Here is a 144,179-nt window from a genome sequence, read left to right as displayed (position 1 = left end):
TCTATATAAAAAACTTTGGAGATGGAATTAAAGAGTCTTCTCTAGTTTTGGAAAAGTGAAACCTCAAATAAAAGGAAGTTCGTAAGGAGAGAATATCGCAATGCACATACAGAACTGTTCTGAGCACAAATCCCTGAATTAAATTTTCCTATGCAGTCTCCATAGAGAAGAGATTACTGACCCTTGGCTATGAATTCAAAAAAGTTTACATCACATTCAATTGTAGTAAAGCAAAGAAGTTTCATCTTGTAACAGGGGATGTTTTTAATTGCATTTTATAACCAACCAAAACAACTTTACCCAGATAGAATATGATATAACTTAGTTACTTCCAAGGAACATTTTATTCATTAGGAATTGACTTCCTCAAAATTACTGCCACCAGTCTTTCTATACTAGAGAAAAATAAATAGCAAGTATGTGTCAGTCTCAGTAATAAACTATAGTGGCAGCAAGCTTAATCTGGAGTTAATTAGGCTTGCAGAAAACTAAATCAAGCATCAAAAACCACAGATTATTTTAGGCTTCCTCTAGCATAAACAGAAAGCCTTGAGGGTCCATAACGTATTATTCTGGTTGACAGTTTTCCACCTTTGGTCAATTGATTTCATGTTTCTGATAGATTCTGTCTTGACTTCCCTTAGCTCTGTCTTCTCTTGGACTGCAAGCAGCAGTTTGTTAATTCTTCCTATTTTACCGTATTTAATCAGAATTACAAACTTCAAATACATTGTAAAATGAACCTGTATACAATATATCAAAACCTCTTATGTGATACAGTGATAGAAACACTAGCCTCAAAAGTAAATGCAGAACATTTTGAAAATCATTGCAAGTGTTTATTTACAAGCCATTTGTAATTACTAAGCAAGAATGAATGAAAGCTCTGGAAAATGTAAAACAGCAGAGCATTTTACATTATATTACAATTTACCCACAACAAGGATAAAAGAATACTGTTTTTATAAAGTCTGTTATAATTGAGGAGTGTGATTATGTTCTACAACTTCACCCACAAGCAAATGAAGACTTAAACTGTAGAACTTTAGCACACACACAAAAGAAAAGAAAAGCCACCACAGAGAGAAAGTAAACAGATATAAGCAATAATCATAATTCACTATAACATTTTTTATAGTTTTATGTACCTAGATGATAAATAATCATTTAATAAATTTTAAATTTTGTCTCTGTTTTTTGAAGATTCCAACAGAAACTGCTTCCTCAGGAATTTCTTTATTTCTTCCTTTCTCTCTCCCTCCCTTTCTTTTTTCCTCTCCTCTGTCCCTCTTCTTGCCTGCTTTTCTTTCTGCTTTCTTTCTTCCCCATCTTCATCTACATTTTTCAACCCTTCAGCTTACTTGCCTTCTCTCTCTCTTCCTTTATTTACTCTCTTCAATGCCTCCTCTCCACACACCCATGAACATTTCTTAAGCATCTACTTTGTACCAGATCTTGAATATACAATGTGAAGTGAAACAAAGTTCCACCCCTCTTGGAAGTCACAACTTGGAGAGAGAAATGAACATCAAATCAAAAAGTATAATATAGAGAAAGTCCTATAATGCACACAACAAAAAAACCCTATACAGTAAGTGCTATAACAAAGATATTTACTAAGTGCTATAAGAACACAGAGAATGGGCATATAAATCAGACAGGAAGAAGCAATCAGGAAGACTTTTTAGAAATGTTGATGCTTATTATAGATTTTTAAAAACAGATAGATAGAAATATATAAATGAGAAATGAAAGGCACCGTAAGAAGTAAAAAGGTCATACGTAAAAGCACAATGACATCAAGAATCAAGATGCAGTCTAGAAGCTATATGTCTGATTTAAGAGAGGTATATGTGGAGTATGTCAGGAGATGAGAGCACAGAAATAGATATTAGTCAAAGTATAAAGTATTTTATATGCTAAATTAAGAAAGTTGAATTGTATTCTGGAAAGTATGAACAGTAATTTTAAGGATGTTAAGCAAAAACATGGCTGAATCAAACTTGTGTTTGAAAAAGATTACTTTAGAATTAACATGAAAGGAGAAGGAGTGAGACAACTCTGGGCAGAAAGCCAGGTTGGGGGTTAAAGCTGCAACTAGGCAAAAATGAATGAGACTTATCTAAGTAAATGGCTTTTGGACAAGGAAGGAAGGAATAGATTTGGCAGTTATTCAGAATGAGTTCTCATCAAAATGTAGTTATATTCTGTAACTAGCCTGATTTGGTTACATCCTATATTTTTTAAATGGCATGCATGAAAATTGTAACTATTATTCACTGTACCTCCAGGTTCTAGAAAAACAGATTTACATAGAAAGGACCCAAAAAATAGTTCTGAATAAATTAAAGTGTTCTGGAACTACAGAAAGTTGTGGTTCAAAGAATGAGATACTGGAGGTTTTTATTATTATTATTATTATTATTATTATTATTATTATTTTAGAGATGGAATGATACTATATTACTGTGAAGTCCACAGTGAGTGCATGAAAGTAGGTGGCTGAAGTGAATGGTGGTTGAAAATCAAGTAACTATGAGGCAAACACACTCAATGGATTATCTAGATAGATATTAGGCTGGTTCTCTTGAGCATAGATTAAAGATCCTGTGCCCCTGGTAGCTTCAAAAGAGCCATAATCTTGATGGAATAAAATGCCTTGATTTGTGGCCTCTACAAAATTGATATCTACTGAGGTATTCATTCATAATAACCATGAGTAAATATACTTCAACAGAAGTGACTATTAATATAATTAATAGTAATATTATTCTGAGACATGAAAAATTACTGAGAAATGTTTAAAAATTAAAACTTAGTAATAGAGAAAACAGGCTTATAGTGATATTGGTCAGATCTTGATGGTGTGAGATTTATCTAAACATATAAATGTAATGAAAACTATCTTGCCATAAGTGAACAATCATTTTATATACATTAAATGTAGCTTTTAAAATAGATAACATTCCATACTTACATGTTTCTTGGTCAAACTTCAGTAATTCACACCACAAGAAAAACTACTATTGTCTGAATTTTTGAATATTTTGCAGTATATTTAGTAAGCTGAATTAACCAAGTGTTACCTTCTAGTGCACTGATTCTCAAGGTTTTTATGTCTGGGGGATACATAGAAAATAATAATATCTGAACATCACATTGGGAGAAGCAGATAAGGCTATTTGTATTAGTTCACTGTGACCCTGCTAATAAAGACATACTCAAGACTGGGTAGTATATATAGGAAAGAATTTAACTGACTCACTGTTCAACATGACTGAGGAGGCCTCAGGAAACTTACAAACATGACAGAAAAGGAAACAAATACATACTCCTTCACATGGCAATAGCAAGGAGAACTGTTGAGTGAAAAAGGGAGAAACCCCTTATAAAATCATCAGATCTCAAGAAGACTAATTCACTATCATGAGAACAGCATGGAGGTAACTTCCCCTGATGATTCAATTATCTCCTACCAGGTCCCTAATATGATACGTGGAAATAATGGGAACTACAATTCAAATGAGATTTAGATGGAGACATAGCCAAATCATATCATTTCATCCCTGGCCTCTCCCAAATCTTCTGTCCTCGTATTTCAAAATACAATCACGCCTTCCCAACAAAGCCTTAATTTTTTCTAGCATTAATGAAAAAGTCCAAGTCCAAAGTCTCATTAAAGACAAGGCAGGTTTCTTCTGCCTATACAATCAAAAGCAAGTTAGCTACCTCCTAGATACAATGGGGGTATAGGCATAGTTAAATATACCCATACCAAATGGAAGAAATTAGCCAAAATGAAGGGACTACAGGTCCTATGCAAGTCCAAAATCCAATAGGGCAGTAATTAAATCTTGAAGCTCCAAAATAATCTTCTCTGACTCTATGTCTCACATTCAGGTCTTCTGATGTAAGTGGTGGGCTTCCATAACCTTGAACACCTCTGCCTCTGTGGCTTGGCAAGGTACAGTCCTTCTCCCTGCTGCTTTCATAAGCTGGTGTTGCATGTCCATGGCTTTTCTAGGCACATGGTGCAAGCTGTTTGTGGATCTGCCATTCTGGGGTCTGAAAGATGGTGAACCTCTTTGCACAGCTCCATTAGGGAGTGCCCCAGTGGAGACACTGTGTTGGGTCTCCAACCCCACATTTCCTTTCCACATTGCCCTAGAATAGGTTTTCCATGAGGGCTCTTCTCTGGCAGCAAAATTCTGCCAGGACATCCAAATGTTTCCATACATCCTCTGAAGGCTAGGTGTAGGTGCTGAAACCTCACTTGCTGACTTCTGTGCACCCCCACAGACTCAACACCATGTGAAAGCTGCCAAGGCTTCTACCTTCTGAAGCCACAGCCTGAACTGTACCTTGCTTCCCTTTAGTCAGAGCTGGAGCACCTGGGATGCAGGGCACAAAGTCCCTAGGATGCACACAACAGGGGAAACCTGAGCGTAGCCCACAAAATCTTTCTTTCTCGAGAGGAGGACTCAAGATGGCACTGTGAGAACAACCCAGGATTGAAGCTCTCGCTGGATGCGCAGAGAGGGTGAGTTGGGGATGCATTTCCAGACGGATCTTAGTTGCCCACAGAATGGGACAATTCCCAGGTATAAAAAAGATGCGAGATGCCAGGCAGAGGCCTTGGCTGGTGTAGCCGGCAGCCGGTGTGGCTGCGGCCCGTGCCAGAGCGCAGAGGCGCTCCACAGCACTCCATACAAAAGTGCACTGTTACGGGTGCCCTGTTGAACCGGCAAACTGAGACCTGAGAGGGCTGAACTTGAGACTGAACGGGACTTGGACAGTGAGCCAGCCCAGGACATCCCAGGGACACAGCGTTTGGGGTAGCACAGTGCAACAAACAAAATGGCGATTCCAAACACTCCCGGTGAGGAGGTTTTCTTAAAGTGCAGCTCCGTGGGGGAGGGGCTTTTGCCATTACCGAGGCAATCAGCCCCTACTGAGGTACACGCCCATTGCTGATGCAGCCTGCCATTGCCGAGGCAACCCCCTAGAACAGAGAGACTCCGCCACAGGGCGTAGCCCGTGGCAACAGGGCAAAGACTGCAGCAGAAGGGCAGAGCCTGCAGCAACAGGGCGAATCTCACACCATCAGGGCAGAGCCTCGGCAGGCAAATAGTGACTAGACTGCCTCCTAGCTGGGCAGGACAGCGAGGTGGACACTCAAAAGAAAAGCCCCAACCCCCCACAGAGAGAGCATCTGAGGAAAAAAAGTTTTTTTTTTATGAGTTCTGTTGCAGCAGAATTAAACATAGCAGCCTAACAGCCCTGAATGAACAACAAAGCTCACAGCTCAGCACTTGAGCTCCTACAAAGTACAGACTGTCTCCTCAAGCAGCTCCCTGACCCCTCTATATCCAAAAGACTGACATTAGGTAGGCATCATTCTGGGACAAAGATAGCAGAAAAAGAAACTGATAGCATCCATCGCCGTTCTGCAGCTGCTATAGGTGCACCCCAGACAAGCAGGGCCTGGAGCAGACCTCAGCAGTCGTACAGCGAAGGGGCTAGACTGGTAGAAGAAAAACCAAGTAACAGAAATACTTCATCATCAACAATCTGGGTGTCCATTCAGAGACCCAATCAAAAAGTCAGCAACTACACAGATGACAGGTGGATAAATCCACAAATATGAAAAGAAACCAGCGCAAAAAGGAGGAAAACACCCCAAACCAGATCACCTCACCACCTAGAAAGGACCAAAACTCCTCACCAGCAAGGGAACAAAGCTGGACGGAGAATGACTGTGACGAAATGATGGAATTGGACTTCAGAAGGTGGATAATGAAAAACTTTTGTGAGCTAAAAGAACATGTTTTAAATCAATGCAAAGACACTAAGAACCTTGAAAAAAGATTTGAGGAAATGATAACAAGAATGGATACCTTAGAGAGGAATATGAATAAATTAAAGGAGCTGAAAAACACAATACAAGATCTTCGCAAAGCATGCACAAGTTTCAATAGCCGAATTGACCAAGCAGAAGAAAGAATATCAGAAGTCGAAGATCAACTCAATGAAATAAAACGAGAAACCAAGATCAGGGAAAAAAGTGCAAAAAGGAATGAACAAACTCTCCAAGAAATGCGGGACTATGTGAAGAGACCTGACCTACATTTGATAGGCATACCAGAATGTGAAGAAGAGACTGAATCCAAGCTGGAAAATACTCTTCATGACATTATCCAGGAAAATTTCCCCCACCTAGCAAGAAAGGCCAACACTCAATTGCAGGAAATACAGAGAACACCACAAAGATATTCCGCAAGAAGAGCAACACCAAGGCACATAATCCTCAGATTCAACAAGGTTGAAATAAAGGAGAAAATACTAAGGGCAGCCAGGGAGAAAGGTCAGGTCACCCACAAAGGGAAGCCCATCAGACTCACAGCAGATATTTTGGCAGAAACTCTACAAGCCAGAAGAGAGTGGGGGCCAATATTCAACATCATTAAAGAAAAGAACTTTCAACCCAGAATTTCATATCCAGCCAAACTGAGCTTCAGAAGTGAAGGAAAAATAAAATCCTTTGTGAACAAGCAAGTATTCAGAGATTTTGTCACCACCAGGCCTGCTTTACAAGAGCTCCTGAAAGAGGCACTACACATAGAAACGAACAACCAGTACCAGCCATTCCAAAATCACACTAAATGCTAAAGAGCATCAACATAATGAAGAATCTACAACAACTAATGGGCAAAAGAGCCAGCTAGCATCAAAATGGCAGAATCAAAATCACACATAACAATATTAACCCTAAATGTAAATGGACTAAATGCACCAATCAAAAGACACAGAATGGCAAATTGGATATAAAGCCAAAACCCATCAGTGTGCTGTATCCAAAAAACCCATCTCACATGCAAGGATACACAAAGGCTCAAAATAAAGGGATGGAGGAAGATTTACCAAGCAAATAGAAAGCAAAAAAAGCAGGAGTTGCAATTCTCATCTCTGATAAAATAGAATTTAAAGCAACAAAGATCAAAAGAGACAAAGAAGGCCATTACATAATGGTAAAAGGATCGATACAACAAGAAGAGCTAACGATCCTAAATATATATGGACCCAATACAGGAGCACACAGATACATAAGGCAAGTTCTTAATGATTTACAAAGAGACTTAGATTTCCACACAATTATAGTGGGAGACTTTAACACTCCACTGTCAATATTAGACAGATCAACCAGACAGAAAATCAACAAGGATATCCAGGGCTTGAACTCAGACCTGGAGCAAGCAAACCTGATAGACATTTACAGAACTCTCCACCCCAAATCCACAGAATATACATTCTTCTCAGCACCACATCACACCTACTCTAAAATTGACCACATAATTGGAATTAAAGCACTGCTCAGCAAATTGAAAACTGAAATCATAACAAACACACTCTCAGACCATAGTGCAATCAAGTTAGAACTCAGAATTCAGAAACCAACACAGAACCGCACAGCTTCATGGAAACTGAAAAACTGGCTCTTGAATGTTGACTGGATAAACAATGAAATGAAGGCAGAAATAAAGAAGCTCTTCGAAACCAATGAGAACGAAGACACAACATGCCAGAATCTCTGAGACACATTTAAAGCAGTCTCTAGAGGAAAGTATATAGCAGTAAGTGCCCATATGAGGAGAATGGAGAGATCCAAAATTGACACCCTATCGTCAAAATTGTAAGAGCTAGAGGAGCAAGATCAAGAAAACTCAAAACCCAGCAGAAGATAAGAAATAACTAAGATCAGAGCTGAACTGAAGGAGATTGATATACAAAAAACCCTCCAAATAATCAATAAATCCAAGAGCTGGTTTTTTGAAAAGATCAACACAATAGACAGACCAGTAGCCAGATTGATTAAAAAGAAAAGAGAGAACAACCAAATAGATGCAATAAAAACTGATAAAGGGGAAATCACCACAGATTCCACAGAAATTCAAACCATCATCAGAGAATATTACAAACAACTCTATGCACATAAACTAGTAAACCTGGGAGAAATTGATAAATTCCTGGACTCCTGTGTCCTCCCAAGCCTAAACCAGGAGGAAGCTGAAACTATGAATAGACCAATAACAAGGACAGAAGTTGAGGCAGCAATTAAGAGCCTACCACACAAAAAAAGCCCAGGTCCAGACGGGTTCACAGCCGAATTCTACCAGACACACAAAGAGGAGCTGGTACCATTCCTTCTGAAATTATTCCAAATAATCCAAAAAGAGGGAATCCTTCCCAAATCATTCTATGAGACCAATATCATCCTGATACCAAAACCCGGCAGAGACCCAACAAGAAAAGAAAACTTCAGGCCAATATCCATGATGAACATAGATGCAAAAATCTTCAATAAAATATTGGCAAGCCAATTGCAACAGCAAATCAAAAAACTTATTCATCATGATCAAGTAGGATTCATCCCGGGGATGCAAGGCTGGTTCAACATTTGCAAGTCTATCAACGTAATTCACCACATAAACAGAACCAAAAACAAAAACCACATGATTATCTCAATTGATGCAGAGAAGGCATTTGACAAAATTCAACAGTCCTTTATGATAAAAACCTTCAATAAACTCGGTATCAATGGAATGTATCTCAAAGTAATAAAAGCTATTTATGACAAACCAACAGCCAATATCATACTGAAACTGGAAGCATTCCCTTTGAAATCCGGCACTAGACAAGGATGCCCTCTGTCACCACTCCTACTCAATATAGTACTGGAAGTTCTAGCCAGAGCAATCAGGCAAGAAAAAGAAATAAAGGGTATTCAAATAGGAAAGGTGGAAGCCAAATTGTCTCTATTTGCAGACAACATGATAGTATACCTAGAAGACCCCATCGCCTCAGCCCAAAAACTCCTGAAACTGATAAGCAACTTCAGCAAAGTCTCAGGATATAAAATCAATGTGCGAAAATCACAAGCCTTCTTCTACACCAATAACAGACTTAAAGAGAGCCAAATCAAAAACGAACTGCAATTCACAATTGCTACAAAAAGAATAAAATACCTTGGAATACAACTCACAAGAAACATATGGGACCTCTTCAAGCAAAACTACAAATCACTGCTCAACGAAATTAGAGAGGACACAAACAGATGGAGAAACATTCCATGTTCATTGTTAGGAAGAATTAATATCGTGAAAATGGCTATACTGCCCAAAGTAATTTACAGAATCAATGCTATCCCCATCAAGTTACCATTGACTTTCTTCACAGAACTGGAAAAATCCACCATGAACTTCATATGGAACCAAAAGAGCCCGCACAGCCAAGTCAATTCTAAGCAAAAAGAACACAGCGGGGGGCATCACACTACCGGATTTTAAACTATACTACAAGGCTACAGTAATCAAAACAGCATTGTACTGGTATCAAAACAGAGATATAGACCAATGGAACAGAATAGAGGCATCAGAGGCAACACAACATATCTACAACTATACAATCTTTGATAAACCCGACAAAAACAAGGAATGAGGAAATGATTCCCTGTTCAACAAATGGTCCTGGGAAAACTGACTAGCCATGTGCAGAAAGCAGAAACTGGACCCCTTCCTGACACCTTACACCAAAATTAACTCCAGATGGATTAAAGACTTAAACATAAGACCTGGCACCATAAAAACCCTAGAAGGATATCTAGGCAAACCCATCCAGGACATAGGAGTAGGCAAGGACTTCATGAACAAAACACCAAAAGCATTGGCAACAAAAGCCAAAATAGACAAATGGGTCCTAATGAAACTCCAGAGCTTCTGCACAGCAAAAGAAACAGTCTCTAGTGTGAATCTGCAACCAACAGAATGGGAAAAAATTTTTGCAGTTTACCCATCTGACAAAGGGCTGATATCCAGAATTTACAAAGAACTCAAACAGATTTACAGGAAAAAAACAAACAAGCCCATTCAAAGTTGGGCAAAGGATATGAACGGACACTTTACGAAAGAAGACATATATGAGACCAACAATCATATGAAAAAATGCTCATCATCACTGGTCATCAGAGAGATGCAAATCAAAACCACATTGAGATACCATCTCACGCCAGTTGGAATGGTGATCATTAAAAAATCTGGAGACAACAGATGTTGGAGAGGATGTGGAGAAAAAGGAACACTTTTACACTGTTGGTGGGAGTGTAAATTAGTTCAACCATTGTGGAAGACAGTGTGGCGATTCCTCAAGGCCTTAGAAATAGAAATTCCATTTGACCCAGCAATCCCATTACTGGGTATATATCCAAAAGACTATAAATCGTTCTACTGTAAGGACACATGTACACAAATGTTCATTGCAGCACTGTTTACAATAGCAAAGACCTGGAATCAACCAAAATGCCCATTGATAATAGACTGGATTGGAAAAATGTGGCACATATACACCATGGAATATTATGCAGCAATCAGAAATGACGAGTTTGTGTCGTTTGTAGGGACATGGATGAATCTGGAAAACATCATTCTCAGCAAACTGACACAAGAACAGAAAATGAAACACCGCATATTCTCACTCATAGGTGGGTGATGAAAAATGAGAACACATGGACACAGAGAGGGGAGTACTAAACACTGGGGTCTATTGGGGTGAAAAGTGGAGGGCCAGCGGGGGTGGAGCTGGGGAGGGATAGCCTGGGGAGAAATGCCAAATGTGGGTGAAGGGGAGCAAGCAAACAAAACACACTGCCATGTGTGTACCTATGCAACTTTATTGCATGCTCTGCACCTGTACCCCAAAACCTAAAATGCAATAAAAAGTAAAAAAATAAAAAAATAAACAAAAAAGAAAAGGAAAAAAAAATCTTTTTTTCTCCTAGGCCTCTGGGCCTGTGATGAGAGGTGCTGCTACAAAGTTCTCTAACATGCCTTGGAGACATTTTTTTCTATTGCTTTGGTGATTAACATTCGGCTCTCTGTTATTTATGCAAATTTCTTCAGCAGGCTTGAATTTCTTCTTAGAAAATGAGTTTTTCTTTTTTAGCGCATTGTCCTGCTGCAAAGTTTCTACGTTTTTGTGCTCTGCTTCCTATTGAATGCTTTGCTGCTTAGAAATTTCTTCCATCAGATACCCTAAATCATCCCTCTCAAGCTTAAAGTTTCACAGATCCCTAGGGCAGTGGCAAAATGCTGCCAGTCTTTTTGATAAAGCATAGCAAGAGTCACCTTTATATCTTATATTTTAGAAGATCCTTAAATTGGAATTCCAGTTCCCAAAAAGTTCCTCATGTCCATCTGAGACCACCTCAGCCTGGACTTCACTACCCATATCACTGTCAGCATTTTGGTCAAAACCATTCAGCAAGTCTCTAGAAAGTTCCAAACTTTCCCCGATCTTCTTGTCTTCTTTTGAGACCTTCAAACTGTTCCAACCTTTGCCTGTTTTCTAGTTACAAAGTTGCTTACACATTTTCAGGTATCCATATAGCAACATCCCACTCTCTGCAGTACAAATTTATTGTATTAGTTAATTCTCACACTGTTATAAAGACACATCCAAGACTGGGTAATTTATAAAAGAAAGAGCTTTAATTAACTCATAGTTTAGCATGGCTGAGGAGGTCTCAGAAAACTTGCAATTATAGCAGAAGGGAAAGCAAACAAGTCCTTCTTCACATGTTGCAGGCAAGGAGAAGTGCTGAGTAAATAAAGGGAAAGTCCCTAATAAAGTCATCAGATCTCATGAGAACTCACTCAGTATCATGAGAACAGCATGGAGGTAACCAACCCCATTATTCAGTTATCTCCCACTGGGTCCCTCCTATGACATGTGAGGATTATGGGAACTACAGATGCAATTTGGGTGAGAAGTCAGCCAAACCATATCACTATTCATGGTCAGAGAATATAGTGCTAGGCTGCCCTGGCTCTGCAGCACCATGTTGAGTGTTGAGGAGATCAGTGTCTTAGACTTTTGTAACCCATTTTTGGCATACTACTTGTGAATCTCTGCACTAAAATTCCTGGCTTTTAGAATGAAGAAGAATATGTGTGATTAACAATGAAAGTTCAATTCAGTGCTGGAGAATATACAACTCCTATAAAGAATTGGTGTGAGTAGTGCTGGGCTTTGACTTATGTTACAACTCTAGTACTTCTATGTAAAAGAAAGATGTCTAAAAGGTTTTAAAACCATTTGACTAAAAACCCTCTTTTTTGCACTATCACTCTGCTTAAAACTCACTTCATTTTCTATAGACAAAATAGCTCCAGATAAATTTTCCCAAATGTCCAATAATTTTGTTTTGAGGTAACAATATTTGACACCAAAATCTTGCAAATTTCCTGTTAAGAGGCACAGATAAGGTATTAACATCTTAGGGTGCATAATTGCTTCAAATCACTTTTGAATATCAGTCTCCTTTATTCTTGAATGATTGCTCTTGAACTCATATTAAAATTTAATGAATATTCATTTGTGTATTTATTTTTACAAATTTTTCTGTTAGAGCTGTGAAAAATATATGAAATAAATTTTAAAATACAGACTCTGCCATTAACAGTATGATGAGAAGCAGTGTGGTTACTGGAAAAGTAATGCAGTGAAAATTAGAAAACCAAGGTTCAAGTCCATTTACGCCCCTGTCGAGAAACTTGAGTTACTTGCTAAAGCACAGGTTTAAAAAATAATGATGTGTGTAAAATGATTTGTAAAATTTAATATGCTAAACTAATATACTTAGGAACAAAAATTCAGTGAGAAATAGACACATGAATATAATTAGATGTAGAGTAGGGCTAATGTGACATATGTTATAATAGAGACAGAAACAAAATGACAGAGAGATATGACTTGAAAAGACTTAAACATAAAAAATACCTTTCAAAAGAAACAAAAAAATTTGAAATATTTGAGGCAAAAGAATACACTGAAAGGTCTTTCCTAAAACCTTATATTTATTAAAATTGTGATTAGCAAAATCTGCTTTCAGTGCTATCAAGCCTCAACTAGTTAGAACACAGCTTTAATGCAGAGATTTTCTTGTTGTTGTATTATTTTATTGTGTTTAAATAAAACAAATAAGTCATAGAGAACCACATTTATATTGACAAATTTTTAATAAAATTTACAAGTTCATTTTCTGGGGTATAGTACATGTAAAACTTAGCCTCTGGTGTGTTATTCATATATGTAGTCCTTGACAATTATTTTTCAGGCAGCTGAAACTCAAGACTTATCCTCAGTCAAAAAATGTTGTTTTATAAAAGACATTCAGTTATGATCATTAAACTACATGATATCCAGAAATGGGGCTCCAGAAATTTGTTAAAATCTTCAGAACTTTTTTAATTCTAAAGCTCCATCTAACCAGATCATTTAGTTACACAGAAATGCCTACATCAGACATTCAAGTTTGTTGAAATTGTGTTGTATTTCAAAGAGGTGCTCTGATCTCTTCTATAAGATAAAGAAAGTATTACATGTTTTAAAGGACAATGTATGAGAACCTATTGAATAAAATCATTTTCCTTCCAACTACCTGGAATGAATAAAGTGTGCTACAATGAATTAGGCATAGTTATTGGCCCAAACAAGAAAGAACAGAAAAAAAAATCCTATATGGCAAGTACAAGGAGTAGGCAGTTGTCAAAACTGAGATAAATACAGCTCTCTGTGTTTGTCTGTGTGTGTGTGTAGTAGTGCAAAAAAGTGGTGAAATAATTGAACTAAGTTCTAGTCCCAGTTCTGCTAATAGCAATTTTGAGCATTTCAATTTTCTGGATCCCAGTTTCATTATGTAGAAAAACAATATTTATATTAGATGATGTCTAAGGTTCCTTACAGACCTCATTTTATATGAGAATTTTTTCTAATACTTTCTGTTAGGGGTGATTTTCAAATACTATTAAATTGAAGCACTGAATAAAGGAGTATATTTTCATTTTCTTGTTTTAATATTATTATACCTTTAATCATGTATTTAGTCATTTTCTTAACATAGTTATATATTTTCCCTTTAATAATGAATATTATATTTTATATATAATCTCAGAATTTAAAAGATGGTCATAAAATTTTCATGTTTTGGAGAATCTTCTAAAATTTTAGAACTTATCATAAACTCTAAATTTCTGAATCATGCATTTTTATATATGTGTGTTCTTATTTTAGCCATTAGTCACATATCAATGATTACAAGAGATTAATTTCATGATCAACTCACTGGAGGAAAAAAACCTCAAAAGCGATTGCTAACAAAAATGAGCATTCATGTTTAGTCAATTTATAGCAAGGTGATGTTCCTACTAGACTTACTACATTTATTTATTCGTATATCATTATATATATCAAACACTGGTTAAAAGCATCTTCCACCCTACACAAAGGAAACACTGGAGCTAAGCACATTTCAAATACAGGACTGATTGTGTGTGTGTGTGTGTGTGTGCGTGTGTGTGTGTAAGGGAATAAGAAGAGAGAAAAGGGCTGGAAGAGGCTAAAATAGCAGATTGTGAGTGATTTTGTTTTGCTTTCTTCTTTTTCATTTTTTCCACATTTTATGTATTTTTTTGTTATAAGTAGGTAGTGAATAGAAAGGACAACAATGTCCAAAATTATAAATGCAGATATGCTATCAACTTGGATATCTCATAACTGGCTCTATCCTCTTTCTAATTTGATTAACAGTCTCCTAATTGTTCTTCCTGTCTTTGCTCATGGCCCTATGCCAATCTATTATTTACATAACAGCCAAAATAATTTTTATAAAATAGAAATTAAATAGTCACTAATAACTATTAACTAATAGTTAATATTTCTGGGGCTACTGGGGTGGAATAATTTATTTTGCATGTGAGAAGGACACAAATTTGGGGTCCAGGAGCAAATAAAATAATTTGAATGTGTACCCTCCAAAATTCAGGTGCTCATAAAACATCAGGGCTTGTTGCCCAACATTGTCTCATCTATGTTTTCCCATATTGTGGCATAATGCTCTTGAACTTCCCCAGCTGTAGTTCAAGGAGGCATACAGGGGCCTCAGGCCACCACTTTCCTAGGGTACAAAGTAGGGCCCTTGGCAGTGTTCTTGTAGTCCTAATTCTGCAGGTGTACAGAATGCATGACCTGCAGAGGCATGATTAACTCTACTTAGATTTTACAGGATGCCATAGACAGTCTTGGGGCCCAGGAAGGGAACTATTTCAGGGGTGGGCATGCTAAAGGAAGTCCCCATTTAGAAAATAACCAGTAGATCTGTGGGATTGGAGTCACTGCTGAGAGCCTTCACCAGAGCATTGCCTAGTAGAACTCTGGGGCTGCGGCACTGCAGAGATTTCCCATTAGGCCAATACTTAGTGAAGCTTTCCTGGCAGGACCGTTCCCAACGTTTTTCAGCAATGGCTGAAAAACAAACTGGTGGATACTATGCTCAGTACTTAAGTAACAAAATCATTCATATCCCAAACCTCACCATTACACAATATATCCAGGTAACAAACATACATATACCTTCTGAATGTAAAATAAAAAAAGTAAAAGTATCTGGAGGAAACCAAATAAAACATAACATATCAAGATGTGGGATGCAACAAATGCAATTCTAAGATGGAAGTTTATAGCAGTTACCATCTATTGCAAAAAAAAACAACAAAAAGATATAAAATGAACAACCTAATGTTATATCTCAATAAATTAGATAACAAAGAACAACCTAAGCCCAAACTTAGCAGAAGTAAACATCTAATAAAGATTGAAATGGAAATAAGTAAAATAGACACTACAAAAAGAATAGAAAGAAATCAACAAAACTGAGTTGTTTTAGAAAATTTAAACAAAATTGTCGAGATTTTAGCTACACTAAGAAACCAATAGAAAATGCTCAAGTAAAATCAGCAATAAAATAAGATATATTATGATTGCTATGACAGAAATACAATGAATAATGCAAAATTATTAAAAGTTATATACTTACAAACTAGATAACTTAGAAGAAATAGACATATTCCTAGAAAACATAACCTAAGAAGAATGAATCACAAAGAAATAGAAATTGTGAAAATAACAATAATTGATAAATAAATTGACACATTAATAATATATTTCTCATGAAAGAAAAACCTAAAACCTGCAGATACCTCTATTAATTTTGACCAAACATTGAATAACTGATGCCAATTCTTATTTAACTGTTCTAAAAAATAAAAAAAGAAAGTACTTTCAAACTCATTTTACAAGGCTAGCATGACCCAGATACCAAAGCCAGACACAGACACTACAAGAAAAAAAAAAAAAAAAGAAAAAAAGAAAAGAAAAGAAAATGAAAAAAAGGAAACACTACAGGCTAATAACCCTGATAAACATAGCTTTAAAAACTCAAAAAAAAAAAATGAGCAAACCAAATTTAACAGCACATTAAAATAATATTTCACCATCTCATGTGGAATTTATCCCAGGAATGCAATAAAATTTTAGCATATACAAATTAATAATTTTGAAACATCAGATTAATACATTATTAAGAAAGCTCATTTTTCACAATTTTTGAAGTCTCATGTCCTATGAAGAGAGAATAGGGGAAGAAAGAGAAAAACAAAGAACAAATATCTTGTTTGAACAATATCTTGAGCAATCTTGAAAAATCAATATAGACCATATTGCTTTGAAGTTTATACATTAGTAGAAAGGTAGGAAGGTGGTTTGTGTATGTTAATAGTTTGCTGTTATTTTCTTTTGAAGTTTAAGTTGTTTAGTTTCAGTTCACAGAACGTTAAAGACACATGCACATGTACATTCACTGCAGCACTGTTTACAATAGCAAACACTTGGAACCAACCCAAATGCCCATCAATGATAGACTGCATAAAGAAAACGTGGCACATTTACACCATGAAATACTATGCAGCCATAAAAAAGGAAGAGTTCATGTCCTTTGCAGTGACATGGATGAAGCTGGAAACAATCATTCTCAGTAAACTAACACAAGAACAGAAAACCAGACACCATATGTTCTCACTCATAAGTGGATGTTGAACAATGAGAACACATGGACACAGGGAGGGGAACATCACACACTGGGGCCTGTTGTGGGGTGGGAGTGGGGCAAGGGGAGGGAGAGCAGGGGATAACATTAGGAGAAATACCTAATGTAGATGACCAGGGGATAGATGCAGCAAACCACCATGGCATGTGCATACATATGTAACAATTTTGCACAATCTGTGCATGTACCCTAGAACTTAAAGTATAATTTTTTAAAAAGAAAAAAAAAACACAAATAAAAGAAAGCAGAATTTCATTTTTTTGTGATTTTAAATCTGAAACAAATGGGGGAAATAAAAGAAAGAAGGAAAAAATTGAAAATATTATTTTGGAGACTTAGGAAAATTTTAGAATTTAGTCTAAACTGTAGAAATTAACAAAAATGAAAAAAATAGGCAAGAAAAAATCTAATAAAAGGTGTACTGTTGTGTATTTTGAATCATAATTTTCTCTCTCTGGACCCTGTTTTCACCAAAGACATACCATAGAAAAAATTTATTTGTAAAATAAGTGTTAATTGTGTTATACTTTGCCTAAATAGTTGCTTGAAATCAGCAAGAGTAATCTGCCATATAGGCTTTTTTTCCTTTTTTACAGTTTTTTTTATTTTTTCTGTTTTTTATTTCAATAGCTTTTGGGGTGTAAGTGGCTTTTTGTTACATGGATGAATTACACAGTGGTGAATTCTGAGACTGTAGTATATATTTTACCCAAGTAGTGTAAGTTGTATCTAGTGTGCAGTTTTTTGCCCCTAATCCCCTTTCCAACTTTCCCCTTTCTGGGTCTCTAAAATTCATTATATCACTCTGTATGCATCTGAATGCTCATAGCTTACCTCCCACTTATAACTGAGAACATACCATTTTTGATTTTCTACTCTGTGTTACTTCACTTAGAATAATTGCCTTTAGCTCCATCCAAGTTGCAACAAAGGACATTATTTTATTCCTTTCATGGGTGAGTAGTATTCTTTGGTGCATATATAAAACATTTTCTTTTTCACTCATTACTTTATGGACATAAAAGTTGTTTCAACATCTTTGCAATTGTAAATTGTACTGCTATAAACATACATGTGCCTGTGTCTTTTGCACATAATGATTTATTTTCTTTGGGGTGGATTCCCAGTAGAAATGGGATCTGGATCGACTGGTAGATATATTTTAGCTCTTTAAGGAATCTCCATACTGTTTTCCATACAGGCTGTACTAATATACATTCCCACAAGCAGTGTATAAGCATTCCATTTTCCCCACATCCACACCAAAATCTATTTTTTTTGACTTTTCAATAATGGTAATTCTTGCAGGAATAAGGTGGTATCTGTTCTCATTGTGGTTTTAATTTTCATTTCTCTGATGATTAGTCATGTTAAACTCTTTATATGTTTGTTGGACATTTGTATACCTTCTTTTGAGAAATGTCTGTTTATGTCCTTTGACTAATTTTTAAATGGGATTACTTGGTTTTAATCTTGGTGATTTGTTTGAATATTTGCAGATTCTGGATACTACCTTTGTCAGATGCATAGTTTAAAAAATTTTTCTTCCATTCTCCAGGTTGTGATTACACTGTTGATTATTTCTACTGTCCAGAAAGAAGCTTTTTACATTAATTAGGTCTTATTCATTTATTTTTGTTTTTGTTGCATTTGCTTTTAGAGTCTAAAATTCAATATAAAATTCTAAGTTATGAATTCCTTGCCTAGGCTGATGTCTAGAAGATTTTTTTCAATATTAATTTCTAGAATTTTTATAGTTTCATGTCTTATATTTAAGGCTCTGATTCATCTTGAGTTATTTTTTTTTCTTATTTTTTTATTGCATTTTAGGTTTTGGGGTACATGTGCAGAGCATGCAATACAGTTGCATAGGTACACACATGGCAATGTGTTCTGTTCGCTTTCACCCCTTCACCAACATTTGGCGTTTCTCCCCAGGCTATCCCTCCCCACCTTCCCCTCCCACTGGCCCTCGCCTTTTCCCCCCAATAGACCACAGTGTTTAGTACTCCCCTCTCTGTGTCCATGTGTTCTCATTTTTCATCACCCGCCTATGAGTGAGAATATGCAGTGTTTCATTTCCTGTTCTTGTGTCAGTTTGCTGAGAATGATGTTCTCCAGATTCATCCATATCCCTACAAACGACACGAACTCATCATTTCTGATTGCTGCATAATATTCCATGGTGTATATGTGCCACATTTTCCCAATCCAGTCTATCATCAATGGGCATTTGGGTTGATTCCAGGTCTTTGCTATTGTAAACAGCGCTGCAATAAACATTCGTGCGCATGTGTTCTTATAGTAGAACGATTTATAGTCCTTTGGGTATATACCCAGTAATGGAATTGCTGAGTCAAATGGAATTTCTATTTCTAAGGCCTTGAGGAATCGCCACACTGTCTTCCACAATGGTTGGACTAATTTACACTCCCACCGACAGTGTAAAAGTGTTCCTTTTTCTCCACATCCTCTCCAGCATCTGTTGTCTACAGATTTTTTAATGATCGCCATTCTAACTGGCGTGAGATGGTATCTCAATGTGGTTTTGATTTGCATCTCTCTGATGACCAGTGACGATGAGCATTTTTTCATATGATTGTTGGTCTCATATATGTCTTCTTTCGTAAAGTGTCCGTTCATATCCTTTGCCCAATTTTGAATGGGCTTGTTTGTTTTTTTCCTGTAAATCTGTTTGAGTTCTTTGTAAATTCTGGATATCAGCCCTTTGTCAGATGGGTAAACTGCAAAGATTTTTTTCCCATTCTGTTGGTTGCCGATCCACTCTAGTGACTGTTTCCTTTGCTGTGCAGAAGCTGTGGAGTTTGATTAGGTCCCATTTGTCTATTTTGGCTCTTGTTGCCAATGCTTTTGGTGTTTTGTTCATGAAGTCCTTGCCTACTCCTATGTCCTGGATAGTTTTGCCTAGATTTCCTTCTAGGATTTTTATCGTGCCAGGTCTTATGTTTAAGTCTTTAATCCATCTGGAGTTAATTTTGGTGTAAGGTGTCAGGAAGGGGTCCACTTTCTGCTTTCTGCACATGGCTAGCCAGTTTTCCCAACACCATTTGTTAAATAGGGAATCCGTTCCCCATTGCTTGTTTTTGTCAGGTTTATCAAAGATTGTATAGTTGTAGATATGTTGTGTTGCCTCCGGTGCCTCTGTTTTGTTCCATTGGTCTATATCTCTGTTTTGGAACCAATACCATGCTGTTTTGATTACTGTAGCCTTGTAGTATAGTTTGAAATCCAGTAGTGTGATGCCCCCCGCTGTGTTCTTTTTGCTTAGAATTGACTTGGCTATGCAGGCTCTCTTTTGGTTCCATATGAAGTTCATGGTGGTTTTTTCCAGTTCTGTGAAGAAAGTCAATGGTAGCTTGATGGGGATAGCGTTGATTCTGTAAATTACTTTGGGCAGTATAGCCATTTTCACGATATTAATCCTTCCTAACTATGAACATGGAATATTTCTCCATCTGTTTGTGTCCTCTCTGATTTCGCTGAGCAGTGGTTTGTAGTTCTCCTTGAAGAGGTCCCTTACATTCCTTGTAAGTTGTATTCCAAGGTACTTTATTCTCTTTGTAGCAATTGTGAATGGTAGTTCGTTCTTGATTTGCCTTTCTTTAAGTCTGTTATTGATGTAGACGAATGCTTGTGATTTTTGCACATTGATTTTATATCCTGAGACTTTGCTGAAGTTGCTTATCAGTTTCAGGAGTTTTTGGGCTGAGGCGATGGGGTCTTCTAGGTATACTATCATGTCGTCTGCAAATAGAGACAATTTGGCTTCCACCTTTCCTATTTGAATACCCTTTATTTCTTTTTCTTGCCTGATTGCTCTGGCTAGAACTTCCAGTACTATATTGAATAGGAGTGGTGAGAGAGGGCATCCTTGTCTAGTGCTGGATTTCAAAGGGAATGCTTCCCGTTTTTGCCCATTCAGTATGATATTGGCTGTTGGTTTGTCATAAATAGCTTTTATTACTTTGAGATACGTTCCATCAATACTGAGTTTATTGAGGGTTTTTAGCATAAAGGGCTGTTGAATTTTGTCAAATGCCTTCTCTGCATCAATTGAGATAATCATGTGGTTTTTGTTTTTGGTTCTGTTTATGTGGTGAATTACGTTGATAGACTTGCGTATGTTGAACCAGCCTTGCATCCCCAGGATGAATCCTACTTGATCGTGATGAATAAGTTTTTTGATTTGCTGTTGCAATCGGCTTGCCAATATTTTATTGAAGATTTTTGCATCTATGTTCATCATGGATATTGGCCTGAAGTTTTCTTTTCTTGTTGGGTCTCTGCCGGGTTTTGGTATCAGGATGATGTTGGTCTCGTAAAATGATTTGGGAAGGTTTCCCTCTTTTTGGATTATTTGGAATAGTTTTATAAGGAATGGTACCAGCTCCTCTTTGTGTGTCTGGTAGAATTCGGCTGTGAACCCGTCTGGACCTGGGCTTTTTTTGTATGGTATGCTCTTAATTGCTGCCTCGACTTCTGACCTTGTTATTGGTCTATTCATAGTTTCAGCTTCCTCCTGTTTTAGGCTTGGGAGGACACAGGAGTCCAGGAATTTATCCATTTCTTCCAGGTTTACTAGTATATGCGCATAGAGTTGTTTGTAATATTCTCTGATGATGGTCTGAATTTCTGTGGAGTCTGTGGTGATTTCCCCTTTATCATTTTTTATTGCATCTATTTGGTTGTTCTCTCTTTTATTTTTAATCAATCTGGCTAGTGGTCTGTCTATTGTGTTGATCTTTTCAAAAAACCAGCTCTTGGATTTATTGATTTTTTGAAGGGTTTTTCGCGTCTCAGTCTCTTTCAGTTCAGCTCTGATCTTAGTTATTTCTTGTCTTCTGCTGGGTTTTGAGTTTTCTTGATCTTGGTCCTCTAGCACTTTCAATTTTGATGATAGGGTGTCAATTTTGGATCTCTCCATTCTCCTCATATGGGCACTTATTGCTATATACTTTCCTCTAGAGACTGCTTTAAATGTGTCCCAGAGATTCTGACACGTTGTGTCTTCGTTCTCATTGGTTTCGAAGAACTTCTTTATTTCTGACTTCATTTCATTGTTTACCCAGTCAACTTTCAAGAGCCAGTTGTCTGGTTTCCATGAAGATGTGCGGTTCTGGGTTGGTTTCTGAATTCTGAGTTCTAACTTGATTGCACTATGGTCTGAGAGGCTGTTTGTTATGATTTCAGTTGTTTTGAATTTGCTGAGCAGTGCTTTACTTCCAATTATGTGGTCAATTTTAGAGTAGGTGTGATGTGGTGCTGAGAAGGATGTATGTTCTGTGTATTTGGGGTGGAGGGTTCTGTAAATGTCTATCAGGTTTGCTTGCTCCAGGTCTGAGATCAAGCCCTGGATATCTTTGTTGATTTTCTGTCTGGTTGATCTGTCTAATATTGACAGTAGAGTGTTAAAGTCTCCCACTATTATTGTGTGGGAGTCTAAGTCTCTTTGGAAGTCATAGAAAACTTGCCTTATGTATCTGTGTGCTCCTGTATTGGGTCCATATATGTTTAGGATCGTTAGCTCTTCTTGTTGTATCGATCCTTTTACCATTATGTAATGGCCTTCTTTGTCTCTTTTGATCTTTGTTGCTTTAAAGTCTATTTTATCAGAGATGAGAATTGCAACTCCTGCTTTCTTTTGCTCTCCATTTGCTTGGTAAATCTTCCTCCATCCCTTTATTTTGAGCCTTTGTGTATCCTTGCATGTGAGATGGGTTTCCTGGATACAGCACACTGATGGGTTTTGGATTTTTATCCAATTTGCCAGTCTGTGTCTTTTGATTGGTGCATTTAGTCCATTTACATTTAGGGTTAATATTGTTATGTGTGAATTTGATACTGCCATTTTGATGCTAAGTGGCTGTTTTGCCCGTTAGTTGTTGTAGATTCTTCATTATGTTGATGTTCTTTAGCATTTAGTGTGATATTGGAATGGCTGGTACTGGTTGTTCCTTTCTATGTGTAGTGCCTCTTTCAGGAGCTTTTGTAAAGCAGGCCTGGTGGTGACAAAATCTCTGAGTACTTGCTTGTTCGCAAAGGATTTTATTTTTCCTTCACTTCTGAAGTTCAGTTTGGCTGGATATGAAATTCTGGGTTGAAAGTTCTTTTCTTTAAGAATGTTAAATATTGGCCCCCACTCTCTTCTGGCTTGTAGTGTTTCTGCCGAGAGATCTGCTGTGAGTCTGATGGGCTTCCCTTTGTGGGTAGCCCGACCTTTCTCTCTGGCTGCCCTTAGTATTTTCTCCTTCATTTCAACCTTGTTGAATCTGACTATTATGTGCCTTTGGTTGCTCTTCTTGTGGAATATCTTCGTGGTGTTCTCTGTATTTCCTGCATTTGAGTGTTGACCTGTCTTGCTTGGTGGGGGAAATTTTCCTGGATGATGTCCTGAAGAGTATTTTCCAGCTTGGATTCATTCTCTTCGTCCCCTTCTGGTACACCTATCAAACGTAGGTTAGGTCTTTTCACATAGTCCCACATTTCTTGGAGACTTTGTTCATTCATTTTTGCACTTTTTTCGCTGATCTTAGTTTCTCGTTTTATTTCATTAAGTTGATCTTCGACTTCAGATATTCTTTCTTCTGCTTGGGCAATTCGGCTATTGAAACTTGTGTATGCTTCGCAAAGTTCTCATACTGTGTTTTTCATCACAGTCATTCTCCGTCCAGCTTTGTTCCCTTGCTGGTGAGGAGTTTTGGTCCTTTCTAGGAGGCGAGGTGTTCTGGTTTCGGGTGTTTTCCTCCTTTTTGTTCTGGTTTCTTTCCATCTTTGTGGATTTATCCACTTGTCGTCTGTGTAGTTGCTGACTTTTTGATTGGGTCTCTTAGTGGACACCCAGATTGTTGGTGATGAAGTATTTCTGTTACTTGGTTTTTCTTCTACCAGTCTAGCCCCTTCGCTGTACGACTGCTGAGGTCCACTCCAGGCCCTGCTTGTCTGGGGTACACCTATAGCAGCTGTGGAAAAGTGAGGGATGCTACCAGTTTCTTTTTCTGCTATCTTTGTCCCAGGATGATGCCTGCCAAATGTCAGTCTTTTGGATATAGAGGGGTCAGGGAGCTGCTTGAGGAGACAGTCTGTACTTTATAGGAGCTCAAGTGCTGAGCTGTGAGCTCTGTTGTTCATTCAGGGCTGTTAGGCTGCTATGTTTAATGCTGCTGCAACAGAGCTCATTAAAAAACCCCTTTTTTTCTCAAATGCTCTGTCTTGGGGGGTTGGGCCTTTGTTTTTGGATACCTGTTGAGGTGTTCTGCCCAGCTAGGAGGCAGTCTAATCACTATTTGACTGCCGAGGCTCCGCCCTGCTGTTGTGAGGCTCACCCTGTTGCTGCAGGCTGTTGCTCTTCTGCTGCATTCTCCATCATGGGCTATGCCCTGCAGTGGAGTCTCTCTGTTGTAGCGGGTTGCCTCGGCAATGGCAGGCTGCATCAGCAGTGGGCATGTATATCAGTAGGGGCGGGTTGCCTCGGTAATGGTGGACACCCCTCCCCCACGGAGCGCCTCAGGGATGGTCTCCACGGTGAGCATTTGGAATCGCTGTTTTGTCTGTGCCACTGCGCTATCCCACATGCTGTGTCCCTGCAATCCCCTGGGCTGGCCCACTGCCCAAGTCCCTTTCAGTCTCGAGTTCAGCCCCCTCAAGTCTCAGGTTGCCATTTCAACAGGGCACCCGGACAAGCGCGCCCTGTGGGGATCGCTGGGTAGGGCCGGCTGCCGCCACCCCGGCTGCCAGCTTCTCTAGGCAGAGCGTCTGCCTGGTGTCCCTCGTCTCCTTTATACTTGGGAATTTCCCCATTTTGTGGGCAACAAAGATCAGTCTGAAAATGCAGCTTTGACTCACCTCTCCGCGGATTAACCGAGAGCTTAAATCCTGGGTTGTTGTCACAGCGCCATCTTGAATTCCTCTGAGTTATGTTTTTATATGGTGAGAGATAGGCATTACATTTCATTCTTTTATATGTGGCTTGCCAGTTTTCTCAGCACCATTTATTAAATAGGGTGTCCATTCCCTAATTTAAGTTTTTGTTTGCTTAGTCAAAGATCAGTTAGCTGTACATATTCAGCTTTATTTCTGGGTTCTCTAGTCTGTTCTATTGCTCTACGTGACTACTTTTTTACCAGTTCCATGTTGGGTTGGTAACTATAGCAATGTTGCATACTTTAAAGTCAGTAATGTGATTCCTCCAGATTTGTTCTTTTTGCTTAACATCACTTTGGCCATCTGGGTTCTGTTTTGGTTCCATACAAATTTTAAATTTTTTTCTAATTCTGTGAAAAATGATCTTGGTATTTTGATGGCAATAGAATTGAATCTGGAGATTTTTTGGGGCAGTATGATCAATTTCACAATATTCATTCTTCTGATCTATAAATATGGGCTGTATTTTTATGTTGGTGTCTTCTGTGATTTCTTTTTTCCTTTTTCTTTTTTAAAATTATTGTTTGTATTAAGTATGAGTACTTTTTTTCTTTTTTTTCCCTCTTACTAGGCTGAAATTGCCAACTGCAGTTGTGTAATGCACTGTGTGTGTGTGTGTGTGTTGTTCTCAGAATGTGAAAAGGCCAAATGTAGTGGTTGTCTGTGGGTTTGTCATATATGGCTTTTATTACTTTGACCTAGGTCTCTTCTATCCTAGTTACTTGAGAGATCTTATTATAAAGGAGTGTTGGGTTTTGTTGAATGCTTTTCTGAATCTATTGAGATGGTCATATGGTTTTTGGTTTTACTGCTGTTTAGATGTTTGTATCTGGCTAATTTTTTATGTTTTTAGTAGAGGCGGGGTTTCTCCATGTTGGTCAGGCTGGTCTCTATCTCCTGACCTCAAGTGGTCCACCTGACCTGGCCAGTTTTGGTTTCATAATTCAAGTCTCATGTTAAAATACAAGACATGCTCTCAGCTGAGAGCAGAGTTTCCCCATACTCCTTACAGATGTTTGTATCACATTTATTACTTGAACATGTTAAACCATCCCTACATCCTTAGGATAAAATCCACTTGATCATAATAAATTATCTTTTTGATGTGCTGTTGAATTTTATTGGCTAGTGTTTTGTTTAGGACTTTTTCACCTATATTCATCAGGAAAAGTGGTCCGTAGTTTTCTTTTTTGTTGTGTCCTCCTCTGCTTTGGGTATCAAAGTGATACTACCTTCATAAAATAATTTAGGAAGGATTCCATCTTTCTCAATCTTTAGGAATAGTTTCAGGAGGTTTGCTGCCAATTCTTCTTTAAATGTCTGGTGGAATTCTACTGCCAATCTATGCAGTTCTGAGCCTTATGGTTGTGGGCAATTTTTAAATAACTGATTTGATCTCAGTGTGTGTTATTAGTCTATTCAAGGTTTCTATTTCTTCCTAATTTAATACAGGAGTTTATCCATTTTTATTTTTTTATTTTACTTTAGGTTCTGGGATATATGTGCAGAACATGCAGGTTTCTTACATAGGTATACATGTGTCCTGGTGGTTTACTGCACCTATCAACCCATCATCTAGGTTTTAAGTTTGGCATCCATTAGGTATTTGTCCTAATGCTCTCCCTCAATTTGCCCCACCACCACCACCCAACAGGCCCTGGTGTGTAATGTTCTCCCCTCTGTGTCCATGTGTTCTCGTTGTTCAACATGCACTTATGCATGAGAACATGCAGTGTTTGTTTTTCTGTTCATGTGTTAGTGTGCTGAGAATGATGTCTTCCAGCTTCATCCATGTCCCTGCAGAGGACATGAACTCATTCTTTTTATGGCTGCATAGTATTCCATAATGTATATGTGATAGGTTTACTAGTTTGTGTGCATAAAGGTGTTCATAATAGTCTTGAATGATCTTTTGTCTTTCTGTGGTGTCAGTTGTAATGTCTTCAGTTTTATTTCTATTGAGCTTATCTGCATCTTCTCTCTTCTTGACTAATATAGCTAATGGTCTACCAGTTTTTTCAAAGAACCATATTTTTGTTTCATTGATCTTTTATAATTTTTGTTTGAATTTTATTTAGTTCTGTTCTGATCTTTATTTCTTCCCTTCTTCTAGTTAAGCTTAGTTTGTTTTTGTTTCTGTGGTTCCTCAAAGTATGACATTAGATTTCAATTTGTGCTCTTTCAGACTTTTTGATATAGGCATTTAGTGCTAAAAACTTCTTTCTTAGTACTTATTTTGCTGTATACCAGAGGTTTGATAACTTGTGTCATTATTATTCAATTCAAAAATATTTTTAATTTTAATCATAATTTTATTGTTTTCTTTTCTCCAAATTCCTGGTTTAGTAAGGACTTGTTTAGTTTGAGGGAAAAAGGTCCAAAACATCAGGCTGTTCACAAAAACAACCCACAGTATCAATTTTAGAAAAAAAGTATTAAGACTCTAACACTAATTATTTTTCTAGAGGATGCATGTGACATGCCAACTCTCATTCATAAAAATACATTGTTACATTTGTGTTGAACTGCCCCACACAGCACACTAATGTTGGGGTGTAACACACAAACTTCTAACTCAAAGCTGCTTTCAGGAGCTACTCAATGAGATAGGCTTTGCAGTTAGGGAAGCAACTACTGAACTTATGTATCAATGAAAAGAATTGTATTCCTTGCATAATAAGAGATTATTTTGGAGACAGTTGATAAAAACCATACATCCTTTTGATGATTAAGTCATAAAGAGGTATCAAAATTAAAAGCAAAAATTGTAGGGTAAGACTTAACAAAAGTACTAGGAGTGTCAAAGAAAGTGAAAATGGGACTAGATGCAGGGAAATATGAATTAATGAACATGGGAAGGACAAGGATGGGGAGAAGAGTGAGCATGTGCTGAAGATACTAGGGAAGAGGATCTGGTGAAAAATTTGATCTTAGACAAAAGCCTAGGTAAAGAAATAATGGGATAAAATTTCTAAATCCCACTATGTTCTTAAGAGTCATCCTCACCTTTGGGCACTGTCTCTGTCATCCTTTCTTTCCTCAGACTCTTTTTCATCATCCTTGATCAACTTCAGTTGTGAGAAACAGTCACAAATAGAGTGGAGTTAGAGGCACTCCATGTGTCCCTGAGCCCCCTTCCACCACCTTTTTCTTTCCTTTCCCTTTGTTTTCACCTGTTCACCCCCTTGATCTTCATTATCGTTATCATCCAGTAGGTCCTCCTCCTCAGCAGAGTCATCTGCACCCCCCTCAGACTCCATCTTCACATTAGTCTCATCTTTCTTCACAGAACTGCTGCTCAGCTCCTCTTCTGACTCACCATTCTTCATCTCTACTGCTTGTTTGCTCTGTTCCTTTTTAAAATTTTCCAGGTTTTCGAGGAGATAATCCACTTTTTGTTTTATCTGGGTCAACTCCTTTTTAACGGCCTGAAGGTCACCTCCTTTCAACCTTCCAGACTTGGAAGATCCCTGCTGTCCACTCTTAGAATTGAAGCCACTTTTGCCCCTTCTTGAGGTGTTTCCTGATACATGCTGATGTTTCAAGGGCACTACAGCCCAAGCAGTAGGAGGAGGAGGTACACTTGCTGGGTAACTGTACATCCTATCATAGTAACCCCATTGAAAGTCATAGTTCAAGTCAAAAGAGGAGCTGTACATCTCTGCTGAAGATCATTTCACACCTGCTTTTCCTTGGTTCACTTTTGGCTCTGCAGCCAGGTTAATATCTAAAACCTGGCCAGTAATCATTCTGCCATCCTCTCCTGCTACAGCAGCCCGGACATTTCTCTCATTAACATACTGAATGAAGGCAAAGCCCTTATGAATAGAGCAGCCCACAATTTTCCCATACTTCAAAAAGATTGCCTCCACATCAGATTTCTTGACCACAAGAGTGTTGAGATTCCGTATGAACACATGGGAGTTCATGGAGCAAGGATCTGTCTTGTTGGTAACATTGCTGGCCATAGAGTTTGATAATAAGGTTTCTCACAAACAGGAGGAGGTGGAAAACAGGAGGAGGGAAGTAGAAAAGATTTGATTCTGAGTCTTTTACTCCCGAGTTCTACATGGAGAAACCAACTGCTGCTCGGGGTCGGAGGTCAGCAATGCGGTCACAACCGCTCAGTCTTCGTCCCTTCACAAAATGCATAATTTTATTTTTAACCCAGATATTATTATTCAGGATCAGATTATTTAATTTCTATGCATTTGTATAGTTTTGAAGGTTCTTTTTGGAGTCGATTTCAAGTTTTATTCTGCTGTGGTCTGAGAAAACATTTATTTTTTTTAAGTTATTAAGACTTGTTTTGTGGCCTCTTTTATGGTCTATCACAAAGAATACTCCATGTGCTGATAAGAAGAATGTATATTCTTCATTTGTTGGGAAGAATTTTCTGTAAATATCTGATAATTCCATTTATTCTAGCATGCCATTGAAGTATATTGTTTTTCTGTTGACTTCCTCAAACATCTTTATAGTGCTGTCAGTGGTGTACTGAATTTCCCTGTTATTGTTTTCTATCTATTTCATTTCTTCAGTCTAGTAGTAATTGTTTCATGAATCTAGGAGCTCCACTGTTGGTGCACATAAATTTAGAAATTCAGTATCTTCTTGCTCAATTGATTCTTTTGTTATTTTATAGTGTCTATCTCTTTCTTTTTCATTGTTGTTGAGTTGAAGTCTGTTTTGTCTGATATAAGAGTAGCTACTCCTATTTGCTTTTGGTTTCCATTTTCATGAAACCTTTTTTCACCCTTTTACCTTGAGTTTATATAAATCCTTTCATATAAAATCCAAATATCTGAGTCTCTTGAAGACAGCAGATATTTGGATTTTAATTTATTTATTTATTATGATGGCATTCTGTGGATCATTTAGGCCATTTACTTCAATGTTAATATTGAGATGTGTGATGCTATTCTCTTCTTCACGTTAATTGTTATCTAGTTCTCTTATTGTGTTATTTCACAGGTCCTGTGAATTTTAAGCCTTCAAGATGTTCTATTTTGTAGTATAATGTGCTATTGTTTCAAGATTAAGAATTTTTTTAGCATTTTTTTTTTAGTTCTGGTTTGGTAGTGATGAGTTCCCTCAGCATTTGTTTTCTCAAAGTGAATTTATTGCTCCTTCATTTATGAAACTTAGTTTTGCAAGATACGAAATTCTTATCTGATAGTTGTTCTGTTTGAGGAGGTTGAGGATAAGACTTAATCCCTTCTGGCTTGTAAGATTTCTGCTGACAGCTCTGCTAACATCTGATAGGGTTTCCTTTGTAGGTTACCTAATGCTTTTATCTTACTATCCTTAGTAGTTTTTCTTCCATGTTGACTTTAGATAGCCCAATGACTATAGGCCTTGGAGAAAGTGTTTTTGCAATAATTTTTTTCAAATTTTCTGGATCTTTATCCAGGCCAGGGAAATTTTTTTAAAAAATATTCCTTCAAATAAGTTTTCCAAACTTATTATTTTCTCTTCTCCCTCATGAATGCTAATTATTCTTAGGTTGGTCATTTTACATAATCACATATTTCTTGGTGATTTGTTCATTTCTTTTGATTTTTTTCTCATATTTGTTTGATTAGGTTAATTAAGGACCTATAAATAGAAATTCCATTTGACCCAGCAATCCCATTACGGGGTATATATTGAAAGGATTATAAATTGTTGTATTATAAAGACACATGCACATATTATGTTCATTGCAGCACTGTTTACAATAGCAAAGACTTGGAACTAACCCAAATGCCAACCAATGATAGACTGGACAGTGAAAATGTGTCACATATACACCATGGAATACTATGCAGCCATAAAAAATGATGAGTTTGTGTGCTTTGTAGGGACATGGATGAAACTGGCAACCATCATTCTCAGCAAACTGACACAGGAACAGAAAACCAAACACCACATGTTCTCACTCATAGGTGGGTGTTGAAGAATGAGAACACATGGACTCGGGGAGGGAAGCATCACACACTGAGGTCTGTGGTGGGGGGACTAGGGGAAAGACAGTGGGGGGTAGGGATTTGGGGAGGATAACATGGGGAGAAATGCCAGATATAGGTGATAGGGATGGAGGCAGCAAAACACATTGCCATGTATGTACCTATGCAACAATCCTGCATGTTCTTTACATGTAACCCAGAACCTAAAATGCAATTAAAAATATATATCCAAAAGACTATAAATCGTTCTACTATAAGGACACATGTACACGAATGTTCATTGCAGCACTGTTTACAATAGCAAGGACCTGGAATCAACCAAAATGCCCATTGATAATAGACTGGATTGGAAAAATGTGGCACATATACACCATGGAATATTATGCAGCAATCAGAAATGATGAGTTTGTGTCGTTTGTAGGGACATGGATGAATCTGGAGAACGTCATCCTCAGCAAACTGACACAAGAACAAAAAATGAAACACCGCATATTCTCACCCATAGGCGGGTGATGAAAAATGAGAACACATGGACACAGAAAGGGGAGTACTAAACACTGGGGTCTATTGGGGGAAAAAGGGGAGGGCCAGTGGGAGGGGAAGGTGGGGAGGGATAGCCTGGGGAGAAATGCCAAATGTGGGTGAAGGGGAGAAGGAAAGAAAAGCACACTGCCATGTGTGTTCCTACGCAACTGTCTTGTATGCTCTGCTCATGTACCCCAAAACCTAAAATCCAATAAAAAATTAATATATATATATATATATTTTAAAACCCGTGTCTTCATGCCCTAAAATTTGTTCTTCTACTTGTTCTAGTATATTTTTAAAACTTTCCACTGCATTTTATACTTCCCTCAGGCTGTCTGCTATGTTCATTTTAACAGTGGACTTAGTCATTGCTCAGTGTATCTTTCATTTCTGGACGTTTTGACTGGATTTCCTTGATGATATCTATCTTTTGAGAAAATTTTTCATTTATATCCTGAACTACGTTTAAAATTTATTTTTGATAGTTTTCATCTTTCTCCGATATCTCCTGGAGTGGCTTAATAATTGATCTTCTGGATTTTTTTTAAATTATACTTTTAAGTTCTGGGGTACATGTGCAAAATGTGCAGGTTTGTTATACAGGTATACACATGCCATGATGGTTTGCTGCATTTATCACCCTGTCATCTATATTAGTTATTTCTCCTAATGCTATCCCTCCCCCATCCCCCCAATCCCTGCTATACCTCCCCTATCCCCCCACCCCTGACAGGCTCTGGTGTGTAATGTTCTCTCACTGGGTCCATGTGCTCTCATTCTTTAGCACCCACTTATGAGTGATAACATGTGGGGTTCGGTTTTCTGTTCTTCTGTCAATTTGTTGAGAATGATGGTTTCCAGCTTTATTCATGCCCTGCAAAGGACATGAACTCTTCTTTATTTATGGCTGTATAGTATTCCATGGTCTATATGTGACCTTCTCACTTTCTTATCTGATATTTCAAAGATTTCCTTTTGGTTTCAGTCCATTGTTAGAAAGCTAGTATGATTTTTCTGTGGGAGTTATAGTAGTCTCTTTTGTCATGTTACCAGAGTTATTTTTCTCGTTTCTTCTAATGCACATAGACTATTTCTTCTAATTATTATTGAATTTATATTTGATTTTACTGTGCTTATTTAATTTGTTTTTAAATTTGTTATTTTTCTTTAGGGATGAGACTGTAATGCTTATAGATAATTATAGCCTAATGTGGTTCTTGGTGTTTTCAGTGATGAAGAGTCTGTAAGAGATTCTTCATTATAGACAGTCTTTGTAAGTTGGCTTTCTTATATGCTGGTTTTAGTAGCAATGTGTTTAGTCTGTGAGTAAGTTCACTATTTCTTATGGGTTTGGAATGTTAGAGGTCCCCATGACGTGCACTTTTAAGGTATTTATTTCCCATATGGTGTGTACTTTTGATTTAACTATTTTTCCTCAGTAATTTATTTACTGGTTTGATGGTTTAGGTTTCAGGCCATTATGGGAATTGTCCCTAGGTAGAAACCAGTTGTAGCTAATGCAGGTGGGTAAATGAGGTCCCGACCATGACAGAGGTAGCTAAAGCAGCTCTCAGTGAGTCACACAAAGGTATTATCAAGGAGAAGGGTTGGAGCAATGTCAGCTCCCCTGCCAGGTTAGCAGGAAAGTTATTTGCCTCTCAGACACACTCTTGTACCTGTGCTTTGGCTACTCAGATTATACAGGTACCTCTTTTTATCTGTAGAAATGTTAACATTACAAATACAGAGGAATTGTGACTCTGTACTTTATTGAAGCATGAGCCTAGAGAGAGCTCCTCCTATGGGGATGTTGCCCCCCTGAAGTGTTCCAGAAAGGCTGTTTATAGTTGCATTCATGCCAAGCTTTCATGGCAGAAGCCCCAACTGTGTCTACAGTGACAAGAGGGAAAAGACTTCATCTTCTCCAAGGCCCTTACTGCACACCAGGGCTGGGTAACTTTTGGGACAGGGCTGAAGACTTACCCTGGTAAGTCCAGCACTATACCTGTGCCTATGCTGAAAGAAGCTTTCTACCATGAGAAGAATCTGGTGCTCAAGGTCTGACATCCAGATTCTTTTGTCTTACAGGGTGTTCTCTTGATGTGGTGTACTCCCCTTTCCTCCAGGAGTGAGAGTCCCTAGGAACCAGACTATTGTAAGAGTTGTTGCTCCTCTGGGTCACATGCCCAGTAAAATTGACATGGTTTAGTCTGTAATTGGAGAATTCCTGCAAGGGATCCAACGATGTGATCTCTGCAAAAGTTTTCCAGCAGTGGGTAGCAGCTCTTATGGGGACAGAGGGTAGCAAGGGAATGACACAGACTCTGTGAAATTCCTTGGTTATCGATAGCCACAGTGTGTTGGCTTTCTTGAAGGTTGGTTATTGTAGTAAAAAACTGGTCACATTGACATATTCGGAACCTCCTGGTTAGGCAGAGTGGTGCAGGCAGTGGTGATAGTTGAGATCACACAGACATTTTCTCAGTCCTAGATGCAGTGTTATTTTACCAGGAGATACCGTAATGAATTCTGTTAGTTGGCCTTTAGCCAAGAAGTCGTACTTGCAAGAGAGAACCAGCTGCAGCAGTAGCAGTGGGATGTTTGTTTACCTTATGTTGTCTGGCAGGATGGGGGTACTCTTGTTTCTCAGGCAATGGTCAGGGCCATATAGCTTCCCAGAGATTCTGCCTTTTGTGTTAAGCTACGAAGGTGAGTTGCAGAGCAAAGTCAGGGCTGGGTAAGGTGAGTTTGTGTCATGAGTCTCCAAATGCAGGGCAAGCAGTAGCCCCTGTGGGTATTGGGGGATGGGAGCAGGTTTCAGGATACTTGGTTGATGTCCTAAAGGGAAGTACTGCTGCTTCTGCTGCACAGAAGAGTTGGTGTACGAAGTGGGAAATAGCAGGTGGTGGTAAGCCCCACACAGTTCCCACACACTTGGCAAGGTAGATCCACTCCCACAGTGTTCTACTGGCAGCAGCAAGCTGAATTCCAGTCAGCCTGCAATCCACATTTAAAGCTGCCAGTAGTCATAAGCTTTCCCTGTGGAGCCAGAAACTTCAGCTTTCAGGCCACACATCTCCATGTCACCTGCAAAGTTGGGCACCTGGCTCTTGTACCTGCAGCTCTTGCATTTGGAACTCCTCCATTCTTTCCCATGCAAACCCTGGTGAAAGGAGTTCAACCCCACCTGACGTTATATTGTAAAACTGCACTGGGAGGTTCTTCAAACCTGGGATATCGCCTTAACTTTTTGGTTGTCCTCTGCAAGGTTTCCTATGAGAAACAGTAAGGAAAGACTACTCGCAGTTTGTCCTGGGATCTGGGAGTGCATGCAAGGGTCTTCCCATAACTGTTCCTTCTTTTATATTTCACAACGCTCCACAAGTTGGTTCTGGTGCTCAGTGGGGTTAGTGCCTTCCCCAGTGGTTTGGACTTATTGGCTCTCCAGTAGAGCTGTATACCCTGGAGATAAATTCTTTGCCTCTCACACTCTGGGGAAAAACATCCTTTCAAGTGAGTCATAGTGCTTGCTGTAGACTTCTGCCACTTTCCAAGGGTCTGTGGTTTCCTTCAGTTTTCATATTCAGTTTTTGTATTACTTTTTGAGAAAAAGTTCACAATGGAATTTTTTATACACTATTTTGTCCTTCCAAGTGGGAAAGGTATGATATAAATTTTTTTGACCAACCATCTTGAAAAATAAATAAATAATAAATTTATATAGGCTTTTAAAACATTGGCTTTACTGGACCTTTATTCCAAATAAATAAAGTTAACCCCACTAAACACAGTAACCAACGTGGGGAGAGTTGAAAAATATAAAAGTGAGAGCAGCAATGGGAAGACATTTGCATGCACTCCCAGATTTCAGCACAAACTGGGGGAAGTCATTCCTTGAAGTTTAGCCCTCAGATTAGACTTTAAAGTCTTGAGCCCAGCTACAGATTTATCCGTGCCTACAAATACCTGAATTAATTGGTTGCATTCCTCACTCTGAAGTCTAAAGATAATCTAGGGCCCCAGGCCAGTTAGAAATTGACATTCTATACTTACCACAGGTAGGAAACTCTGGACAAGGACTGCAATGAAAAGTAGAAAACAGGTTTTCCCGAGGGTTTTTCACTGGCTCTATAAGTGAACTTTGATTTCTTAAAGCAGTCTGAAAGTATGCCATTCCAGTCAAAGATTTGGTAAAACAAATACTGTTTCCAATGATGTCCTGTTACAAAAGAAAATAGATTCTTTATTATTATTCTTATTAATATTTTAAGTTCTGGGGTACATGTACAGAATGTGTAGGTTTGTTATATAGGTATACATGTGCTATGGTAGTTTGCTGCATCTGTCCCCCCTAATCTACATTAGGTATTTCTTCTAATGTTAGCCCTCCCCAATCCCCGGATCCCCTGCTATCCCTCCACTAGCCTCTGCAGTCCCTGGTGTGTGATGTTCCCCTCCCTGCGTCCATGAAGAAAACAGATTCATATTAAGCTTATGCAAATAATTATATTGCCATAAACTAAGTACACTTACAAATAGTTTTTATATTTTGGAGGAATCAAGCAGAGATAAAAAAAAGTTCCAACTTTGCTCATAGGAGTGTATTTTACTCAATTGTTAAAAGCTGTAAATAGGTCAAAACAAAAAGCATTTTGTAGACTGAAATAAAAATAATTAGCAATGTTTCAAATACAGTCATAAAATAATTATTTCAATTGTTTACATGATCAGTCTATGTAATTAACTCTTGATCTGCTTGATGTTTATGAACACATTAGCTGTCTATGATAGTCTTGGAAGATTTTCCTCTATTTCAGCATCACAGACTCCAAAATTGTCAGATATCTGCATTCAGCAGCACCTGTCAGTGTTTTAAATCTCATTTTACATAAACCACTTTTTGAAAAGGATAAAAGTAAAACGGCTGTGGATGACAAAAGTCTTAGAATAGTCATGGTAAAAGACACAAATAACAAGAAAATTTGACTACTTCTGTGGCATATGACAATTTTTCTAATAATCTTAATTACTATGGATAATGTATACTAACACGAGAATCATAAGAATCACAAAAAATTTGAAACACATCCTAAATTCAAATTTATATGAATATAATTCAAAGAAGGCTAACTACCGTTTCATATTTGATAATACTTCCTGTATAACTTTTTATATCAAATAAGCTGAATATATCCTTTTTGGACTTCAAGGGGCCTAACATCAAAAACGTCATGAAGACTAAAGTTAGAATTTGGTTTTGGAAAGTTTGCAAAACGTAAAAATTTCAAAACTCTAGATATTACAAACAGGATAGCAGGTCAGTGTAAAATAAGTCATCGATTTAGCCAAAGTGATAACTGAATTTTATTTATTTCTTTTTTTTTTTTAGACAGAGTCTTGCTTTGTCGCCAGGCACCAGGCTGGAGTGCAGTGGCATAATCTCGGCTTACTGCAACCTCTGCCTCCTGGGTTCAAGCAATTCTCCTGCCTCAGCCTCCCAGGTAGCTGGGACTACAGGCGTGCACCACCATACCCAGCTAATTTTTCTACTTTTTAGTAGAAACAGGGTTTCACCATGTTGGCCAGGATGGTCTCGATCTCTTAACCTCATGAACCACCTGCCTCAGCCTCCCAAAGTGCTGGGATTACAGGCGTGAGCCACTGCACCTGGCCTCAAAATTTTTAAAAGTAAAATCCCTTATTCTTTGAGAGGGGAGATTTAATTTCCTCCCAAAAAGCCCTAATACAGATAGCATAAGGCCAATTAAATCTCACAAAATTTTATAAACAAATCAATTAAATTATAATCATCCTGACCATAAGATATAATTTCCATTAACCTTTTTAAAGCTTTAGAACTTTTTTTAAGAAATGGATTAATGCTCCAAGAAAACCTTGTTAATCTGACACAGGGTCCCATACACTGGTCTTGCATCAGTGTGCCTTTAATATTAATGGTTAATTTACAGAGAAACTGAACTAATTTTAATGCCTCAATGTCATCCCTTACAATTTCATATGCCCACTTCTTACATGATAGTCCCTGGATCTTGAGTAATTGAATAGTTTTAATTTATGGCCCTGAGTCTCATAAATGCCATTTATTTTGATTAGCATCTTCCACTGAGTCTGAAGATGATGCTTTAGCTGCAGTCACTGTTGAAGATTTAACGTGAGTTGGTGTCATTTTAGACCCAGGAGTCAAAGCCCTGTAACTAAATGGTACAAGAACTTTAAAAGCAAATATAGAAAGTCACATGGATATAATAGCCTTTATTAAAAATAATAATCTCACTTTATTCTAAGGAAATCAAAACTTAGTAACAGTGACATAAAAATCATTTTGGTGAAATATAAAGTCTGTTTTTTAGGTCAGTTACCAAAATGTAAAAGAAAAAATACTTTTGCCATGATATTGCAATTCCTATAAGGAGTCCATTTAGATGACTAGCAAGTCAAACCTAATAGAAAGGGTACTTGTATTAGTTAGGCATAGGAAGAGTATTTCCTGGTATTGAGTGAAAATTTTCAGATTCTGAAAACAATTTAAAGCCAAGAACACAGAATGTTATATTGGAAGAAAACACTTATTTTAAACCATTCAAATAAAACATTTTTTAGCATCAGATAACAACAATGAACAGTTAGAATCTGAGGGGAAAAAACTGCAGGAGCTGAAAATGAGTTCAAAGTGACAGTATCTTTCAACATTTTCAAAAGTGATAGAAAGCTGAAAACAGTGAGATGCAAATAAAAGTTGAACTTTGGGTTAAAAGAAATTAAAGCCTTTTGTAATTTTATTAAGAGTAAATTAATAACAAGAAAATGTTGTTATTCTAGCCAATTCTTTGGTGTATAAATGTTTTTTAATATCAAAACTCAATTTCTAGAATAGTATTGTGAATAATTTCTCTTTAATTACAGACAACTTGATGACATAAAGTTTTCTTTGTTATAAATCTTTCCTGTACAAACTTTATCAGAACTTACACAGACAATTCCTGACATGCTTGGATTTTCCAGGTTGTCCTCAATATCCCTCCTCCCTAAATAACGGCTCATTTTATTGTAGGATGAAAATTTACTATACAAGATCCTTTTTTTATATAAAATTATATTCCTTTTAACTTTTCTTGCCAAAAATATCTCTTCATACTTATAACATTCCTTTCATTAATCTTTTTTTTTTTTACTGTAATTTAAGTTCTGGGGTATATGTGCAGAACATGTAGATTTGTTACTTTGGTATACATGTGCCATAGCATTTGGCTGCATCCATCACCCCATCATCTACATTAGATATTTCTCCTAATGCTATCCCTCTTCTACTCCTCACCCCCTGACAGGCCTATACACCAATAAAAGACAGAGAGCAAAATCATAAGTAAACTCCCATTCACAACTGCCACAAAGAGAATTAAATACCTAGGAATACAACTTACAAGGGATGTGAAGGTCTTCTTCAAGGAGAACTACAAACCACTGCTCAAGGAAATAAGAGCGGACACAAACAGATGGAAAAATATTTCATGCTCATGGTTAGGAAGAGTCAATATCATAAAAATGGCCAAACTGCCAAAGTAAACTATAAATTCATTTCTCTCCCCATCAAGCTACCATTGACTTTTTTTTTTTTACAGAACTGGAGAAAACCGTTAAATATCATATGGAACCAAAAAAGAGTTCACATAGCCAGGACAATTCTAAGGATGAAAAAAAAAAAGAAAAAGCTGGATGCCTCACACTACCTGGTTTCATTAATCTTATTTACTGGTTCCTTTCATGTCATTTTATATGTAAATAACTTTTGAATTAAATAAAAATTATTTTCTTTAAAATACGAACATACATTTTAGAAATTTTTTTCTGTATTTTTTGAAAAAAGAAAATAAACAAGACATTCAATTAGTATCTGTTATTTAACTTAATATAACTTTGGATTCTGAATTATATGACAAGTTTATTTACAAGGATTTGTTTTATTATATTTACCTAATTAATTAATTTTTAAATAGTTTGCCCAGATTACTTATGAAAACTCTGATAGTTATCATTTAAGGTTATTTCCTTGTTAATTATTGTTATAGTCTGTGAATATTAGTTTTTTCTAAGTAACAACCTTAACATTAGATAAGTGGGTTTGCTTTTGTTTTTGTTTTTGTTTTGCCAGTAACTCAAGATTTAACTCTTTTTAATAAATAATCAATATTAAATACTCATTTATCAATTTTTACACAAACATAATTATCTTCTGGGCTACATTCATGGTTTTATAACCCTCTTGCCAAATGTTGACATCTAGCAAAGATAAATATAAAATCACTTGACCAATAAATCTAAACAATAATGTATGTTGACAGCTCTGAAGCCATTTCTAATTCAATTTCAAAATGCCTTTATAACCAGCTTATCATTAAAGATTTGCTTAAATCATATGAACTTGAAAAGCATTTGGCTTAGAGTCTCTATTTTACTCTAACAAAGCATTTGACTAGAAGCCTTTTTTTCTTTAAGCCAATTAATTAGAGTTCCAAAATATATATTTTAGTAGTGAAATATTATACACAAGACACATAAATAGGCATATTAGACATGTAGATAAAGGTAGATCTTACAGATCCATAAAATCTTTTTCTTCCTATTTTAGACTTCCAATTTCTTGATATCCTGTTTTATTATTTTAGGCAGTTGTAAGCTAGATAGCCTTGAATTTGCACATTAAAGGAACTTGTAGGTGAAAAATCAGATGGCAAAATTTATATCTCAAAGTACAGAGTCCCCTGTGCTAAATGGAGATTAAATATGGATGCCAAACCAGACATAAAATCATATAAATCTATCAAAGAATTGTATAAGGAGACCAATTTTATTTAGGTATGTAGTTCTAAATTTAGTCTCTATAGATCTCTTTTAACCACATCTCTGAGCTCCAGGCAAAGTCCACACTGAATCCTGAGTCTTCAAAAAAAGAAAGAGAATTATCCTCAGGATAGATCACATGATGCTTTTAAAGTGCACTTAAAAAAAAGACATTTCTCTAAGTATCTAAACTACATTCTTTCTTATTTTAAGCACCCAAGAGTAGTCCCTGTTGTAATAACTATTTTAGTAAAAAATAAATCAGGTAACAATGCAAAAGCAAGCAGTTTAAAATCTGAGAGCAATTTTTCTGTTTCCATTTTTGGGGTTCCATAAGGAAAAACAGAGATTTATTTCCAGAAGGGAGTTTGGCAACTTCTCTATTTTCTTTAAGAAATCCTAGGGTGTTAGAAACTATTTTAGATCCCTCACACAGCAAAGGGTGGCAAGACAAAGGTGAGAAAGTCAACAGTAAATGGAGAAAACAGAATTCCGTTGACTGAGAAGGAAAAAAGCAAACAAACCCCTTTTTTGGGGGGGGAAAAAGATGAATGTCCTACGAGATTTTTTAAAAAGGATAAAGACTGTAAAAAATAAACATAAACACCCCACCACCACCCACTCACACACATCTTGGATATTAGCTTTTAATTAAGCTGACTTTTACCATTGAACTCCTTAAAAAAATCATTTTAGGCCGGGTGTGGTGGTTCATGCCTGTAATCCCAGATCTTCCATAGGCAGGTGAATTATTTGAGATCAGGAGTTTGAGACCAGCTTGGCCAACATAGTGGAAACCCATCTCTACTAAAAATACAAAAATTAGCTGGGCGTGGTGGTGCATGCTTGTGGTCTCAACTACTCAGGAGGATGAGGCATGAGAATCATTTGACCCCAGGAGGCAGAGGCTGTAGTGAACTGAGATTGTGCCACTGCACTACAGCCTGGGCAACAGAGTAAGACTCCATTTCAAAAAAAATCATTTAAATCCCATTACCATATTTTAGCTTGGACAAATTGCTGGTATTTCAAAAGTAACCCATAAATATCAATCAAGAAAGGGCTTGATTTAGAAATCAAACCCAGGATGTGATGGTGGAAAAAAAGGGCAGAACCTTAGCAACAGAAGCTCATCTCAGGGCAGGCAACAAACATTGCCCTTTCTGTTTGGCTTGGCTAATGAAAAGGTAGCCTTGTTATGTAAATAAAGCCCTTTAGGTGGTAAAAAATCTTTTCTTTTTCTTCTTTTTGCATTTTCTCTTTTTCTTTTTTATTATCAGTTGCAAGAATTAAGCCAATTCAGAATCTTTGTTCCCCATGATTCGGAAATCTCCTTTGGATTTGACCAAGCTGAAAAAAGTTGATCAAACCCAATAGGACCAAGACTGAAACCACAATAGAAACAGAAAAATAAACAGCAACAAAAAAGCTAAGCAAAACAAATGATTGCACAATTTATAGGATTACTGAGCACCCTAATAATAAGGGAAAATTGACACCAACTATTTGTGGATCACGAGATCAAGAGATCGAGACCATCCTGATCAACATGGTGAAACCCCGTCTCTACTAAAAATACAAAAAAAATTAGCTGGGCATGGTGGCGCATGCCTGTAATCCCAGCTACTCGGAAGGCTGAGGCAGGAGAATTGCCTGAACCCAGGAGGCAGAGGTTGCTGTGAGCCAAGATCGCGCCATTGCACTCCAGCCTGGGTAACAATCGAAACTCCGTCTCAAATATAAAGAAAAGAAAAAAAAGAATTTCTGAGACAAAAACTCAAATTTAGCTACATAGCTGGGAATGGGTCCCTGGCTCAAGACTTCTCTCTAGCGTTTTAGAAGCAGGAAACAAAAGCCTCAAACTTGCCTTTCCCTTTGGAAATTATCCGAAACTCCAGAAAGGAGTTGCCTGCTCTACATTATCATGGAAACAGGAGAACTTGCCTTCCTTGTTGGAAGCAATTAAAACTCTAAAAAAAATAGTTGTACAGAAAAATAAACTTTAGATCTCAATCAAATTTGGGGAGATTAGGGATTCTCTGGAAGCTGGGATCTCCTAGGCCTCAGCAAATTGTCCTGTTAGTCTGAGCCATAAGGATAGCTCAAACTAGTACCAAGCACCAAAAGGAGATTTGTCAAAGGTCAGGGGCACCTCCACTCAGAATATTTTTATGATAATGCATCTGTGAACCCAAAAGTGTCTGGACAGGTCTCAATCAATTTAGAAAGTTTACTTTGCCTAAGTTAAGGATGTACTTGTGACGCAGCCTCAGGAGGTCTTGAAGACACGTGCCTAAGGTCGTCAGAGTATAGCTTGGTTTGATACATTTTAGAGACACATGAGATATCAATCAATATGTATAAGCTATATATTGGTTCAGTCCTGAAAGGCAGGACAACTTGAAGTTGGAGGGCTTTTATGTCGTAGGTGGATAAGAGATAAATGGTTTCATTATTTTGAGTCTGTCATTAGCCTTTCACTGAAAACAGAATTTACATGTGGGTTGGGGTAGAGGAATACTGACTTATGCTTTAGACTGGCTTAGTGAATGTGCATTTTTACATAAGCAATAGAGCAGAAGAACCAATAAAATGTCAATTTGTCTCAGGTGAGCAGAGGGATGGCTTAGTTATGTCTGTCTTTTGTCCTCCATCTGTGAAGATTAGTTATTAATTTTCATTGCCAGGGTGAAATACAACAGAACTGTTTTAGGGTAAATATCTTGAAGCCCACCAGAAATTCCCTTGTTGACAAATTGTGAAGGAGGTATGTAGCTTTTTTTTTTTTTTTTTAACTTTGCAGCTATCCTTTTTAGGAATAAAATGGGAGGCAAATTTGGCTAACACAGTTTCGAGCTGGACTTTTCCCTTTGGCTTAGTGATTTTGAGGTCTGGAGACTTTTTTCTTTCACACCTAGGGCCACTCCATAGCAACTACAGCCTGGCCACCACTGACATTTATTCAGGACTCAAAGCTACTATAGTTTGCAAGTGGGAATGTGGGCCAGAATTTTAGTCTATCCCACCAGGCCATGCGTCCCCATCTGGCAACAGGACATGCCTAAGGTCCATGGCAGCTATGGCATATCTTATGATGAGTTTTATTCAGACCCCAAGACTGCTGTAGTTGGCCAGCAGTGATGCAAGCCAGAACTTAAATCCATTCTGTCAGGGGCACAGGCTGGTATCTGTCTCTGGGGCATGCCTAAAAGCCTGCAACGTCTACAGACTACCTGCTGCTGAGATTTATTTGGGGCTCAAGGTAGCTGGAGTTGGCTGGCAGTACTATGGGCCAGGACTTTAGTCCTTCCTGCTGGGATTGTTGGTTCTTTTCTGGAACCATGAAAAGTGTGCAGGTTCTGTTCAGGGTATTGGCCTGGTGTTAGGGTGTGGCAGGCCAGGTCTCACTAATGCAGGCCTCCATAACAACTGTTTCAGTATGGACTGAGAGGTTAAGTTAAATATGAAAAGCCAGTGCTCTCATAAAAAATCTGGGATGTAACAAAAGCTCATCAAGAGTTTTGCCTAGGCCTTTCCTGGGCATTAAAGCATAACAAAATAACAAAAGAGTTCTTAATAGGACCCATTTAGGATTAAACAAGTTTTGTTGTGGGACTGAGGAAACTCCCTAGCATCCACAAACAAGTTTACTGGGGATCTGAAGGAACTCCCCAAAACTCCATGATTTAGCAGGAGATAAGATAAGGGTAATCACCCCAGTGCCTGAACCCATTTAGATTAAGTAAATTTACTGAGATTTCAGAGGAAGGTCTTGAAGACTCAGACCTTAGTTACAGATTTAAAGAAGTTAATCACTTATGTCTTAAGATGAATGCATAGTTACATGTAGACATAGAGCTCAGAAGGTATATCAGCTCCAGAAAACTTTGTAATTTTGAGTTGGTCTGGCGATAATTTCCAGGCCTTCTCCCTGTAACCAGTTGAAGAAGTAAAAACTCTCTTCCTCTGCAATTCATCTGCGTCTCTTTACTGGGCAATGAGAAATAGCAGTCTGACACTCAATTTGGTCCGGGAACAGGGGACATGGGATTCTCCCTGGTGCTGGGCTTTTTTGTGGCAGACCTGGTACTGGATTCCAAGGCAAAGTCTTGTGCTTATGTCCCTCTCCTTCAGTGAATGTTGTCTCTCTCAGTGCTGTGCTGTCTGGGGTTGGGGGAGGGGTGATGTAGGTAATGTAAAAGTACCCTGTCTACCCTCTTCAATGTATCTTTTAAATTATTATGCTAAAACCAGGTGTAGTAATTTCTCACCTGGTTTCCTGAGTCTTATGAAGATTTTCTCATGTGTGAATAGTTGTTCAAACTGATGTTTCTATTGAAGGATAATCCCTATTGAGGGATGTTTCTATTGAGGAAGAGTCCTACTCTGCCATCTTACTCTGCCTCTCTTCTCTTGCTTCACCAACTGACTTCAGCAGGCTAAGGCCCTGAATAAACTTCAGCTGCTGTATACCTTAGGATGTCTTCCTCTGTAAGTTAGAGCTAACAACAGTATCTGCTTCTGAGCATTGCTGTGGGAACCAAATAAGATGTATGTGAAGTGATTAACACATTCCCTGGTATGAAGTTATTGCTCGATTTAAATTAATTGTTATTATTGTGAGGTCGTTATGATAGTGGTAGTAGTTGTAATTATCTTCATTGTCTTTAAAGTAATAGTAGTACCAGAAGTAAAAGTAGAAATAACAGTATATTCATAGAAAAGATAAATGAGTTGCCATTTTTGTTTTCTTTATATTCATTGCTATCTACTCTGATATTCCTGAAACTATCAATTTCTATGTCAATGAAATATCTTTCACGTTTTTATAATTAAGCAAAAGGAAAATAAATCCCCATCAACATAGCGAATAGTTTTGTTCCCTCAGAGACTGTAAAAAATAATATTTAATTGTATTACTATATATTTACATTTTTGTTCTTTTCATCTTCTCTTGATCTTTTTTTTCTTTTGGTAAGATGTGATCTCCTCTGACACATACAAACTAGAAGGATCAAATAAAAAGTAGAGGGGTAAGGCAAATATTATTGTTTTTATCTCAAAACAACTTTATCATCCTAATGGGCATCCTTGAAAACTATGTATATCTTTTAAGTTATTTAGTTTCTTTATAAATTTGTCAATAAATTTTAAAAATGTATTTGATGTTGAATTGATGGAATTTCTGCGCTTTTTGTCTCATTATTCCATTGCTAGCCTCATACATATATACACATATATACTTATAGGATATCATAACATATATGATGTATATACATACATATGATATATATAAATACAAATATAGCATATGTAATATATTATAAAGATATACATATATATATATATATATATATATATATATATATATATACACATATTGTGAAAGAAAAAGAAATCTTGGGGCTCCCAAATCACTAAGCTAAAGGGAAAAGTCAAGCTGGAAACTATTTACAGACAACCTGTCATTCTGTTCAAAGTCACCCCTGTGCTCACAGAGATAAATACATATCTGATTGCCTCTTTTGGAGAGGCTAATTAAAAGCCCAAAGTAATGCAACCATTTGTCTCTTGTCTACCTGTGACCTGAAAGCCCTTTCCCCGCTTTGAGTCTTCTCACCTATGCTTGGAGTTGTCTCATCTTTCCACACTGAAACAATGTTCATCTTGCATGTGTTGATGTCTCATGTCTCCCTAGAATGTATGAAACCAAACTGCTCTGACCATCTTGGGCACATGTCATCAGGACCACCTGAGGCTGTGTCATGGGCATGCATCCTCAGCCTTAGCAAAGTAAATTTTCTAATTTAAATGAAACCTGTCTCAGATTTCTGGGGTTCACAATGTATACATCCACATATATGATATATATATCAAATATATACACATATGGATCATATAGAAACATATATAAATATATGTGTGTGTGAATATATATATATATCCGGCTAGCAATGGAGTGACAAGATGAAAACCATAGAAATTCCATAAATTTTACACAGACGTGCGCCGGCGCGCGCACACACACACACACACACACACACACACACCCCTTTGCTAGCCTCATATACATATACAAACATTGGCCGCTAGAGGGAAGCAAAAGATCAAACAAACAGAAACATACCAGACAGAATCTATTTTCTGGGAGCAATTGAAAAAATTACTCCTTGACATATTGCTTTGGTCATGAGGAAAAGATCCAGGACTGTCATGAAGCACAGCAGAGAGTAGATCACATCGCAAGAACATAATAAAATTGCTATAACTCAAAGGATCTGAAATAGATGAAACAAGGAATTGAGCAATGTAGTTCACAGTTTTAAGAAGCAAACAAGACAGATCGAGGAAATACAGTCCCAGCCCAAATTAGGTGATTAATCATGTTACTAAAGTCAGAGCTAAGGTCATAGTAAAATACAAGTACAGATAAGGTAAATAAATATCTGCGTCTTTCATGAGGTTCTAAGTTTCATACAAGTCTTGTTTTAATCAGATGAGTAAAGATGAGAAAAAAATGGAATCAGGACAGAGATGAGGAAGTAAATAAACCACTATGCTATGCAATGTTCTTCCAATACAGTATGGAAGAATTCCATCTGTTTTCAATGCAACATCATTTTATTAATGATCCCTAGGTAGATACAGTTTAAAGAGCGCAGCAGTCAGAGAATTTTAGGCAATTTGGCATTCTTTTGTTCTCAGGTTCATGCTTGGAAAATGGTAAAATCATTAGTGTATTTTTTTTTTAAAAAAGTCTAGTAGAAGAGGAACAATATCGAAGTGGGATGCTAATATTATGTTTCTTATATTTTATTCCGTTAATATCTCCTTCTGTTAACCAAGATAGTGTTCTTGATTTTAACAGTACCAGGGACATAAAACTACAAAATCAGTTTATATAATAAAAGATGATGTGCAGTATCACAGGTGAGAAGTAGGTAATGCAAGTGGAACCCATAATTGACATGAAAGACAGCTTATAGCAGACATTGCTCAAATTGAGGGATTTTTGGCTGCCAGAAACCACATCCTTTCTAATAGCATTTCAGTATACTTTTGGAAATTTACTACTTCTTCATTAAGTATAGTATTGGCATAGTGATAATTCCCTGTACCCATCTTCCACTGTTTCATTTCATGACTCTGACTATTAGGCTGAGAGGATCAGGAGGTTGGACACATGACCTAATCTCAGCCAATGAAACACTCTTTCCATGGACTTTAAATTTTGAATAAAGTATTAAATCAGGACACATATTTTGATGTATCTATTACAACAGCAGCTGTGGTGGTGAGGGCAGAAACCCTGACAAGCCAGCAACATCTACTAAATGGGTTGGCCCTTCTAAAAGACAGTAGCTGTGTTTTTTGTTTTCTACTCCTTGCTTTCATAGATCCTTCTGATTTTTATCACTTCTGTGAGCCCTCAGTATCCTTTGCTAAATTTGTTTTTGCTTAACTTGTTAAAGTTGCTTTCAGATGGTTGTCACCAATGGGCCTAATTAATACAAGAATATTTGGAAATGAAGTATATAAGACATTACTATATGTAGATTCAGGTGTGGAAAGGTAGGACATTTATTGTGTTGGTAACAGAGGACATAATGAGCAAAATATTCTTTTTAAGTTTCTGTGATTAGCTATGGAATTTCTCCACTATTTATGTATGAATAAGAAAGAGAAGACGATACTTCACAATGTATGACTTCGCAGGCTGTGCACTATGAAACTCCTTAGGAATCATTTATATAAAGTAAAATATAGATTGGGACCCCTATAATTGTACAATATGGTGATTATAATTAAAAGACAACACATAGTTAAAAAACACAAGCAAACTGTACTCCTAATAGCGCCACTTAATTCACACATCTATAAAAGTCAAAAGATACCCTGCAGCTCCTAATAGGGAATGAGTACATCTGTCATCATTAATATGTTGAAACAACATAAATATGATACTGTAGTATGAAATTCAGGTTATTGTGCAGCTCAAAAATAAAAGCATCTATTAATATTAAGAGAAGGCATAAACTGTGAAAATAGTACCAAAACTACTTCAAATTTTCCTGGGCGCTGAGTAAATCAGTCAGTATTTCACACATCGACCTAAGACCTGGATTTATTAAATGTAATAGAACAGTGTTTTTCAAAACCTTGTATTATGATGGAAAGCATTATACATTGTAATGTTAATATTTCTTGCATGAGGTGATGTATATGCCAAAATATATGTATTATATGTGAAATACAAGAGGTTTCATTTGACAGAAAATGGCATTTATATGGAGGATTTTTCACCTGCTTAAGTGAATCACTGAAAAACAAACCTAAGGCTTCCCCAAAATTCTAACCAGTAATATATAGTATCGATCTCCTGGAAATAAGAATATAAGACAGTATTTTGTATTAAGGCTTGTGATAGCAACCAAAAGTCCAGATAAACTATTCTGGCAAAGACAAACTGGAAGAGTTGGAATTTCTGATAAACACAAACTTTGGAGCCTAACAGAAATAGATTTAAATTTTTTTCTACCTTTTAGTAGTTATATAAATTTGAGAAATATTTTTAGATTATTTGGGCCCAGCATTCATTATCTATATAAAATAATATAATAATAGTACGCTCTTCATAAGATAATTGAGATGATTAAATGATATAATTTATGTATAACACTTTCCAAAGTTCCTGGAACATGGTGAATGCCCACTTGTTGCTAAAAATTACTACGGCATTCTATAATTCATTTAATAATTGTTTATTGGATGCCTCTTGTGTACCAGGTATTGTACACAATAGACTAAAACAAGACTCTTATAGAACTTACAAAAAACTATTAGAACTGATAAACGAAGTTTCAGGATACATAATCGACATATAAAAATCAGTATTGTTTTTATATATCAACGGCAAAATTTGAAAAATAAATTAAAAAGTAATCTCACTTAAAACAACTACAAATAAAATCCAACACCTAGAAAATAAATTAACCAAAGAAGGGGAAAATATCTACAATGAAAACTGTAAAACGTTGGCGAAAATGATTGAACAGGCCACAAAACATTTTTCATTTTCATTGATTGAAAGAATAAGTATTGTTAAAATGTTCATACTACCCAAGGCAATCTACACATTCAATCAATCTCCATCAAAATGTGAATGACATTTTTCACTGATGTAAAAAATAATCTAAATTTTTTTATGGAACCACAGGAGATCCAGAATAGCCAAAGCTACTGTGGGCAAAAAGAACAAAATGGGAGGAATCACATTGCCTGACTTCAAATTATACTACAAAGATATAGTAAACAAAATAACATGCTACTGGCATGAAAACAGACACATGGATCAGTGAAACAGAATAGACAACCCAGAGATAATCTATTCGTCTACAATAAACTCATTTTGACAAAGGTGCCACGAGCATACGTTGGGGAAAAGTGTCGGTTCAATAAATAGCGCTGGGAAAACTGGATGTCCATATGTGAAAGAATAAATTAGACCATTCTTCTCATATTTAAAACTTAAGTCAAAATGAATTAAAGACTTAAATCTAATACCTCAAACTATGAAACTAGATTAAGAAACTCTCCATGACATTGGACTGGACAAATATTTATTGAGTACTATCCAAGACACAGGCAAGCAAAGCAAAAATGGACAAATGGGATCACATCAAGTTAAAAAACTTCTGCACAACAAAGGAAAGTGAAGAGACAACCAACAGAATGGGAGAAAATATTTGCAAGTACCCATATGAGAAGAGATTAATAACCAAAATATATAAGGAACTCAAACAACTCTTTTGGAAAAAATCAAATAATCTCATTTAAAATGGGGAAAATATCTGAATAGACATGTCTCAAGAAGAGACATACAAATGGCAAACAGGTATATGAAAAAGTGCTCAATGTTATTGATCATCAGACAAATGGAAATTGAAACTACAAGGAGATATCTTCTCACCCCAGTTAAGACGGTTTATATCCAAAAGTCAGGCAATAACAAACTCTGGCAAGGATGCGAAGAAAAAGAAACCCTGTACACTTTGGATGGGAATGCAAATTAATACAACCACTATGGAGAACAGTTTGTAGCACAGTTTGGAGGTTCCTCAAAAAAACTAAAAATATGATTACCACACAATGAAGCAATCCACCTGTTAGGTATATACCCAAAAGAAAGAAAATCAGTATATCAATGAGATATCTGCACTCCCATGTTTATGGGAGAAGTATTCATAATAGCCAAGATTTAGAAGCACCTCAATATCTGTCAGCAGATGAATGCATAAAGAGTATGGGGGCACATATACACAGTGGAGTATGATTCAGCCATAAAAAGAGAAATGAGATCCTCTCATTTGCAACAACATCATGGAACTAGATGTTATTACATTAATTGAAATAAGACAGGCACAAAAAGGCAAACTTCGCATGTTCTCACTTATTTGTGGAAGCTAAAAATTAAAGCAATTAACTCATGAAGAAAGAAGAAGCATGGTTACCAGTGACTGTGAAGGGTTGTTTGGGGGTAAGAGAGAAGTGGACATGGTTAATGGGTACAAAATAATAGTTAGAAATAATAAGTTCTAGTATTTGATAGCACAACAGGGTAACTATATTCAATAATTACTTAATCGTATATTTTTAAATTACTAAAAGTACATTAGATTGTTTGTAACACAAAGGTTTCATGTTTAAGGTGATGAATACCCCCTATAATAATAGAATAAATTAAGAATGTAGCTTCTTTAGGTGATACTGGAATCATGTCTCTCTCTCTCTTTGAGAAACATGGAGAAATAAAATATTGTTTAATGGACAGTGTCAGCCACATGATATGATACTCCACATAGGGTCTGATGAGGATTATGCCTATCAGCACTGTCCATTATTACATGATTACACTTAAGTTGGTGACTGAGTCCACTAGATCGACATTTGGTTGAAAAAATATTTTGTGTTGAGCCTACCATGATGTATATATAACAGTAGGTTCATGCCATCTTTTGATTCATGGACATACAAAACTGACAAAGTTTGATTATTCATTGTGTCACTGGTGCCCAATATAAAACCTGGTACATGCAATCTACTCAATAACTGTTTTGTGAAAGAATATGTACACCTCTGCATCCCAACAGAAAATTTTTGGGTCATGCTTTTCCAATATCTAATCGTGTAAGTTTAATGGAGTGACGTCTAACATTGGAATTAAATATTTTGTTAATTTATTCAGTAAGCATTACCTAGTCCATATGTCAATTTAATTCTCAGATACAAAGTAGAATTAAAGATAAGATCTTTTTTTCTCTAATCAAATGATCCTCCCCCCCCCAAAAAAAAACAAAAAAACTACCAACACAGCACTCTGAGAAAAAATATAGGAAGTTTCAATGCTACTTTCCACCATCTCTAAGCACAATGAGAAGGAGCAAGATGATTTCTAAGGTAGGTCAGAGTCAAGGTTAAGGTGCTCACCACTCCAGGAAAAGAATGGTACATGCTGTTGGTAAGAAAATGAAACAAGTCAGGACCTACAGGTCTTTCCTGTATAATTCTATATTTTCTTCATCTTATCAAAGAGGGGACAGAAATCTAATCAACAGTTTCCACCAGGTGTAATGGCAATGGCACAGAACTGTTAATGTTAGGCTAGTCTAGAGAGAGGGACAGAGAAGATACTCTTGTAAGAAGTTAACTAGATATAATAATGATTATTACTGAGAGTTGTCAATTATTTATAAATTGAGTCACATATGAGCAACCTAGGAATTTCCTCAAATTATCTTTTTAAAAAGCTAAATGTGCTATTTAACTTCACACAGGCAATTTGTTTCTAATTTCAATGTACTGCACTGTAGTAGTGTCATCTTATATATAAATTAAAGCTAACAAATTTCAAATAATTGTAAGACAGTCTGATAATGAAAGGGAGACTGTGTTGTACAAAGAAAAGTGAGTTTTAATTTTTTGTTCTTGTATCACCCTTACAACCCTACCACCACCATCTTTTTTCCCCACCCTCTCTCCCACCACCACTGCCACCATCATCTTAATTGGCAGTTAGGATAGGCCCTGTTTGTCTTAAGTCAATATCTCAAACATGTATCCTGCCATCCATTACTGAATCTGTTTCTCACAGTTATAAACTAGAAAGTAAAAAAAACAAAAAAAAAACAAAAAAAAAAAACATCATTTAATTGCATTTCGTTTGGCCCAAACATAAATTTTGTCCCAAATTAAACTGGGAAACTAGGGGCTATTAAATGTAGCAGAGCACCAGAAATAAAATCCTTTAAGGACAAGCAATTACTGAGAGATTTCATCACCACCAGACCTGCCCTACAAGAGCTCCTGAAAGAAACACTAAACATGGAAAGGAACAAGTACCAGCCACTGCAAAAGCATACCAAATGGCAAAGAGAAAAAATGCAATAAAGAGAATGAGTCAACTAATGGGAAAGGAAACCAGCCAGTAACAAAATGGCAGGATCAAATTCACACATGACACTATTAACATTGGATGTAAATGGCCTAAACGCCCCAATCAAAAGACACAGACTGGCTAACTAGGTAACAAGTCAAGACCCATCAGTGTGCTGTATTTAGGAAACCCATCTCACATACAAAGACACACATAGAATCAAAATAAAGGGATGGAAGAAGATTTACCAGGCAAATGGAGAACAAAAAAAAGCAGTGGTTGCAATCCTAGTCTCGGATAAAACAGACTTCAAACCAACAAAGATCAAAAGAGACAAAGAAGGGCATTATATAATGGTAAAAGGATAAATCCAACAAGAAGAGCTAACTCTCCTAAATATATATGCACCCAACACAGGAGCACCCAGACACATAAAGCAAGTTCTTAATGACCTAAAATGAGATTTAGGCTCCCACACAATAATAATGGGAGACTTCAACACTCCACTGTCAATATTAGACAGATCAATGAGACAGAAAAATAACAAGTACATCCAGGACTTGAATGCAGAACTGGAACAAGCAGACCTAGTAGACATACGCAGAATGCTCCACCTCAAATTCACAGAGTATACATTTTTCTCAGCACCACATCGAACTTACTTTAAAATTGACTATGTAATTGGAAGCAAATCACTCCTCAATAAATGCAAAAGAATGGAAATCATAACAAACAGTCTATCAGACCACAGAGCAATCAGATTAGAACTCAGGATTAAGAAATGCAATCAAATCCACACAACCACTTGGAAATTGAACATCTTGCTTCTGAGTGTCAACTGGATAAACAATGAAATGAAGGCCAAAATAAAGATGTTCTTTGAAACCAATCAGAATGAAGACACAACTTACCAGGATCTCTGGGACACCTTTAAAGCAGTGTTGAGAGGGAAATTTATAGCAATAAATGCCCACATGAGAAACAATGACAGATCTAAAATTGACACCCCATCATCAAAATTGAAAGAGCTAGAGGAGAAAGATCAAAAAAAACTCAAAAGCTAGCAGAAGATAAGAAATAACTAAGATCAGAGCTGAACTGAAGGAGATAGTCACACAAAAAACCCTTCAAAAAATTAATAAATCCAGGAGCTGGTTTTTTGAAAAGATCAACAAATTAGACAGACCACTAGCCAGGATAATAAAAAAGAAAAGAGAAAAGAATCAAATAGATGCAATAAAAACAAATAAAGGGGATATCATCACTGATCCCACAGAAATACAAACTACCATCAGAGATTACTACAAACAGCTCTATGCACATAAACCAGTAAACTAGGAAGAAATGGATAAATTCCTGGACACTTGTACTCTACCAAGACTAAACCAGGAGGAAGTTGAAACCCTGAATAGACCAATAACAAGGGCTGAAGTTGAGGCAGCAATCAATAGTCTACCAACCAAAAATAGTCCAGGTCCAGATGAGTTCACAGCAGAATTCTACCAGATGTACAAAGAGGAGCTGGTTCCATTCCTTCTGAAACTATATCAAACAACACAAAAAGAGGTAATCCTCACTAACTCATTTTATGAGACCAACATCATCCTGTTACCAAAACCAGGTAGAGACTTAACTAAAAAAGAAAACTTCAGGCCAATATCCATGATGAACATCGACACAATAATCTTCAATAAAATACTGGCAAACCAAATGCAAAAGAACATCAAAAAGCTTATTCATCACGATCAAGTAGGCTTCATCACGGGGATGCAAAGCTGGTTCAACATACGCAAGTCCATAAACGTAATACATCACATAAACGGAACCACAGACAAAAACAACATGATTATCTCAATAGATGTGAAGGCCTTCAACAAAATTCAACAGCCCTTCATTCAAGATTGTAGGGCTCTACAATTAGTAGGTGGCAAAGCCACCCATGTTTGTGTCTCTCTCTTTAGAGCAGTGAGTTCCCCCAGGCCCTGAGTGGGTCCGGAGATGGTCTGGGAGCTAAAGATTGGAGTCAAATCATTAGAAGTTTACCTGTTGTGCCATTCTACTGTGGCTGAGTTGTCCCTCAAACCCAAGACAAAGTCCTTCCCACTCTACCCACCCGTTTCCACAGGCAAAGGAGTCTCTATCTCTCTGTGGCCGCTACCACCACCAGCCAATGGGGGTTTGTCCCAGGCCACCAGTGATGCGGCCCAAGAGCTTTTCAATCTGCTTATAATGAATGTTGCCTGGCCTGGGACTCACCCTTAAGGGCAGTGTGCTTCTCTACGACCAAGGGGAGGTCCAGATATCCTGTCAAAGAGTCTAGGCCTGGACTCAGGAATGCCAAGCTCCCACTTAATTCTTTAACTTCTATGGTTGAACAGGAACCTAAGGTGGAAGACAAAGTCTCCGTTACTTTTATCTCTGCTATTCTCAAACAGAAGGAGTCTTTCACTGCAGTTACCACAGCTGAGAATGTGCTGGGTCACACCTGAAGCAAGCATGTCCCAAGGCCCACAGAGTGCTATCTGGCCCCAGGTGGGTCCATATACTATCTGTGTATTGCTGTTGGTTATTCATGACCCAAGAGTTCTTTAATCAGCAGTTGATGAATCCTGCCACAACTTGGTATTAGGATTAGAATAGAAGTATAAAACTGGCTTTATCTATGTATGTCATGTTTTTGTCCATGACCAAACAAAATTAGTCATAACAAACTATTAAATTAATTAACTTAGGCTGAGTGTGGTCACTTACACCTGTAATCTCAGCACTTTTGGAAGTCGAGGTGGGCAGATCAGTTGAGGTCATGAGATTGAGACCAGCCTGGCCAACATGGTGAAACCTTAGTCTGTACTATAAATACAAAACTTAGGCCTGGTGGCGGGTGCTTGTAATTCCAGCTACTCAGGAGGCTGAGGCAGGAGAATCACTTGAACCCAGGAGGTGGAGGTTGCAGTGAGCAGAAATCATGTCACTGCACTCCAGCTTGGGTGACAGAGCAAGACTCCATCTCTAAATGAATGAATGAATGAATAAATAAATAAATTTGCCAAATAACTGGATACAAGATCAATGAACAATAATAAATTTTAAGCCTATGTGTCAGTAGAAAATAATTAGAAAGTGAAATTTAAAGAATAATATAATCTACCATTTCATCAAAAATACCTAAGAAAGATATTTTAAAGATTAAAATATATTTTAAAGATATCTATATTGAGTCAGTGGCCATAGACATAAGAACAAGTACAACATGTTAGGTATATGTAAATGAAAATATTATTTGGCATTTCCAAAGAAGTAACTGCTGCTTGCAACAACATGGATAAACGTACAGGACACTATGCTAAGTAACGTAAGCCAATCACAGGAAGACAAATACTGCATGATTTCACTTATATGAGGTAGCTATAATAGTTAAACTCATAGAAGAAATTTTAGTTACACAAAATAAATTATTTCTTAAGATCTACTGTAGAACACAGTGCCTATAGTTACAACATAGTACTGTGTAGTTCAACATTTTTTGGGAGGGTAGATCACATGTTCTTTGTGTGTATTTTTTGGTGGGGGGGATGGAGTCTTGCTCTGTTGCCCAGGTTAGAGTGCAGTGGTGCAATCTTGGTCTACTGCAACCTCCATCTCCTGGGTTCCATCAATTCTCCCACCTCAACCTTCCAAGTAGCTGGGATTACAAACGTGCACTACCACCACACCCAGCTAACTTTTTGTATTTTTAGTAGAGTCTGGGTTTCACCCTGTTGGCCAGGCTGGTCTTGAACTACTGATCTCAAGTGATCCTCCTGCCTCAGTCCCCCAAAGTACTGGGATTACAAGTGTGACCTACTACTGTGCCTGGCCAGATCACATGTTCTTACCACAAACAAACAAACAAATGAACCAACAGAAAAGAGACATGATAAAACTTTGGAAGGTGCTGGATATGTCTATTACTTCGATTGTGGAGATAGTATCTTGGGTGTTTACATATGTTCAAATTCATCAAATTGTACACAATGAATATGCATAGTTTTTTTGTATTCAATCATTTTTCAATAAAGTTAAAAAGAAAAAACTAAATAAATAGATATATAAGGAATCTGAATAAATATATAATGTACAGGGAATAAATACCTCATGTTTAATACACTGATTCTTCCTCAAATGTTCTATAGATCAAATGCAATCTCAATTACAGTGTCTGTAGTTATTTTCATGATACCTTATAGGTGATCGTACAATTTATTTTAAAAGAAAGGAATGATAATTCTAGGATTAAAAGATTAAAGTGAAAAGACTTATAAAATATCAAGATTTATTTCACAGCTACAGTAATTAAGATAACATGGCATTAACATGAAGACATATTATAGGAAAAAACCCCTAAAATTTGTATATGTCACCATTTATATATAGCAATTTGATAAACAAGAACTATGCCACTGCTTTTGGAAAATATAGTATGTTTTCTTGAATAAATTGTGTTAAGTGTATTGGCTATCTCCATAGAAAACATTGAATTTTAATTTCACTCACATCACACATAAAAACTAATTTGAAATGGATCATAGATCTAAATATGAAAGAAAAAATATAAAGTTTATTGAAAAAAATGTAAGATAATATCACAGAGAAGTCAATTACCAGTAAATTTTTGTATTTTCACTTTCTTTAAATTACAAACATCTATTCCTTTAAAAAAATTTAAGAGAGTAAAAAGGCAAGCCACAGACTTGAAATTGTTATTTGATATATAGCATTGATGTAGATACAGACATCTGATGATGAACTAAAATTCTGAATATATATAAATATAAAATCTCCTACAGATTAATAAGAAATCCTTGTCTTCTTCCTGATTTTAGAGGAAAAATTTTTAGCTTTCACTGTTGAGTATGATGTTACCTGTGGCCTTGTCATATCAGCTTAGTATTGTGTTGAGGTATATTTATTTTGTTACTTAATTAGTTGAGAATATTTATTAAAAATACCAAATTTTCTCAAAGGCTTTTTCTTTATTAAGTTGATCATATTATGTTTCTCCTTTACTCAGGTATATCACATTTATTCTGAATTCCAGGAATAAATCTCATTTTATCATAGTATGTTATTCTTTTAATGAGCCAGTGAAATCAGTTTGCTAGTACTTGTTGAGAATTCGGCATCCATATTGATCAGGGATAGTGGCCTGTAGTTTTTTTTTCATCACAGTGTCCTTTTCTGGTGTGACGCTGGCAACACAGAATACATTTTAAAGTGTTCCATACTCTTTCATTTTCTGAAAGAGTTTGAGAAGGATTTACATAAATTTTTATTTAACTATTTGGTAGTATTCAACAGTGAAGTATTTGGTCCTAGGAATTTTTGTTGGGAGGTCTTTGGTTAGTAATTCAATTCCCTTACTCATTATCAATCTTTTCAGGGGAAGCCCTAGCCAGAGTGATTAGGCAAGAAAACAAATAAGAGGCATTAAAATCGGAAAGTGAGAAACAACATTTTCTCTGTTTTTAAATGACACTTTTATATACAAAATAATCTTATAATCTCCTGCAAAGATTGTTATAACAAATAAACAAATTTATTAAATTTGGATTCAGCAAATCAACATCTAAAAATCAGTTGTGTTTATATCTCCTAACAGTGAACTTTCAAAAAAACAATTAAGAAAGCAATCCAGTTGATAATAGCATCAAAATAATAAACCAAGATAAATTTAACCAAGGAGATCCAAGACTTGTACACAAAAATCTGTAAAACATTGATAAAAAAATTACACACAAATAAATGGAAAAATATCCTGTGTTCAAGCATTGGAGGAATTACTGTTGTTAAAATGTCCATACTACCCAAATCATTCAACAGATTCAATACAATCCCTATAAAAATTCCGATAACATTTTTCATAGAAATAGAGCCATAAAGGACTCTAACTAGTCAAAGCAACTTTGAGTGAAAAGAACAAAGCTGAAGGTATCACACTTTTTTATTTTAAATTATATTTAAAAGCTATAGTAATTAAAACAATAGAGCCCTTGCATAAAAACCAAACACCTAAACCAAAGGAAGAAACTGAGAGCCCAGAAATAAACCCATTGATATGCAATCAATTAATTTTTGACAAGGGAGCCAAGAAAATGCAATGTAGAAAGTTTTCTTCAATAAATACTGTTGGCAAAGCTGAATATCCATATTCAGAATAGACTCTTCATACATAAAAATCAACTCAAAATAAATGAGACTGAAATCTAAGACCTAAAACTGTAAAACTCCTAAAAGAAAATGTAGGAGTAAAATTTCCTGACATTAGTCTTTGCAACAAATATTTTTAATATGATGCCAGAAACACACAAGAAAACCAAAAATAAACAAGTAAAATTAAATAAAACTAAAAAGCTTTCTGCACAGTAAAATAAAGTCAACAAACTGAAAAGGTAACGTATAGAATAGAAAAACAAATGCAAATTCATACAACTGCATAATCAAAAAACTCACAATCCAGTTAAAAAACAGATGAAGAACCCGAATAGATTTTTTTTCAAGAAGACATCCAAATGCCTAATGCAAATATGAAAGTGTGCTCAACATCCCCAACCATTAGGAAAATATAAATCGAATTGCAACGAGGTATTACATCACACATATTATTATGGCTATTATTTTTTTAATGATTAAAAAAAAAGCCTTTTGGCAAAGATGTAGAGAAAGTGAACCTTTGTGCACTATTGGTGGAAATGTAACTGGTAGAGCCATTATAAAAAGCACAATGAAAATCTTAATAAATTACAAATAGTATTACCATATGATCCAGCAATCTTTCTTTTGAATATATATCCAAAAGAATTGATATCAAGATCTCAAAGAGATATCTGTACTTTCATCTTAATTGCAGTGTTATCCATAAAAGCTATGGTATGGAAGCAACCAAAATGTCTTTCAATGAAAAAGTAAATAAATAAATTAAGGTATAGAAATATAATGAAGTATTACTAAGCCTGTAAAAAAGAAAACCCTGATTTTTTCTTTATTCAACAAATGGATGAATCTAGGGTACATTATATTACATAAAATAAATCATATATAGAAAGATAAATATTATATGATCTTACTTGACATGATATGTAAAATAGTCAAGGTCATAAAATTAGTGAATAGAATAATTATTTCCACTGTCTTCATCCATTTAGTGTTGCTATAAAGGAATATCTGAGGGTCGGTATTTTACAGAGAGAAGAAGTTTATTAAGAGGTTTATTTGGCTCACAATTCTGCAGACTATACAAGAAGCATGGCATCAATATGTGCTTTTCATGAGGACTACAGGCTGCTTCCAGTAATGGCACGTGCAGTGATCACATGGCAAGAAAGGAAGCAAGATAGAGGGAAGAAATGTTCCAGGTTATTTTTAAAAACCAGCCCCTATGAGAACTAATAAAGTGGAAACTCATTCGTTACCTTGAACATGACACCAAGCCATTCATGAGGGTTTTGCCCCCATTACCCAAACATCTCCACTTATTCCTCATCTTCAACATTGGAGCTCAAATTTCAACATGATTCTTGAGAATTCAAACTTCCAAACAGTAGCATCAAGGGTCTAGGAGGGAGAAATTTGGATGGGTAAAAGATACAATGCTATAGTTATGCAGGAAAATAAGTTCTAGAGATCCACTACACAGCACAGTGCTTATAACTAATAACACTGTATTATATACCTAAATTTTGCTAAGTGGATATGTTTTATGTCAAGTGTTTCTACATCAAAAAATCCCCAATAATAACAACAAAGGGGGATTGGAGGAAATTCTAAGAGGTGATGGGTGTGTTTATGACTTTGATAGTGGTGATGGTTTCACAGTTGTACACAAAGTCACTGAGATGTACACATTAAATATGTACAGCTTTTTATATGCCAATCATAGCTCAGTAAAATAGTTTAAATAAAAAGGCAAAAGATATGCTTCCAATTTTAAGTTATACAAAGGATTTGAAAAAGTATTTCATAAAACAATGTAAAATGGTAAAACCACCTTTGAAATTTCTTTTGTAGTATCGAATAAAGCTGTATATTCACTTTTTACACACAAGGTTTACTCCTAGGTATCTAATAAAAGAAAAAGAGTATTTACACCCACCAAATACTTAGAATCTCCACAGAATTGTCTTTCAGAATCATCCTCAAATTAAAAATAATCCAAATGCTTGTTACAAAAGAATGAAAAAATAAATGATATGTTAATATTAATCAAATAGTACAGAATAATAACAATAACAAAATGCTTATACATTTAAAAAACATGGTTGAAGCTCACAGAAGTAATTATTAGCAAATATAACCATATCCAAAAGAATACATAAAATACGGTGCATTTCCAAGACATAACGTGTGATTACGTCTTTAGGGATATATTGACAGAGTGAACATAAGGAAGGCTTTGCAGAGATAATTTTTCTATGACTTACATTGGGTTGTTGCTACACATATAAACATTTATTCAACTAAGCATTTGAGGTTTGTACTATTTCAATATGTACTTTAATTTTTAAGAATATGAAAAGAATGCAGAGCTTTTCTTGCAAGACTATTAAAAAGTGTTAATAAAGACAACATTGACACTATTATTGGCATTTAGCAGGGGCTCCACAAATATTGCTTTCTTTACCATGAAGGAAAGTGCTGAAATATTAATGTTTGGGAGCAATTCAATCATAATAAACCTTTGTTGATGTCAAAACTCAGGCCATCCACCCCTCAAGAAGTAAGATCTCATGAAGATAAAGCCAAGAACACAGCTGAAGTGCTTAGGTTTGATCACTACCCAATTGTAGCCTGACCTCAGTACCAGCTGAAGTATTGTGACCAGATATCTTGGGGAATAATGTAAATGATGCTTTCTGTATCTCAAAGTAGTCTGAAACCATGATGCTCTCTGGGTGCTTTTATGTGAAAGGAGGGTAAAGCTAGAAGTTTGGTATTAAATCTGTTCAATTCAGATTTTCCATCATATTAAAGCAGTTAGTCATTTATTGATCTATTCATAATGCCTTAACATGCTCATTACATGCCACAGGTCTAATTTGTCAGTACTAGAACCAAGGGTGGCAGCAGAAACATTTAGAGAAACAGGAAGAAGCCAGTACAACAAAGATAAAAAATATGACAAAATTACTGATTTCTGTTAGGCATTGAATGATGAAGTGTACAGGTAATCAGGAGATGTATGCAACACGTACATCTTAAATATCAAGACAAAACAAAGACTCTGAAACAAACTAAAAAATTAAAAGGCAGGAGATACAGAGAGACCAAGCCAATGGCCGAAATGTATTTGAATTTACCAAGAGTTTTCTGGAGATGAAGCTAAGACCCAATGTGATGGTTAATACCGGGTGTCAACTTGATTGGGTTCAAGGATGCAAAGTATTGACATTTGTGTCTCTATGAAGGTGTTGCCAAAGGAGATTAACATATAGGTCAGTGGGCTGGAAAAGGCAGACCCACATTTAATCAAGGTAGGCACCATCTAATCAGCTGTCGGTGCAGTCAGTATATGAAGCAGACAGAAAAATGTGAAAAGGCTAGACTAGCTTAGCCTCCCAGCCTACATCTTCCTCTCATGCTGGATACTTCCCGCCCTTGAATAACAGACTTTATGTTCTTCACTTTTGTGACTCGGATTGGCTATGTTGTTCCTCAGCTTGCAGAGGGCCTATTGTGGGACATTGTGATCATGTGAGTTAAATACTCCTTAATAAACTCCCCTTTATATGCAGATAGATAGATAGATAGATAGATAGATAGATAGATAGATAGATAGATAGATAGATGATAGATAGATAGATAGATTAGATAGATAATCCTATTAGTTCTTTCCTTCTAGAGAACCCTGACTAATATACCCAAAGAGTTAGCATTTTAATTGTGGGCTGTTTTTCATGAAATAGCATGATGTTACTTGGAGACTATCTGGTATAGATAGGAACTTCTCAAACATCACATAAACAAGTACCTGCTATATACACATATAAGATTGGATTTGCCCTTGGTGAATAAATTCTTGAATTGAGATGGTCCTATATGACTTGAAGAGTACAACAATCCTTAGGTTTTTCACCCTGCATTTTCAGAGGCAAAGCCCATTCCATAGTATTAGACATAGTTTCTATCATAACTTAAATGGTAGAAATTAATAGGATAGATACACAAATGTTTATATGGTGTCTATGAGAAACTCACTTTTTTAAAAATAAATCATTAAAGTGAAAGGATAGCAAAGGCATTTCACAGCAATAGTAATAAAAAGATAGAGTTCTGTACTAATATGAGACAAAATATGCTTTAAATCAGAAATTATTATAGGAGATAATGATGGATATAATAAATTAATAGAAGGGAGAATCCATCAAGAAGATACAGCAATTATAAACATCCACGTCTAATAATGAAGCCACCAAATATCTGAAGCAAATCATGACACAATTGAAAGAAAAACTAAGACAATTATACACTAACATTTAGGGACTTCATCACTCCACTTACAATAATAGAACAATTAGACAGAAGATCAATTAAAAAACAGATTTTGAACAACACAATAAACCAACTAGATGTTGCAGACATATATGGAACACTCTAACGTAACTACACATGAAACATTCTCCGGGATATTCCCTATGCTTGGCCCAAACAAATCTCCATACATTTTAAAAGATTTAAGTCATGTAAGGTATCTTATCCAAACACAGTGGAATGAATCATGATAGTCATTAGAAAAAGAAAAAAATGGAAAAAACACAAATATGTGGAAATTAAACAATAGACTCTTAAGAAATCAATGGGTCAAGTAATATTTTTTACAATACCAGAAGACAAATGAATAGAAAAAAACAACACATTTAATAAGATAAAGCAAAAGCAATGCAAGAGGGGTATTTATAACTGCAAATGTTTACATCAAAAAAAAGAAAGGTCTCAAGTCAGCAACCTAATGCTACAAGTTAAGGAACTAGAAAAAGGAAGAACAAACTAACTCCATGGCTAAAAGAAGGAAAGAAAGAATAAAGATTAGACTGGAGAGAAATTAAATAGAAAATGAAAAACAATAAAGAATGTCAATGAAAACAAAAATTGGTTTTTAGAAAATGATAATAAAATTGACAAAACTTTGCCTGGACACACCAACAAAAAATATAGAAGACTCCAATTACTTAAAAAAATATAAAAGTGAGAACATTATTATTGACATAAAAAGTTTAAAAAGATTATAAAAATTTTTGTGAAAATCTGTACACTACAATTCCTTAATTAAAATGAACAAATTCCTAGAAACACACACACTATGAAATTGAGTAAAAATAATTGAAAGTCTGAATAGATTCACAGTAAGTAAAAATATTGAATCAATAATCATAAAATTACCAATAAAAGAGACAGATGGTTTGACTGCTGTATTCTTCCAAAAATGTAAAGAAAAATTAACAATTGTTCTCAAACTCTTCCAAAAAAAAAAGAAGGAAAGAGAACACTTGCCAACTCATTCTTTGAAGCCATTATTACCCTGAAGCAAAACAAGACAATAGAATCATAAGAAAGAAAATAACAGACCTGTGTTCATTATGAAAGTAGATGCAAAAATTTTGTTAAAAATTCTAGCAAACCCAATCAACCAATACATAACCGTAATTTGATGGCTCATGCCTATAATCTCAGAACTTTGGAAGACTGAAGAGGAAGGATTGCTAGAGCCCACGTGTTCAAGACCTGCCTGGGCAACATGGCAAATACCCATATCTACAAAAAATACAAAAAAAAAATTAGTTGAGCATGAGCTGTGGTCCCAGCTACTTGAGAGACTGAGGCGGGAGGGTCACCTGAGCCCAGGAGGTTGAGGCTGTAGTGAGACATGATTGCACCACTGCACTCCAGCCTGGATGACTGGATGTCTAGAAAATAAAAATAATTATAAAAATTAGCTACCATAATCAAGTGTGATTTATCCTAGGAATGCAAAGTTGTTGTGACATACAAAAATCAATCATTATAGGAATGACGCTTCTGAACAAAAGCATATGATAGTCTAAATCGATGAAAAAAATTTGACAAAACAAACACTTTTTATAATATTTACAAGTTGGAAACAGCAAAAAGACGAACGATCAAATATTCAAGAAAAGGAAAAGATCTGAATTAACATTTCTCCAAATAAGATAATCAAATAATCAATATGCACATGAAAATATGTTAAACATTATTTGTATTTAGGAAAATGCAGATTAAAACAACAATGAGATACCACGTCACACTTACTGGGATGGCCATGTCAAAAACTATAACAGAAAATAACAATGGTTGGTGATGATCTGAAGAGAGTGAAACTCCCATACTTTGCAGGTAGGAATGCAACATGGTGCAACTCATGTGGAAAATATTTTGGCAGTTCCTTAAAAAAATGAAACACAGAAATATGATATGACTCAGCATCTCCACTCTTAGATATATGACCCCCAAAATTTATACCCTGAAAACAGGAGTTTTACACAAAACTTATATATAAATATTCATAGCAGTACAATTCACAATAGCTAAATGTGGAAAAAACTCAAATGTCCATCAGCTGATTAATGGCTAAACAAGATATTACATAATGCACACAATAAAATATTTTTCAGCCATAAAAAGAAATAATATACTGATACATGCTACAACATAGAGGAACTCTCAAATCATAATGGTAAGTAAAACAGAGAAACCTTGAAAACATAATGATAAGTAAAAGATGTCAGAAACAAAGAGTCATTTATTGTATAATTCTATTTATATAAAATGCAAGTTCATAAATACAGAAAGATTAATGGCTGCCTGAAGTTATGGGAAGAATGGAATAGGTGTGATTGCTTAAAGCTTATGGGGTTTCTGTTTCAGGTGATACAAACATTCTTGAAATGGATAATGGTGACGGTTGCATTACATTGGGAATATACTTAGCATCATGGACTTGTACATTTCAAAATAGTTAAAATGACAAATTGTATGTTATGTATTTTTTATTATTTTAATATCAGTTGCCTCTTCATTATTTTTTCTCTGTGTTTACAGAATTGGCTGATTCCAGAGAACAACACTTTAAGAGAGACAGACAACAGGACAAACATATTTTATGAGGTATGGAGGTTGGACTCTCCTGAGTAGGGCAAGATCACTTCAATACATCAAAATTTTGTGATGACTGGTCTGAACAGTAACCCTTAATGAAAAGAGTAGGAGCATCACTGGGGGCTGTGATATATAATAGGACAGCAAGCAAGCCCAAAATAGTAAGGATAAATGTCTGGAAAAAAGAGGAGTTACCAAAGATGAAGACTCTACTTCCCTATTTTGCCAAGGGCTATCCATGGCAGGATCATATTCTGAAATTATTTGCCATTTCCTGAAAAACTCCCAAATATTGCACAACTCATTCCAAGTTAGAAATAGGAATTTTAAATCAACCCAAGGATTTATACACTCAGAGGTTTAGGATTCTGGCAAGTATAGAGAAAGAAGAAAAGAAATTTATTTCTTACAGTTATGGAGACTGAGAACTCTGAGGTTGAGGTGCTATATTTGGTGAGGGCCTTGTTGCTGGTGGAAACTCTGCAGAGTTCCAAGGTGGCACAGGGCATCACATAGGGGGTTGATTGTGCTATCTCAGGTCTCTATTTCTCTTCTTATAAAGCTACCATTACCACATATATATATATTAATCCATTATCCCATTAGTCTATTAATCCATAAATGAATTCATTCATTCATGAGTTCAGAGCCCTCATGACATAATCTTAAGGTTCTGACCTTTCAAGACTGCCATATTTGGGGTTAAATTTAATCACGAGTTTTGTGAGAAGATACAAGTACTTAAACCATACCATAGACCAAATGTGGGTTATATTTGTAGAGGCCTTAGAGTAGGTGGTGCTTATGGAGTATCGTTTCAAAGACACAGGGGGATTATTGAATGAAAGTTAAAAACTCCCACATATTCACAACTCCTTTTCCTGTTCCCTATAGGCTCCTAAGGGTCCAGAAACTTCCCTCCTACAGTGAGAGATTGGGTTGCCCATAACATAAACTTAACATCTCATATCCACAATATTTTCTGAAAATCAAATTCAGTAGAAATTTAAATAAATCAGGAATGAGAGGGAAACATGGAGAAAAGGACAACTAGGCCCATCATATATAATCCTTACCATTTATTTTGTTTTTATTTTATTTCAGGAAGACACTACAGGCAAGAATTAAAATTCAAAAAGAATTCAACATTTTACCTGTCTTTTAGAAATGGAATAACATTACGGCTATTACATCTGCAAACATAATTTGGAAATTTTTTTTCTAGCAACTTGCCTGTACGTTATTCTACACTCAAAGATTCCATTGCTGAGATCAATGAACACATTGCCTGGGTTTGATCACTTGGCATTTTTAGAGCCAAACCAAAGCCTCAAAGTAAATATTTCCTACATAGATCATTTAGGCCACAAATGAAAATGCAAGGAATAGCAGCAGGGAAAATACTGCTTTAAAGTTTCTTGTAAAGCATACTGCATGAATTAGTAACTAAAAATACAGCCTTCAGGAGACACTTACAAAGAAAGGGAAAGGATAAGGAGCAGCATTTTAAAATGTTCATCATCTTCAAGCTGTTAAAAGTCTACACCCTGCACATTGTCATATATCTTCACATACTAACTAAACTAACTTTTTGCTGCTTCCCAGACTTATAAATTTCTCTTTAATAGGTTCCCAGGAACCACAGAGAAAGAGAAAATGTAATATATATCCTCCCTATGTTTAGTTCCAAAGGGAAGAAATCAGCCGTAACTATCAACCTCTTCATGATAATGGGGTGAAACATAAGTAGAGATGACAGTTTTAGTAATATGATTATTTTTTCTGAGTAAATTGCCTCTAGGTGACAGTTAATTGTGCAGACCACTTTAATGTAGTCATTATGTTTTAGAAGCTGTTCCTTTTTCTATTGCTCAACTTATTCAATCTGTACCTTTGGCTTTCAGAGAATAAGCTCCATTTTGCTAAATTTATAGTCATTTCTGTTAAGCACACTCCATAATTGCTGAGAGGAGAAACCAAGACTTCTGGCTCTCCATGTCACTTCATTTGATAAACATGAACTGTTTTTGAAGGAGTTTTAAAGAATACCCTCCAGAAGTCATGATCTAATGAGGATCCATAGGGTAATGCTGTTCAAATAGCCCCTCTATCAACATGTGGTCAGAAAGTCATTCTGCTCCTTTTACAAATAAACAGTGATTTGATAGATTTCCAGAGGGAAACACTAATTTGCAAATTCTAAGTGAGCCCAGTCATTTACTCAAGTTTTCATTCACATTTATTAAGCTCCTCCTATGTGACAGAAAATTGTATTAAACACACATAAAGGTAATGCTGTTTAGCAAGGTCCAGACTGTCTTTCTGTAGGCAATATCTAGGATATGGCTGTTTTCCTCACTGGCATTTTTAGAAGACATTTAAGAAGTGTAACATTTATATATCAAGTATGTACAATCTGTAAATTACTATTAGAAACAACTGTCATAAAGTTGCACATAAAAATTAGCATAATATAAAAACTGTACAATTGAAAGTATACTAAAATTGCAATTAAGGATATCATAAAAACAACACAACAAACATCAATAATTTAGTAAAAACAAAAGAAAAAATTAACTACTTTTCAGATTATATATTGAACTCAACACATAGCAGAGAAGGCACACTTGCTTCTGCTTCCATTGCTATCTTCAGTTCTGATGAATGAAACTGATATTTAGAAAATGACTCTCAGGTACTGAAAGTTTCTCAGTTAAAAATTCAACCATGGCCAACAGTCTACCTTAAATAAGCTAGGAAACATATTTGTTGATTTTTTTCTAAGTTTTCAAAGAAAAACAGATTTTAGTAAACTTTTTTTTTTTTTTAATTTTTTATTGGATTATAGGTTTTGGGGTACATGAGCAGAGCATGCAAGACAGTTGCGTAGGTACACACATGGCAGTGTGCTTTGCTTTTCTTCTCCCCTTCACCCACATTTGGCATTTCTCCCCAGGCTATCCCTCCCCACCTCCCCCTCCCACTGGCCCTCCCCTTTTCCCCCCAATAGACCCCGGTGTTTAGTACTCCCCTCCCTGTGTCCATGTGTTCTCATTTTTCATCACCCACCTATGAGTGAGAATATGCGGTGTTTCATTTTCTGTTCTTGTGTCAGTTTGCTGAGGATGATGTTTTCCAGATTCATCCATGTCCCTACAAATGACACGAACTCATCATTTCTGATTGCTGCATAATATTCCATGGTGTATATGTGCCACATTTTTCCAATCCAGTCTATTATCAATGGGCATTTGGGTTGATTCCAGGTCTTTGCTATTGTAAACAGTGCTGCAATGAACATTCGTGTACATGTGTCCTTATAGTAGAACGATTTATAGTCTTTTGGATATATACCCAGTAATGGGATTGCTGGGTCAAATGGAATTTCTATTTCTAAGGCCTTGAGGAATCGCCACACTGTCTTCCACAATGGTTGAACTAATTTACACTCCCACCAACAGTGTAAAAGTGTTCCTTTTTCTCCACATCCTCTCCAGCATCCATTGTCTCCAGATTTTTTAATGATCGCCATTCTAACTGGTGTGAGTTGGTATCTAAATGGGGTTTTGATTTGCATCTCTCTAATGACCAGTGATGATGAGCATTTTTTCATGTTTGTTGGCCTCATGTATGTCTTCTTTTGTAAAGTGTCTGTTCATATCCTTTGCCCATTTTTGAATGGGCTTGTTTGTTTTTTTCCTGTAAATCTGTTTGAGTTCTTTGTAAATTCTGGATATCAGCCCTTTGTCAGATGGGTAAACTGCAAAAATTTTTTCCCATTCTGTTGGTTGCCGATTCACTCTAGTGACTGTTTCTTTTGCCGTGCAGGAGCTGTGGAGTTTGATTAGGTCCTATTTGTCTATTTTGAATTTTGTTGCCAATGCTTTTGGTGTTTTGGTCATGAAGTCCTTGCCTACTCCTATGTCCTGAATGGTTTTGTCTAGATTTTCTTCTAGGGTTTTTATTGTGCCAGGTCTTATGTTTAAGTCTTTAATCCATCTGGAGTTAATTTTAGTGTAAGGTGTCAGGAAGGGGTCCAGTTTCTGCTTTCTGCACATGGCTAGCCAGTTTTGCCAACACCATTTATTAAACAGGGAATCCTTTCCCCATTGCTTGTTTTTGTCAGGTTTATCAAAGATTGTACCATTGCTTCTGAAACTATTCCAAATAATCCAAAAAGAGGGAATTCTTCCCAAATCGTTTTATGAGACCAACATTATCCTGATACCAAAACCTGGCAGAGACTCAACAAGAAAAGAAAACTTCAGGCCAATATCCATGATGAACATAGATGCAAAAATCTTCAATAAAATACTGGCAAGCCAATTGCAACAGCACATCAAAAATCCTATCCATCATGATCAAGTAGGATTCATCCCAGGGATGCAAGGCTGGTTCAACATATGCAAGTCTATAAACGTAATTCACCACATAAACAGAACCAAAAACAAAAACCACATGATTATGTCAATTGAAACAGAGAAGGCATTTGACAAAACTCAACAGCCCTTTATGCTAAAAACCCTCAATAAACTCGGTATTGATGGAACGTACCTCAAAGTAATAAAAGCTATTTACGACAAACCAACAGCCAATATCATCCTTAATGGGCAAAAACTGGAAGCATTCCCTTTGAAATCCAGCACTAGACAAGGATGCCCTCTCTCCCCACTCCTATTCAATATAGTACTGGAAGTTCTAGCCAGAGCAATCAGGCAAGAAAAAGAAATAAAGGGTATTCAAATAGGAAAGGTGGAAGCCAAATTGTCTCTATTTGCAGACGACATGATAGTATACCTAGAAGACCCCATCACCTCAGCCCAAAAACTCCTGAAACTGATAAGCAACTTCAGCAAATTCTCAGGATATAAAATCAATGTGCAAAAATCACAAGCCTTCCTCTACACCAATAACAGACTTAAAGAGAGCCAAATCAAGAACAAACTGCCATTCACAATTGCTACAAAAAGAATATCTAGGAATACAACTTAAAAGGAACGTAAGGGACCTCTTCAAGGAAAACTACAAACCACTGCTCAACAAAATAAGAGAGAACACAAACCGATGGAGAAACATTCCATGTTCATGGTTAGGAAGAATCAATATCGTGAAAATGGCTATACTGCCCAAAGTAATTTACAGAATCAACACTATCCCCATCAAGCTACCATTGACTTTCTTCACAGAACTGGAAAAAACCACCATGAACTTCACATGGAACCAAAAGAGAGCCCGCATAGACAAGTCAATACTAAGCAAAAAGAACACAGCAGGAGGCATCACACTACCGGACTTCAAACTATACTACAAGGCTACAGTAATCAAAACAGCATGGTACTGGTACCAAAACAGAGATATAGACCAATGGAACAGAACAGAGGCGTCGGAGGCAACACAGCCTATACTTAGGCATTTCTTGGCTATTCTGGCTCTTTTTTGGTCCCATATGAATTTTAAAATTGTTTCTTCTACTTCTGTGAAGAATTTCAATGGTAGTTTAAAGGGAATAGCATAAAATCTATATATTCTATATATTTCTTTAAGCAGTATATCCATTTTCTCAATATTAATTCTTCCTATTTATGAGCCTGGAATATTTTTCCATTTGTTTGTGTCCTCTCTGATTTCTTGGAGCAGTTGTTTATAGTTCTCCTTGAAGAGGTCCTTCACTTCCCTTATTAGCTGTTTTCCTAGGTATTTTATTCTCTTTGTAGCAATTGTGAATTGGAGTTCATTTATAATTTATCTCTTTCCTTGCCTATCAGTGTATAGAAATTCTAGTGATGTTTGCACATTGATTTTGTATCCTGAGACTTTACTGAAGTTGGTTACCAGCTTAAGAAGCTTTGGGGCTGAGATGATGGAGTTTTCTAGACATAGGATCATGTCATCTGCAAACAAAGATAATTTGACTTCCTCTCTTTCTACTTGAACACACTTTCTTTATTTCCTTCTCTTGACTGATTGCCCTAGGCAGATATTCCTCTGCTATGTTGAATAGGAATGGTGAGAGGGCATCTTTGTCTTATGCCAGGTTTCAAGGGGAATGCTTCCAGATTTTGCCCCTGTTCAGTATGATTTGGGCTGTGGGTTTGTCATATATGGCTTGTAATATGTTGAGGTATGTTCCTTCAATACATAGGTTACTGAGAGTTTTTAATATAAAGGGATGTTGGATTTTATTGGAGGCCTTTTCTGCATCTGTTGAGATAATCGTGTGGTTTTTGTCATTAGTTCTGTTCATGTGATGAGTCACATTTATTGATTTGTGTACATTGAATCAACCTGATATCTTGGGGATGAAGTCAACTTGATTGTAGTGGATATGATTTTTGATGTGCTGCTGGATTCAATTTGCCAGTATTTTATTAAGAATTTTTGCATTGATGCTCATTAGGGATGTTGGCCTAATGTTTTCTTTTTTGTTGCATCTCTGCCAGGTTTTGTTATGAAGATGAAGCTGGCCTCACAAAATGAGTTAGGGAGGCATCTCTCCTTTTCAATTGTTTGGAATACTTTCAGTAAAAATGATATCAGCTCTTCTTTGTACTCCTTTGTAATCCAGCTGTAAAGCTGTCTTGCCCTGAGCTTTTTTGGTGGGGCATAGGCTATGTATTACTGCCTCAATTTCAGAACTTGTTATTGGTCTATTTAGGGATTTAATTTCTTTATTGTTTAATTTTGAGAGGCTGTATGTGTCCAGGATTTTATCCATTTTTTTTTAGATTTTCTAGTTTATGTGCATAGAGGTGTTTATGGTATTCTCTGATGGTTGTTTGTATTTCTGTGGGGTCAGTGGCGATATTCCCCTTATCATTTCTGTTGTTTGGGCTTCTGTTGAACCCATCTCCCAAATAGTAAACATAGTACCCAATAGGTCATTTTTCAACCCCAGCCCTGCTCCTTCCCTCCCTCCTCACTTTTGGAATCCCCGTTTCCATATTTATGTACATGTGTACTCATTGATTTCCTCCTACTCAAGTCCTTATTTTCAAGATTGGGACCGGGTTCTTAGCAAAAACAGAATTTCAGAACAGAAATTCCTGCCCCCTTCTGTAGGAGTGAGAGAAGGAAAAATGATGAAAGTCTGTTTTAAGACAAACAGGAAAAGACAGGAGAGGTCCAAGGAAGAAAGAGGAAAATAACAAAGAATGATGGGGAAAACAACTTTCCTACTTAGTTTAGTGAAACATTTGCTGAAATGGTTCAGTATCCTTAAATATGTTTACTGAAGGGGTCATAATAAATGAGTGTAGGTCTGTGGTTCTTTAAATATCTCCAGAAGTTTTCTGTAAATGTAATGTATTCATTTGCATGTAGCTTGATTGTGACATTTAATAATAGAACTATATTCAATTTACTATGAACAAAACTTTAAGGAGCTACTATTTCTGACTTGGTGAATGCTGGTTAAGTAACCCAGGAGAACACTGAGACACTAAACTACAGATTGTTTTCATGGTACTTAAGTATCTGGAAAGTACCTCTTTAGTCAGGATATATTAAATTAGGGGAAAACAGAGGTTGAAGATACAAATTTGTCAAGACTCACTAAACCAGGGTTCTCCACTATTGACATTCGGGGTTGGGTAGTTCTTTGTTGTAGGGGGCTTCCTGTGCATTGCAGAATGTGGAGCAGCATCTCTGGCCTCTACCCATTAGATGCCAGTAGTAATTATCTCCGAGTTGTAACAACGAAAACTATCTCCAGACATTGCCAAATGGCCTCCGAATAACCCTTAATTTAGAATCATTGCTCTGAACCTAATGTTAGGGTGTCATAATATTCTGTGTTTTTTCTGTGTACTTACTATTACTAGTGAGTTTCGTACCTTCAGCTGATTATTTATTGTTCATTAATGTCATTTTATTACTGACTGAAGTACTCTCTTAAGTATTTATTGTAGAACAGGCCTGGCATTGATAAAATCTCTCAGCTGTTTTTTTTTTTTTTTTGGTCTGGAAATGTCTTCATTTCTCCTTCATGTTTGAAAAATATTCTTTGCTGCTTGTAATCCCAGCACTTTGGGAGGCCGAGGCAGGTGGATCACGAGGTCAAGAGATCGAGACCATCCTGGTCAACATGGTGAAACCCCGTCTCTACTCAAAATACAAAAAATTAGCTGGGCATGGTGGTGCGCGTCTGTAATCCCAGCTACTCGGGAGTCTGAGGCAGGAGAATTGCCTGAACCCAAGTGGCGGAGGTTGTGGTGAGCCGAGATCGCGCCATTACACTGCAGCCTGGGTAACAAGAGCAAAACGCCGTCTCAAAAAAAAAAAAAAAAAGAAAGAAAAAGAAAAATATTCTTTGCTGAATATACTATTCTAGGGTAAAAGTTATTTTCCTTCAGCACATTAAATATACCATGCCGCTTTTTCCTCTCCTGTGAGGTTTCCACTAAGAAGTCGGCTGTCAGATGTATTGGAGCTCCATTGTATGCTATTTTTTTTTCTCTTGTCCCTTTTAGGATCTGGTATTTATACTTGATCTTTGTGATTTTAACTATTAAATGCATTGAGGTAGTCTTTGCAGGTTAAATTGACTTATTCTATAACCTTATACTTTGATATTGATATTTTTCCCTAGGTTTGGGAAATTCTCTGTTATTGTCAATTTTAATAAACTTTCTACTTCTCTCTTTCTCTACTTCCTCTTTAAACCCAATACCTTTTAGATTTACCCCTTTGAGGCTATTTTATAGATCCTCCATGTGTGATTCATTGTCTTTTATTCCTTTTTTGTATCCTCTGATGGCATATTTTCAAGTAGTCTGTCTTCAAGCTCACTAATTCTTTCTTCTGCTTCACCAAATCTGCTATTAAAGGACCGATATATTCTTCAGTATGCCACTGCACTTTTAAGCTCCAGAATTGCTGTTTGATTCTTTTTAATTATTTCTATCTCTTTGTTAAATTTATCTGATAAAAGTTGGAATTTCTTCCATGTGTCATCTTTAATTTCTTTGAGTTTTCCCAACACAATTATTTTGAATTCTCTGTCTGAAAGGTCACATATCTCTGTTTTTCCAGGATTGAGCCCTGGTGCCCTATTTAGTTCGTTTGATGAGGTCATATTTTCCTTAATGTCATTCATGCTAGTATATGGTCTTCAGTGTCTGGGCATTGGGATATGAGGTATTTATTGTAGTATTCACTCTCTGGGCTTGTTTTTACCCATCCTTCTTTGAAATTCTTTCCAGATACTTTAAAAGACTAGAGTTTTGTGATCTCAGCTGTATTTGCTTTAGGGGGCACCCCAAGTCCAGTAATGCTGTGGTTCTTGCAGATTCATAGAAGTACTGACTTCATGGTCTTAGACCAGATCCAAGAGAATTCCCTGGTTTACCAGGAAGAGTCTCTTGTTGTGTTCCATTACTTTCTCCAAAACATATAGTCTCTCACTGTGCTCTGAGTCATGTAAAGCTGGGGGTGAAAAGACAAAACTACCTATGTGACCACCACAACTATGACTGCACTGGGTCAAACCTAAAGCCAGCATAGCACTGAGTCTCCCCCACAGTATGCTGTAACAACTCCTTGGCTACTGCCTATATCACTCAAGGCCCTGGGACTCTACAGTCAGCAGGTGACAATGTGAGCCAGGCTTGTGTCCTACCCCTAGGGCAGTATGGTCTTTCAGACCCTGATTAGATCCAGAAGTGCCATCCAGGAGACTGGGACTAGAGTAAAAACCCTTAGAAGTCTACCTGGTGTTCTATTGTATTGTGGCTGAGCTGGCACTCGAATCACAAGACACAGTCCTTCTTACACTTCCGTTCCTTTCCTTCCCCTTTCCAAAGGCAGAGGAGCCCCACCCCCTAAGCCACAAAATCTCCAGGTCATAAGGAATGCTGTAAGAATATTACTGATGTTCTCTTAAGGCCCAAGGTCTTTTGAATCAGCTTCTGGTGAATGCTGCTTTGCCTGGGACTCACCCTTCAGGACAGTAGTCTTTTCTCTGGCTTAGGACAGGTCCAGAAATGTGGACCAAGAGTAAAGTCCTGGAATCGGGGACACCAAGACCCACTTGGTGCTCTACCCCTCTGTGGTGGTGCTGGTGCCCTGAATGCAGGGCAAAATACCCTTTATATTTCCCTCTGCTTTTATCCAGAAGAAGTTTTGCTCCGTAGCCACCATAGCTGGTAATGTGCTAAGTCTCACCTGAAGCCACAAGTCTCAGAGGCTTATTAAGGGCCCAAGGGCTCTTCAGTTAGCAGGTGGTGAATGCTGTCAGGACTGAGTCTTTTCCTTCAAGGAATGGTTCCTTTCTGGCTCAGAGTCTGTCTAGAAATGTTGTCTGGGAGCTAAGGCCTGGAATTGGGGTCTCACGACTCTTACCAGTGCCCTATTCTGTTGTGGCTCAGCTGGTATCCCAGATGCAAGACAAAGTCCTCCTACTCTTCCCTCTTCTCTTTTCAAGTGGAAGGAAGTAGTATCTTTTGAAGCCTGTAGCTGTGGAGCCTGAGGTTAGGGGAAGGGTGATGCCAGCACTATCTTGGCTGCCCAGCTTGTGTTTTAGTATGCCCCATGCCCCTCCAGTATACCATCTATGGGCCTAATCAGTTCTAGGGCTCACCTAGTATTTTCAGTCCTTATGGCCTAGAATGCCTTTCAAGTTTACTTGGCGACTCAGAGTGCTGTAGTGGTGAGGTTTGCAGGAACTCAAGTTCTGGTTTCTGGGATAGGTGATTCCCTTCTGGCTAGGGCTGGCTTTAATGCTTCCTATGTGGGTAGGCATCAGCTGAGTTTGATCTGGGTTTCCTTTCTGCTCTAACAGGGCAGTACTGAGTTCAATGCCTTACAGTTGCTGTGTTCTCCCTCCCTTAACACCCAGAAATGCTCTCTATGCCATGACTCTGCTGCTGAGAATAGGGGAGCAGTGGCATCAGTGATTCAGAACTGTTTTTTTCTATCTTTTCTGTGCCTCTTCCAGTGATATGAAGTTGAAACAAGGTTCTGTAAGTATTCACCTGATTTTTGGTTTTCATGAAAGTTTGGTTTGTTTGTTTTACTTTTTGAGACAAAGTCTGGCTCTGTCACCCAGGCTGGAGTGCAGTGACGTGATCTTGGGTTACTGCAACCTCCACTTCCTTATTCAAGCAATTCTCTTGCCTCAGTCTCCTGAGTATCTGGGATTACAGGCATGTGCCACCACACTGGCTAATTTTTGTACTTTTAGTAGAGACGAAGTTTTACTATATTGGCCAGGTTAGTCTCGAACTCCTGACCTCAAGTGATCCACCCACCGTGGCCTCCCAAAGTGCTGGGATTACAGGTATGAGCCACCATGCCCAGTCAAAGGTTTATATTTTGTCTGTTTGTTTCTGTGTGGATAGTTGTTTACTTGGTGTCTTTGTGGAAGGGACGATTAGGGGAACTCTGCCATCTTGCTCTTCTCTCAAGATTCTCAAAAACAATATTTTGGATAAGGTTAAACTTCTTAGCACTAATGCTGGTGCTATTGTTTATTATTAGCCTTGGGCATTACTATAAAAAGATATACCCATCTTATTAGATGCTATCTTATTTTAGGGCAGTATTTATGGTGATGAGGTAATTAACTTTAAGCATTCACATTTTTACATGGTTTCTATAAATCTGTAATGATGCCACTGTTTGGAGGTCCATTGCAACCTAATAATTAAAAGACTCTCTAGAATGCCTTTGTTGTTACCTTTTACGCAGGTAACCTGAAACCAAACTGTCTCATGTTCTTCACTGCCACCAATTCGATATACACACACATATATTTCACTCTAGTAATCTCTCCCATGTGCCTTTCTCTTGTTCTCATAATATTTTTTGAAAAATTGAGGAGGGGCACACAGAGAAAAGAATTGCAAAACCAAGTGTTTGGGGAGTTATGTTGTGATTTCATTATTACAAGAGTTCTAATTCTGAATAACCCGGTGTCAACTTTAGTAATACTAAATATTGAGTATGCAGTCCTTAAATTTTAGTATAAATTCAAGGGAGTTCACTGATTCAAATGACCTCTTCTACTTCACTGTTGCTTCCATATACATTTGAAAAGAAGTAAAAAAACTTTTAGGAATACAGATTCTAGATATTCACAGTTCAGAGTAAATGCTAAAATTAAAGAAATTGGATAAGAGTTAGAGTGTAATTATTTGCTTAAGATGACAAAATATGTCCAAGCCATAGAGAAAATGACTGGCAAGAATATCCTACTTATTATCGAAGACAAAATAAGCATAGTTTATGAGTAATCATGTGATAGAGCACATGGGTTCTAAATGATTATTCTCTGGCTAATTCTTTTATTATTTTCTTTCTTTAAGCATTGTCTCACCAAAGAGGTCTTTATAATATTATCATATTGCCACATTTAAGAAACATTTAATCTAAGAGTCATTATCTCTACAAAAACAACTGGTAAATCTAGATGTGGAGACAAGACACTTAGCAAGGGATATAAACCTCTAGCTATGCAAAATGTATGAAAGTTGAGTATGAATCAAAGAGAAAATTCTTTATTAATTGTTTGATTTTATTTTCTTTAAAGCCTACTTTATAAGAATGCGTTAGAACTGTGAGTATATGTTATCCCACATAATGTGAAATTTAACATAAAAATGTGGGGAAAATATGGGAATGCACTTTCTACCCAATAGCATAAAAATAGTTTGTTTCTTTGAGGTAGAAGAAGGGAAGGGAAGGTAAAATTCAGTCGGATTACTTATTTTAAATTTTTTATAATTTACCTATTTGTAGTGATCTGTAGTACAGACCAGGCAAATACTCCCTTTTCTCATCCCCATTCCATTTGCATCGTGACCCAGAAGTATGACAACTCCCCAACAGAGAATGTACACATGAAGCTCCTTTCCCCTATTGAAATCTCCATTCCCCTTATTTAGAACTTATCAATAAACTGTATGAAATAATAGTTGCTCTGTGGCATTCATCCTATTCAAACTTTTGATTTTCAAAATTTTCTGTAAGATAGAGAACATAATATTTTAATAACACCGAACTTACTGGAAATATGCATGTCCAGAAATTAGAAAAATAGAAAAACAGGGACTACCAGTCCTTGCAATCAAATGTAGCATCTTTTGACAAGTAAATAAAGTTTTAAGTTAGTCATAATTTCACAGCTCTTTCTCACATGCCTGGTTCCTTTGATTATACATACTGTACTTGCCTTCATTCTGTTATCTACCACTATCTCTATGTAGTAGAATACAAAGCCAGGCAACAGATTTTAAGATACATTTAAAGTAAACTTTACTGAACTCCAAATTAGCATCACATTTTCTGAAGTTTTCAGGTGTCTTAGCCATATGTCACTTCCTTTTATCATATTCACTGAATTTTCTCACCTACATCCCGTACTAAACACCACAACAGAAAAAAAATACATATATGCATGTGTATACACATCAGAATTGTTTCTCTGTTTCATAATTTAGGTAACCTAAATTATAAAACTCCCATTATTAACAACTTTTATTTTGAAAAACGACATGAGTTCATATGTATTTTCAGATTTTTTTGGATTTAGTCATTCCAAAATTTATTCCAAACCTATGCTCAAAATGTGTATATATAAACTTTTGCATACCAACCTACAACCACACAGTGAAACCTCTGAAAATACCTGGGCAGTAACGTCATTAAAATCTGCAATTCTTTTTTTTTGAGGCAGGATCTTGCTTTGTTGTCCAGGCTGGGGTACAGTGGTGCAATCATGGCTTACTGCAGCCTCAACTCCTTGGGCTCAAGCAATCCTCCCACTTCAGCCTCCCTAGTAACTGGGACTATAGGATTGCAACACCAGACTTGGCTATTTTTTTTATTTTTGTTTTTACTTTTCATAGAGACAGAGGTCTTGCTACGTTGCCCAGACTGGTCAACTCCTGGGCTCCAGCAATCATCCTGCCTCAGCCTCTCAAAATGATGGGATTACAGGCATGAACCACCATGTCCAGCTGAACGCTACAAATTTTACTAATAATCCAGAAATTGGACTATGTGATCTTTAACATGACTTTTGACTCAAGAAGCCTCCTATCATTGTATTTTCTACTCTTACTAGGTAAGTGGTGACTTACAGGAATGACCTATGATCACCTTATCTGAAATAGCCTCCTTACCTCATCCCCCTCTATCCTCTTAACGTGCTTTATTTTTTAATCAGGGAACTGACCTGATGTTATGCAATGGTTTGTTGTTTACTGTCTGCAAGCTTTAAGGCATGGGTCTGGAATATATTAGAATTTTTATTACTGAATCTCCAGCACCTAGACATATGCCTGGCGCATAGGAAGCACTGAGAAATGTCTATTGAATTAATAAATGAGTGAATGATCATCTCAGATAATGTAGAAATAATGCTAAATGCAGAAAATATTTATTTTTTAAAAAATAAAATATATTATTATTTTAATATATTTATTAAAAATATTTATCCTTCACATTCTCAACTGAAAGCCAAATGGTAACTATAGTGCCAGTCAGGATTTGGAATGCTCCCAACACAAAAATTAATAAATTTTGGAGGTGATGGATATCCCAATTACCTTGATTTTGATCATTATACATTGTATGATTGTATTAAAATATCACAAGTACCCCATACAATGTACAACTATTATTATTCATAAAAATTAAAATAAAATTTAGAAAGATAATAAAATAGTGCCACTCATAAAAATAAAACTGGATTGGTAAGAGCAGGGGTAGAGACCTCATAAAAATAAAACTGGATTGGTAAGAGCAGGGGTAGAGACCTTTTCTATGTTAAAAGAAACTTAGAGATAATTAAGATACAGAATTTCTAAGTATGAGTGAAACTTGTGTCAATCCTGATCCAAAGAAACAAATGTTTTGTAAAATGAAATTTTTAGGCCATCAGGAAAATTTGCACAGGGGCTGCATTTTAAATAGTAACTAATAATATTTTTGTTGATTTTTAGGTATGATGATGGTGTTTTTAATGCAAATGTCTTTGCTTATCTTTCTTCACAAATAAACTGAAGTATGCAGTGGAGGAATAATATTATTCCAGGAATCATTTAAAAACACTCCACCTTTTAAGAAGCAGCTAGGGTATACATGAAACAAATATGGCAAAGCCACTGGTGGTTTTTGAAGTTGGGCGATGAGTTCATGGAGTCCCATCGCACTCTTGACCCAGAAATTTTCTTTACAAAAGATGAAAGGAAAAAAAAAGAATCATTGGTGGCAGAGAAGTAAATATTATCTGAGCAAACTGAGTGTGATCTCCAGAAAAAAGTCAGTTATATCTTAGTCTCTTGTCCTTTTCATTCTGTGATTCCATTGCTACTTTTGGAAAAGAATCAAAAACTGTTATTTAAATACCAATGTTTCTGTGACTAAGTCTATCCAAAGGAATGTAGAGAATTGAGGAGTCTGTAGATAACTGGAACCAGTCCTGGTAATGTGAGGTCACGAGATCCTTTTGCTAATTAGACGACTATTTTTCATTTGCGTTTATAATTGACTTGATGAATACTCAGCGTGCATGGTAGGTGTTGCTATGAACAACAGATAATATCCAAGTGATCTCTACCATAAGGGATTATTGGAAATTTCTTCCTTTTGCACTTTTTAGTTTGTTGATTTTTCAGAACTGGAAAATGCATCTTACCAGCATTTCATATTAAAGGAAAAAAAGAAGACATGGAAGATGACCTGAGTTTCCTGAACATGTGGTCTCTGTAGCCATGAGACAATCTATACAGTCTGTATACTCAAATGAATGTCATCTCTTCTATGTAGTTATTCTAGGAGGCAATATGCTATTTTTTGGAGTTCACATTCCTTTAGGATTGTCCTCAATGTCTAAGTAAATTTTGTCTCTGATAAATGGGGCAAATACTCAACATAGTTTTGACACCCAAAAGAAAGGAAATCAGTATATCTAAAAGATATCTGCACGCCTATATTTGTTGCAGCACTGTTTACAATAACTAATATTTGGAAGCAACCTAAAAATAAGTAGACGTTATTTAGAGTTATGCCTAGTAAATAAGATGGATGTGATAATTTAGAACTTAAAGTCTAACACTACTGTAAACAAATCAAGCTTATTATCTCATGTGGCATGTGAACTGGATCTAGGGATATATCCAAGACTGGTTTGTTAGCAAATAAGTGGCAACACTTACTGATTAAAGAATGATACAAATGGGGCAAGAGAATAGTAGGGGAAATAAATACATTTCCACATTCTTTTTGGCCCCAATTTTACAATCCCACCTTCTCTTATTTGAGTATCTATCACCCAGTGTGGACAAGAATGTGGCTGAGAAAAACAATGCAGAACTATAGTTGTTTTCACGCCCAGCACACAAAAGGGTGCCCTTTGATTTGTTTGTACGACAGCAACTCTGTCTTGTGAGTTACATTATACAATGCACTTTGGCTTTGCTTGTTGAATTTATATTTTATACATATGTGTATATATATAATGAATAAATATTCAGATGCAATTTGCATACAACAAAATTCACTTTTTAAATTTTTAATTTTTATTGGTACATAGTAGGTGTATATACTTATGGAGTATATGAGATATTTTGATACAGGCATAACAATGTGTCATAATCACATCAGGATAAATGGGGTATCCATCGCCTCAAGCATTTATCATTTCTTTGTGTTAGGAACATTACAATTATATTTTTTTTACTCACTCTAAAATACACAACACTTTTTTTACTGTAAACACCCTGTTGTGAACATTCACCTTTTTAGATGGGGTATGATTTAGTAGTTTTTAGTCTATTCAGATGGTTATGCAGCTATTATCACTACTAAATTCCAGAACATTTTCATCACCTCCTCAAAAGATCTTAATGCTGTATAGCAGTATACTCCATTACCTCCTCATCCTGCCACTGCCAATCACAAATCTACTTTCTGTTTGTATGGATTTAACTATTCTTGACATTTCACATAAGTGGTATCATACAATATGTGATCTTTGTCACTGAATACTTTCATTTAGCATAAAGTTTCCATCCATGTTGTAGCATATATCAGTACTTAATTTATTATTACAACTGAATAATATTTCTTTGCATGGAAGTATAAATCAAATGTGCCACATTGTGTTTATGCATTAATCATCTGATAGCATTTGAATTAGTTCTACTTTTTACTATAAATAATGTTATTATGAACATCCATTAATAATCTTTTGTGTGGACATACTTTCAATTCTTTTAGGAATATACCTAGGAGTGGAATTGCTAAACCATATGATTACTCTATGACTAACTTTTTGAGCAATTGCCAAAATCTCTTCCAAAGTGGCTGTACCATTTTACATTCCTACCCATTGTGTATACGGGTTATGGTTTCTCACTATCCTCCTCAACATTTGTCTTTTTTGGTCATTTTGGTCAGAGACATCCTAATGGATGCTACATGATATCTCATTGTAGTTATGATTTGCATTTCTTTGATGATTAATGATGTTGAGCCTCTTTTCATGTGTTTCTCTTTTTTCATTTGTATATCTTCCTTAGGAAAATATCTGTTCAAATCTTTTACCCATTTTATAGGGTTATTTGTCCTTTTATTGGTGAGTTGTCTAAGTTATTTATATATTCTCTATACAAGTTCCATATAATATATGTATTTTGCAAATATTTCTCCCATTTCATAGATTGTATTTTGACTTTTTTGATGGTGTCCTGTGAACCACAATAATTTTAAATTTTCAAGAGTTTCAATTTGTCTGTTTTTTCTTTTGTCACTTTTGTTTTTGGTGTCATATCTAAGAAACCATTGCATAACTCAAGGTAAAAAAAAATTAGCCCTATGCTGTCTTCTAAGACTTTTATAATTTTATCTAATATTTAGGTCTTTTACCCACTTGAGTTAATTTTTGTGCCTTGTGTGAAGTAAGAGTCCAGTTTTATTTTTTTGCATGTGAACATACGGTTGATCTGTTACTATTTGTTGAAAAGACTATTCTTTTCACCATTCAGCAACCTTGCCATCTTTACTGAACTCAATTGACCATAAATGTAAGGGTTTATTTCTGGACTCCTAATTCTCTTCAGTTGATGTATTTGTCAATCCTTACATCAGCGCCACCTAGTTTGTATAACTCTGTCTTTGCAGTTAAGTTTTAAAATTGAGAATTGTAAGACCTCTAACTTGGTTCTTCTTCAAGATTGTTTTGGCTATTCTGGGTCTCTTGCATTTCCAAGTTAATTTAAAAATCTTTTTATCAATCACTGCGAAAAAAAAAAAGCCAACTGGGGTTTTGATAGAAATTGCAGTGAATCTGTATATAAATCTGAGAATTATTACCATCTTAACAATATTATATCTTCTAATTCACAAACATGGGATGTGTTTCCATTTTGACAATGTATTATCAATAATAAAATCTTTAAAGTGGATAATGCTTTGTAGCTTACAAATTTTTTTTTTTGGTACATTTTGTTTCACTCGATGTTGAAAGCAAATGTGTTAGCTTGTAGAGCAAATAAAGAGAGTGAGTTGCCAAAAGTTACATGGGGATTTGAAAGCCAAAACTGTTCCCCTGACTAATTTCTTTGCTCTTTCCCTACACCATGCCATCAATCACAAGAAGTACATCAGTTATTGTACATTTCAATTTCACCTCACTTTATTTTTCACCCTGCCAATGGACATAAGAGTTGTGATATTTTGAAAGCTTTGCATATTTGAAACTTGAGACCCTGAAATATTTAAAAGTAAATTTAGGATGTCCTGAATATTTTTGTAGTTAGATTACATGGAGTGATAAGACAATTGAGGCAGAGTCCGAGTTTAAAGAGAAATATACTTGATGATTTATGATGGCGTTCAAATATCAAGCAACTTTGCATTTCTTTCAGTGTGTTGATATAGCAATGGTCCCAGAATTCAGTCACATAAAAACCATTTATATTTACAGTTGAAATCTTTAGGGTCCAAGGCAGCTATATTAATATGAGATGACAATGATAAATGATTATACTTTATTATTTAAATGTTATATATATTTATTATTTAGAATGACATTGGTAATGATTTTGAAATCTTTTGACATCTCACTGTTCCTGTTTCTCTAACTTTTAAGTATATCACTAAGTCATTCACTTCTGAAAGATTTAATTTAGTTTGGTTATTCCAAGTTATCCTTAAAACCTTCCACACAGATGTGTCAATGTTAATATCTCTCTTTATCATTGTGAATGATCTCTTTCTGCTATTGTCAATATTTCCTGGAAAATCATTAACCCTTTGTGGAATTTCTAAACAATAAGCCACCACAGAAAATAGGAGTAGATGTTAAAGTATTTACAGTTAATTCAAATACTAACAATAGTGAAGTAGAAGAAAGTTATATAGGAAAAACAGGATGGGAGAAAGGGAAAAGGCATCAAACTGAGGAAAGAAAAAACTTTATGTGAGTGCAGCCAAACCAGATGACACAAAAACATGCAATTGGTCTGATTTGCTATGGCTCATCAACATAGTCATGCCACACAGCAGGGATAAGAAAATCCAGGCTCCATCATACATGCTCTACAGAAGATATCAAGTGATTTAGCTGGACCAGCTCTATGTAAAACAGGTGGTAGATGGTAGAGACTTTCCACTGAGAAATTATGGAAAGATTGCCTTCACATTCTGGAGGCCACTATCACAGAATACCTAGATGTTCCAGGGATCAGCATGACAAAATTAGGTTTCAGAGAAAGTAGTGGAAGTGGGCAATGATAAAAAGAGGAGCAGTACTTACGACGGTGTTAAAAAGCAAAGTCACCATTTTGCCAGAGACTGTGTTCATTCATCTGTTCATTTTGCATGATTCAGTCAGTAAGCATTTCTTGAGCGTTCAAGCATTCCCTTGTTTGCAGGGCACTGAGAGGGATGTGAAGAGACACAAAACATAAGTTTTACATTCAAGAGTGTATAAGTTTAGTGGGGAAAATACGTGTGTTCACAATGAACTCTAATAACAAAGGAAAGTGCTAATTAACTATGTACCTTATTTATAATGTAAGAGGTCTAGATTGAACCAAATTATTTCTCAAGTTTTTTTAACCCTGAAATTCTAGTTCTGTGATTTTAAATATTCAAGTAGAAAAACAGCATATTACCAGAGCACAGAAGAAGAAAAGCTTATGTAATATTAATAATGACTATAAAGTATCAAGAATGTCATGATGAAAGTGCCATTTGATTTAGACCTCTAGAGACAAATGTGTGCTAGTAAGTACAATAGGTGGGAGTGGGTGGCTTTCCAGAGCAAAGAAGCAGCACAAGCAAAAGCTTTAAGGAATTAGGTACTTTGTTGTTAAGTGTTTTTTTTTTCTTAATTTCAACTTTTATTTTAGATTTGGGGGTACATGTGCTGATTTGTTACATAGGGTTATTGTCTGACGCTGAGGGTGGAGTACCATTGATCCTGTTATCCAGATAGCAAGCATAGTACCTTGTAAGTAGTTTTTCAGTCCTTTTCCCTGTTTTGGTGTCCCTAGTATCTGTTGTCCCCATCTTTGTGCCCATGGTACACAATGTTTAGCTCCCATTTGTAAGTGAGAACACATGGCATTTGGTCTTTTGTTACTGATTTAATTTGCTTAGGTTAACAGCTTCCAGCTGCATCCATGTTGCTGCGAAGGACATTATTCTTTTTTGACTGCATAGTATTTCATAGTGTATTTGTACCAGATTTTCTTTATCCAATCCACTGTGGATGGGCACTTAGACTGATTTCATATTTTTGCTATTGTGAATAGTACTGCAATGAACATGCAAGATCATGTGCCTTTTTGGTAGAATTATATATTTCCCTTTGGGATATAACTAGTAATGGGATTGCTGGGTTGAATGGTAGTTCTGTTTTAGGTTTTTTGAGAAATCTCCAAACTGCTTTCCATGGTGGTTGAATTTATTTACATCCCCACCAACAGTGTATAAGCATTCCCTTTTCGCCAACAGTGTATAAGCATTCCCTTTTCACCACAACTTTGCCGGTATCTCTTTCATTTTTTTTATAGAGACATAATATCACTCTGTCACCCAGAGTGCAATGGCACAATCAAACTTCACTGTAGCTTTGAATTCTTCGGTTCAAGTAATACTCTGGCCTTGGCTTCCTGAATAGCTAGGACTACAGTTGTGCACCACTACACATCGCTAAGTTTTTTTTTCCTTTTTAAAATATTTGTAAAGATGTTGCCCAGGATGGTCTTGAACTCCTGGCCTCAAGTGGTTCTCTTACCTCAGTCTCCCAAAGCCCTGGTATTACAGGTGTGAGCCACTATATGTAATCTTTCTTAGGAAAGAAAAAAAGATTTATCTAATCAGTAGTCATAAATTAATAATAAAAGTTGATGTTTAAAATGCATTTCATTTTGGTTTGACATAACAATTTTTTCCGGATGTGCCGAAAATAATTTCCACATTCTTACACCACTCTTCACAGTTCATTTGGAATATTCTTGTTTAGAGTTTTGTTTATTGTTTCTATAACAGTATTTGTTTCACAGTTGGTATATTTATGTAATACATTCTATTCACATTCCAAGACAAACCTAGCCTTAAGTAAAAATGCTGGATTGAAGGCGTGTTGTTTAAATGTCTCTGCCATTGAACAAAGAATGTAAAAATTCTAAAATGCATGAAAAATAGCTCTGTGAATGTAGAAGCACTAACAAAATACTTTAGTATTTAAAAATAATTGATAATTTAATCTGACTGAGATCCCCATGTATAATTCTTACTGAGTGCCTACATTCATGTACAAGTTCTTATAATAGGCCCTAAAAATAGGGCTCTAATTGTAGGGAGTCTGTTAGAAAGTCTAGGAAACAAAAACACAAATAACCCTATGACAATACAATACCCTGAAGAATATAAAGCAAAGCCATTAAAGGATACCAAAAACAAATCTTTAGACCTCAATGAGTTAAAAATTAAGACCTCATGACCACTACATACTGTCAATAAAACAAATGCCATGAAGTTGGACCACTTTACACTACATATATTCATTCCTTTAGAATTTTGTTGCTCAGAAATTTTTTTCTTCTTTCTCTTTCTTCCACTTTCTTTTCCTTTTCTCTTCTTTTCTCCCTCACTGAAACTGCACTAACTCATCTATACATCATCTTTAGTGTTCCGTCTTTAGTTCTTTACAAGTCTATTAATAGTTCTGCTCATCCCCCTGCCTCTAATCTTCATCATTCTTTTGAGGCCAATGTAAGAGTTTGCTGCTCAGATACATTTTACCAATTCCTTTTAATTACATTTACAAATTGCATTTATTTCAAAAATGTAAGTTGATTTTTTTCTAATACATATTGGGTTTAACTTTGCTTTCTATTTCATTTGGCATTCATAGACATGATGAGGAAAGACAGTTACCATAAGAAGAACTGACCTTAGAAATATCATATTTTACTTTATATTGTTTAATGAATCTTTCACTAACATTGTCACAGAATCTAATATTGAATACATTGAACTTTAGCTTTGTTAAAATTGTGAACCTAAGTTTTTTTGTCTTACCGACATCACATTTGGATAGGTAACATGTACTTTGTCAGAAGGTTTTTTTAATTTTTATTTTTTTGTAACATGAAATATTGGGGTAATGTTTTTTCAGAAAGTCAGAAAGAACTGGTGCCTTTTCATTTTGATTTGTAAATGTTTTGTTTGTTATGGCTTTGTACTTCACTGTTTTGAGTTTCTTCATAAATTAAGGCAGAAATTTTATCTGCAGTTTCACATTCTGTAATTCTAAAAAATTCATTATCAGTCCACAGTTTTTGTGCTTCTTTATTTCTTGACACAAATATCATATAACTAAAAGCATTTCCAAAATGTTACCACTGCCAGTTCATTGAAGTATTCCTAGGTTTGACAGAACAGGTTTAAAACGAAGGAAATACGATGATCACTTGGGTTCCTAAACATTGCTTTAACCCCGATTTTCCAGATTATCTTTCATTTAGACAATCACGTAACCTTTAGCATGGGTGATTTTCACTTTGTAACACAGGTAAAGTTTTCAAGATTTCTTTAAAGTACATTTCCGGTTTATCTATTTATATACCTATTTAAATATGGCTAAAGATCAAACAACAGCTAGCTTCAAAATTACCCGGCTAATAATCATTAACATGAAGGTCATAGTCAAGGATACCACATTTCTCAAATCAAACAAAGACACCTTACAATAAGGTAAACTACTTGTAATTCATTTTAAACTAGAAAATTTTTAATATATCAGTAGCAACGATGGCTAATGTGAGTATCTACTACAGTGACTTTTCTCTCCTTTTTCTTAATATATTATAACCACCATTAAATTCAAATTAAACAATTTTACTGAGAACCTCTTATCAAGGCACTGTTAAGTGCTAGGCACTGTTGGGCATCCAAAAAATTACAACTGGCTCATTTAATGGTACATTACGGTTGACAAAACTTTCATGTGTATATTACCACATCTGCTTAGCCTAATAAAGAAAGCATAAGACACTCTTTATTTTATAGAAGCCAATATAAATTCACTGCTTTGCCTAAAGTGACATAGCAATTATGACGTGGGTTCAGGTACAGCTTTTCAAACTCAAAAACCAGTCCTCTTTGTGATCTGCCTTTATAGCATAAAGGCAGGATACCTGAATTTAGGGAGTTCCTAAGGTAGATAGAGAATAGATAAATAACAGTACACTAAAATAATATTGTAACATCCTGTAATCTCAGCAGTTTGGGAGGCCGAGGTGAGTCGATCACGAGGTCAGGAGATCGAAACCATCCTGGCCAACATGGTGAAACCTGTCTCTACTAAAAATACAAAAATTAGCTGGGTGTGGTAGCATGCACCTTTAATCTCATTTACTAAGGGAGACTGAGACAGGAGAATTGCTTGAACCCAGGAGGCAGAGGTTGCAGTGAGCCGAGATCATGCAACTGCACTCCAGCCAGGTGACAGAGTGAGACTCCACCTCAAATAATAATAATATTATTAATAATGTAACATAGCAATAAAGGAACTTCAATGGCAGTAGGTTGGAAAATAACTTTGTAATCTGAGAATTAATAAACACAATTTCAAAGAAAAATACAGAGGTGGTAAACTCCGCAGAAGCATAAAACTTCTGTAAAACACTAAAAACAACCTTAAAATGTTAAATATAAATAATGTACCAATAAACTATAGAAAAAAAATGACAAAAGACTATTGTTTGTAGTCTTTTTGAAGAGCCCATAGAAATTGAAACAAAGACATTAAGAACCTAATGGATAAATGGACAAAGAAAATGAAGAGACAATTCATAAGAAAGGATATAGTAGTAAACCAATATGTAAAAAAAATGTTCAACCGTACCACTACAGTGCTTGAAGAAACAGAAAAGAACACAAAGAAATACTATTTAGAATAATATATAAGCTTAAAAATTAGAGGATAATACACAGAACTAATGTGTGTATAAAATTGTTGTAACCTTGAATTGTTAGTGGCCTAAGAACCACAACAATACTCTTTTCCTCAAAAATATAATTTCTGGAAATTCATCATAAGAAAATCATCCAAACCAACAAAAATTTGTGACTAAAAAAATGAATCAAAATATTGTCTACAATAACAACAGAATAGGGGAAGCAACCCAAGTATTTAACAATAGGAAAAGGCTTAGGTAAAGTGTAATCCATACATACTACAGATTGTTATAAAACTATTATGAATAATCTGTCTGAAGATGGCAGCAAAAATATGCTTAGAAAACATTGTTGATTGAAAATGTACATAGCACATGGCTGAAATGGAATATAAAAATTGCAGTAAGTATTTGAAAATTTCTTGGTCCTCTTTTTCCAGGCTAAGCTATTTCTACTCTAATTCACACATATATTGTCTTGTTTAATAATAATCATAGAAACTCTGGGAAATAAGGTTGTTATTTTTTTTATATTCAGATGAGAACATGGAGACTTAGACATGCTAAGTACTAGTCTAAGATCACAAGGATCATAAACGATCGTACACTGGATGCAACACCTTAAAATGCTCTCAAAAACAGTTGAGTTTTCAGTTTAGGAAACTGGGATTCTGGTTTGGTGTCCTCACCCAAACAGCCTCCATTTTCTTAAACAATTCTTTCATGTTGTACTATTTCTATAACAACAAATTACAAGTATGTAATTTAATAAGAAAGCAGTTAAAGATTCATGACCAAGTGAACAATTATTAAAGGAAGTAAAAGAAAAAAGATCACTTCAGGTTTAGTGGCTTGAGAATGCTTAAAGAAAAAAATAAAATTGGGAGGTTACTAAGAAGCATGGTTGGAGGTTGCAGAGGTAAAAGAAATAAAATTGGGTATTCCCAAGGAAGTAAAAATACTGACAAAAACTTGGTAGTAGCAATGGAGACTGCAAGCGCTCTTTAGGAGATAAACCCTTCTGACTGGAGGGAAAGATACATGTGAGGTGTTGAGAGGATAGCAAAAGTTAAGGCCAGAGAATTAAAGTTGGGGCCAAAGCATAAGTAGCTTTCAATTTTGAGACAAATGGGTTTTACCTTATTCCCAGAAGCAATTGAGAGCCAATGAGGAAGAAGCCTCTTCTTTATTTTGCATTTATAGTTGCATTTATAAAAGGTTAATATAATAGACAAAGATGGACAGGGGCAGGCAGAGAGACCACTCAAGGGGCTTCCAAAATATGCCAATGGTGAATTGATAGGAGGCTGCAGTGGGAATGGCAGCACAGCAAATGGAAAGGAACAGACGTGAAAGATATTATCTGAGAATACTTGGCAGAATATGGTGACTGATTGGATATGGGGTGAAGAAAAGGAAAGGCATTGTTTGATTTCCTAACACTGTTTCTCACAACTTTGTAAAATTGCTGTTGGCTCCTACTTTCAGTAGGAAATGACTTTTGTACTTTGTTTACTCTCAAGTGTTTCACAGTGCCTCCCAAGAATCTTAGACACCTTACAATCCTGAGAAAATTAGACGCTAGGGTATAGAAAAGCTGGTCTCCATTCTAATCATTTTTAAAGTTAGTTCTAGCTCCCTAGTTAATATCTATAGGCTTTAAGCTAAAGTCGAGCATATGGAGCAACTACAGAGTTTATAATCAAGGAATACAGAAGCAAATTATATTATAGGAGCATAGATTCACAGGCTCATCTTCTCATTTTGTAGAGGATAAAACTGAGGCCCTCAGAGGGTTGCTGACTGGAGAGTTTGCAGCTTGAGTTTGCCCAGTACTCTTTCTTTGACAAAATTCATTTTTCACATCAGTTTTTTCTTCCAAAGTTCCTAGGTTGTCCTGCTCTGATTAGGATTGACAATCTGCAAGACGACTGGAGGGTGACAGTTTCCCTTAATATACAGCATGGAACTTAGCCAAGAGGTATGATTAATGAGGTCCTGGTTTCTACTAGAAACATGAAATAATGCATCATTTCTCTGTCAAATATTCTGAAGATTTTGTAGTCTTTCAAAATCTTCTGGGGCCTCTTGTCACAAGATCTTTTAAAAATATAACCAGAGGGCATTCAAATGGAGTGATGTATAAAATCTCCTTTGTGGGTCAGGCATGAAAACACAAAAAATGTAAACCAAATTGTTTACTTCTGTTAAATTTGCTGTGGCAACTCAGTGATAAATAGGTACATGTGGCAGCCCATTTCCCAGAAGCTTCATCCCTGGGAGATATCAGAGCTCTGTCTGTAAAACCCTTGCTGGAGTGCCTGAAACCATCACAGGAAGGCCTCACCCAGTAAGGAGAAAAGAAATAGTCTGGTGACAACCTGGCAAGGCAGCTGTGCTGTGCTGTGCTGTGCTGTGGGGGCCTCTCCTTGTCTGGATCACCTGTATTCTTCAAAACCTGCAGGCTGAAAAAAACTAAGCCTACTGAACTACAGAGATAATGGCTGCCCCTCCCTCCAGAAACTCTTTCCAGACTCAGGCAGACTCCAGCCTGCTGCCACTGTCCAGCTGAAACTCCAAGACTATGGCTCTCAATCTGCAAGACACTGTGGAATTGGGGCTCGCAGAATGATGCCACTTGGCTCCCTGGACTCAGGCCCCTTCCTAGGGACATGCATGGAAGGATTTCTCACTTTGCCGAGCATCCTGGGGCTGGAGTCTGCCTGGAGTATTGAAAACTCTTTGGTGCCTGGGGGGCCGCTCTGCTGAGACAATCTGGCAAGGCAGCTGTGCTGTGCTGTGCTGTGCTGTGCTGTGGGGGCCTCTCCTTGTCTGGATCACCTATATTCTTCAAAACCTGCAGAGAGGAATGAAAGGAGTGAGCGAATTCGGCACCTTCAACTGAGATATCTGGGTTCTCACATTGGGACTGACTAGGCAAACAGCTGGACTAATGAAGAGCTCTGTGAATTGGACCCAAGGCCCTGGTGGCATGAGCTCACGAGAGGATAATCCTCGAGTTGCAAACTGTGGGAGAAGTGTGGTTTCCTGGGTGGGATCACACTATCACTTACCACTTCCCTTGGCTCGGAGCGGGGGTTCCCTTAGCTCCATGCCATAACTGGTTGAGCCATCGCCCCACCCTGCTTCTCTTCGCTCTTCATTAGTCCAGCTGTTTGCCTAGTCAGTTCCAATGTGAGAACCCAGATATCTCAGTTGAAGGTGCCGAATTCGCTCATTCCTTTCATTCCTCTCTGTGAGTTCCAGAAACTGAAGTTACTTTCAACAGGACATTTTGGCTTCTCCCTCTGAGGTCAGAATGTTTTAATGGGACAAAACTGAATGAACGGAAAAGCCCCTTAGTTTCTTGGTTGGTCTATTAAATAATATTCTACCAGGGCGTTCTATTCATCTATTACAAAGTTTTTAAGATAAATATAGGAGCTCAAGTCTAGTGGAAAAGCATCATCAGGCTCATTATTAGGCTTACTCTGATCAAAAAGATCAGTTCTTATAATTCCTTATATCCCAGAATTGGATCCCTGTCTCATTTGCCTCTTCTTATTGATACTTTAGTTCCTTAGATTTTGGAATATTGACTTTTGATGTAATGGAAAATGCAACATACAAAGACTAAGAGGCAAAGGCCTTTATTCAATAACCCAGCTGAAATACAGATTGAACAATGTAAGTGATACAAGCTGCTAGTCTTCACAAACTGCTCCTAGGCCTCTCCAGTGCTGACCTCTGAGTCCTATTGCTTTACTCCTCAGAATTTTTGCTTACGTGTCTTAACTTCCACTATCTACTGTAGCGTCTTTCTAAATCCAATGTCCTGCCCCAGCAAGTGGGTCCATCAAAGAGAAGAATCTGAAAATACTACAAGAAAAAAAATAAGGTACTCTTTCTTTGATTAATAGATGTCACAATAGTAATCTATCACTGATCCCATAACACCTGTTCTTACTCTGGTTACCAGTTGAATATCAGCCCATGAAGAGCCATAAAATTCATAGTGAAAGAATCATATTTGCTTACAGAAAGAGCCTTTTAAACTGGACTCTATACAATCGTGGCTTCTACCAGCAGGCCCTAGTCATGTGCTTCTAAATTTATGAATTTGTACAAAGATCCTATCTCAATATGAATATATTTAAATCTCTACTCAAAGAGATTTTATCAGCTTTGACAATACCATTTTGAATAAGAATGCTCTTATGCCAGGCTGGATAATCTGCTTTAGAGAAATCATTCTGAATCCTTAGCTTGGTCCCCACTCTATTACTTGTTACTAAACCTGTTTTTTCCACTTTACTCCTCTTAGAAGTAAGGGAGGAGATTCCACATTAAGGTAATTATTTTGAGCCATGAATAAGAGCAAAATTTTATTTCCTAGGTTATGAAATTAAACAGAAGCAGAAGAGCAGAAGCTGTTATCAGTGCCATCTGCAGATGGTTATAATGTTGCTACTTTAAGAAACACTCTTGGCTGGGCAGGGTGGCTCATGCCTGTAATCCCAGCACTTTGAGAGGCCAAGGTGGGTAGATCACCTGAGGTCAGGAGTTCGAGACCAGACCGACCAACATGGAGAAACCCTGTCTCTACTAAAAATACAAAATTAGCCGGGCATTGTGGTGTATGCCTGTAATCTCAGCTACTTGGGAGACTGAGGCAGGAGAACAGCTTGAACCTGGGAGGCAGAGGGAGCCTGAGTAACAAGAGCAAAACTTCGTCTCTAAAAAAACAAAAACAAAAACAAACACTCTTCATAGTTTCTGAATTTAAAGCTAAATTGAGCATTTTGTGTGTGTGTTTTAAATTATTTTGGCTGTAATTGGTAAAGCATAATATCTTCTTTCAAGGAAAAAAACAAAACAAAACAAAGAAAAACAGGACCACTGGACCAAAGTTTCCTTTTGTTAAAAGGTTTTTCTAAAACAATTTAAGGAGAGGTAACCAAATGTTAGTAAATGGATACAAAAGTACAGCTAGATAGAAGGGATATACTCTAGTGTTCTACAGCACTATAGGGTGACTATATCAACAATTTATTGCATATTTTCAAATCTCCAGAAGAGTGACTTATCAATACTCCCAACACACACATAGACACAAACACAAGGTAAATGTTTCAGGTGAGGAATATGTTAATTTCCTTGGTATGACCTTTGTACTTTTTATACTAAATTATTACCTGTATCCCATAAATATGTGCAATTATTGTGTATCAATTTAATACTAAAAGCAATAAAAGCATAAAAGAATAATTTTCTTGCAATACCTAAAATATAAATCTTGATTTTAAATAATTTTGTCTGTTAAATATCATAGTCAATTTGTGACTCAAAAAATTAAGAAAACAATACTTTTAAAAATAAACTACTACAGAGTTTACTATGAAGGATTCGTATCACTAACATTGTTGAAAATTAGAGCAAAAATTTAGTAATTTGTCACTTTGTTAACTATAAATCTAAAATAGTTTTAGATTTTTTTTCTGAAACCAAAACAACTATATTTCTTTTTTCACCCATGTGAATCTGTATTTCTTGTAGCACTACTTGTAAGCAAATAAGTGCCAAAACGACCTACAAATTGAAGAACCGAAGCTATTTTATATTACTTAAAACAAGCATTGTTATAATGAAAGTGACGCATAAACAAAATATAAAGATCCAAAACTGAAGCCTAAAATAATACTTTCTGAAGAGTTTCTCTGCTTAAAATGTCCCAAAGTTGCAACGGTTTACTAATATGACTTCATATAATTTCATTAGAGATAATGTTTCTATAATTTTTTCTCCTCTTTCTTTCTTTCCTTCTCTCTTTCTTTCTTTTTTCTTTCCCCCTTTTTTTAAAAAATAGAAGGTCTAGCTCTGTCTACAGCCTCTGCCTCCCGGGTTCAAGAAATTCTCTTGCCTCCACCTCCCTAGTAACTGAGATTACAGATTCCTGCCACCTTGCCTGGCTAATTTTTGTATTTTAGTAGAGATGGAGTTTCACCATGTTGGCCAGGCTGGTCTCCAACTCCTGATCTCAGGTGATTCATCCTCCTCGGCTTCCCAAAGTGTTGGGCTTACAGGAGTGAACCACCGTGCCTGGCCACCTTCTGCTTCTTTGTTCTTCTCTCTTTCTTCTTTTTCCTCTTCCTCTTGCTGGCAAGAACTATAAGTGGATTGTTAGTTGCCTCACATATATTCCCCTTCTTCTTCCAGGCTACAAGAAACACAATTTTGTGTACCCCACAAAACATGGTATTTCCTCAGACCTAAGAATGGCTTTTGAATAAGCTAAGCCAATCATGGGACTTCCATTCCCTTTGGCAATAATTGATTTAAGAATGAACATATGGGCCAACAAGACACCAAAGAAAATCTGGTAAGAAACTTCTGAGAAAGATCCCAAAGTTTGAGGTTACTCTAGACTATCTCAAAGATCAAGACAGAGATAAGGAACACTAACTGGGTCCTCATTCCAAGATATAATTGGTTATACCCTTCATTAATTCAGCAAGGCTGAAGTTGTCTCCATTTACTCAAACCAAGGAACACTGTCTTGACCACTGGGGCTATGTGTAGCTATGTTGTAATTAAAAAGAAAGCATCCTCATGACTATACATGGGATCTCTCTTACAAATTCATGGTGTTGGCATTGGTTTACATGTAATACCTCAGTAAGATGGAAGCCTCAAATGGCAAACACTATAAGGTCACGTTTTCAGACCGCTACTGATAATATATACTGGTATTGGTATTCACTACTGGTAGTGAAAGGTAGGGTACACCTGTTATACACTAAAGCAGCCTGGTGTGGTGGATAGAAAACTGAACTTAGAGCTAAGAGACCTGCTTTCTGACCCAAGCTCTGCTACCTTTCAGTTGTGTGACTGTGGGCAACTCTTAACCCCTTAGAATCTCAGTTTCTTCATCTGGCAATAGGAGCTAATGAACTCTACTCAGATGGATATAGAGGTCTTATGTGATCAAATTCAATAAGGAGTGTAAAGTGAATGCCATTCTATGTAGATTGAACAAATAATTCTATTGAAGAATATTTTAAACATCTTTGGGGTAGATAGTATCCTTCACATTTCTGTATTTTCTACATAGCAGAGAGTTGGGCACATAAAAAAAGCTCAATGGAGATTTGGTGATTAGTAGATTAAAATAATGAAATAGCATAAGCAGAATAAATAATATCCTCTTAATTTTCCACTTGTTTTCCTCCTTGTTTCTTCCCAGAGATAAACAATTGCTAATAACTAGTGGGTTCAATTTAATTCAAAAATTATATTGAGTCTCCTCTTTGTAACAGGCAATGGTCTAAGAATTTCCAAGGATGAAAAGGTGAGTTAGATAGAGGCTGATAGAGGTAAGAGATAAATATATAGAGAATAAATTATAGAACAAGGCATTATTTAAAATAGCATCAACATATAAACCTATTGTATTATTTATTAGCAAAAGTGAGTTCCAGAATCTCTGCAGTCACTGTAAAAGCACCAGACCTCAATTTGTCTCTTAGAAATGGTTCTGCAGACACATGGACCAATGGAACAGAACAGAGAACCTAGAAATAGGATTATACAGAGACAGTCATCTGATATTTGACAAACGTGAAAAGAAAAAGCAATGGGGAAAAGTATTCCCTATTTAAAAAATGGTGCTGGGAGAAATGGTTGGCCATATGCAGAAAACTTAAACTGGGCCCCTTCCTTACACCATATACAGAAATCAACCCCAGATAAAAACTCTAGAAGAAAACTTAGGCAATGTGATTCACAACATAAGCATGGGAAAATATTTCATAAGAAAAATGCTAAAAGCAAGTGCAACAAAGCAAATATTGATAAATATGATCTAATTAAACTAAAAAGCTTCTGCAAAGTTAAAGAAAGTATAATTAGAGTGAACAGACATCCTACAGAATGGGAGAAACTTTTTGCAATTATTTGCCTGACAAACATCTAACATCCAGAGTCTATAAGGAACTTAAACAAATTTACAAGAATAAAATAAACAATCCCATTAAAAAGGGGGTAAATGACACAAACAGACACTTCTCAAAGGAAGACATACATGCATCCAATAGACACATGAAAAAAAGCTCACCATCACTGATCATTAGAGAAATATAAATCAAAACCACAATGAGATACCATCTCACGCCAATCAGAATGGCTATTGTTAAAAAGTCAGAAACAGGTCGAGCGCGGTGACTCACGCCTGTAATACCAGCACTTTGGGAGGTCGAGGTGGGTGGATCACAAGGTCAAGAGATCGAGACCATCCTGGTCAACATGGTGAAACCCCATCTCTACAAAATTTAGCCAGGCATGGTGCCACACGCCTGTAATCCCAGCTACTCGGGAGGCTGAGGCAGAATTGCTTGAACCCGGGAGGCAGAGGTTGTGGTGAGCGGAGATCATGCCACTGCACTCCAGCCTGGGTAAAAAGAGTAAAACTCCATCTCAAAAAAAAAAAAAAAGTCAAGAAACAGCAGATACTGGCGAGATTATGAAGGAAAATGAACGCTTTCACACTGCTGATCAGAGTGTAAATTAGTTTAACTATTGTGGAAGACAGTGTGATGATTCCTCAAAAAATTAGAGACAGAAATACTATTTGACCCAGCAATCCCATTACTGGGTATATTCCCAAAGAAATATAAATCATTCTGTTATAAAGATACATGCATGTGTATGTTCATTGCAGCACCATTCACAGTAGCAAGGTCATAGAATCAACCCAAGTGCCCATAAATGATAGACTGGATAAAGAAAATGTGGTACATATACACCATGAGATACTATGCAGCCATAAAAAGGAATAAGATCATGACCTTTGCAGGTACATAGATGGAACTGAAGGCCATTATCCTCAGTAAACTAATGTAGGAATTAAAAAACAAATACGACATGTTCTCACTTATAAGTGGGAGCTAAATAATTAGATCATATGGACACTGGGAGGAGGACAACACACACTGAGACCTGTTAGAGGGTGGGGTGTTGGAGGAGGGAGAGGATCAGAAAGAATAGCTAATGGATGCTCAGCTTAATACCTGGATAGTGGGAAGATATGTGCAGCAAACCACCATGGCTTAAGTTTACTTATGTAACAAACCTGCACATGTATCCTTAAAATAAAAGTTGAAAATTTAAAAAAAAGGTTCTGTCCATTTTTCGTCAGGAAAGCAAGTCAGAACTGCCAACTCCACAGATACCCTCACAAATGCAAAACACAAAAATGAAGATGATACTAGTAAGGACTAAGAAAACATTATTATTATTATTATTATTATTTAGTTTAATGTGCAATCTGTAATGGGAAGAACTTTACTCTCCTATGCTACGTACCTTCAATACAAAGTTCAATAGATGTGCCTTGGAGGGTTCCAGGTAAAATCTCTTTGGATGCTCAATATAGTGATGTGATTTAGAGGAACTGGACTCAAGAGAATATGCTCATTAAAACACAAACACACACACACTCAAACAGAAAGATAGAGAGATTTACAGAGTGAGAGACAAAGACACAGAGAACAAAGTGTGTGCATAGTTGATTTTGTGGAAGAATTTTTTGGTTACTTTGAATTTCCCATATGGACATACAAACAATTATAGTTAACTTTATTTTGAATTGTTGGGAAGATATTTGTAGTGCATTTGGGATGCAGATTTAGAATTCTAATGATTTTCTTGCAGAGGTATATTTGGAAAATATTGCTGTGTAAGTGGCAGAATCATACTTTGCTCATAGTCTCAGCTCACTGATCATACTATTTGTCAAATATTCTTGTAATCAACCAATATATCCTCTTCCTAGTTTCTTCAATATTTTATAAAATGTATTTTTCTCCTTAGTGAATTGATTTCTTGGGTCACTCCTAAGTATACATGCATTTTTCTTATGTGTATAAGCCTCCTTGTTGTTCAGTAGCAACTCTTGGCATTAATTGAGAATTGATTTATTCTCAAGCTTTTCATAAATAAACTACCGAGTAAGATTCCAATGCCACATAACTAAAAGTTTCAACCCAAAAAGAGTGCCAAAGGGAAACTGAATGAGGGTACACCAGGGTGAGATACCTAAGAGCTGCCTCGCAAGGTTTACAAGAGTGCAGAAGTAAGCCTTTAGCAGTCTAAGTAAAGAGGCCTATTAAAGCATAAAGGTCAAGCAGCAACATGTCAGTGGGGGAGGAAAAAATTCTCCTTATTAAAAAAACTGTTGGCATTTGTATCATTACCTATTTCCATTGATAAATGCTATTATTTTAACTGTTCTATTTAGTAGTGTCTTTTAAATTATAAATCCACATGCCAAGTGTGAGGAAAAAAGGCATTTGCTCTGTTAGTTACAACATAAATAGATAATGGGAGAAGACACCCTTTCTTCCCAAGCTGTGTGGACAATGTTTTTTGTAGGATTCTTCTCAATAAGGTGGAGACATTAAAATTTAAGCTGCTAAAACAAAAGTTAAAATTCTGAGAGGATAATTCCCTTAACTTGAAAATCAGGAAGTATACTGATGTATTGACGAAAACCAGCATAAAAACTGTCACATACTACAGTGTTTATTTATGGAGAACCTCCCTTTTTGCATTAGCACAGAAACTGGCAACCACACTGAGGTATAAACAGTATCTTTTGTGGACCTTGGGTTTGAAATGGGGGATTCTTAAGCAGGGTTTTCCAATCATGATCTGATGTTATTTTTTTGGAAATAATAGTAAGTGGCCAAGTATGTGCCATCGACTTGACTATAAATTTAGAGCATTCTTTTGTTGTGTATGCCTTCCTGGCTTCTCTATTATCAAGATGCCATCATACTTTAGAATAGTTGGAGGCTTTGTGATATGAATATATTATAGTTAGTTTCAAATAAAAATAGTAAAATAAAAAACAAAACTGTAAAACAAGAACAATCAAGGTAAATGATGTACCATAAACAACTTTGGATTTCATATTATTTAAGACTAAACTAGGAACCACAATTGTAGTTCAATTATGTGGAACCGCAAACAAAACTAAACATGAAGGTAAAAAGAATATTTGGTTTAAAAATCATATATAAAAAATGCAAGTCCCTGTGCTTTTACTGAGTGGGAATCTAACTCTGAAGCTGTCGCAAGGACAGCTTGCTATCACTTGATGCTATAGTACAGAGCAACTGAACCACTGGGTATTTGCAAAAGCATTAGCGGCACTAGAATTGAGTGTCTCACTTGTATTTCATAGGCGGATGTTGAACAATGAGAACATGTGGACACAGGGAGGTAAGCATCACACATTAGGGTGTGTTGCGGGGGCTAGAGGAGGCACAATGTGGGGAGAGGGTGGGAAGGGATAACGTGGGGAGAAATGCCACGTATAGGTGATGGAGGGATGGAGGCAGCAAACCACTTTGCCATGTATGTACCTATGCAACAATCCTGCATGATCTGCACATGTATCCCAGAACCTAAAGTACAACAACAAAAAAAAAGAAATAAAAGTTCTATTTCTCAAAAGACCTTTCAGATACCAATTCACAATGCTACTTTAAAAATCCCAAAGATAGTCTGTGATAAGAAACTTTTCACAATTTAGAAAAGTGCATTGAAAGTGCAAACAATTTTATCTGATTTTCTGAGTTGCTCTATGTGACAAAAAAGCAAAGTTATTTTTATAAATTAGGGTGGCACACAGCTTCTCAACCTTGAGTATATAACCACATCATTGTGATAGGATAATGGAATTTTTTCTTATATTTAACAAAATGTTGCATCCTCATATTATAATAGCTCACTCAGCCTACAGAGAAAACATTAAATGGACTGGAGAAACAATAATCGATTCCAGAAAGCAAATGTCATCTATTATCTTCACTGGGTAGCATTAGCTCTGCTCCCAGGGTGGAGCTGTTTGTACAGAGAAAGAGTGGACCTAGAAAATAGCCTGGCTCTTTAAAGATCTAAACCAAACTCTTGCAATTATACCCAGAAACAGATGGCTGGCCGGCTCTCTGTGTAGCTGCTTCACTGTTGAGAGAAGCAACTGGAGACCTCAGAAGAAATATGCTTTAGGATCAGTAGCCTATAGTCATGGGTAGGCTAGGAAAGTCTTAAGAGGGTTTCAAACGTGGTTTGTACTGAATAAAATTCTGAGCAGGAATTTCTGTTTGCAATATGGGGAGGAGCTTCATGCTTCTTGCCCTACAGAACATTCTGAATATTTTTTCCTGGTTTAAAACCAGCTCTCTTCTTGATTTTCCCATTTCTTTTAGTGGCAGTAAGACAATATAGTGGCTAAGAATGTAAATACTGACCACTTGGGTTAGAGTTTGACCTTAAGGAAGTTACCTAACCTCTTGGACATTCCGTTTATCAATGAAATGGAGTATATAATAATACTTCACAGAGCTGTGGTAAACATTAACTGACATAATCAATTTAAAAGGCTTAGCACAGAAATCTGGCATTTAGTGTATTCAACAAATGTTTAGTACTATTATTAAGAACACCACCATTTTCTCAGTCTGGAATTCCCATTCATTCAAAACAAAATCATTTTTTCTAATGTTTCTCCTTCATATGATTTCTTCCAGCACCAGGCCTTGTAAAGAATGGCTCCTAAACTTCTTTGGAAGTTGACCTTTTGTTTTCAGTATCTGAATTATCAAAATAGTTCCCTATTTGTCACCAGGAATATAGAAGAGCATCCCCAATTGGTTTCCCAATATATTTGCTGTCAGATTAATCTTCCTAAATAAAGTGCTGCATGTGAAGTCATTGCAAACGTGCTACTGACTTAAACGTTCCTAGCAGTGTTGGCTGTGTGTGGACCTACTTTGATGGTTTGTAGAATTCTTATATCCTACTCCACAGCATAAGCCCAGTATTCTCACTACAAAAACTGAAGGACCCATGACAAGTATGTCATTGCTATTGTTATACTAATGATGTGCTTTGTAAGGGCAAGAGTATATCTGCTTTGTTCACCATTGTATTCCTATGCCAATCACACCACGAGGAACATAGTAGATCCTCAGTAAATATTTGATTAATGAATACATGAGTTAATGAGTGAAATGATATTATAGATACTCTTATTGCTTTAGCTTTGTGTGATTACAATTGTGGTAATTTCAGAAGATCATTCAAAGAAAGTTGACATCATTGCTTGGCATTCAATTACATGCCATGTTCCATTCAGACCAAGTTATGATAATTTAGTCATCATTTGGCATGTGAAAACAGGGAAGTCATTTATAAACTTGAATGGTATGCATTCAAATATTATTAACAATGTGAGCTAGAATCAGCGTAGCAGCCAGAGCCTCATTTTCCAAAGACAAGAAAGTGAGAGAAATTAAGTCTAGGAAAAAAGTTGTTGCTGGAAAGGAGAGAATACAAGAAAGATCCTAGCCAATGAGAACCACTTTTTTTTTAGCAGATGGAAATGTGTTCACTACTGATTTCGACCCTAGGAGCAAGTGGCAGCTTATATTTTGCAATTCCAAAAAACATTCAGGAACTATTTAACCTTCCTGGAATGGATACAAACAATGGCTGTTGCTGCTATTCTATGATCCTAACACAAGTATTCTTTATATATTGAGAAGGAAATTGTGGTATCTGCCAACTTGAGACTGTGCCTGCATCACATATACCCAACCGTAGTAAAGACCCCTTCCTAAAAGAGGATGCAGTGCTAACAAACATGAGATGGCCAAATTCTTCAAAATCCAAAAGAGAAGCTAGATGTCAATTTTTGTGACTATTCTTAGAAGTTTGACTTTTTCCAATAAGACCTACATTCAGGTACTGCAGGATTTTAAGCAGTTTTAGAATGTTAAGAATGGTTGAAGGATTAAAAAATAATAATGATGATTCTTATAAGCTTGAAACATGGGTAAGTTACAGAATAAAATAAAAATCTCAGGATAACAAAACATTTCACTCCCTATCCTTTTCACAATAATTTAAAATGTATTTCCTCTTTCATTATACCAAATAATCCTCAAAGCAGCAGTACACAAATGAAGAAACTGATGCCTCAGAAGATGAGGTGACTTGCTCAATATTATATGTCCAGCATTGTGTTCATCTGAAAAAAATGAAAATAAACCCTTCTCCATCTGCCTGACAACACTTCAGGGAAGATATACTAAGACAACATATTACTATCCACACAGAACCTTGCACTTGCTAAGTAAATGTGTAAAAGCAACCATTTGTTCAGCCATCTGTGTGGTGTGGATCACAGGGGCAGACTAGCCAGACCGTAGTGGAGATGTCAAAAAGTGATTGCAAACAGAAGGCAACTGTAAAGAGAAGCATTCTAGGAAGGTAAGAATTCCTCAGCTTACACTAATGGTTGCCTGATAAATATTAAATTATAATGGCCAATATTGAGCAATAATAAGTGAAAGAACATAGGATGCTAATACTTCTAAGCAAACTCAAATATCCCGCTTTTTAAGATTCTGGTCCTAAGTAAGGCACAGGCTCCCCACTGTTCCCCTCCATCCACTTTCCCATCTGTGGCCTATCCAAGAAAATGAATGCTGTCTTCACAAAGTTCCCACAGTGGAAACAGGTGACAGGCTTCTGAATCAAGGAAACATCAGTGGGAAAAAACTCCAGGCCGGGCGCGGTGGCTCAAGCCTGTAATCCCAGCACTTTGGGAGGCCGAGGCGGGTGGATCACGAGGTCAAGAGATCGAGACCATCCATGATCAACATGGGGAAACCCCGTCTCTACTAAAAATACAAAAAATTAGCTGGGCATGGTGGCGCGTGCCTGTAATCCCAGCTGCTCAGGAGGCTGAGGCAGGAGAATTGCCTGAACCCAGGAGGCGGAGGTTGTGGTGAGCCGAGATCGCGCCATTGCACTCCAGCCTGGGTAACAAGAGCGAAACTTCGTCTCAAAAAAAAAAAAAAAGAAAAAAGAAAAGAAAAGAAAAACTCCAAACTGGAATTTTTCAGATGGAGGAGTGGCGACTCTACATATTCAAGTCCCTTTGTTAGGTAGATGAGCAGAGGGCAAATTTTGTAGCAAAAGCTGTTTCTTTTTGTTTGTTTGTTTGTTTGTTTTGTTGGATGTTGTTTTGGTAAATGCTACTACCTTCACACAACAGACCGGTCTTCTGCAAAGAGACTATAAACTCTCTACCACTGCTACCCCAGTCACCAACCTCCAAAGCCTGAATTTTAGTTGGTGAGGTTCTCTATCAGTATCACTAACCTGGAAAAACTGTGAAGAAATAGCTTGATTATACTGGCTGCACATGTAAATGTTCCAAGAATAATTTCTAACTCATCTCCTTTGAAGTTATTGTTTTTCCCCCATTAGATAGATCGGTATTAGCATCTGGCTAAATTTTATATCCTCCACCTTCCTGAACACATAAGTACTCACACACACACACACACACACACACACGTTTGTTTTTTACCCTGCAGGTTTCGCAGCTGGTGGGTGAACAGAAACAGTCTCTGGGTTGAGACTTTACACTGGTTTCCCTGACCTGAAAGAGTGAAAAATCTAGATTATTTCAGGAATCCATTATAAATGTTCCACCCTTCTCTGTCTCATCATGTCTTATCTACAAAATGGGGTGTTGGGGAAGCAGGAGCCCTGTCTTTTTGATCTAACATTGCCTTATGTTGAGATATTAAAATCGCAAAACACAAGCAAGCAAATTTAAAACAATTTGTTGAGAGAATTAACCAAGTAACTATAAACAGGCTTCTAGGTGCTCTTAAATGGAAGATAGTATTATCAAGCTACAGAACCTTTGCAGAACAGTGCTTTTGAGGCCTGGGTGGGTCCAGAGCTGAGGAGGTTTGAGTTACTGCCAAGCTACAGTCCCAGGCCCTGCGGGGAGTCAGGTCCAAGATTGGAAAAACAGTCAGAGTCAGGGGCTATTGTGGCCTGGACCGAGGCAGAAAGACACGACACAGCAGGCTTCCTTCCTGTCCTGCTCTTATCTGAAGTTGCAGAGAGTGGGTGGGAGTATGCCTGAGGTGCAGGTGAGGCACGTTTAGCCTGAGCCGGCCAAGGGCTACGCTTCCCCTCCTCTTCCCCCAGTGGCAAATCCGTCCCATCCCACAAATCCCCAACTCGGGTACTTGGGCCCCTTTCGGGCCCCCTCTCGCTCCTTCCTTTAGGCACCTCCCTGGGCCCGCCCACGGTCTCCCACCCAGTTTGGGACTGCGTCATAAGTATCCCAGACCTCGGCTTGCGGCAGTGTTAGACTGAAGATAAAGTAAGTGCTGCTTGGGCTAGCGCGACCTCCTCTTGTAATCTGCAGCTTAAGACGCTGATTCCAGCAGTGCCCTGCTGCGCAGCCCGAAGATTCACTATGGTGAAAATCGCCTTCAATACCCCCACCGCGGTACAAAAGGAGGAGGCCCGGCAAGACGTGGAGGCCCTCCTGAGCCGCACCGTCAGAACTCAGATACTGACCGGCAAGGTAGCTGTCCCGGGGCGGGGTGGGGGAGGGGTGGGCGAAGGAAAAGGGCTGGTAGCAGAGGACAAAACGAAGCTTCCCCGGAGGGCCCCTGTTGCCCCTCTGGCTCTGTCTCTGGGGTTTACCCGGTCGCCTCGGTTCAGTCTCGTCGCGCCACCTTCTGCTTACCGCACCCTATGTCATTCTGCATCCCCACGTGTTGTGCAATGTTCCGTTTGTTCCAGCCCACACCACCTATCCTGGAGGGAGGTTAGAGAGAGTTTGAGGAGATGCCCTGGAACTCGTTGTCATTGTCTCGGGGAATGGGTAGGTGCCTGGGGATCAACGAGAGACTTGTCGCCCAGTCCCCACCCCAGGGGCGCACATACTCTCCCCAGGGACAGAGGGGGCACGGGCGTGAGCAAGATTAGGAGATTTAACATTTTATTTCTTTCTTCTTGGTGTGCATGAAGTTCTAAGACAATAAATCTTTCTATGATTTCCGAGTTTTCGTGGAGGTGGGTTGAGGAGCAAAGGGCACTTTTAACTCCAAGCAGTATGAGTTGAGGCAAGTGGTCTGCTTGAGCGCGAGAACATTTTCAGTTTCTGTCTGGGCATAGGTGGTGTTAAACATTAGGTAAAGGAACTGTCAAAATAGAGGTGGGTCTGGGTCTTAATGCCAGTTTCGGGTGTTCACTGTGCCCTTTTACTGCAAGAGCATTGTATGTTTTTTAGAGTGGTATTTCCTAAAGAAAACGCTCTTCTGTAAAAATAAATTTGGGGATACTTTTTATTATTTAAAAATTTTTTTCTTGTTGAACAATATCCCCTTCCCTCTATATAGAGATCTGAAGCAGGTCCAGTGTTGTAATTTAAACTACTAGATTTGCCAGGAACTGGGGAAACTCTCCCCCAAAATGTTACCCATTATTGACTTAGTCCTATTTCTATTTTTTTAAACACCTACTATGTTTTCAGGGTTTGTATACTAGTCCTCGTTTTCCTCAATATAATCTTAATTTTAAAGGGCAATAGTATTTTCTTCGTGTTCTGTGAAATCTGCAAGTGTTGGAGCTTGCAGATCTGTCCTAACTTGTCATGTTCTCTATGCAGTTTTAACTTTTGTGTTCAACGTGGAAACATAAAAAATCCTTTGAGTTAAATGGGAATCCATGTGGTAAAAGTTGATTGTGCACACAATTTGAAATGTTAATGTGCTTATCCAGAGTTTTATTATGGAAACTTTCAATATCAAACCCCACAATAAAACTAGCTTTTGTGTATTATATATTTTAGAGCTCAAAAGTATCACCCTCTTGCATTCTTAAGGTTTTGATTAAATGACAGAGGTCAAATATGTAATTGTTCTCCTGCTTGGTTTGTACGTAAAACATATTCAGAATTTTGGGGGGAGTCTAATTAGAGGCCAGTAGTTAAATATAGCCACACAGTAATCCTTCTTTTTTTTTCCTGACGGCCAAGCACTTCATGACTTGTAGATAGATTCAGTTAATATGCAAGCAATACTTCTGCCAGGACTGTGGTGAGATGACGAATAAACAAAACTGAGCATTAGCACTTTGATTATACTTTGCTGTTAGATTTGGGGAAAAACTTAACAGAATCCTTACGTGGTCACTATAGGACACTGAAAATAACACCTGACATATTGTATTGTAATACATTGATCAGCTAGCCCATTAGAGGTTGAGCATGACAAATATAATGTCAGACATATTGTACAATGACTTCAAAAGAGTTCAAAGAGAAATTAGCTATGATAATTGATGGTTTACAATAAATGTAAATGAAAACCAAAAATCCTTATTTCTAGCATGTACAGATATCTTACAAAATTGAAATTTTAATATTTAGGCATTGCTTAATAATAAACTTCCTGAATTATTGAAAGAATAAATGAAATTACAGTGCAAACTGTTCTTATGTCTCAGTAGCAAGAAAAAATAAATTTATTTCTCAGAATTTCAAATTAAGCTATATGTGACTTATGAGCAAGTTACTTCATCTTTCTGAAACTCATTTTAATCATCTAAAATAGATTTTTTAAGTCTCCAGTTCTAAATTATTGTACCGTAATTCCAAATCAAAATGTACAGTTCTATCTTTGTAGTGCTAATCTTAGTGTAGGTTTTTTTAATAAAAATAATTAAAAGTTTCTGAAAATTACTGGGACACAGAAAAGTCTTCTAGGTTTATAGAGTACTAATCAATGGAGGGTTTGAACTTAAATAAATTTAGCTAAGAATATGGGAATCTCAAATTTCTTTGACCTTCAAATAAATATATTTTTGGAAAAAAACATTTATCAAATGATTGTCCTTTCATCTTCTGCATTAACTTGAAATCCATGCATTTATTTTCACCAAATGAATTTAAGGCTAGTTAGCCCTGATAAACATTATAGTAGTTGTCCTAAAAAAGAGCTAATGACCTAAATAATTAAAACAATTCGATTTACACACACATTTGAATGATTTACCCTTTAATGATCAAGGCCAGGCCTAGAGTTGCTTACTTTATTTACTCAATCCTTGAATAATATTACTGCTTAGGATGTATTTTGTCATACAAAAATGGGACTGGAAAGATTGCAGTCCACTGCCCTGGGAAGGGCACAATCAGTTGCTTGTTTGCTTTGAATCTTCCTTGTTTCAATTCAGAAGCAAATTATTGATTTAGCAGAATATACAGTCACTGTAGCACAGATAACTTTCATGTCTAGCTATTGCAAATGCTACACTTAAAAATCGAATGTTTCACCCAAGACTTGGAAAATATTTTAATCATGCAATACACAGTTATAGAATATTTGATAGATATTAAGAAACTTTTCTCAATTAAATTAGGAACATTAAATTTATATCTCTCCCTTCAATATTTTAATTTCTAAAATATGGAGAAAATGGTATATACCTTATAGAACTCCTTTCTTTAAAACCTAATTTTAAGAAAACAGCTTTTTGAAAGGCAGTTAATAAATTAATCAAAGGATTCTAATTCTCTTTTAAGTTGACAGACTGATTTGAATAAAATAGCGAAGAGAAAGAACCATATTCCAGAAAGTTAATGATTATGTCTGTGTACTAGTTCAGAAAGTAATACCTACTTACGTTTATTGAGTATAGTTTTTAGAGATCAGCTCTACCACATTGTGCCTATGATTAACAGTACTATATTATGCACTTAAAAATGTGTTAAGCGTCAATGTCATGTTAAGTGTTCTTAGCACAATAAAAAAGAATATGACATTGAATAAATAAATGGTAGTTTTAATTTGATTCTTGATGCATGTATTTTGAAATGATTTCATATCTATATTTGGGTTTAGAAATTCCAAATGGAAGGTTAATGTAATTGGAGACATTTTTTTCCATCAATTAGATTTGGAAATTGTCTTGAAATAAAGTTAGACTAAAATTAAAATGAGTTAACATTTTAAAAAATATCTTGGGTTTCAAGGGAGGTAAATTGTACACAAATTCAACTACTTGTCTGAAAGTACAATCTGGTTTTGTTTTTGGTTTTGCTTTTTAATAAATAGGAGCTCCGAATTGCCACCCAGGAAAATGAGGGCTCCTCTGGGAGATGTATGCTTACTCTCTTAGGCCTTTCATTCATCTTGGCAGGACTTATTGTTGGTGGAGCCTGCATTTACAAGTACTTCATGCCCAAGGTAATAATAATTATAATTACTGTACTTTGGATTATTACTTGCTAGACATTTAGCAGCAACTTAAAAAATTGTGTAGTGGTGATTGGAGTAAAGAAGATTTAAGGAAAGATTTCAAGTTCTTTCAGTTCATAAAATTTATTTGTCTTCATGATGATAGCTATAGTCAACAAGCCTCTGCTTGACACATAGTACAATGAGTTGATATGAGTGGGAAAAACCATTCAAATGTTGTGGTAATGAGTATTAGAAGGTTGTAATTTCCCCTTTTTGTCTTTTAGAGCACCATTTACCGTGGAGAGATGTGCTTCTTTGATTCTGAGGATCCTGCAAATTCCCTTCGTGGAGGAGAGCCTAACTTCCTGCCTGTGACTGAGGAGGCTGACATTCGTGAAGACGACAACATTGCAATCATTGATGTGCCTGTCCCCAGTTTCTCTGATAGTGACCCTGCAGCGATTATTCATGACTTTGAAAAGGTAGGTTTCTGATTCTTATAAGTGTTCCAGGATTTTCTCTCTCTCTCTTTTTTACTTCGTTGGTAGATATTAAATTTATTCATGAATGCACATGTTTTTGAGGCAAATCCTTTCCATTCTTTTGTTGATGAATACACATTAGTTGATTTTGAAAGGATGTAGCTACTTGATCAAGTGGTAGTTGGAAAATTTGCAATGTTAATGCATTCTATGTCTTACCTATTTTTCTCTACCTAACAGGGAATGACTGCTTACCTGGACTTGTTGCTGGGGAACTGCTATCTGATGCCCCTCAATACCTCTATTGTTATGCCTCCAAAAAATCTGGTAGAGCTCTTTGGCAAACTGGCAGTATGTATTTCAGAGTTCAAATTTTTACACAAGCATTTACAAATATTTTTGTTTCCTTGTTTTTTTTTTTAAGAAAATAATGAGTTTGGCAAAACATTTCATTTTATTGAAATAATTTTCAAATAAAAAATATCGTGACCCTAAAACTGCTCTAAAAATAAAGATTATTTTTATAGTCATTATCTGGAATAGGAAAGGATTTAAATAGTGTCTTTAAGAATTTGGGCAAATGACATGAACACTTTTCAAAAGAAGAAATACATGTGGGCAACAAACATGAACAAGAGCTCAACGTCACTGATAATTAGATATATGCAAATCAAAACCACAATGAGATACCATCTCACACCAGTCAGAATGGCTATTATTAAAAAGTGAAAAAATAATAGATGCTGGTGAGGTTGTGAAGAAAATGGAATGCTTATACACTGTTGGTGGGAGTGTAAATTAGTTCAGCCATTATGGAAGATACTATAGTGATTCCTCAGATCTAAAGACAGAAGTACTATTCGACCCAGCAATCACATTACTGGGTATATGCCCAAAGAAATATAAATTATGTTATTATAAAGAAACATGCACAAATATGTTCAATGTAGCACTATTTATAATAGCAAAGACATGGAATCAACCTAAATGACTGTCAATGATAGACTGGATAAAGAAAATGTGATACATGTACATCATGGGATACTATGTAGTCATTAATAATAAAAACAAGATAATGTATTTGCAGAGACATGGAGGTCATTATCCTTAGTAAACTAACACAGGAACGGAAAACCAAATTCCATATGTTCTCACTTACAAGTGGGAGCTAAATGAAAAGAATACATGGTCACATAGAGGGGAACAACACACACTGGGGCCTTTCAGAGGGTGGAAGATGGGAGAAGAGAGAGAATCAGGAAAAATAACTAAGGGATACTAGGTTTAATACCTGGATGATGAAATAATCTGTACAATAAACCCCATGGCACAAGTTTACTTAATGTAACAAACCTGCACTTGTACTTCTGAACTCTTTAAAACTTTTTTTCTGAAGTTAAAAAGGAAAAAGAATTTCTCATTTCAATCTTTGTTTTTCGCTTTTAGAGTGGCAGATATCTGCCTCAAACTTATGTGGTTCGTGAAGACCTAGTTGCTGTGGAGGAAATTCGTGATGTTAGTAACCTTGGCATCTTTATTTACCAACTTTGCAACAGTAGAAAATCCTTCCGCCTTCGTCGCAGAGACCTCTTGCTGGGTAAGTAACATATTCCTTCCTTCACCCTGTGTTACCCAGTGGAGGAACGTGGAGGTGAAATACAGGAGAAAGTGGAAAATAAGTCTAGATATATTTTCATTACCACAAAAATTTCAAAAGCCACTTTTTTGTGCATTTCCTTACAGGTTTCAACAAACGTGCCATTGATAAGTGCTGGAAGATTAGACACTTCCCCAATGAATTTATTGTTGAGACCAAGATCTGTCAAGAGTGAGAGGCCACAGAAAAAATGCCCTTGGTAAAAAAAAGTCAGAGATTGATAATATGACTTTAACGTGAAAGTTTATGGATACTCAAGATATTCACTTAATGCATTTACTCTACTGCTTATGCTTTTAAAAAAGGATAAAAAAACTACTAAAGACTGCAACCTTTTGTCAAATTTTAGTTTAATTTTCATTGCTTGTTGTTTGAAACTGAAATTACATGGTTTTCATTTTTTTCTTTGAATTTATAGGCTTTAGATTCCCAAAAGCAGCAGGAATATGTCAGCTAACGTCCTGACAATAAATTTCATCCTCTGGTTTTTTGTTTGTTTGTTTGTTTTCTCTTAAGGAAGCTCTTTACTCATGGTGGAGCAATTTTAAAATTTGAATTATTTAAAGTTGTTTTTGAACTTTCTGTGTAAAACATATCAGATCTCTTAACATTGTCGGTTTGTTTTTCATTTTGTACAACTTTCTTGAATTTAGAAATTACATCTTTGCAGTTTTGTTAGGAGCTCTGTAATTAATCTGATTTATATGTAAACAATTTTCATGAGACAGTCATTTTTAACTAATGCAGTGATTCTTTCCCACTAACATCTATACTGTGGAATAATACACAAAACTGTGTAGATGCTGAATGCTGTAAGGAGTTAGGTTGTATGAATTCTACAACCCTATAATAAATTTTACTATATACAACCACTCTTTCCTATATTTCATCGCTTGAGATATATTCATTGTGAATAATTAATATTACATATTTAGCTTTTGGTGTACCTATAACAGATCTAAAATTATGAACCCAACTTTGCCTCCATTCCCACTGACACATTTTTATGTTTTATAGTTTCATATTTTACTCCCTTTTTGATAGTATGTTAGTTACTCATTTATAAACATCCCATAATTGACTTATCATGTAAATTCAACTGCTTATTTAGAGGCTTCAGGCCCATAGCACTTTAAAATCTTTTAAAGTGTTTTATTTTTCACAGAAAGTAAACAGATATACAAATCTGTAAGAGATCACTAAAGACTAACTTTGAATAAGATACTGATACCTTTTAAGAACTTCAAATGACCTGATCATTACTCATGTATATAAGAGTCTAAACTTTATACCAAGAGGGCAAGAGTACTATAAACTCTTTCCCTTGTGTTAGGTGAAAAATTGCTCCTGATATCCCTGATTATCTGCTGCTACCGGCTTGGTTAATTTCAGTAGCCAAAACTACTTAGTCAAATCCTACTATCATTATTTTTTAGTGAAACAAATTAAACATTTAACTTTAAGAATTTAGAAATAAAGTAATGGCATGAACAATAAAGCATACGGAAGGAAAAATGCAATGTTTAGAAAATAATAATAGTAATTGATAAATTCAAGAACTGGCTCTTTATAAAGAAGAATATATAGAAAGAGTCTGATAAAATTTAACACCCGTTGCTTGTCTTAAAATATGTATAGAAATTTAGGGAAAAGGAAATACATTATTTCCAAATTTATCTTAAATAGTATCACAACTAATGGTACAGCACAGGAAAGGATGTTGGCTATTGAAGCTATTCAGTATTGTTCCAGACATTCTGGCCAATGCAATAATATGTAAAACAAATAAAAATAAAATTCTTTAGTGAGGGCTAAAATTATGTCTATTACTAGATGAGATTTTTACCATATAAGATATTAGTAGAATAGCCTAAACTTTAAAAATTAATAAGAAGATGCAATATAATATAAACAAAAGCCAATGACTTTCCCTTATACCACAAACAACCAATTAAAGGGAAATACCACTAGGTAAAAAATATTCTACTCACAATAGCAACAGGGACATAAAGTAGCACCAACAAGAAATTTATGAAACTATAAAGAAAACCATAAAACTTAATTAAACAATACAAAATAAAGATTAAGTAAATACAGAAAGAGTAAGAACATTACAAATAGATGAATTCTTCTCTAGTTAAATTTCTTGTTTTAAGCAATTTCAATTAAAATCCCCAAATAATTTATTTTGGAATTTAGCAAAATTATTTGAAAGTTCATCTGGAAGCATAAATAAGTTAGAATAGCTAAAGAAAAATATGAGAAAAGAGTAACTGGGGACACGTTGTTTTACATGAACAATTATTAAACCACAGCCAAATTCACAATAATTTTAAAGGTAACTTTCACACATGATAGAAAATTATGATGCCAAGAAAGAGATTCTAGTGTGTAAAAGAATAGCATCCTAATGGAAGCTCCATGGAGTAAGATAAATTGTGCATCAAATCATGCCACCAAATGTGGCTAAATAAAGACAAACAAAAATGTCCTAATGGCCATAGTGTAAAATAGCATAAGGGTAACAGCCCTCCAAATGCAGCATATCCTAACGTTTCACTACTAATGAATATTTTTTAAAAGAGAAAAACCTTTAAAAATACTAAAAGTGTAACTGAATGATAACCTGATGCTCGTGTTCATGAGTAATGGATATGTGATAGAGAACAGCTCTCTGATTATTTGTCCACAAATTCAGAGCCCCTAATTTGTCACTCATAAAGGTGGGCAGTCGTATATCTAAGAATTGCATCAAGCAGTTTGGGGTTTTATAACTTATGCCACCTTTCCATTCTATCCATTCACTCACCCCCACATGAATATTCATTCATTCATTTATTATTTGTCAGGAATGGGAATGGATAAGTTGTGAGCAAAACAGACATAGACCCTGCTGCTATTAAACATATAGTCTCCTGGGAGGGTAAAAGACTTTTTAAAATAATTCAGCTACTTTATTATAAAGAATTATAGAATACTTATGAGAGTTTATAATGGCAGGATCCTAGACTATTAATTAAGTCTCAACTTACTATGAAATTTGAGCTGAAAGCTGAACTATGTATGGCATAAATCAGATAAATTTCAGGCAGAAATAATTGTAAGCTAAGTCCCTGAGGCAGGAAGAAATGTGGTTGTTGGGAAAAGCAAAATAAAAAGGGGCCTGACCACATTGATTAAAGAGAATTATATGAAAATTAGTTGGAAAATTAGGGAGAGTCCAGATAATGTAGAACCCTACAGGCTATGTAAAAACAAACAAACAAAAAAAAACCTTTTGTCTTTGTACTTAAAGTAATTGAGACATTTGAAGGGTTTTATGTAGGGCCATGGATGGCAGTAGATTGGTATTTTTAAAAGATAACTTTGACTGCAGTGAGAAAACTATATTACAGAAAGACAAAAGGGAAAATAGTAAAACCAATTAGGCCATTCCGGTAGTCCAAGCAAGAAATGATAATGGATTGGATGAGGAAAGTATCAATAATAAAATAAGGAAGTAGAGGAAATAAAGATACATTTTTTTTAGTGTAAAAGTGATTGAAAATAATTATAAATTGCATATTTAAGATGAGGCATATCAAGGAGTGTTGTCATGGTGAGTCCCAGGTTTCTGGCTTACATCCTTGGATGAAAAATAGTAAAACTTCACCCTGCAGATCTCAAAATTTACTTGGGTTAAATAGTGGGAAATTGATGATTGATGTGCCATTCAGAATTTCAGCAGTAAACAGATGACACTTTCAAACAGGATAATGAGATTAATGAAGTGACAAAGTATAAAGTGTAAAATGAGTTAATAAAAAATAAGTCTTAGTGAAGCTCACTAGAATTAACAATACTGGTGAACCTTCATGACCTCTGTCCTTGAAGAGGCAAGGGGAAAGAATAAATCACAGAACTCGGAGAGACTAGCTATAGGTGAAGACTTTCCCTGATAGGAGCTGCAGGCTTTGGTAGAGGGATACAATCACCTTGTTTTTTAATTTCCTGTTGATGTCTCCCATTGACCAAACTCAACTAGAGGCCAGAAGAATAGGAGTGCCTTGATGTAATCCACAAAGGTCAGACACCTGGGTACAAGCACAACAGATGAGTGAAGAGTGGCTCTGGAGAACCTGACTGAGAATATCCAGCATAACCCACTCACTTTTCTCCACAACATTCTCTCTTTTTGCTTATCCAGATAAAATATTCATGTCCCTAGCATAGAGAACACACAAATTCTCATTAGCTACCATTCAATTGCAAGATGATGTCAATTATACATTTCTACCGAAAACTAAAATGTGAGCCACCACCATTACTCTTTATATAAAGGCAGTAGCAATGGGGAGAAGGGGAAAAAGCGAAGTAAAGCATAGTTGCTTCAGTACTTGATTTCTAGCTGTTAAGGAGTCCTAAGTTGATCATCTTAATTTCTTCTTAGACAACCAATTCATTATCTTCCTTTGCCATCTGTAGCATCTTGTCTGGATGGGTTTTGTTTTACCTAGTGGAATAATTCAAATCTTTCTCACTGTAGGGTCTGAGTCGTTGATGATCTTGTATTTGTTGTAGTTTTTCATTGTTAATGGCCATTTGGCCAGGAAGGAGGAAAGGCACCTGAGTGAATCTTTTGAGTTCCAGTAATAGTTTTTCTTGGTTCCACTGTTTAGTAGCAACACAGTTTTCCCTTGATAATTATAAGCAATCACCTCAGCAAGTACAGTGATTATTTCTCTGTTTGTTGGTTTGTGGAGAGCCCCACATGGCTAAGAATCAGTCTCAGGATCCAATTTAATGGAACCATGATTCCATTTCCTGGTGGAAGTACTCCATCCCTGAGCAGTAGGACTTCCAAACCCACTGTATTTGTCCTTGCACTGCTGTAAAGAAGTACCTGATACTTGGTAATTTATAAAGAAAAGAGGTTTAATTAACTCAGAGATCTGCAGGCTTAACAAGACGCATGGCTTGGAGGCCTCAAGAAACTTACAACCATAGCATAAGGCAAAGGGGAAGCTAGCATGTCTTACCATGGCAAAGCAGGAGAGAGTGGAGAGGGGAGAAGGGAGAGGGGAAAGGGGAGAGGGAAGTGCCACACACTTTTAAACCTCAGATCTCATGAGAAGGCATTAACTATCATGAAAACGACAAGGGTATTATCTGCCTCCACAATCCAATCATGACCCACACCAGGCCGTTCCTCCAATTTGACATGAGATTTGATCAGGGAAACAAACCCAAACCATAACATTCCATTCCTGGGCCCTCTCAAATTTCATGTCCTTCTCACATTTCAAAACCAATTATGCTATCCTGACAATCCCCCAAAATCTTAATAATTCCAGCATTAACTCAAAAGTCCAAGTCCAGAGTCTCATCTGAAACAAGGCAAGTCCTTTCCACCTATGAGCCTGTAAAATCAAAGCAAGTTAGTTACTTCCAAGATGCAATGGGGATACAGTCATTGTGTAAATGCTCCTATTCTAAAAGGGAGAAATTGGCAAAAAACAAAGGAGCTACAGGCCCCATGCAATTCTGAAACCCAGGAGGGCAGTGATTAAGTCTTAAAATTCCAAAATAAACTCCTTTGACTCCATGTCTTACACGTAGGGCATGCTGATTAAAGGGTTAGGCTCCCCGGAACATGGGCAGCCCCATCTCTGTAGTTCTTCAGAGTAGAGACCCCATGGCTGCTTTCATGGGCTGGCATTGAGTGCCTGTGACATTTTCAGGCTCATGTTGCAAGCTGTTGGTGAATCTACCATTCTGGAGTCTGAAGGACAATGGTTCTCTTCTCACAGTTCAACTAGGTGGTGCCTCAGTGGGGACTCAGCATGGGGGGTCCAATCCCATATTTCTCCTCTGTAGTGCCCTAGTAGAGGTTCTGCATAAGGGCTCTGCCACTGCAGCAGACTTCTGCCTGGACATCCAGGCATTTCCTCACATCCTCTGAAATCTAAGCAAAGATTTCCAAAGCTCAGCTCTTGTCTTCTGCACGCCTGCAGGCTCAACACTACATGAAAGCCATCAAGGCTTGGAGCTAGCGCCCTCTGAGGCAATGACCTGAGCTGTACCTTGGCTTGTTTTAGCCACAGCTGAAGCTGGAGCAGCTGGGATGCAGACAACCATGTCTGAGGCTGCACAGAGCAAGAGGGCCCTGGGTCCAGTCCATGAAATCACTTTACCCTCCTAGGCCTCTGGGCCTATGATGGGACTGGTGGCTGCCAAGGTGTCTGATGTGCCCTGGAGGTATTTTCCTCATTGGCTTGGCTATTAACATTCAGCTCCTGTTTATTTATGCAAATTTCTGCAGCCAGTTTGAATTTCTTCCCAGAAAAATGGGTTGTTCTTTTCTATCACATGGTCAGGCTGCACATTTTCCAAATTTTTATGCTCTGATTCCCTTTTAAACATAAGTTCCAATTTCAGATTATCTCTTTCTTCAATCATATGAGTGTACATTTTGGAAACAGCCATTCATATTTTGAATGTTGTGCTGCTTAGAAACTTATTCTGCCAGATACCCTAAATCATCTCTCCCATATTCTATGTTCCACATATCTCTAGGGCAGGGGCAGGATGCTGCCAGTCTCTTTGCTGAAGTATAGCAAGACTGACATTTACTCCAACTCCGAGTAAGTTCCTAATCTCTACCTGAGACTGCCTCAGCCCGGACTTCATCGTCTATATCACTATCAGCATTTTGATCACAACCATTCAACAAATCGCTAGGAAGTTCTAAACTTTCTCATATCTTACTTTTTCTAAGCCCTCCAAATCATTCCAACCTCTGCCCGTTACCCAGTTCCAAAGTTGCTTCTACATTTTCAAGTATCTTTATAGCAATGCCCCACTCTTCTGGTGCCAATTTTCTATATTGGTCCGTTTTCACACTGCTATAAAGAACTACCTGAGACCAGGTAATTTATGAAGAAGAGTTTAATGGGGACTAACAGTTCCACAGGATTAACAGGATGCATGGCCATGAGGCCTCAGGAAACTTAACAATTATGGTGAAAAGTGAAGTGGAAGATAGCACATCTAACCATGGCAGAGCGGGAGAGAGAGTGAGAGTAAAGGGGGAAGTGCCACACACTTTTAAACCATCAGATCTTATAAGAACTCATGCACTATCATGAGAACAGCAAGGGGGAAATTTGCTCCCATGATCCAATCACTTTCCAATAGGCCCCTCCTCCAATTAGACGTGAGATTTGGGCAAGGACATAAATCCAAGCTGCACAAGCCACTAAAATCAAGATTGAGGGAACAAGAAGAAAAAATTTCTTCAGAGCACTGTTAGATATAATATTATCATATAATAATAATATAAATGGGACACTCTCACCTCTCTTTATGGGGGAAAGAACAAAATTGACTGCTGCTTTAAAGTTTGGCCTGAAGGGTAGCACCTCAGTCTTACAGATTTTCTGTCTCTCAACTGGAACAATAATTAAATCCTTTTAGGATATCATTCCTCATATCAAGTTTTAAGGATTCAATGCATGTTAACACTATTTTTATGACATGCAGTTTGGGTTGCATGTCAGTTTGTGTCCCATGGTCAAGGACTTTAGTTTTTACTAGGCCTGTTAGAAAGATGGAAATAATATTTCAATTTGGAAATAGTTATCAGAAGAAGAGGGCATGACCTTACTTCATAAGCTGAAGTATTGGTGCTATAATTATCCTACATCAACTTTGTCTTTTATAGTAATTTCCAATGCTATTGTGTCTGATGGGTATATGGCACAAATGGCAGAGCAACTTACACTGGAGCCTAGATCTAATGTAGGTGTTTTGTTACTCTAGACCATACCCAAGACTTACAACCTTATGGGTTACCTGGTCAATTAGTTGGAACAGCAAACGCAAGTGTGGTATGTGCTGCCTCCAACATCCCAGAAGTGTTCTGCCAAGTTTTTTTTTTTTTATCTATTTCTTTGTAACAGACAGCACAAGAGACAATAAATGTTCATCACTTTAGAAGGAATATACTGACAGGCCCAGACCACTGGACTCTTAACAAACATCAAACATATTAGAGGTGACAGGACCTCTAAAATATGGATGTTTCTTAGTAAGGCATTTATAATACTTGTTTCTTCTTATTTATCAATTCTACTTATCATAATGTTATGAATACAATAGACCAGTATGATGTTTTTGGGGGGATATCAACATAATTTCTGTTACTTTTGGACAAATTATAAAAGAGAAGAAAAAATTATGTCCCTTTAATATAGGAATGTAAAGCCACCCAAAGGCAGACTTACTATTATTATTATTATTTTTCCTGATAGAAATGAAAGAGGAAGAAGTTGTGTGTTATGTAAATGGCTACATATTAACTGCCAAGAGTAGTGTTTATTTGCTTTAATAAAGATACCACATTCAGAACTAAAGCTGGAATTTACATTTTGCCCCAATTAAGTTTGTAATAATCCATAGTAATTTTCCAAAACACATCTGGCCTTTACCCTAGCCGAATAAAATTAAATGTCAATATAGCAAAAATAACATTTTTGGATTGTTGAGGCATCTGATGATAGTAATAACCTCTGCAATTCCTTTCTCTTTTGGTTTACCATCTCAGCAGGGAGTAAGGAGAGTTGTAGTGACTCTTATCATAGCCCCAACTCATGGACCATGAAACCAGTATAAGAATTCTTCCAGTTGCTGAATGTGTATTTTCCCACTACACATTTTGTAACTGAGGATTAAAATATAACATTAATCTGCAGTGTAAATTCTACCACAGGAAGACAGGCTTGGGCTATGACTGATTTTATCTTCTCACCTTAATAACATCACACCTGACTTGTAGACTATGGTGAAATTCTGGGTCCTCAAGATTCAGTATCAGTTCAAGGCTAATGTCTAATAGCTTCAAAAAATATGGACATTTCCTCTTTATCCAGTCATACTGGTAAATGAATTTGGATTCCTCTGGACAAATATTGGGTAAATACTAAAAGTGTGCAACTGTGGCTCCATTTCAGAATTATTTATAAAAGGCTTCCAAACTCCCTCAAGCAAGGGTCTCCAATTCTGTGAACATTCTTGGGCATGGAAACTGAGTATAAGGCTGCAAATCCCACGGTGGTCACTCAAGTTAGGTTTCTGTACTTCAACGTTTTCTGTTTAAATGTGCCAAACAGCAACTTAATAGATTGTTTAATTTATGTGTAACAGTGTCCTGATTAGTTAGCCATTACCAGAAACTCTTGAAAGACAAAATACTTTGATTAGTTCTTCAACCTTTGGCTTTACTTAATATATCAGTTGCTTTCACCTTGTGCCTAGGTTTGATCAGTTCAGTACTCATTGTTCTCAATGTTGTGGAGAGGGATATGATAAAAAGTTTGAACAGAATATGTCCATTTCAACATTTCCATCTCACTGAGTCTTTAAAATCCTTTCCATATAGTATGCCAGGGAAGTTCTGGCATTTCATTAAACATAAACCACTGTTACATAAAAGTTTCAATTTAATCAATCTAGCAGATAATTATCACCATTCTTTGGTGCTCAAAGCAACCTATTTCATCTTAAAATCTAAATGAATACATGCACATTATTTAACTTGGCCTGATCAATTTTTATATTCCTTCCTCTAATCATTATAATACATTCTCACACATGATTCCAATATTTCTGACAGTGCATATTGTCAAAGCCACACATTCTTTTATCAAAAGAACATGCCAATTTTTTCTCATGGGGAATATAAGCTCCATATATGATATGGTTTGGATCTATGTCCCACTCAAATCTCATTTCAAATTGTAATCCCCGCGTGTCAAGGGAAGGACCTGTACTCCCCAGGGATTACGAGGAAGCGATTTAATCATGGTAGCAGTTTCCCCCAGTCTGTTTTCATAATAGTGAGTAAGCTCTCACAAGATCTGATGGTGTTACAAGCACCTGGCATTTCCTGTGCTTGCACTTCTCTCTCCTACTGTACTGTGAAAAAGTTGCCTGCTTTTCCTTCTTCTGCCATGATTGTAAGTTTTCTGAGGCTTCTCTGACCATACAGAACTGTGAATCAATTAAACCTCTTTCCTTTATAAATTATCCCATCTCAGGTATTTCTTTATAGCAGTGCAAAAATGGACTAATAGAATATGTAACACCAAAAGTGTTATATCTTATTTAATCCATGTCCATTTGTGCTTCTGTAAAAATACCAGCTTGGGTAATAATAATAATAAAAAAAATTATGTTTATATTACAGTTTGGGAAACTGGAAAGTTCAAGTCCAAGGTGCCAGCAGGTTGAGTGAAGGTCAGATTTTCACTTCCAAGGAGTCTTGTTGCTGCATCATTGGGAGGGGAAGAATGCCGTGTCCTTACATGGCAGAAGAAATGGAAGGGGCACAGTCACTCCTTGAACTCTTTCATAAGTTTGCTAATCCCATTCAAGAGGGCTTTGCCATCACTATTTAATCATCCCCTAAATGCCTTACCTCTTAATACTACTGCATTTCTAATTACATTTCAACACATGAATTTTGGGGGGACATTTCATATCATAGCAACCCACTTGGAAGAGTACAAGAGAAAATTTGAATGTATTTAAATATTGTCAGAAAGGGACCATTAGAGAGGCAAAGGTTTAAGATACAAGAGAGATGAGGACATTAGTGTAGCTAGGTTTTTGAGAAAGGGGTAGGAAAAAGAGTAAAAAAGCACAACCAAAAAGATAATTCTGGCTGGGCACAGTGACTCATGCCAGACTCTCAGGACTTTGGGAGGTTGAGATGTGCAGATCACCTGAGGTCAGGAGTTCAAGACCACCCTGGGTAACATAGCAAAACCCTGTCTTCACTAAATATAGAATAATTAGCCGGGAGTGATGGCAGGAACCTGTAATCCCAGCTATTCAGGAGGCTGAGACAGGAAAATCGCTTGAACCCGGGAGGCGGAGGTTGCAGTGAGCCGAGATCACGCCACTGCACTGGGTAGCAGAGTAAGACTTTGCCTCAGATAAAAAAAAAAAGATAATCCTTAGATAGGAAGAGGGAGTTGGTTCTCTTCCATTCGATTAAAAGAGGAAAAAAATAGGAAATTATTAACAGTTTGACTTTTAATTAAGAAGTTCAGTATAATTTATTTTATATCCCAAAGTCCAGGAAAATAAGGTTGTGAATGTGATCATGAGAATAGATGACTGAAGAGGTGAGGAAGTAAAGGTGATGGTGATGAGAAAATCAATAACCAAGGGACCAGTTGATTGGATGTGTTTTTCACATTGATACTGATAGAATAATGACAGTACCTGAGATAGAAAACTAAATGAAGCAGGTGCCAAGTTTTTCAATAAATGATGGAGAAATTGCAGTGACTAGGTAAGTAAATATTGACAACAAAGACTGAGAGTAAATTAAGAGTTTATGAGCACTCAAGGAAAAAGAGTTTTTATTAGATGAGTAATGATAGTCTGAAAATATCTCTGGTGAGATTTGAGGAACGTAGTCACTAAAATCAGGAAGAAGAGAGGGATTAATGTTTCTATTCAATGCAGTAATAATTGCAAATCATTTTCTATGCAGAAAATCCAGGATAATTGACTGACAAACTATTAAAACCAATATAATAACTGAGTAGAATGTTTGGGTGAAACATGTAAAATTCATTTTAAACCTGCATAGAATAGAATTTATCAATACCAAAATAATTTTGAAGTAAGATTACAAAGAGATTTGTCTTGTTCCGTAAAGTTTTATTCCTGAAGTTTTTCTGATTGAAACAAAACGTTTTGGACTTGGAAAGGAATGGAGAGTCCAGTTGATACATACATATGTTTGCATATGTGTGTCTATATAGTAGTATAATATGGCATCAGTAACTAATATAAGCATAACACAAAAAAGCATGTGATGTCAGGGAATGATGAGCTAATTAATAAAGGTTTTTAGGAAAATTTGCTATCCATTTGGAAATATCAGATTATTTTGTTGTTTTATTTTTTATATTTTTTCAACTTTTATTTTTATTTAAAAAATATTATATTTCAATAGATTTGGGGAACAGGTGATTTTTGGTTACATGGATAAAGTTCTTTAGTGGTGATTTCTGAGATTTTGCTACACTATTCACCCATGTAGTGTACATGGTACCCAATGTGTAGTCTTTTATCCTTCACCCTTCTCCCGCAGTTTCTCCTGAGTCCTCCAAATCCATTATATCATTCTTATGCCTTTGTGTCTTCACTGCTTAGCTCTCACTTATAAGTGGGAACATATGATATTTGGTTTTCAATTCCTGAGTTATCTCACTTAGAATGATGGTCTCCAACTCCATCCAGGTTGCTGTGAATGCCATTATTTTGTTCTGTTTTGTTGTTGTGTGTGTGTGTGCGTGTGTGTGTGTGTGTGTATATATACAATTATCTTTATCCATTCCTTGATTGATGGGCATTAGGCTGGTTCCATATTTTTGCAACTGTGAATTGTGCTGCTATAAACATGTGAGTGCAAGTGTCTTTTTCATATGACCTGTTTTCCTCTGGGTATACACCCAGTAGTGGGATTGCTGAATCAAAGGGTAGTTCTACTTACAGTTTTTTAAGGATGCTCTATACTGTTTTCCATAGAGGTTGTATTAGTGTACATTCCTAGCAGCAATGTAAGCATGTTCCTTTTTCACAATATACACGACAACGTCATTTAAAAATTTTTTCATTTGTGGCCATTCTTGCAGAAGTAAGTTGATACTTCACTGTGGTTCTCATTTGCATTTCCTTGATACTTAGTGATGTTGAGCATTTTTCATATGTTTGTTGGATATTTGTATATCTTCTCCAGAGAACTGTCTATTCATGTCCTTTGCCCAATTTTGATGGGATTATTTTTGTTTTTGTTGTTTTGTTTTTTTCTGTAAATTTGTTTGAGCCCTTTGTAGATTCTGGATTTTAGTCCTTTGTTGGATGCATAATTTGCAAATATTTTCTCCCATTCTGTGGGTTGTCTGTTAACTCTGCTGATGATTATTTTTTCTTTTGCTGTGCAGAAGTGTTTTTTTAGTTTAATTAAGTCCCATCTATCTATTTTTGCTTTTGTTGCATTTGCTTTTGGGTTGTTGGGCATAAACTCGTTGCCTAAGTCTATGTCTAAAAGTTTTTCCAATGTTATCTTCCAGAATTTTTATAGTTTCAGGTCTTAGATTTAAGTCTTTGTTCCATCTTGAATCTATTTCTTTATGAGGTAAGAAGTGAGGATGCAGTTTCATTCTTCCACATGTAGCTTGCCAATTATCCCCAGCACCATTTGTTGAATAGGGTATCCTTTTCCCATTTCACATTTTTTTATACTTTGTGACAGATCAGTTGACTGCATTTGGCTTTATTTCTGGGTTCTCTACTCTGTTCCATTGTCCTACCTTCCTATTTTTATAACAGTACCATACTGTTTTGTTGACTAAAGTGTTGTGGTATAGTTTGAAGTAGGATAATTTGATGCCCCAGATTTGTTCTTTTTGCTTATTCTTGATTTGTCTATGCAGGGTCTTTTCTTTTTTGGTTCCATATAAATCTTATAATTGTTTATGTCAAGTTCTGTGAAGAATGATGATGGTACTTAGATGGGAATTGCATTTGATCTGTAGATTGCTTTTGGTTGTATGGTAATTTTCACAATATTCATTCTACCCATCCATGAGCATAGAATATGTTTCCATTTGTTTGTGTCACTGATAATTTCTTGCAGGAGTGTTTTGTAATTTTCCTTGTAGAGATATTTCACCTCTTTAGTTAAGTATATTCCTAAGTATTTTATTTATTTGCAGCTGTCATAAAAAAAGGTTGAGTTCTTGATTTGATTCTCAGCTTGTTCGCTGTTGGTGTGTATCAGTCCTACTGATTTGTGTACATTGATTTTGTATCTTAAAACTTTATTAAATTTATTTATCAGATCTAGGAGCTTTTTGGATGAGTCTTTAGGGTTTTGTAGGTATGTGGTCATATCATCAGCAAACAGTGACACTTTGACTTCCACTTTACTATTTGAATGCCCTTTATTTCTTTCTCTTGCTCTGGCTAAGCCTTCCAGTACTATATTGAATATAAGTGGTGGAAGCGGCCATTCTTGTCTTGTTCCATTTCTAGGAGAGAATGCTTTCAAATTTTCCCCATTAAGTATAACGCTGCCTATGTGTCATAGATGACTTTATTATCCTGAGGTCTGTCCCTTCTATGCCAATTTTGCTGAGAGTTTTAATCATAAGGGGATGCTGGATTTTGTCAACTGCTTTTTTCTGCAACTATTGAGATGATCATATGATTTTTTTCCTAATACTGTTTTTGTGATATATCACATTCACTGACTTGCATGTGGTAAACCATCCCTGCATCCCTTGTATGAAACCCACTTAATCATTCTCGATTATCTTTTTGATATGCCATTGGATTTGGTTAGCTAGTATTTTGTTGAGGATTTTTGCATTTATGTTCATCAGGGATATTGTTCTGTAGTTTTCTTTTTATGTTTTGTTCTTTCCACAGTTATTATTTCAAATAAGTTTTTCAAACTTTTAGATTTATCTTTATTCTTTTTTAAAATGTATTTATTATATTTTAAGTTCTGGGGTCCATGTGCAGATCATGCAGGTTTGTTACACAGGTATACATGTGCCATGGTGGTGGTTTGCTGCATCCATAGCCCCGTCATCTACATTAGTTATTTCTCTTAATGCTATCTCTCCCCAATCCCCCCACACCCTGCTATTCCTCCCCTAGACCGCCACCCTCCAGGCTCCAGTGTGTGATGTTCCCTTCCCTGTGTCCATGTGTTCTCATTGTTCATCTCCTGTGATGATCCCAGATGCCTGGGAATCACCTGTGGGGGCTGAAGAACAGCAAAGATTGCTGTCTGTTCCTTCTTCTGGTAGCTTCATCCCAAAAGGGTACCTGCCGGATGTCAGTCAGAGCTCTCCTGTATGATGTTTCTCCCAGTTAGGATACATGAGGGGTCAGGGAGCCACCTGAGGAGGCAGCCAGTCCCTTAATGGAGCTCAAGCACTGTACTGGGAGATCCATTGCTCTCTTCATAGCTGTTGAGCTGGGACATTAAAGTCTGCTGAAGTGAAAGCCACAACTACCCCTTTTCCCAGGTGCTCTGTCCCAGGAAGTTGGGGCTTTGTAAGCCCCTTACAGGCTGCTGTCTTTTTGTTCAGAGATGCCCTGTCCAGCAAGAAGGGAATCTACTTGACAGTCTGCCTACAGAGGCCTTGCTGAGCTGCCGTGCTGGGCTCTACTCAGTTGCTGTGTAATCTTTCCATGTTTACACAGGCAGTGTTGAAACTGCCTACCCAAGCCTCAGCATAAAGATTTCTCTTTATTCTTGGGCATAACAATTATTCATAAGTTTGGCCATTGAACATATTTTCAAATTTCTTGGTAGCTTTAGTTCATTTATTCAATTTTTAAATTTGTCTTTGTCTGATTGGGTTTATTTAAAATCCTTGTCTTCAAGCCCTGAAATTTTTTTCTTCTACTTGTTTTAGTTTATGGCTGAAACTTTCTAATGCATTTTGTATTTGTCTAAATGTGTCTTTTATTTCCAAAAGTTATGACTATTTTTGTATTATGATATTTATTTTTCTGGAGAACTTTTCATCCATATCTTGTATTGTTTTTTAAAATTCATTTAAGTTGTTTTTCATCTTTCTCTGGTGTCTCTTGGAGTGACTTAATAATCAACATTCTGAATTCTTTATCTGGCAATTTAGAAATTTCTTATTAGTTTTGATTCATTGCTGGGGAACTAAGATAATCTTTTGGAGTTGTTATAGAACCCTGTTGTTGTCGTATTACCAGAACCACTTTTCTGGTTACTTTACACTTGGGTAGACTATTTTAGTGGAAATGTCTGGAACTCAAGGCCAGTTGTTCAGATTCTTTTGTTCCATGGGGTGATCCCTGGATATGTGCTCTCCTCCTTCCCCTAGGGATGGGGCTTCCTGAGAGCTGAATTGCAGTGATAGTTATTGCTATCCTGGTTCAAGCCATCCAGCTGGGCTACCAGGCTGTGGACTAGTGCTAGACAATGTCTGCAGAAAGTCCTGTGGTGTGATTCATCTTAAAGTCTCCCAGCCATGGATACCGGCATCTGTTCTGGTGGAGGTGGCAGAGGAATGAAGTAAACTCTGTGAGAGTCTTTGGTTGTAGATATATTTAGTGTGCTTTCTTTCTCAAATGATGGTTATGAAAGCAGTGAAGTTGTCCCTTCTACAGAAGCAGGACATCTGGTTATCACAAATGTTGCAGGCAGTGAAATTAGTTGTTGTTTCATCCTTCCTTGCAGCTGGGTTGTTTTGTCATGAGTTGCTGTAATGGCATGAGTTGGTTGGCTTTCAGCCAGGAAGTGGTGCTTTCAGGAGAGCAACAACTGCCATAGTAGTAGGGGGATCTAAGCTTGCCCTAAGGTGGCCAGAATAAGTAATCTGGTTTCCTATGCAGGGCCATAAAGCTCCCAAGAATTTCTGTCTTTTGTGTTTGGCTGTTAGGATGGGTAGAGAAATACCTTCATGTGGCAGCAGGTTTAGCTGTGTCTGGGCTCAGACTCTCCTTGGGAGGGGCTAGGGGCACCCACTGTGGGGGATGGGTTGTGGTTCTTGGGTCAATGTGGTTATATTACAAAGGGGATTATGGCTGCCTTTACCATGCCATGTATTTCAACAGCAAAGTGGGGTATAGCCAGTAGCAAGAGGCTTCACCCAGTTCCCACACAGTTGGTGAGGCTGGTCTTCCTCCTGCAGTGTCCTGCTCAGACCTTACCCCAAGCTGTACACTTCCCCATTGAGAAAGCAAGCACAGTTGTCAGGCCTTGCCCCTCCCTGTCTGCCCACACTGTCAGTGGCAGCTTCTGTGTTTGTATATGCAGCAGTTCATGTTCAACCCCCCAATTTTTAAATGTGCAGTGGCATGCCACTTCTCTTAAAGGATCTGTGAATTCTTTTCGTTTTCCTGTTACATTCCTGCAGTAGTTCTTAGAGTAAAAATTCATGGTGTGAATCTCCACATGCTATTCTCTCTGTCCAAGTGAGAGCTGCACATTAGCCCTCTTATCTACTATCTTCCTCCCTATCTCTACTCTAATTATTAAGCTTTTTTGTGAGGTGGGGTTGGAACAGAACATTATATACTCTAGCGTTGATTTTGGCCCACTCTAGAGACAAACCCTGAATAATCTATCTGAAAAGCAAGGTTCTAGTCTAAGCTAACACCCTTAGCACAGCATTCTTCCAGGGGCATTGGTGACACAAATGTTAAAAAAAAGGTAAGTATAGTAGGCACAGTGACTCATACCTGTAATTCCAGCTTATTTGGAAGCCAAGGCAGGAGGATTGTTTGAGCCTAGGAGATCCAGGCTGCAGTGAGCTGTGATTGTGCCACTGAACTCCAGCCTGGGAGACAGCGTGAGATCCTGTGTCCAAAACAAAAAGTAAAAATAAAGCAAGGAAAACAAATTCTGAAAAATATGATATAACCTTAAAATAGGAATAAGGCTCCTTAAGCAAAGAAAGTGAAAATCAACTAGGAAAAATGTAATAATAATATATTTTCCTGTATCAGTTTTTTCTAAAAGCATAGTTCTCAATAACTGCTGACAGACTGGAGGAAGATATTTATAAGGTATACAACTGATGAGACATCCACATTTTAAAAAAATTTTCCACATATAAGAAAATTGAACAAATAATAGGAAAATGCAAGTCACAAAACTGTAAGAGGAAATATATCTGGTAAATAAACCAATGAAACAATGCTCAAATCTCTTTAGTACTCAAGGAGATGCAAATTAAGCAAGGTGAAATATAGGCATTATTTGCGACTCAGTAATTTTTCTACTTGTTTCTGTCTCTGGAAAACACTTACATACATGGTCAAAGAAGAATACACTGAATACTTATTGGGGCATTGTTTCTAGAAGTGAAAAACGGGAACAAAGTAGATGCTTATAAATACTAATAGTTGACACATTGCATGATTCCCATGAGGCACATACTATTCTAAAGGTTTTACATGTTCTACTACATTTAGTCTTCACATCAGTCATATGAAAAAAGTATTATTTGCATTTTTTGATAAAAATGAGCCACAAGAAGATGTCCTGAAAATCCAACTATAGAGCTAGTGTTCTTAACCACTGTGATACTATATAGTAAATTGGCTAAATAGTCTATAGTATATTCACTATGACTTATAAGTGGGAGTTAAAAAAATAAGGTTCAGTAAAGTGTAATCTCTAAGATGTAGGTTTTTGATAAGCTAGATCTTAATATAAAGATCTCCAACATATACTGCAGTATAAAGAAGACATTGCAGCAAAACATCTAGTATACTAACATTTATTTTTTAATTCCCTGTACATATTCTATATATTTTTTTCACATACATGGAAATGTGTGAAGAGCACACAGGAAAATATCTAAAAGGAGGAAGGAGAAGGCAGTGGACAGGCATTAGGAGTGGGTACATGTATCCAAAGAATTTCAGCTTTACCTGTAAGTATTAACTCTTATCAATTAATATATTTAAAGGAGAATTAAAGACACGTTTTCAGTTCAGCATTGTAAGATGCCTGAAGGCCATCATTAGGCCCTAAGAACAAGTGAACCAAAAAATCAGAAAAATTAAAAAATATTTTTAGATCCATAAGAAGTGAGGTCACAGGGAAGGCCACTGCTCCCCAAACTGGGGAGACAGACAGAAAAATCCATAAAAGAAATCAAAGCAGGAACCTCTGTGGAAACCAGCGCCAAGGTAAGAAAACCTAAACTGTAAAGGATACATTGTTTGGGGTTTGATGTGGACTAGTGTTTGCGATAAAAACTCCAGGTAAGCCCAGTCATCAGTAAGCTCCCACACTTTTATGAAGTTTACATCCTGGATTTATTATACCACACCCCACAGTGAATCAGAGAAAATTATCCTCATGCTTCCAGCAGAAAAAGGAAGAAATGAACCATTTTGAAATGTATAAGTAAATTTTGTTTTTATTAAAAAGCTCTGCCCTCAGGAGAAACTAATCTGCTGGGCTTTTTTTCACAACCTAACAAACCTGGGAAAGAAAAAGATTCAATTCCAGCCCTCTCTTCCATGCTGGAAAAGAAAAAGATGTTTAATCTAGACCACTATAGTCATCTTAAGTGTGGTAGTGGTATACTGAGAAGCACTTGCAATATTCACTCTCCAGAGGTACAAGCTCACTAAAAGTCTGAAATGTAATCATAAAACTGTAGAACCATTTCTCATCCTTATGCACACTATATTACCACATTGCTAAAGGTCTATTTAGAGAAGTTCTTTTTACCCAGGACATCATGACTGGGTATCAAGAAAAGAACTTGAAACCATCCCAAATGCCCATGATAGACTGGATAAAGAAAATGTGGCACATATACACCATGGAATACTATGCAGCCATAAAAAGGATGATTTCATGTGCTTTGCAGGGACATAGATGAAGCTGGAAACCATATCTCAGCAAACTAACACAGGGACAGAAAACCAAACATCTCATGTTCTTACTCATAAGTGAGAGTTGAACAATGAGAACAAATGGACACAAGGAAGAGAACATTGCACACTAGGACCTGCTGAGGATTGGGAGGCTAAGGGAGGGATAGCATTAGGAGAAATACCTAATGTAGATGATAGGTTGATGGGTGCAGCAAACCACCATGCCACATGTATACCTATGTAACAAACCTACATGTTCTGCACATGTATCCCAGAACTTAAACTATAATAATAATAAAAAAGAAGAGAATTATAAGACATAGTAAAAGAAAACAAAATACAGTTTGAAAAAAACACATCAAGCATCAGAATTAGATTCAGTTATGGCAGGGATGTTAGAATTATCAAAGAAATTTAAATAAATGATGATGAATAATCTAAAGGCTCTAATGGGTAAAGTAGACAGCATGCAAGAATAGTTGGACATTATAATTAGATATGAAATTATAAGAAACTAAAAGTAATATAAGAGATGTTAAAAACTGAAACAAAGAATGCCTCTCATGTGCTTAGTAGTGCATTAACACAGCTAAGGCAAGCATCTTTGTAATTGAGGATACCTCAATAGAAACTTCAAAAACATAAAAACAGAACCAAAACTGAACAAAATATTAAAGAACTGTGGGATAACTACAAGAAATGTACCATATGTTTAATGGCAGTACCAGAAGTACAAGAAGAATCAAAAGTAATATTTGAAACAATGAAGACTGAGAATTTCCCCCAAATTTTTTTAATGTCAAACACCAAACCACAGATCCTGGAAGCTGAGAACATACCAAATAGGATATAGTTAAAATAGATAGATAGATAGATAGATAGATAGATAGATAGATAGATAGATAGATGAATAAAACTAAAACAAATTAAACCTAGGCATATTATACACAAACCACAAAAATTAGAGATAAAGAAAAATTCCTGAAAAGAGTTAGAGGAAAAAAAACCTTCTCTACAATAAAGATAATTTTTTCTTATTATACTTTATGTTCTGGGGTACATGTGCAAAACATGCAGATTTGTTACATAGTTATACATGTGCCATGGTGCTTTGCTGCATCCATTACTCCATCATCTACATTAGGTATTTCTCCTAATGCCATCCCTCCCCCAAACCCCCCACCCCTCAACAGGCCCGAGTGTGTGATATTCTCTTCCCAGTGTCCATGTATTCTCACAGTTTATCTCCCACTTATGAGTGAGAACATGTGGTGTTTGTTTTTCTCTTCTTGTGTTACTTTGCTGAAAATGATGATTTTCCAGCTTCATCCATGTCCCTGCAAAGGACATGAGCTCATCCTTTTTTATACCTATGTCGTATTCCATGGTGTATATGTGCCACATTTACTTTATCCAGTCTGTCATTGATGGGCATTTAAGTTGGTGCCAAGTCTTTGCTATTGTGAACAGTGCCACAATAAACATATGTCTTTATAATAGAATAATTTATAATTCTTTGGGTATATACCCATGAATGGGATTGCTGGGTCAGTGGTATTTCTATTTCTAGATCCTTGAGGAATCGCCCCACTCTGTCTTCCATAGTCATTGAACTAGTTTATACTCCCATCAACAGTGTAAAAGTGTTCCCATTTCTCCACATCCTCTCTAGCATCTGTTGTTTCTTGACTTTTTAATGATTGCCATTCTAACTGGTGTGAGATGGTATTTCATTATGATTTTGACGTGCATTTCTTTAATGACTAGTGATGATGATATATTTTTTATATGTCTTTTGGCTGCATAAATGCCTCCTTTAAAGAAGTGTCTGTTCATATCTTTTGCCCACTTTTTTGATGGGGTTGTTTGTTTTTTTCTTGTAGATTTGTAAAAGTTCTTTGTAGATTCTGGATGTTAGCTCTTTGTCATATGGATAGATTGCAAAAATTTTCTCCTATTCTGTATGTTGCCTGTTCAATCTAATAATAGTTTCTTTTATGTGCAGAAGCTCATTATTTTAATTAGATCCCATTTGTCTATTTTGGCTTTTGTTGCTATTGCTTTTGGTGTTTTAGTCATGAAGTTCTTGCCCATGCCTATGCCCTGAATGGTATTGCCTAGGTTTTCTTCTAGAACTTTTATGATTTTAGGTCATACATTTAAACCTTTAATCCATCTGGAGTTAATTATTGTATAAGGTGTAAGGAAGAAATCCAGTTTCATCTTACTGCATATAGCTAGCCAGTTTTCCCAACACCATTTATTAAATAGGGAATCCTTTCCCTATTGTTTGTTTTTGTCATGTTTGCAAAGATTAGATAGTTGTAGATGTGTCACATTACTTCTGAGGCCTCTGTTGTTTTCCATTGGTCTATGTCTTGGATTTGGTACCATTATCATACTGTTTTGACTACTGTAGCCTTGTAGTATAGTTTGAAGTCAGATAGCTTGATGCCTCCAGCTTTTTTTTTTTTTTTTTTTTTTTTGCTTAATATTGTCTTGGCTATGTGGACTATTATTTGATCCACATGAAATTTAAGGTGGTTTTTCCCAATTCTGTGAAGAAAGTCAGTGGTAGCTTCATGTGGATAGCATTGAAGAATCTATAAAACACTTTGAGGAATATGGCCATTTTCACGATATTGATTCTTCCTAACCATGAGCATGGACTGTTTTTCCATCTGTTTGTGTCTTCTCTTACTTACTTGAGCAGTGGCTTGTAGTTCTCCTTGAAGAGTTCCTTCAGATTCCTTGTTAGTTGTATTCCTAGGTATTTTATTCTCTTTGTAGCAATTGTGAATGGGAGTTCATTCATGATTTGGCTCTCTGTCTGTTATTGGTGTATAAGAATGCTTGTGACTTTTGCACATTGATTTTGTATCCTGAGACTTTGCTGAAGTTGCTTATCAGCTTAAGGAGATTTTGGGCGGAGATGATGGGGTCTTCTAAATATACAATCATGTTGTCTGCAAATAGAGACAATTTGACTTCCTCTTTTCCTAATTGAATATGCTTTATTTCTTTTTCTTGCCCTATTGCCCTGGCCAGAACATCATATACTATGTTGAGTAAGAGTGGTAAGAGGGCATCCTTGACTTGTACCAGTTTTCAAAAAGAATGCTTCCAGTTTTTGTCCCTTCAGTATGACATTGGCTGTGGGTTTGTCATAAATAGGTTTTATTGCTTTGAGATACGTTCCATCAATACAGTTTGTTGACAGATTTTAGCATAAAGGCCTGTTGAATTTTTTGAAGGTCTTTTTTGCATTTATTGAGATAATCATGTGGTTTTTGTCTTTGGTTCTGTTTATATGATGGATTACATATATTGATTTGTGTATGTTGCACCAGCCTTGTATCCGAGGGATGAAGCCAACTTGATCATGATGGATAAGCTTTCTGATGTGCTGTTAGATTCAGTTTGCAAGAATTTTATTGAAATTGTTTGCATCAATGTTCATCAAAGATATTGGCCTGAAATTTGCTTTTTTAGTTGTGTCTCTGCCATGTTTTGGTATCAGGAAGAATCTGGCCTCATAAAATGAGTTAGGGAGGGGCCGGGCGTGGTGGCTCAAGCCTGTAATCCCAGCACTTTGGGAGGCCGAGGCGGGTGGATCACAAGGTCAAGAGATCCAGACCATCTTGGTCAACATGGTGAAACCCCATCTCTACTAAAAATATATTTTAAAAAATTAGCTGGGCATGGAGGCATGTGCCTGTAATCCCAGCTACTCAGGAGGCTGAGGCAGGAGAATTGCCTGAACCCAGGAGGCGGAGGTTGCCATGAGCTGAGATAACGCCATTGCACTCCAGCCTGGGTAACAAGAGCAAAACTCCATCTCAAAAAAAAAAATGAGTTAGGGAGGAGTCCCTCTTTATTGTTTACAATAGTTTCATAAGGAAGGGTACCAGATCCTCTTTGTACCTCTGGTAGAATTTTGCTGTGAAGCAGTCTGGTCCTGGACTCTTTTTGTTTGCTAGGCTATTAATGGCTGACTGAATTTCAGACTTTGTTTCTGGTCTATTCAGGGATTTGGCTTCTTCCTAGTTTAGTGTTGGAAGAGTGTAAGTGTCCAGAGATTTTTCCATTTCTTCTCAATTTTCTTGTTTATTTGCATAGAGGTGTTTATAATATTCTCTGATGGTATTTTGTATTTTTGTGGGATTGGTGGTGATATCCCCTTTATTATTTTTTATTGCATCTATTTGATTCTTCTCTATTTTCTTGTTTATTAGTCTGACTAGTGATCTATTTTTTTTTTTTTATCTTTTTAGAAAACCAGCTCCTGGATTCATTTATTTTTTGAAGGTTTTTTTTGTGTCTATCTCTTTCAGTTCTGCTCTGATCTTAGTTTTTTTTTTTTTTTTTTTTTTTTTTTTTTGGTCTTCTGATATCTTTTGAATTGGTTTGTTCTTGCTCCTCTAATTCTTTTAATTGTGTCATTAAGGTGTCAATTTTAGGTCTTTCCTTGATTCTCATGTGGGCATTTAGTGCTATAAATTTCTCTCTGTTCACTGGTTTAAATGTGTCCCAGGAGTACTAAACACTGGGGTCTATTGGGGGGAAAAGGGGAGGGCCAGTGGGAGGGGGAGGTGGGGAGGGATAGCCTGGGGAGAAATGCCAAATGTGGGTGAAGGGGAGAAGAAAAGCAAAGCACACTGCCATGTGTGTACCTACGCAACTGTCTTGCATGCTCTGCTCATGTACCCCAAAACCTAAAATCCAATAAAAAATTTAAAAAAAATAAAAATAAATAAATAAATAAATAAATAAATAAATAAATGTGTCCCAGAGGTCCTGGTACATTGTGTCTTCATTTTGTTATTTATCCAGTACTCATTCAGGAGCAAATTGTTCAGTTTCCATGTAGTTGTGCAGTTTTGAGTGAGTTTCTTAATGCTGAGTCCTAATTTGATTGCACTGTGGCCTGAGAGACTGTTTGTTATGATTTCTGTCCTTTTGCACTTCCTGAGAAATGTTTTAGTTCCAATTATGTGATCAATGTTAGGATAAGTGTGATGTGGTGCTGAGCAGAATCTATATTCTGTACATTTGGGTTGGAAAGTTCTGTAGATGTCTAAAAATCCCCTGCTTTATTTTGCTTTCTATTTCTATTAAGTCTGCTTGGTCCAGGGCTGATTTCAAGTCCTGGTTATCCTTATTAATTTTCTATTTTGTTGATCTGTCTAATATTGACAGTGGGGTGTTAAAGTCACCTACTATTATTGTGTGAGTCTAAGTCTTTTTGTAGGTCTCTAAGAACCTGCTTTATGAATCTGGGTGCACCTGTACTGGGTGCATAGCTATTTGGGATGGTTAGCTCTTCTTGTTGCACTGATGCCTTTTCCATTATGTAATGCCCTCTTTGTCTCTTTTGATCTTTGTTAGCTTAAAGTCTGTTTTATTAGAGACTAGCATTGCAACCCCTGCTTTTTTTTTTTTTTTTTTTTTGGCTTTCCATTTGCTTGGTAAATCTTCCTCCATCTCTTTATTTTGAGCTTATGTCTGTCTTTGCACATGAGATGGGTCTTCTGAATACAGCACAGCAATGGGCCTTGACTCTTTATCCAAATTGCCACTCTGTTTCTTTCCATTGGGGCATTTAGCCCATTTACATTTAAGGTTAATATTTTTATGTGTGAATTTGATCCTGCCATTATGATGCTAGCTGGTTATTTTTCCCATTAGTTGATGCAGTTCGTTCAGTGTCAATAGTCTTTACTATTTGGTATTTTTTTGCAGTGACTGGTACCAGTTGTTCCTACCATGTTTAATGCTTCCTTCAGGAGCTTTAGTAAGGCAGACCTGATGGTGACAAAATCTCTCTAGTTTTTGTCTGTAAAGGATTTTATTTCTCCTTCACTCATGAAGCTTTGTTTGACTGAATATGAAATTCTGGGTTTAAAATTCTTTTCTTTAAGAATGTTGAATATTGTTTTCCCTACTCTTCCAGCTTGTAGGGTTTCTGCAGAGAGATCCAGTGTGAGTCTGATAGGTTTCCCTTTGTGGGTAACCCAACATTTCTCTCTGGCAAACCTTAACATTTTTTTCTTTATGTCAATCCTGATGAATCTGATAATTCTGTGTATCAGGGGTGCTTTTCTCAAGGAGTATCTTTATGGTGTTCTCTGTATTTCCTGAATTTGAATGTTGGCCTGCCTTGCTAGGTTGGGGAAGTTCTTCTAGATAATATCCTGAAGAGTGTTTTCCAACTTGGTTTCATCCTCCTTATCACGTTCAGGTATACCAATCAAACGTAGATTACGTCTTTTAATGTAATCCCATATTTCTTGGAGGCATTTCTTTCCACTCTTTTTTTTCTCTAATCATGTCTTCTTGCTTTATTTCATTTTGTTGATCTTCAATGTCTGATATCCTTTCTTCTAGTGGATTGATTCAGCTATTGAACCTTGTGTATGCTTCACAAAGTCCTTGTGACACGTTTTTCAGTTCCATCAGGTTGTTTATGTTCTTCTCTAGACCAGTTATTCTAGTTAGCATTTTTGTCTAACCTTTTCTCAAAGTCTTAGCTTCCTTGCATTGGGTTAGAACATGCTCCTTTACCTCAGAAAAGTTTGTTATTACCCACCTTCTGAAGCCTGCTTCTGTCAATTAGTCAAACTCCTTCTCTGTCCAGTTTTGTCCCCTTGCTGGTGAGGAGTTGTGATCCCTTGGAGAAGAGGTATTCTGGTTTTTGGAGTTTTTAGCCTTTTGGCACTGGTTTCTTCCCATCTTTGTGGATTTATCTAACGTTGGTCTTTGAAGTTGGCGACCTTTGAAATGGGTCTCTGAGTGGACATCCTTTTGGTTGATGTTGAGACTATTTCTTTCTGTTTGTTGGTTTTTCTTCTAATAGGCCCTTTTGCTGCAGGTCTGCTGGAGTTTGCTGGAGGTCCACTCCAGACTCTGCTTGCCTGATAATCAGCAGTGGGGGCTGCAGAACAGCAAAGATTGCTGCCTGTTTCTTTTTCTGGTAGCTTCATCTCGGAAGGGTACCAGCCTGATGCCAGCCAGGGCTCTCCTGTATGAGGTGTCCGTCAGCCTCTTCTGGGAGGTGTCTCCAAGTCATCGTACATGGGGGTCAGGGAGCAATGTGAGGACCTTGTGCTGGGAGATCCACTGCTCTTTTCAGCGCTGCCAGGCAGGGACATTTAAGTCTGCTGATGCTGTACCCACAACAACCCCTTTTCCCAGCTACGCTTGTCCCAGGAAGGTGGAGTCTTTATTTATAAGTCCCTGATGGGCTACTGCCTTTTCTTTTCAGAGATGCCCTGCCAAGTGAGGAGGGAGTCTAGTGACACAGTCTGCCTGTAGAGGCCTTTCTGAGCTAACGTGGGCTCTGCCCAGTTTGAACTTCCCAGCGACTTTGTTTACATATTAAGTGAAAACTGCCTACTGAATCTTCAGCAATGGTGGACGCCCCTCCTACCACCATGCTCAGACATCTCAGGTCGAGCACAGACTGCTGTGCTGGCTATGAGAATTTCAAGCCAGTAGATGTTAGCTTGCTGGCTTTCATGGGGGTGGAACCCACCAACCCAGATTACTTGGCTCCCTGGCTCAGCCCCCTTTCCAGGGGAGTGAACATTTCTGTCTTGCTGGCATTCCAGGAGCCACTGGGGTATGAAAAAATAAAATGCTGCAGCTAGCTCAGTGTCTTCACAAAAGGCTGCCCAGTTTTTTTTTTTTTTTTTTTGGAAACACAGGGCCCTCGTGTTGTAGGCAACAGAGGGAATCTGCTGGTCTGTAGGTTGTGAAGACTGTGGGAAAAGTGCAGTGTCTTGGCTGGAGTGCAGGGGACAGTCCCTAATGGCTTCCCTTGGCTAGAAGAGGGAGTTTGCCAGCCCATTGCACTTCTTGGGTGAGGTAATGACCCATTCTGCTTCAGCTCACCATCCTTGGGCTGCACCCACTGTCCCACCAGTCCCAATGATATAAACCAGGTACTTCAGTTGGAAGTGCAGAGATCACCTGCCTTCTGCATCGATCTGACTGGGAGCTGCACATCAGAGCTGTTTCTATCTGGCTATATTGCCAGCAACCAAGATAAAAATTTTGTCAGACTTATCCTCAGAAATCATGCAAGTAAGAAGAGAATGGAGTTAAATATTTAAAGTGTTGAGAGAAAAGAACTACTAACCTATAATCCTATACCTAGAAAAATTATCTTTCAAAAGTGAAGGAGAGATAAAGACTATCCCAAATGAATAAGCATTGAGGAGATTTGCTGCCAGTAGACGTATTTTACAAGAAATGTTACAAATTATTTATAGAGAAAAAGAAACATGTCAGAAACAGAAAAAAGAGCAACAGATAAGGGATAAATGAAGGTAAAATAAAAACTTTTATTTTTCTTATTTTTTGGTATGTCTGAATTCAATATGTTTCTTATTCTTAACTGATTTAAGATAACAATTTGTTCAAAATAATAATAATATGTCATTATGTATGCGTTTCTACATATATATGTACATATGCATATATACTTATGTATAAGTGAAATAAACAACAGCAATTATACAAGAAATGGAACGGAGCAATAAGGTTATTTTTGCTATTATAAGGTACCCATACTACCCATGAGTAGTATAGTGTTATTTAAAAGTTGACTTACAGTAGTTATAAATGTATTTTTGCAACTCTAGACCAACCATTTAAAAATGTGTAAAAATGTATGACTAATATGCTGAGAAAGGAGAGAAAATAAAATCATGTAAGATGCTCAATGTAAACCACAAAAGGCATAAAACATATTATAGAAAAATAAAAAGAAAGATCAAAGGTAAAGAAATAGAAACTAGTAACAAATGATGTAGACATTAATACAACTATACCAATTATAATTTGGAACATCAGTGTTATAAATGCACCAATTAAAAGACAGAGATTGTCAGGGTTTGTAATAAAATTAGACTCAAGTATGTTATCTACTGCTTTAAATATGAAAACAATGTTAGCACTAATTGAAAGAAAGTGAAAGTAAGGAGTGACATCAGCAATATACCAGAATAGAAGGTTCCATAAAAACAACAATTTTAGCAAAGACTCACAGGTTAGAATATTTTGTGGAATCCCTGGAGTCTAGCTGAGGTTCCACCACTCCAGTGGATAAATTCCCCAAGAGTAGATGCATTGAAGAGGGTAAAAAAAAGATGTTTCACTTTACTTGCATCACCCCTATCCAAAGGCAACACAATGTGGTGCTGAGAGGTCCCCTGAGCCTATGATTTCTCTCACAGAGGGAAGAAAAATTAAAGTGAGCATCTAGTTTTCACAGTCTTGTAGGATGTGGCCCAGGAGGCCTACTTCTGTCTCACTTCATGCAGCCCAGAACATGTAGGGGATTGACACTACCAAATCATCAGGGGAAGCTTGAAGCAGAGGGAAAGGGAGGGAGCACACACCAACCAGTACATACGCAGCTAGCTAGAGATTCTGATAACTAGTTCATTGACTCCACCGATATACTCACACAAGAAGCCTGCAGAACAACTCGCTTGAGGACATTCCAACTGCTTGATGCATGCCTTCAGCACCACTTCACCCATTGATGGCACCCTTCATATCCCTGTAAGAAGCATGCACAAGTTCCCAGAGAAGGCACACAAGTTTGAAAAACAGATGCATATCTTAGAAGCTGATTCAACTTTGCTGGTTTTAGAGAAGGTGCCACAGCCTCAAACACTTCAGGGCACTACCATAGGTAAACATATAATAGAGACTTTCAGCACCAAGCCTGAATTTGTGGGACCAAGAAAAGGCATACAATCGCAAAACTGCTTCCCAAAGAGAGGACAAGAGAAGTGGATTAAGCATATTTATGTAAATTTCTGAAAGCTCCCCAAAATTTCTAGAAAGGCTCCCTGGTGAAAAAGTTTCTGTCCCAAAGCCAGTCAGTAAAGACTGGAGAATGTGACAATTTATTCAGCTATAAGACAGCAATGCAAATCTTCAAGTAACATAAATAATCCAGAAAATATGATTGTCCATGGAACAACAACAAATAGAATAACAAAGTGTGAATAAAGCCTGCTGAACTTAGGGAAAGCTATCAAACACACACACACACACACACACACACACACACACACACGTTTCAGAATGATCGTTTTCAGAAAAAAAAAAGAAGAGAAATCTTAATAAATAATGACAAAACTTCCAAAATCCAGAAGGAAGAAAAAGTGTCCAAAAAGAATATCCAGATCTATGAACATGAACAAAGTTAAAATAGTTTGAGCATGAAGAGGTCTTCACTGAGAATCAGTATAAACTGATAATCAAAAATAAAACACAGAGCTTGAATGCTGCAAGAGAAAAACAACTTGTCACATACGAGGGAATCTCCACAAGGTTATCAGTTTATTTGCCACTAGAAATCTTTCAGACAAGGAGAGAGTAAAATTATATATCCAAATTGCTGAAAGGCAACCTCTCCATTATGAATATTATGCCTGGCAGAGCTACCCTTCAGAAATAAAAGAACCATAAAGTCAGAAGCTGAGGGAATTCAGAACCACTAGACCTACAATAAAAAATGTAAAGAGAGTTATTCAAGTTGAAAAAGGGGATGCTAATCAGCCACATGTAAACATATAAAGGTATAATATCCAGAATAATAAAACTGGACCCCTAAGTAGCACCACATACAAGAATGAACTCAAGATGAAATAAATACTTAAACAGAAGACTTCAAACTATAAAAATCTTAGAAGAGGATCTAGAAAATATCATTCTGGAATTGAGACCTAATTAACCTAAAGAGCTTTTGTACAGCAAAGAAACAGAGTGAACAGACAACCTATAGAATGGGAGAAAATATTTGCAAACTATATATCTAACAAAGGACTAATATTCAGAATTTATAGGGAAAAAAATCTCTATCAACAAGTTGACAAAGACATGCGTATACCCTTCTCAAAAGACACATAAGAAGCCAACATATATACAAAAATGCTCAACATCACTAATCAATGGAGAAATGCAAATCGAAACCACAATGAGATACTATTTGACATTAGTCAGAATGGCTACTATTAAAAACTCAAAAAGTTGCAGATGCTGGTGAGGCTGCAAAGAAGAGGGAAAACATACACACTGTTTGTGAGAATGTAAACTAGTTCAGCCACTAAGGAGAGCAGTTAGGAGATTTCTCAAAGAACTAAAAATAGAATCATCATTGATCCACCAATCTCTTCACTGTGTATATGTGAAAAGGAAAAAAAAATTATTCTACCCAAATTATTCACATTAACTTATATGTTCATTGCAGTACTATTTACACTAGCAATAACACGGAATTAACCTAGATACCCATCAACAATGAATAGAAGAAATAAAATATAGTTTGCAAACACCATGGAATACTATGCTGTCACAAAACCAAATAACATCATGTCTTTTGCAGGAACATGGATGTAGCTGGAGGCCATTATTCTAAGCAAATAGGTACAGAAACAAAAAATCACATATTGCATGTTCTTATTTATAAGTGAGAGCTAAATCTTGGATATACATGGTCATAAACATGGGGAAAATAGATACTGCAGACTCCAAAAGATGAAGGGAAGGAGGGGAACAAGGGCAGAAAAACATGCTATTTATGCTTATTATCTGGGTAACAGGATCAACAGAAGCCTAAATCTCAGCATCAAACAGCATACCCTTTTACCAAACCTGCACATGTAACCCCAGATTTAAAATAAAAATAAATTCAATTGTTTTGATTTTTAACTCTCACAAATAAGTGAGAACACGTGAATTTTATCTTTCTGTGCTGGACTTATTTAACATAATATAATGACCTCCAGTTTCATCCAAGTTGCTGCAAATGTCATGAGCTCCAAGATCTCATTCATCTTTATGGTTGAATATTACTCCATTGTGTATATATACCACATTTATTTATCCAGTCATCTGTTGAAGGAAACTTAGGCTGCTTCCAAATCTTGACTATTGTGAGTACGGCTGCCATAAACATGGTAGTGTGGCTATCTCTTTGATATACTGATTTCCTTTCTTTTGAGTTTATATGTAATGATATTGCTGGATCATATGGTAGCTCTTTTTAATTTTAATGTTTTATTTATTTGTTGATTTTTATTTATATTTTTTATTTTAATTTTTGTGTGTACATAGTAGGTGTATATATTTAGTGGGTACATGAAAGATTTTGGTATAGGCATGCAGTGCATAAAAATC

General features: G+C 36.6%; 1 protein-coding gene, 1 long non-coding RNA gene and 1 pseudogene across 3 annotated transcripts; 1 reads left to right on the top strand and 2 right to left on the bottom strand.

Moving 5' to 3' along the window:
* Positions 1–27,616: 27,616 nt before the first annotated feature.
* Positions 27,617–29,184, bottom strand: LOC100399562 (heterogeneous nuclear ribonucleoproteins C1/C2 pseudogene; annotated as a pseudogene).
* Positions 29,185–58,255: 29,071 nt separating this feature from the next.
* LOC108589919 (uncharacterized) lies at positions 58,256–105,780 on the bottom strand. Its single transcript, XR_004738600.3, has 3 exons — positions 105,707–105,780; positions 85,608–85,729; positions 58,256–60,292 (listed from the first exon to the last, which is right to left on the bottom strand). It is a non-coding gene; the product is annotated as an uncharacterized LOC108589919 (long non-coding RNA).
* Positions 105,781–106,499: 719 nt separating this feature from the next.
* Positions 106,500–113,398, top strand: ITM2A (integral membrane protein 2A). Of its 2 annotated transcripts, XM_002763035.7 has the most exons (6): positions 106,500–106,726; positions 110,265–110,396; positions 110,675–110,872; positions 111,113–111,223; positions 112,319–112,469; positions 112,616–113,398. In XM_002763035.7, the coding sequence occupies exons 1-6, from the start codon at positions 106,616–106,618 to the stop codon at positions 112,702–112,704; spliced, it is 792 nt and encodes a 263-aa protein (XP_002763081.3). In that variant the 5' UTR covers positions 106,500–106,615; the 3' UTR covers positions 112,705–113,398. The 2 variants fall into 2 exon arrangements, with proteins under 2 accessions (XP_002763081.3, XP_078219850.1); XM_078363724.1 differs by lacking the exon at positions 110,265–110,396.
* The last annotated feature ends 30,781 nt before the right edge of the window (positions 113,399–144,179 follow it).

The sequence above is a fragment of the Callithrix jacchus genome, chromosome X (assembly GCF_049354715.1).
Source record: "Callithrix jacchus isolate 240 chromosome X, calJac240_pri, whole genome shotgun sequence".
NCBI classification, from domain to species: Eukaryota; Metazoa; Chordata; class Mammalia; order Primates; family Cebidae; genus Callithrix; species Callithrix jacchus.
This window is presented reverse-complemented; position numbering and strand designations above follow the sequence as displayed.

What these genes read in the sequence shown, in the direction of transcription:
- ITM2A (XM_002763035.7), top strand. Translation starts at nt 106,616, where the DNA reads ATGGTGAAAATCGCCTTCAATACCCCCACCGCGGTACAAAAGGAGGAG. An exon ending in CTCAGATACTGACCGGCAAG is followed by an intron (nt 106,727 to 110,264) that starts GTAGCTGTCCCG and finishes TTTAATAAATAG; the next exon opens with GAGCTCCGAATTGCCACCCA. An exon ending in AGCTCTTTGGCAAACTGGCA is followed by an intron (nt 111,224 to 112,318) that starts GTATGTATTTCA and finishes TTTCGCTTTTAG; the next exon opens with AGTGGCAGATATCTGCCTCA.